The 123465-nt window shown below is 40.3% G+C and overlaps 5 protein-coding genes across 9 annotated transcripts; 3 read left to right on the top strand and 2 right to left on the bottom strand.

Moving 5' to 3' along the window:
* Nucleotides 1-25316: 25316 nt before the first annotated feature.
* On the bottom strand, nt 25317-33369 carry LOC311153742 (uncharacterized protein). The gene is made up of 4 exons (XM_084205762.1): nt 32809-33369; nt 28535-28579; nt 27469-27568; nt 25317-26363 (listed from the first exon to the last, which is right to left on the bottom strand). The coding sequence occupies exons 1-2, from the start codon at nt 33175-33177 to the stop codon at nt 28562-28564; spliced, it is 387 nt and encodes a 128-aa protein (XP_084061888.1). The 5' UTR covers nt 33178-33369; the 3' UTR covers nt 25317-26363; nt 27469-27568; nt 28535-28561.
* On the top strand, nt 33125-59813 carry NUDT4 (nudix hydrolase 4). 2 transcript variants are annotated; one of them, XM_084205760.1, is made up of 5 exons: nt 33125-33482; nt 46700-46810; nt 52655-52699; nt 55170-55257; nt 56304-59813. In XM_084205760.1, the coding sequence occupies exons 1-5, from the start codon at nt 33384-33386 to the stop codon at nt 56504-56506; spliced, it is 546 nt and encodes a 181-aa protein (XP_084061886.1). In that variant the 5' UTR covers nt 33125-33383; the 3' UTR covers nt 56507-59813. The 2 variants fall into 2 exon arrangements, with proteins under 2 accessions (XP_084061886.1, XP_084061887.1); XM_084205761.1 differs by having other exon boundaries at nt 33130-33482; nt 55173-55257.
* A 5189-nt stretch (nt 59814-65002) lies between these two features.
* UBE2N (ubiquitin conjugating enzyme E2 N) lies at nt 65003-84135 on the bottom strand. Its single transcript, XM_084205941.1, has 4 exons — nt 84051-84135; nt 66623-66869; nt 66306-66446; nt 65003-65687 (listed from the first exon to the last, which is right to left on the bottom strand). The coding sequence occupies exons 1-4, from the start codon at nt 84078-84080 to the stop codon at nt 65647-65649; spliced, it is 459 nt and encodes a 152-aa protein (XP_084062067.1). The 5' UTR covers nt 84081-84135; the 3' UTR covers nt 65003-65646.
* Nucleotides 84136-90532: 6397 nt separating this feature from the next.
* Nucleotides 90533-100060, top strand: MRPL42 (mitochondrial ribosomal protein L42). 2 transcript variants are annotated; one of them, XR_014616173.1, is made up of 7 exons: nt 90533-90662; nt 91759-91911; nt 93699-93762; nt 94657-94741; nt 96051-96214; nt 97459-97569; nt 99937-100060. XR_014616173.1 is itself a non-coding variant. In XM_084206247.1 (6 exons), the coding sequence occupies exons 2-6, from the start codon at nt 91830-91832 to the stop codon at nt 97502-97504; spliced, it is 441 nt and encodes a 146-aa protein (XP_084062373.1). In that variant the 5' UTR covers nt 90533-90662; nt 91759-91829; the 3' UTR covers nt 97505-100005. The 2 variants fall into 2 exon arrangements, 1 of the variants encoding a protein (XP_084062373.1); XM_084206247.1 differs by having other exon boundaries at nt 97459-100005.
* A 13357-nt stretch (nt 100061-113417) lies between these two features.
* Nucleotides 113418-118034, top strand: SOCS2 (suppressor of cytokine signaling 2). 3 transcript variants are annotated; one of them, XM_084205752.1, is made up of 3 exons: nt 113418-113518; nt 113640-113815; nt 115336-116337. In XM_084205752.1, exon 3 carries the CDS (start codon nt 115468-115470, stop codon nt 116095-116097), a length of 630 nt encoding a protein of 209 aa, XP_084061878.1. In that variant the 5' UTR covers nt 113418-113518; nt 113640-113815; nt 115336-115467; the 3' UTR covers nt 116098-116337. The 3 variants fall into 3 exon arrangements, with proteins under 3 accessions (XP_084061878.1, XP_084061880.1, XP_084061879.1); XM_084205754.1 differs by lacking the exons at nt 113418-113518; nt 113640-113815 and adding an exon at nt 116545-118034 and having other exon boundaries at nt 114602-115612; XM_084205753.1 differs by lacking the exons at nt 113418-113518; nt 113640-113815 and adding an exon at nt 114748-114854.
* Nucleotides 118035-123465: the final 5431 nt, after the last annotated feature.

A 123465-nucleotide genomic window follows, 5' to 3' on the forward strand; every position in this document is an offset into this window, starting at 1 on the left:
GTTTTCTGTAAATATATTCCTACATTTGAATGCATTGAAAAATCTTGCCCTAAGAAATAAGGTCTCTCCCTTTTTCCAAGAGGATACTGAAATGTTGACAGTGGCTACTACATAGAATTTCTTACTGTAAAAATATACAACTCTAACTACCATGGGTAGGATCCCTCTGTCCTTATGAATCTGTCTCACCAGGTGGAAGTTGGGTGTCCATTCTCACCAGCTGCGTAGAGACTCAGTAAGAGGGGGAGAAGTTCTGTGATTTAAATGGGGTAATTCCTCCTACCATAAAATACACTTCTAAAAGAAATGAGATCTCTTGAGGGAAACTCAGCCTTTCTTTTAAAAAATATTTTTAAAGCAAATGTTGCTATGATTAATCTCATTAACTCTTGGATTCAAGTAATTCATGGATCCAAATAAGAACATGAAAATGATTGCATTATTACCACATCTGAAAAAAAAGTTCTAAAACTGTTAAGCTGCTACTCCTTTCCTTTGCAACAGAAACTTAAAAGGGGTTTCAGCTCATAAACTCATGGTACCTGATAGCTTTTGCATCTTATACTTTACCATGACACCTGGATATTTCTAGTTTATTGTATCTATGTGATCAGCATGAAAGAGCTGAAAGTCTCATCAAGAGACTTTCCAAATTCATAAGGCCTTTCTAGCCAGCTAGTTAGATTATAAGTCATGTGCCTTCTGAAGCTACTAAACTTTGATTTATTAGACTTTCAATACTGTTCATTTAATGTTTCCTTCCTGTACAGAAGTATTTTTACTATTCCAAGGCAACAAATCCAGATCTCTTTAGAAAGTACATTGCTAATTGCAAGAAATTCAATGAGTGCCACAGACTTAGACTTAATAGCTTACTTATTTTGCAGCAGTCACCAGTTCCATAACCTCAAAACTTCATTCCAACCTGTTGTTTCTAATCACTATTTTTTTTCCAACAGGTTGTTTCTCATCACTAATGTTAGTGATATGACTTTGCTGATACATTCAAAACTTATTTCAATCTTCATCTAGTTTTATGCCATTGGAACCTGGACATCCCTCCATAAAATTTTGCAGACAAAAAATTGCAAAACATGCCAGCAATATTAGGCATCTCAAGGTTATAGTAAAAGACTGTGACCACAAGGGAAGTCCATTCTGCTTGGTGCTATCCAGACTAACAGGGCATGCTTACACCTCCAGCAAGGCATGACTTGTATTGTATCAAGGTATACTTTACATAGGTGGACTGCAGGCAGTTCAGCAGTGAAGCTACAGAACCTGGCACAGACTGCAAAGCCTGCCTGAAAAGCAAATTCAGAAAGTTCATCTGTGCTGAATTTTCTACAGCTGAATCTATACTGATAAGGGTATTTGACTGATGTTACTTAATTTAAAGCTAATTTAAGTATTTCTATGTAAGATGAAGTCTTAATGTGACTGCTATATAAATATCTCTGTAGTAAGATACTGTAGTATCTCTGTAGTAAGGTACTTTCTTGCGGTTGCCAGAATTAAAGAAGGGTAATGTCATGAGAAAACAGGGAGAGAGTGAAGACAGGTGGCTTCTTTAATTTCCTGCTGAAAATGGTATCCATCTACAGACACAAACTGCCTGGCATGAACTACAGGGAATGGATAGAGAAACACAATTTCTAAATTTAGTCTCTACATATTTCAGAAGAAACATCTGTGGTTTAAGACAGCCCAACATACCTTGCTTTCCTTTATCAGCACAGTGTCAGCTTCCTGTCAACTTCATTTCCCAAATTCACCCTCCTATTTCCTCAGTCTGAAAAACAAAAATCACAGCAACTCAAAAGTTAGCAAAATCAAGGGTGGCAATAGTGCTAATGATGGATATTTATTGTCTTTTCAACTCACTTTAAGGGCTATGAAAGTCACATAGAAGAGTTATTTCTCTAAAAGATCAACTTAGTAATATTTTCTGCCCACTGCCAGTTGCAGCTCTCCTAACATACCTGCACTGCTGACTGCATGAGTCACTTGGAACATGACATCAGACCTTCAGCATCGGGCAGTGATGGCATTAAGCAGCCACTGACCAATAGGTTGAAACATACACAGGAGGTCTGCTACACTGATACTGTTATACAGTCCTCTGAATTTCTTGTTTCCAAACAATCTTCTGATACATTTAACATCAGTATACAGCAGTCAGTTTTTTAGCTCAAGCTGGGAACTGAAAAAGAAAACAAAGATGACAAAATCATAAATACACAATAAATTTTAAAATGTAACTTCTGAGGCTCCTTTGCTTCTTGCTTTTTTGTCAAGTCTTTTAGCTGACTTAAAAAGTGATAACCACTTTTTAAGTAACATCTCAAACTTGAAAGAAAAAACATTGAAAAGTAAAACTGAAATCAATTTTAAAGGACAGACTGAAAGGAACTTTTTCAACAACAAGCTCACAAGCAGCTTGGAAGGAAAAGCAAATAAAAGAGGACAGAAAAATGTCCGAAATTCACATAATACAATATTCTGATTTAACAGTAGGTTGGCTACTTGTGCTGGTTACTTGGTAAGACAAACTCTTGGACAAGTCCTATACAGTGAAAACATGTTAATTAATGTTTAAACATACAGTCCTAATGTTTAAGTCTAGAAACTAGATGCTAACTGTCCCTACAAGGGAACTCAAATCTAGGAGCACACTCAGATGCACACAGCAAAGCTCTTCATGGTCTGTTATGCAATCTGCTGTAGACTCCTCTGCACCACCACAGTAACTCAGTAAGGGGTCAGGGAAGAAACCACCTTATTAAGTTTTCAAACTAGCTCCTACTGCCACAGCCCTAAATCCCACTGACTTTTGCTTGGAACTGGACTCAAAGACCCTAACAATCAGCTGCAATAAAGCTCAATCACAAATTAAGCAGAAGTGTTTAATTCTCTCTCTGAACTGCTGAAGTTACCTAACACCAGATGATCAAGTCACATAATGTCAAAATAAATATAGGGTGCTTTTAAGTTATTTTATCATCTGAAGACCTCATTGGTAGTAAAAAGGAATAGAAGCAGGACAGAAGATAATGACACTCTAAGAATAACATTCCAAAACAATTTACCTCAAAATCCCAAAACTGCTCTCAATCTATGCTCCACCCAGCCTATAATTGTGCTTAAGATTATCATGTAGGACCTTGCTGAAGTCTATAACGTTCACATGGACCCACTTCTCAGGCCTGTCCAGATCCCTCTGGATGGCATCCCTTCCCTCAAGCATTTCAGCTGCACCACAAAGCTCAGGGTCACCAGCACTGAGCACTTGATCCCACTGCCCATGTCTCTGAGAAAGGTGTTTAACAGCAGCAGTCCCAATTATGATTCCTGAGGAACACCATTGGTCTCAATTTGGACACTGAGCAGTTGACTACAACTGCAATCATGTTGAATGCAATCACTGAAAGGAAATGGAGAAAAATGCAAAAGATGGGTTCAAGAATTGAAATTCAGTGCTTCAGAAACCAACCAGGGCACAGTGTGGCTGTTCAAATCCTAGAAACAGAGATGATCAGCCAGCTGCACCTTCTCCGAAAATATCCACTGTGTATCTAACAGTGTGAAGACTGCTTTCCTAATAAGCTAAAAAAACTTAATGCAGGAAGAAAGGTTGAAACACTGAAAACTTTAGGCATGGATGAGTTTGACACCATATTCCAGAACAATCATTGGACAACAAAGAACTCTAAGCCAGGAAAAATAACAGCCAGCAGAAGTCTGTGTGCATTCCTGCTCTGTTTCCAATTCCCCTGAGAACCTGGGAAAAAAACTGGGGAAGTTAAAACCATTCCCCCAAGCAACCTAAGTTCTCTTTTGGCCTGCTGTTATTACAATAAAAGTAAACCTATTACAACCAACTTTAGTCATTATGTTGGACAGATTTTTAGAGCTGAAAGAGTCATCTCCGGCTCCCTTTAAAATCAATTAAGAAAACAGGTATTTAACAAGTCATTCACCTATTTTATTTTAGGCAGTGGCATTTGGATGAGAAAAACTGAGCTGCAAAATGAAAACAACAAACCCCATAAATTTCCCTATTTCCCTCTACACACAATAAATAAAGTCCAGACGAGGAATTGCCTGTGATTAGTAAAATGAATCCCACCCAGTAAGCCTGTGGCATACAGAAACTTCTCCCAGAGGCCTTTTGTTATAGCTGTTACAGTTCCCATCATTTCCAGACTATCAGGCAACAACAGTGCCTTCATGTTGAGCTCTAGATGTGCAATGGAATCACAGATATTAAAAGCTCTTCCAGGATTTCTAAGCCATCAGATCCTACTCCATGGACTGTATGGATCTGAGGGGTACACCTTACCATGTAAATACTTTTAATGATAAACAGGAAAGAAATAGATCAGAGAAACTCTTTTTTCCTACATTGGCTACATAAACTCCCACCCTCCCTCCCATTGCAGAGACTTAGGACAAAACCTGGAAGACTGAAAACTGCAAGAAAATATGCTAATTTTTTTTTTTAAATTATATTAAGCTGCATTCTTGATCAGAAAAGCATAATACTAGCAACCCAGAATCTACAACACCGCATGAAAAATAATCTTTAGTTGAAGACCTACATCACCTTCCTAACTCCATTTTTATAGCAGCACTGAACATTGAGGGAGATTTGCTATTAATCCTCCTAGCTCAGCAGCAGCTACAGATGCCAAGGTGAACATTGCTCATATTGTAGGCTAAGCTTGATAACAGTCTAATATCTGAAAGTCCAGCTTTATTTATTATTTTTTAAAATCTGCACATGTGATTAAAAAAGCAATTACTCTTTGGATAGGGTGTGCCATCACAATGCTCTTTTATGCTCCCACAAACAACTGGTACCCAGAGCAGGTGGAACTGGCATATCTCTAACTCAAACAATTACTACAAACACCTTATTTTTCCACCTGAATAGGTCCCCAAAGGACATAATAGTTCCAGAAATTACGTCGTATACAAGTGGCATTCACCATCAGAACCGTTTCACCTGTAGAAAACTAGACCTCTTATTAGACTTTGTTATAGAACAAAGTCTTATCCATCCTATAACAGACAAAACCACTGTTATCAATTATCAGTACAGCTTCACTATTTTATAGAAGGCTTTTGAGTACCATGTTCACTTTGCAGTTCCTCACCACAAGACAGACATTGATGTGTTGGAGTGAATTCAGGGGAAGGCTACCAAGCTGACTGGGAGACGAAGCACATGATGTACATAGATGGAAGAATTGTGTTTGTCCAGTCTTCACAAGAGAGGAGTGTTATGGTTTGACCTTGGCACAATGCCAGTGGTCTCATGAAAATACTTTCTCTCTGGTGTCTACTGTGAGATGTGATCAGGTGGGGGGTGCTGCTTGATGTCTCTCAGGGTTCCTCCACCCTTCTATCTTGCAGGGCCTTCACCTCCCTTCTCTGTCCAAGGCCTGGCCTACCTCATCTGGCTGCATGGCTTCTCCTCCCCCACCCAGCCCGCAGCTGGGCAGGGGAGGTCTGACCTCTTTCACGGACAGAACCTAAGAGAGCTTCCTTCTGGGAGCTCTCTGCTTTTAACCCCCCTGTGTTCTCAGAAGCGCATCCATGTCCTCAGTAGCCACACCAAGTGCCAATATTCAATTCTGAGCATCTATTAGTTTGACCACAGCATCCTAAAAGACTCACTTCCTCTCAAAGCAGGACATGGAGTTAGGGGAGACCTAATTGGATAGGGACCTGAGTAACCTGATACTTTTGAATCTGCTCTGTGCAAGCAGTTGCACTAGGTGACCTTTCAGGGGCCCCTTCCAACCAATGTAATTATATGATTCTGTGGAATGAATGAGAAAGTGAGGAGAAGACTAAATACAGCCAAAAGGAAGCAGTTTCTATGGCTTTAATGCACACTTCTATCAGTTCCTAAAGAGTGCTCAGACAGGATGCAATACTCAGAAGCAGTCTCACCTAGCTGCCTGCCAAATAATGACATCTTAATATAGTCGGGTCTACACAGAGACACTCAGACTTGCCCTCAAATCTCATCCCCTTCACAGCAAGCAACAATACAGCTGTCCTAAGGACAAGGAACCATCTTATCTGCAAACAACTGAATTAGCCAGGCACACAGCCTATCCACAAAGCAGTGAGGCTGCTCTTGAATGACCTTTAAAATTTCAGCACTAACTAATGGTTTTCCTGCCTGTTTTCATGTGCCCTCAGATTCAGGGATAACAATGCCCTAACAAGTGCAGAATGAATAGTTAACACATTTGGCTTCAAGATGAATGCTGCACAGCACTACAGACACAGTTACCGAGATCTTCTTACATGCTGTGTATATTTTGCCAATACAATCTGAAGCCATGAAGAAATATATTGCCAACAGAAGCCACCAAATGTAAATGCATTCTGCCAAACGAACTTGCTAGCTGCACTATGCCAACAGACTGTTTGCCAGCTAGATCTCCTCATGCAGAAAAGGCCGTGGATTGCCACTGTCTTTCAGACTGTCAGATTCCAGTACTAAATGGATGGATTAACATTGTGCAACCAACAAGGTGACACTAGTTATCTTCATGACTGTTTTTAGTCACTGGTAAATACTAGTCTACACTAGTCAACATGTCAATTTACACCATCATCAGTACTGAACCTTGCAAACACAAGGCTGCAAATATCTGCAACTGCCTAAGTAGATACACCATAGATGGGGAATCACTGAAGAACTCTGTGAGGTTTCATATGCTGCCACATATAGTACAGGCACATTGTACTCTCAGACACAGCAGACAAGATCCTGACGCACCTTTGCATGCTGTGCACTAGTACAAATCCAAAGGACAGATGTCTCATACTAACAAAAACGGTAAGTTGTTTATGGTTCACATTAGGATTTGAATTTTGTGGTCCCAACAATAAAACTACCTTGCCAGATAACAAGGTGATGATGCAGGGTATTTGAAAGTTCTCTGAAAAAGAGGTTTTTATTCCTGTTTACTAATCCAATGAATAAGGAACTTTGTGGGGACATAGTTAAACTGATTCAATTTCTTACGAGGGTTTGAAACTCTATCCAAAGAAAAAGAAATAGAATAATCCAAGCATAATCTGGGGATGAACCATGAAGAAGATTCAGACAAGGCATCTGATTTGCCATTTTCCCAAAACATTTAATGTTCAACATTTAACCTATCAGAAATATCTTGAGCTTCTTTTATCTTTAAAACAAAACAAAAACAATTGAAAGTAGTTTAAAATTTTTAGTGGATTAAGAGGAACTTCATTAATAAGAAGGTCTGGGAGAGAAGACATAAATGGTATCAAACTGACAAGTTAGCAAAAGGAAGCTACAGTTACCCTTGGAATCCTTCCTGTGGAAATTATAGTACATTAAAGAATAAATGTTATAAAAGATGTAGCCAAAATTATTACATATTTCACAGTGAGACATTTACTGAAAAACAAACAAAGCAAACTTTCAGTCAAAGGCAACATTCTAACAGATCATCCCCGCTTCCTCAGCGGAGCATGAGAGAGGTCCAATATAGATGAAGGACTGATGAGTAAACAGATTACCCAAAACATCAATAACAACACTCAAATACTGGGATGGTATATATGGACTAAAATATGGGATCTGTTGAAATAACAGAACAGCCAATGCCTAATGTAGCAATTGAACTAGCACACAGGAAAAAATAAGAAGCTACACAATTATAGATCCCATGTCTTATGCCTATACTAGAATGCAAGCAAAAACATAAAAAAATTATGTCCACCAGAGATATTGTAACAATGTCATTAAAAAGCTGACTTTGCAAATCCTACGAGCAAAATTAATCAGATGGTCTCTGTCATGAACACTATACAGCATTTACAATCAGCACTAATACAGATTAATAAGAGCTACTGGTATCCTGTAAAATTGATACCAGGGAGACATAGTCAATAGAAAAATTATTCTGTCCAAATGAGTTACAGTTAATGACTCCCATGGCAATGAACTTCACTAAAATTTCTCTGGTCAGGATTCTAAACCCAGGAAGGCTCTCATCTTCCCAAATTTTCTCTAATTTAGATCCCAACAGTAACTAAATCAAGCTGATCAAAACCATTAGGGGGAAAAAAAGATATGTGAAAGCACCTGCTGACTTAGAAAAACTGCAGTCTGACACCTCTAAGGCAGCAAGATATCTCAGGAACCCATATTCATAATGTGGCAAAAGAAATTCTGCTCATTTTAGGAGAAAATCTAACAGATTATATTTCCATGATGCATAGGGTGAGGCCAAAAAATTAGATGGATTTCTTAGGGCAGAAATCTTGTCAAAAACTAGGCTGGAATTCATGATTGCCTTCAAGACAGTCAGTGTTTGGTGAGGAAACATGAAGTGCCCACCACCAAAATGCCCAGAGAGACCATTTACACACATTAAATTTCTGAAGGTAACAATATACTCTCTCTAGTCATAACTCCTGGAAAATCTTATTCTCTATTTCAAAGGGATAATTCAAACTGCGTTAGGAACTGTATCAAAAACCAACTGCCTGCTGGAGGCCTTAGTTCTTTGAAAGGATTCAGCAGAAGAAAACAGACTTTTAGTTTCTCTCCAAGTTTCAAGCTGTAACAAACTAGGATTTTGAAATAAATTTTATATTCCTACGATACATTACCTGTTTGTTCAGACTCTTAGGCAAACACTTGCAAAGGTCTAAAGCAATTAGCAAATATGTTTATGCAAATATTATACTGAAAATGTGAACTGAATCATGCTTATTACCTAAAGCCTTTCAGAAACCCTCTTTAACCACCTAATTTTACAAGTTAGAGAGAATTTTGCTTTTGACTCCCATAGTTATAGGATTGGCCAGTCCGGACATGAGTTGAGACATCCATCTATTAAAGATCTGTTAGAGAAGCACACACAGTAACACTTGCATCATCACTGAAATAATTTTCCTTTAAAAAGCAGTTACCACATAGTCATGTGGAGCAGATAAAAATACTACCAAAGTAATTACAATGTAGACCAGCTCTGACTCTTCCAATTTTTGTACTTTGGTGTAGTTCTTGTTGAAAAAAATGTCACTATTCAGGATCTGTGCTGTTTAGATCACTAGAGATGGATATTCATCCCACCTACTTATTCTTCCCACTTTAACACTGCTGTGAGGAAGTATTTTTGACATCCACCTACGCCAGAAAGAATCTGGTCTACAGCCTTTTTAAACCCCAGTACTCTGAAAGACATATTCAGATAACTGTTCTAGACAGATCATTTTGTAATACCTGCTCTTTATAGTTCTACCTATGGCCCCCCAACAGGTTAGTTCTGAAAATCACCACTCTAGCCACTATTTCTAGAGCAGTTGCTCAGCTTTCAGAATAAGTGCTAAGATCGTGCATCAGTCAGGTCTAGCTAGAGGCTAGCTGGGTAACACATGAATTCAGCTACAAATTCAGCTATTTTCATTTATAGAACTTATTGCTTTAAAACAGGTGGTATTGTAACCTATAAGTTTTATTTTGGCTACAGGAACCAGTTTTCCCATTACAGCCTTAATAAAGCTCAAATGGGAAATATAGGCTGGGTGGGAGCAGCATATTCTGGAGCATTCTTGGGGTTAATGTTATTTTAAAGCTCCACTTCCTGTGAAATACTAGAGCCCAAATCAAGTAGGTGCAAGTTAGGATGAGATTAAATGCTATTCCTTCAGTAACTAATGTAACATTCCTTCATCACGTTTTCTGGCCTGAGGGTGAGAGCATTGTCATGGCTTGGGAAAATCTTGGTGAATGTTTCATTGTTGAATAGTACATTCAGAATCTCTAAGTCCCTGAGCATTGTCTTCAGTAGACAGCTCTTGTTCTATGGATGTTGATAATCACAACTAAGCTTATCTTTTGGGTAATTACCTCTTTTAACGCTTTTATCCTTTATTAGAGGCATTTCTAGGATAGCATTGGCATTTCACTTCTCACTTAGGTTTCTGGTGACTGAGCCAGGCTAAGGGTTAACACTGGCTCAATTAATGTTTGGTTTGCTATTGCGCGAGTGTAGACTTCAAGCTTGCTTAGTCTCCACAGACTTACCCTCCTATTTTAAGTTTTTCAGGAAACAGAATGCCATAATATCTGAACTGCTGTCAACTAAAGGCCTGTTTAGGCCTCAAGACATCAAACTCAGGATGACAATCTGAGCATCTGAACAGCCTGAACTGGATTTGTGACAATTGCTTTTCTTTTCAGAAGGAGTGTCTGAGACCGCCTTTTCTTCCAGCATGAAGTATTTCAGCTGGAAGAACCTTTTTCTACTAAAGCATAGTTTCTATGTCTGAGAACTACTATAAATTTTTTCTAGTGTTACAATGCTTATCTATGTAAAGCTCACTGAAATTGCATATGTTAAATAAAAAATCTGTAAAGACATTTGAGAAGCTGATCTTCTCAAAATATAAGTAAGCTTGAAATATTATTCAAATCATACAGAAAGCCTTTTTAAAATTACATTCTGAATACAGCTGTGCTTCTTCAGTTTGCCATGGCAAGGTGAACAGTATTGTTAACACCTGTTCATGCCTTGTAGCATGGCATTTGAAACTGGCAGCACTCAGCTCTCTAAAAAGCCAAGGTATGAATAAAACGCTTTTTGAATAGAATGCTTCAGTAAAGCTTAAAGAGTTTGGATCATCTAATAACTGTGATCCATATAAATTTTCACAGTAAAGGATGAAATATTCTTATTGTAGTATAATTACATTCTCTTTAATTAAGGTGTGACTTTGCTTGGTGTTGTCTTAGATTACTGTCACTACTGCTTTTTTTATACAGGCATAAATATATGCTTAAGCACTAAAACTTTGAAATCTGATTTTACTGTCATTAGTAGATCACAGTTAATGTACAGGAGGACAGGACACTCAGAACCCAAGGCTCTTTTAGAACTGCCTGCAGAATCAAATATAACTCTGCAATATCAGCCCAGTTCCTTTGACCACACTATGATCATTCCCTCTTATCATGTGGTTCCTCTTCCTGTAATTTAAATATCCAGGAATTCGTTTTCCAAAAGTCAGCTTTATCCACTGGGCACACAGAGCATACTTTTGTGGTGGCAGCATTGACAGCATACAAAAAATATCTGGGAAAAGGGCACTGATTTTTTATTTTTCCCTACACTCATCTGTTGGAAACAGCCTAATACCAACCAGTAACAGTGGCGTGCACTAAAAGCAATTTCTTGTAACTATAAAATATAATTATATTTATTAATTCTATTCTCTACCTTTCAATATCAAAAACTTAAAAGGCAACAGCTGTTGGTATACAAGCTGTTGTACAAAGTATACTAGATCATTTGTAGAATCAGTTCTTGCTCTGAAAAACATAAGCATCTTAACCTCCATCCTTAACAAAGTTTTATTCTGGTTGCCACATCTCTCCTATCCACAATAATTTCCATATGTTACTCTACTTTGTCTCAGTGCTATTAACAGCTGTTTTCTGACAACTTCTTGAAACTCCTTGCAATTTTAACTTTAAAGGCCCTCGACACTGTCTCTGTTTAATATCCTCACAGACAAGCTGACAAGGTATGGGTTATATCAGTGGGCAGTGGTTTGAAAACAAGAATGGCCAAGCTGGGAGGGTGGCATGAAGTCCAGCTGGAGGCAAGACACTGGTGGTGCAACCCAGGGATCAGTACTGGGGTCAGTACTTTCTTATACTCTCATTAATGACATGTGAAGGGACATGTCTCTACAAGTTCACAAAACTGGATAGAGTGGCTAATACACCACATGGGCACACTGCTTTCCAGAGAAACCTTGACAGGAAGGAGAAATGAGAAAAACCTCATCAGGTTCAACAAAGGGAAGTGCAAATTCCTGCACCTGGGCTTTAATAATCCTAGGCTCCAGTACAGGCTAGAGGCTGGCTCATTGGAAAGCAGCTCTGCATAGGAGAACCTTGGGTGTTCAGCACAGAGAAGAGGCTCAGGTGGATCCTGTCCACGTGTACAAATACTGCATAGGAATTAAAAAAAAAGAGGGAACCAGACTCTGGTAGAGCCCAGCATCAGGGTAAGAAGCAATGGCTGCACATTAAAACACAAAACTCATGTGGACACATGAAAAACACATGTGGACACAAACCTATTCTTTTTACTCTGTGTGAGTGATCAAACCATGGACCTTGTTGCCACGAGACAGTCTAAAGACTGAATCCTTTGACATATTCAAAATCAGCTGGATGCAGCCCTAAGCAACCTGCCCTGGCTGACCCTGCTTGAGCAAGGATTGAACTAGATGATCCCCAGAGGTTCCTTCCAACCTCAACTATTCTGTGAATTCTAAAACAGAGATACTGCTAACATTTTTGCTTCCAGGTTTTCTTATAAAAGCCACATGGAAACAGGACTGAAAAGGAACAATTAAACCTCCAAGTTGTTATCATCTCCATGTCAAAATGTTGTTTTCATAAACCCACCGGTCCTAAGGGAAGACTTCCACTCTCACACCCCATAATTAAAGGTTGGGTGACTATAAAAACCGTACCGTAAATTATTTTAGCCACGTTTTCTTATCCCCACATTGTTTTTCAGTCTAACTATATTTTCTCCTCTCACAAGTTTATAGAGGTGGAGGCTTATTTAGCTTTTATGGACTCTTACAAGATGCTGTCTATTCCTGATCAACCTCAGAGCCCTCCCTGGCACATGCTCCAGTGTTAATTCATCCCTTATGAACACAGAACAGTAGAATAGTAGACATTATTGCTCAAAAATTATACTAACGCCTTCCTCTCTGTTCTGTCATAAACCATTTCCTCACTCTTTGTGCATAACTGCACATAACATATCCTTCATTAATCTCAAACTAAATTGGAGAAATTAATACAATAGAAGACTCAGGTGCTTGCTTGCACTGTGCTTACAGTCTATTCTAGTGGGACTAACAGATGGGAGGCTCTTTTCTGCCTCCTCCTCATAATCATAGGGCTAGGTCATGCTCACTCCAGCCATTTCATTAAGATCTTCCTTCCAGGCATTAATAAATTTCAGTCTGTTTATTACAGTTGTATTTCCATCCATGCACATTGTCTGAGGCAGCAGACTGCTTTTCTCAGAAAATTTTCAGCAGCCCCTGTAGATGTCCTGAGAAGCAAAAAGATCTCAGCCCTGAGAGGATCTAACTCAAGTTAGATCCACATACCAAACCACCAGAGAGTAGATAAGTTTGGCTTCTTTTAAACAAAGGTGAAACCTGCATTCTAAATCATGCCTATGAAAAAATGTTTCAAACTTGTTCTACGTGTCTCGTTCTCTCTCTAAAAATAAAAAAATAATTTAAAAAAAAGTAAGGTGTGGGTTAAACTTTACAAGAGTAGCAGAATTACCGGCTCATCTGTCACGTATGAAAATGGGACTTCAGGGGTTTGAGATTTACATTCAAGTATGTTTCTAATTTAGAGATGACACTGAAACAGCTTCAGCAGCAGAGCTGGCCAGTTGATAGCCCAAAAATAGCCATTAGCAAAGCAAATATAACTCCAAAGAGATGTAATCTATTTAGAAGTACTTTGGAAGGTAGAAGGTGATGGAAAGAGAGGAAAATCTAATGTAGAGACCACTTATAACTTATGATGCAAATGAAATATGATCCCATGGCATCTCAAAGCTTGAGTTATATTTGTCCATGAGATACCAGCTCCTGATCTTCTATACAGAGTTAGGACAGCATTGTAATACTACTTTATTTTGCCCACACTTCCTAAAATTTCAAAGGGAAGTGAGGTAAGAGTTATAACAAAAAGTGGAAGAAATTACCCTTTTATACTGAGCAATCTGCTATTTGGTGCTCTTTAGTCCTCTTTGCAGTTATATTGTTTTCAAGAAGACTTTGTTTCTGTCCTGACATTGATCATGTCGCTACAGTCATTAATACGCAAAAGGTTTTTTTCAAATCCCATTTCAACTACCATTCCTCCTATCTTCCATTTCTTGGAGCAAATATATGATTTGAAGAGTGGTGGAAGGTGATATTTTTTCTTTGACTATAATAAAGTCTACAGAACTAAAATAGGCTGAAAAAAAATGCCCATTTTCTGTCTCTTGTAACCACAATTCTACCTTCTACTTAGAGTAATTGTGCATATTCGTAGAAAGGAAGCAAATGGTAATCCAATATTAGATAAACTTACTATAGCTAAAATTAGAGAATAAATATCAGTTCACTGAGAACTTACCCTCAATTCATTAGCAAATGTTATCCTCAGCATCTCGATACACATACACTGCTACATGTTCTTCTAATTCTCAGCAAAACAGACTTGCCTCCTTTCTCATTATGATTCTATGATTGTACTCCATCTGAATACAGTTACTCTAAAGAAAGAGATGCTTACCCTTTGGTTGAGGTTATATTTTTAGAGTGTCAGTTATAAAGATATACTAAAGCTGTAGCTCCCTTTTACTGGATAATAAACATAGCCCAACAGCTGAAAAGATATATTTACAATCTTCCCCCAGAATCCTCCCAACCCCTTACTGCTAAGAAAAACAAGTGGGCCACTGCAGCATGTCCCAGAACTATTTTGGTATTGGGGAAAGTGCAAGTTCCAAAGCAGTGTGGAAAAATGCCCTGCCAGCTGCTCCCCTCTCATTCCAATGCAGGCTTAACAGTCTTCCCTGGTCAACTGCTAGATAAAAGCACTTTCAGATAACTTGCTTCTACATCATTAGTGCCACATCCACAGAGATTTTTAGGTGTCTAAAGGCTTAAAGGTTCAAATGAATTGCTGGACACTAATCAAGTATCATACCTCAGCTGACCTAGAGTAATTGGCTGTGCAAGCCAACAAAAAACCTGCAGAGCACCTCCCAGCAGCCCAGCTCCCCGTTAGGGAACACGCTCCCTCACGTTACCGCGTCTGCCACAGGCTGAGGAGAGCACAGGAGCCCCCGGAGGCCCAGAAACGCGTCACCTCAGCTGGCTCTGCCCGGAGTTACATTTGCATTTATAAATATAAACCTGCTTTCAAAGCTCTGGCACCCAAAAGCCATTGATGCTTTAGCCCTCAGCAGTGCTGTTAGCCACGTGCCAGGCGTTCCAGCTCACTGCACGCCGAGGGCTCGGCATAGCTGAGCCCATCTCAGGCCTGCTGACCACAAGCACGGCCTAGGCCTGTGCCGTCAGGGCACAGCGTCCTGAGAGAGGAAGCAAGCGGCTACTCAGCCAAGGGGATTCAAACACAGATTCTTACCTCCTTCTTGGAAGCATGAGGGCTTTTTAAACGGGATTTATAATGTAGGTCACGCTTCTAAAGAAAAGTTTAAAAACATCCAGTGAGTCAAAACCTTTGAGAAGCAAACAAATGTCACGTGCATGTGAATTTTTCTAGATCACATGAGCTCCTGGATTCATATATTCGGCATTAATCACAGCAATAAGTGCCAGAATGACAATAGCATAACATTGTTGTCATCCTATTGCAGGGCTTCCATACTGTTGTCTCCTTACCACAAAAGTTTTGTACCTTCTTGATGTTTCTCGTGGGCAGCTTCTCGGAGCACTGACTCCTCCTTCTTCACAAAGTAGCCGACTGACTCCCGTTCCTTTCTCAGCCACCCAACCCACTCTTTTATAGCACTCTTCCCACTGGTTACAGCTGTGGCCTGTTCCTAATCTTTGATAATTGGCCCAGCTGCAACTCCTTAGGGGTAAGATTACTTTCTACACTATCTTACTTATATTCTACCCCCCTACATAATATGATGTGGCAAAGCATGCTGAAACTGATTCAGTCTGGAGAAGAAAAAGGCAAAGTGGTTGGATGGTCTACATGAACTGCACATAAACACAGTTTCTGAGACAAGCTGTGCCCAAAAGCCAGACAGACATGGCCTGGCTGCTAATGCTGCAACATTAGGGCTTCCCTGTCAAGGCAGCAGTTGTGAGTTCAAACAAGTAGTCATAATATGCAGCATCACCTCTTTCTTTTTGGCTGTTCTGTTTCTTCAAATTAAAGCTTTTCACTAGTATTAGAACCTCTTATTTCTTCAGAAAGTTTCAGGCTGCTGATAAGTTGCAGTCAAAGGTAGAACTGAAGCTGACTTACACCAAAATTCAATAGCTATAACCAAAGAAGCACTGCAAAGGCTTCAGCTACCACACAGTACCAGCATACAGCCCAGATTTGTACAGCTGGAGCCAAATCCAACACTTTTGTATTTCCAGTGCTGTTGTCTAGGTTAGCTAGACCTATATGTGAGCATTGCTATCCCACCTGTAACTGCAATGTAGATACAGGGAGTTATCATTAGAGCTCTGAACTCATATAGACAACAAAATTGGCACTTTGACTTCAGAACTATTTGAGACACTAAATTTTTCTTAGTGGGCTAGGTTTTATTAGAAGCTATGGATCATAACTGGAAGGACATTGCAATGCAGTAAGGTGTCATGAAAAAGCTAAGAAGCATCCAAGTAATTACATCTATCTCAGTGCAAACTGTGCCAAACTTCCAAAACATCCTGTAGTTTGCTATTTCAAAATGAAGCTGGGCATTCACTATTCCACATTTCGATTGTCTAACTTAAAGCTCTTAAAAACTCAGATTATACTAAAATTTAAGGGGAGGAAGTTAAGGCATAAGAAACTCCTACCAGTCTGCCAAGACTAATCATTTTCCCTTTATACTTTTTTCAAAACCAATATATTACAGTATAGCAACATGAAACTCTACTTTGCAATATAGGTATATATTGAAGGTCAACTATATTTCACAGGCTTGCAGTCCCACTGAGAAACTGTTTGGAAAAAAAAACAATTCTGGTGATCCAAGCATCCAGGAAGCATCAAGATTAACAAAATGCTAAAATTTTAAAATGGCCCAGAATTTCTAGTATTTTTATCCTATACCAATGCTTTTATAAGCAATAATCAAGAGGCCATGTTGCAGATAGAGAAGGATGAAGTTATGAAACAGCACAGCCACCTGCCTATCAATTAACCCTGAGCACCATTGGAAATGTTGCTGCCTCCATATCACCTTTCATATGTTCACATCTGGTAAAATACAAATTTGTTTCAAATATATTCAGATTCCTCTTGAGGGCTTTGGTTTTTGTCTGGCAATAAGTAAATTCTATCTCCAGTTTCCAGCTCAGGATTGAATGCTGGGAGCTTCTGCTACAACTTCCATGTGCAGAACTTCTTGTGTGGGCAGCTCCACAAGAAACTCTTCAAGGCAGACTGCAGCTCAGAAGACATTGATGGCTGTGTTTGCATAATGTAGCGACAGTAGATATAAACACTGAGCATGTTTTACATTTCATTTCAGAGCATATGAACTATAGGCATCCAGAAGACAGGACAGAAATTCCACAGAGGAAAATCCAGAGTCACTGCTGTTACCTCACCTTTACAACTATGGTAGCTATGAAACATGCCACCACACAAATCCTGGATTTAAAAACTTTTTTTTTTTAAATAGAGTAAAGGGGAACATTTAGATTTAATTGCACACAAACATAAAATAAACCAAGAAACAAGCAGCTTTCTAAAATAGAATTTCAAAATGCATGCTGCTGGTTGCAGAAAGGACTATCTTCTCCAGTTAAAAAGTGAGAAACACTATATATCATACACTAGCACATCTGTGGCTGATAGAGAATTAAAAAAAAAAAAAGATGGATGACACACAGAAACTAAGGAGTCTTTGCTGTGGGTTACTGTCAATGGAAAGCTCAACTTGACTGTCACAAAGAAGCTGTCAGCAAACTCATCACTACTCATGGCCAGAGGGCTGACTAACACTGCTCAAACAATGTGTGGGACCAACATAAGAAAGGAAATGGAACCCAAAACGTGCTGTTTGATTCCATCCCATCCATGGTTCCTCCCAGTAACATTGTTCTGCAGCCTAGCCAGAAGCCATACCCACATACGCAGTGCCTTTAATCCCCCAATTCCTATTGATTTCAATGGGAATCTGGCTCCTTTGTCAGTCTTAGCTTTACTGGTGTTGTCCTCCAACAGCAGAGAAGCTTTTGTACTACCCTGTTACTGCTTCAACACCTTTCCAGGACAAAGGAGGAAAACTACATGCATGTCTTACGCATGATTCGTGTCAGTTTTGCAAGGAGATAGCCACAGAGCCAGCACAAAAAGAGACATCAGGAAGCATATCATTATGTATGGCTTTTAACAGTAAGTGACAGCAGTGGATGGCTACCACTATATCAGCATACCTCTTTCAGAAACTGACAGCATAGTCAAATATTAAGGAAATTCCTTAGTGCCTCTTCCTTTTGCACATCTGACATCTTAGATAGCACGAGTTCTAATGTCATTATAGTGCAAGGGATTTTGTATCACCAGAGCTTCATACCTCCTCGAAGTTTCTGGCACTGCAGCTCCTCTATGCTGACTGTCCCTGGTCCTTGCAGCAGTCATCTGACTCCTCTCCTCCAGGTCCCACCAATCCACTCTTTTATACCCCTTACTCTTATTGGTTACAGGTGTGGCCTGTTAAGATCAGGCCTGCTTCTAACCTTTAGTAATTGGTTCAGCTGCAACTCATTGGGGGATAAGATTACCTTCTCTACCACCTTCATTTACCCATACTGTATTCCCCTACAGACATCTTTGAAAATTAGACTTAAGGCTATGCAATTGTGTTATATTTAACAGCTATTTTCTGTTGGGCATAGTTATCCTGGCTGTCAAGCAATTTCACTGCACCAGTTTATAATATCACAAGGAAATGTGTATTTAAGGGGCGACTCTCTTTGGAGTTATGTTCTGTTAGTGTTCTATCCCCCTTATGAGAGATGATTGAGGAAAAAAAAATAACATATGGCAGCTATTGCCAAAGTAAACACATCTTGTTCTGAAAACCTGCATGCTCCTCAGTTACTTTAAGAGTAAAAAGAGCTTTTAAAAAATCAATTCCATTTATTGCCTCCTGGGTTTTGATTTTTTGGTTTTGTTTTGTTTTGTTTTTTTTTTTTCCTGGCAATGAGATGGTATTGGCATTACAAAGATCTGACATTCATTAAAAACAAAAAAAAAAAGCAGCTGTGCTGGAAATCATGAATGTCAAAGAAAATTGAGAATGCTAGCACATGCTTAGTCCTGTTCTCCAGCATATTAACAGAAATGCATTCCAAAAACAGGTTTTATCCTAAGAAACCCTGACCAAGGGTAGAAATTCTTCTTGCAATGAAAAAAGAGAAATACACAAAATGACAGTCATTATTAATATTACTTTTAATGCTTGAAGTCTTAAATGGTTCATGGACGCACCACCACAGACATCACTTATTTTTGCATACCACGTGTCATCACAGGCTGTCAGCAGTGATAGCTGACTGACAGTTTATCTCCTTTTTCATAAATGAGACATTGCTACTGGTCAGACTATCCTGCTCCCAATAAAAAAAAAAAAAAATCAGAAAAAAAAAATTTTTTCTAGAAGAAGGACTTGAAAAAGTAGGACTTAAAATGTCATTTGGTCCACTGCTCTACTGTTAGGGTTTAAACAGCATTCTGACATTTTTTGACTCTATATCTACAATAGCCTATATGTGATTACGAGAAGATACTAGTGAAATCAAAACTCCCCCATCCCAGAAGAGGCTTCTACAAACTAGTTATAGAAAAAAAAAAATGAAGACTGATACTCTAGGAGCTGCACTTTGATTACACGTTCTGATCTCTGGCAGGCTGTTGCAAGCTGTTGTGCCTTGGAAGTGATGTTTTAAGTTTGAAAATTCCTCAACGCAGGAATTCCTAGGTTGATAGTCCTTGTCATTGGCTTACAATTATTTGCTACACTGTTGCACATCAGAACAGTGACCAACAATTGTCTAAAAAAAAACAATACAGAGAAATACCATATTCATTTTCTTCATCTGTAAGAAATTTTGTACCAACATACTGATACCATTAGACTGATATGATTGGCTTGCAGGTGAGCAAATAGTCCTTTCTCACAAGTGAATAAGAATTAATGTTTAATATATCAGGTGATAGAAGTGTCATTTAGGTAACTTAATGTTTTGTGTTCCTCCTGAAGACAATGTGATTTTAAGCCTGTTTTCGTAAGATGCCTTGAATAAACTTATTTCCCTTCTGGAGATATTTATATTTCCTAACTGCAATCTTACCAATTACCTCTATGTAATAAAAGTCTCAGACTGTAAAAAAAGTAAAGCTAAGCATATTTTCAAAGTTGTTCTCCTGTTTAGTCATCACATTTTGGGAACAAAATGTTGGCTCTTAGTTAAAGAGGAAATATCAGAAATACCATATGCAATGATGTTCCCAAAATGGTAGCTTGTAGCTGCAGCAAAGTGCCTTCACTGATGCAAAAACAAAAATCTTAATCCACATAGGCAAATTAAGTAGTATTCTTATTAACTGCAGCTAGTATGCACCATAAAATCATATTTGTTACCTTTTTTAATTTTTGCCATTCATATCTGCCTTACCCTTTTTTCATACCTGCCTCACCCTTTCAGTTCCATTCTTTTTCTTGATGCTCATTCTTGCTGTTTTAGTTTTCAGAAATTCTTTCTGTCATTCCACTTTACCTTCAATTCAGTCCAGAACTCACTGCTTAGGTGTTCTCAAACAACAACCATTTTATTCTTGAAAAGAGCTGAGGAGCAAAAGCAGGAAAACAAAACAAACAAAACAAAACAGAACCCCACAAGCTAATTTGCAACTGTTTCAGTTTCACAAAGAGGGCAATTTGAGATGTTTACACTGCTGGAAGAGGGAGACTTTTTAAGAAAAGTTTAAAATTTTTGTATACTATTTCAAGTATTCAAAGTAAGAATTACTAGCTTTACTTTACCCTTGCAAAATAATTCTCTAGTATTTACAGAGGCCAGCCTGGCCTGGATTACTGTTTGAAAATATTTCTTGTTCATAAAATCGGTATCACAGTTAATCTGAGTCTACTTAAGTGACTCTTGATGAGTCATTGAAGTTACTACTTAAATTATCTACTTAAGTAATTTTGATGCTCATTTCTGCACAAGATGACCATTAAAGCCATAGAAATAATGCTGCTAGATAAGCCAGTGATCCTGTTGTTTCCAGAAGCACTTGTAAAAAAGAAAATCCTTCAAGGGATGTTGTAAGAAGCCCTAATGTGACAAGTTCTAGAATTGTCTGCCCATGTGGGAATTTTTTTTAATTACAGGAAATTCATTACTTTTACATCAAATGCTCAGACTTGATTTCAGTTGTCCCAAGTTTCTACTTCCATATCCATATAGCAAAACATGGTATCAGAAACAGATGTGAGAATGTTGAGAACGTAAAATTTAATTTTGCTTGAACTTTTATAAGACATCCACATTTATCTTACTAAGTAAAAACTTAGATATAGAGATATACAGATATAGAGATAATTTGAGTAGTATAAAACAGTGCAACATGTGGGAAAACCACCATGGGCCAAATCCTGCAGGTTTTCAATCCTGAAAATGAAAAATACAGAAAAATACAGAACTGGTTTATTTTTTAGTAGGAGGTGAGGAGGGGAAAAGAATTACCAAATATTGAAGGCTTTTGTATGTGACAAGACAAAAAATCCACAGTATTACTACCTACATCCATTTAATCTCTCTTAGGAGTCTTCTACTCCCTTAAAAATACATACTGAAAATACTACTCCACATACTAGCACAAATATAATTAGCACATACTATCAAATAAATATTTTATCCAGCACCAGTAAAGAGTAAGTACAGCACTGTCACCAAATTATAGAAAGCCACCAAGACATACAATAGGAGATGAGGGCAGAGAGTAGATCCTACTTCCCATCTCTGTACTGGACACACAATCAATAATCAGAAGCAATCTTGGCTAAAATACTTAGTGGGAAGAATTAACACAACAGACTTATACTAAGGTATACAGCTCACCAAAATGAGGCACAGGAGAAAGAAAACAACCATTTGATTGCTTCTGCCTTTTTCTGTCCAGAATTCAGCCTCCCATGCTCTGCAACGTCTTTACAGCACCCACTAAGGTCTTGGAAGATCTCCCAAAGAGCAATGGAGACCATTAACTCTGATCATCCATGCCAGGAAAGGTATTTTCATAGATTATCCAATATCATCTTGTATGTTTTTCTACAGTGGAATAACTGAGACATAATATTTCAAGAGAGTCGCTGAATATGTTTCAAGACTTAGAACCTGTGTGAAGGAAAGGCACTTGTACATCTTTTACAAGCTCAATCAGGCTATTTGGTGAAGCTGTGTGAAACTGAAGAGCAATGGAAGCATCAAAATAAGTTAAATGTAAACAAAATGCAAATGAAATACTAGAAATCTCAATCAATTAGCAGCTTCCTGGCTTTTGGTTTGGGTTTTTTGTTTTTGTGGTTTTGTTGTTGTTGTTATTACTGCTGTCTGTTGGATGACAGTCAACTACAATAAAAGGTGAAACAATCTTTGAGCAGACCAGCCCTTCCACATAGCTAGAACAGTCATAACTGCCCTTCTATTAGCAATGGTTATGGCTCACACAACTTCCTTGCTGCCAAGATAACCTTATCACTGTAGAAACAGGCATAAAGGGAAGACAAGAAGAGCAGAAAGGGAACCACGAAACAGAGAATTCTTTAAAAGCAAGCATTAGGCTGTGTATCTCTCTGCTCTTAATAAAAATTCATTGCCCCTTCAGCATACCCTGGAAGTGTCACCCATTCCCTGGCACAATCCTCTATACCTACTCTCAGGTTGGCTCCACACATTGCCTTACATGTTTCTGAGCACATTCTTTTCCCCACACTCACTCAATCACACCCTCTTCTTCCTCTAGTACTCTTCAGCTTTCACAGCACAAATATATTACTCACAAAGCTGAGTTTGAAGTTATGTTAGATGTGGCTGTTACCAAGTATGAATGATGAAGGCCAGTGTGTTAAGACGTTTCTTCTTGTGGTTGCAACAAGAAAATGTGGAGTATGCACTAGTTAGCAGCCAATGAAGTAGAGCCATCCAATGGTTCAGATGAAAAGTCAAACATGAAAGAACATCCAGTGTGAGTTTCTATTATACCACACTGAACAGGTGCTCCAGAGTTCTTACAATGAAATAACATTTTTAAGTACCTGGATTCATAAAGTATTAGTCAAAAAGAAAATATATGAAAGTATAGTTTCTTTGTATAATTTTACATTTAAAATTGGGGTTAGTATTTAAAGTCTATTCACTAAGAATGGCAATGAGGTAATATACTGTAAATCTAGTTGAAGCTCATTATGTGGTAGATGCTCAATAGCTACAGACATGGAAGATGTCTTCAAATATCTACCAAGGCAGAAAAATTATGGTCGCATCTATAGAAGTTTACAATCCTTAACATAAGAACAAATTTTAAAGTACCTTTAGAAATTAATCTACTGAAGCAGTTTCTCTGAATGAATCAAAATCATTGTAACAGGAAAAACAGTGAAAGAACCAATCTTACCTTAAACTACCATTTCAGTAACACAGTATTTAAAAACTGTTGAGAATAGGTAGTGTCAGCATCAATTTTAAATTTGTACAGTAAAGTACTTGTACTACATGTTCATTCTTTGTTATTTAGACTTTATTGTATAAGAGGCCTGTACATTGAGTTCAACTGGGGACAAACTGAGTGGCAGACATTACTTCATAGTTAAAAGGGACTGCTCCAGTGTCATTGAACAAGGAAAGCACGCCACTGGAGTCAACACAAAACAATTCGTATGTAATTATTACTAATTTTCTGAGGTTAGAATGAAATGGTTTTTATGATCTCTAATACTAGGGCAACACTACTCTTCAAACTCACAACACTAACCCAGCATAATACCAAACCCACAACTGGATCTATTCAGGTCCCTTTCACATACATGAAAGGCCCAAAGGACTTTACAGACCTTTGACAAAGTCTATCTGGCAACAGTCTAGATATAAATACTACATAAAACTGATACAAAGAGGATAACACTTCCCAAGGTAAAATAAAAGATAAAAGGAAAAATCTTTGAGGTAATCAGAAAAAATGAGAAAAGGAAACAGAGCTAAAATCTAAAAAGCACATGCTCACCATTTATATTACAGAACTTTAATTCATGTGTTCAGTTTTTATTTATTTCAGTGGACTTTGTTTGGTGCCACTTACAATGCATCTCTAGAAATTATCAGCACTTTTGGTCCTACTATCAGGGAAAAAATATTTGCAAAAAGTCCAAGTATTCAATTGCAAAATCTGGTTTCAGCCACATTTCAAGGCAAGTATCTTGAGTCGAATAGATGATTTCGAAAGACCTGTCATCACTTTGAATAGCAACAAATTTGCAGTTGCAAATACAACTGATCTTTTAGCATTTCCATAATCAGGATATGACTTGTGAACCCTATGCCTTCTAGCCAATCTAAACTAGATTTGTCCTCAGTCAAATTCTATATCCTATTTCCAACTTAATTTAAACCACAATATCTTCATTTCCTTTAAAGCTGAAATTGACAAGATCTGCAGTAAAGCACTGTCTTTGGTGGATCATTCTTACAGGCTTCCTGCTAATACTAACAATCCATGGGATCTTTGGTCTTTCCCTAGGATTAGTGTCTATTATTCAGGCAGAAGGAAAGAGTGACAAACACTGAACCACATAAATCAGGAAAAAAACAGGTCCTAAAATTAGAATTAAGGTGTACTCTAAACCCTTATCCCAGAGTTTTCATTTATATACATGTAATTTATGGAGATACAATGTCTTTTGAGAAATTTACATTTTTTTTCACCTACCCTTTTTCCACAGTGAAAATATTAGGTACTCATTCAGAATAATAATTTTTAATTTAATCAGAAATTTTACTAATTTATAACTACTTTATCCAAGAAAAAGTAATATTAAAATTTATGTTAAATGGAAAATGAAGCTTTATAAAGTCAGATTTTAATTTAAATATGTGTAACACTGCTAAAACATCATAAGCCCTCTACATTCCACTTGACCTGTTGAGAATGAGGTGAACTCAGCAGCATCCCTGAAAACTCACAAGCACAGTCACATAAGTAAGGGAGCATTGAGATAAAGCTTAAAACAATATTTTAGGAAAACTTATGATAGAGCTACAATGTCATAATGTAAGTCAACTAAGATTACATGAACAGTTCTATGTAATATAGCCAGTGAAATAAACTTACAAAGCTTGCACAAGTATGGGGAAGGATGGAATTTGTTGTGTCATTTATTTAATTTAATAGGATAACAAAAGAAGTAATACAGTAAAGGTACAATATTTTTTAAAAAGCAGACTTCAGACAAGGCTATAACCTGAAGAGGCATTGTCTATCAATATGAGCAACAGGCAGACCAGATAAATCCTAAAACAATAACAAAGCTTTTCTTCCTGAGAAACACTTACTAGCAGAATAGAAAATATTTTATTCTATGGCAGAACACAAACCAGCTGGATTTCATCTCAAACTCAGGAAATAGGGAACTTTAATAAAACAAAGGACAGATCAACTTTTACTGTGGTTCAGCCTTACAAGCTGTAACAATAGAAAAGGTATTAATTTACAGCATACTTACAGTAAATACCACTGCCATCAATATTTTAACAATTGTTACCTAGACAATAGTAAAATCTGAGCCTCATTGCACTGAAAGATGTGAAGCTGTTAACACTCAGCTCAATGACAAGTTGAATTACAGAATCAAATCCCCAGTCTTTGATTTGAAATTGTCCACATTTATTGTTTCTCAGGACAAAGTTCAGTAACCATTTGCTCACATTCTACTGGAAACAAACAGTAGTTATCATAAAGTAGTAACTAAAGCCTGATGTGCTAACTTTAGGGAAACTCCAGGAGGAAAACTTGATTTTATTCTGTGTAACTGTGGTTTTTTTATAAGTGCATTTTTTTTTCCTTCTATCTTCCTAAAATTTGGGAATTTGTAATTACTATTAAGAAAAACTATACAATTGGTGAATGCTTCTCAAGACTACTGACACACAAATAGTGGACCACTCTCGTACAAGTTACATGAGAGGAAAAATATTTACAAAAAGGAACAAGTTTCAATAGATACTTATCAAAATATGCAATTTAAATAATTTTAATTTAAATAAATGTAGGCATTTAAATAATTCATGTGGGTTGCACAATAAAGGAAAACACTCAGAGCACTTGTCAGAGTAACAACTAGAAGTTCCCTCCTTGGCTTTTCCTAATTTGGAGCTTACTGAGTCTCAATGCTCCAACCATCTGACCAGATTCTGTACAGATTCTATGGGATTCTATCCATCTGTACAGATTCTATCCCACAGGTCCTGGAAAGTTTTCTGGATACAACCTGTTAAGATAAATACAATTCTTCAGTAAAACTGAAGTTGAAGCTGGCTAGCTCTAATAACACATTCATGTTTGAATCCATCCCCCATACCAATACCATTTTATTGTGGCCATACACAGAAAACATGTTTCACCTGCTCAGAAGTTGAGCAGCAGAACCCAAAGCATATGGAAATCACTAGGCTAAAATCCAGAGCCACCAGAGTGATTTCCTACCACTACCAACATATACATTTATATGCAAATCTTCCATTTGCCCACAGACTGTCCTTCCACGATTTTCTGTGCACAAAAACAAACCAGGCACACATCTGTGCCTTTGACCTCAGCAGAGCCCTCAGGCACAGCTTAAATGCTACCTTCTGCTGGCCTCTTAACACCAGGAGGTTCAACTCTTAAACTGCAAACAGCTCTGCTGCATATATTTAGTAACAGTAGCCAAACCACAGTCTGAAACAAAAGCACTGAAATATAAGTGATAATACCAGGCCCCACTGCAATTTGGTTCCAAGGCCAGTAAGGCATTCAGTCATCAAACATTCCCGTAGAAACAGAGCAATGAGCAGCTTGCATGTCTGGATGTTTTCAAGTAGCCCATAATCAATCTTAAGAGTCTTGTAATGGGTCATAAAGATGATAATGACTAACTATGATTAAAATTTGTGGGTTACCTATTATAAATCTGCTCCACCTATACTGTTGCATGTATCTATCAGCATTTTGGAGTATTTTTCAACCTAAATGATTCTATGATTTTATTATCTACTCTTTTTTAAAGGTAGCTTCCAACAAGAAACATTAAGCCTGACTAAATATATAAGGGTCAAGAACCCTTGGAATTAAGTCTAAACCCTTTTGGAATTAAGTCTTCAGATGAAAACACGGAGAGGAGCACTCAGGGTTTTTTATTGCCCTCTCTGCCACCACACCTTTGCAATAATCACTTTTTCCATCTACCTTTGAAATTCTACCAGATATAAGAGCAAAATTTAGTGTTTACTGCTCATGTGGAATTACCTTTAGTAATTATCTCAAATATTTCTTCAACTCACAGGTACACAAAATAACTTCCACTGCTATTTAGCACATTTCCTCATAAAACATACCTTGGTCAAGCCCCTGGTGTTTTTGCATTGTCATTCAAACTCTTCTGCTCGATTTATGTAAAGTCATATCAGAAACAGACGGGGTCAAATAGTAACCTGGCTACACAAACATAACAAAATAAACATAATAAATAAATAACCTGTTCTATGAGACTTGAGTGCCAAGTCTAGCCAAGAAGACTTTTGTTAGATTAGGAAAGAAGATTGCATAAATGACATTCAATTCTTCCATTTTTGATGCACCTGATAATAATACAGCTACCCTTTTATTATTAACCTGGCTTCTAGTAAGTAGGTTCTGCCAGAAAGAGCTGCATGGTTTTGATGAAAGGCCACTATAAACTCTTTCCCTCAGCCCATGGCTGGAAAACATACTGCACAGATTTAGCCAAACAGAACATGTGTCCATCTCTTGGCAACTCAGTTCATGGTCCTATTTCCTCTGTACATCAAACCAGGACACTGGAGCAGCCGGTATTTATTACAGGCTTGCTGCTGCTCTGCGAGTGATAACATCTTCACCACAGGTAGACCTCCAAAACTATTTGGGTATTTTCACAGCTTTGAATAAGTGAAGTCCTATTTTTTCCAATAGGCCAAACTCCTCAAAACCTAGACATATTTTACTCTTTTTTATCCAGGAAACTGAATGAGGATCAACAATCACAATCTTCATGGAGCCACACTTCTAATTTTCTTTGCACATAAATCAGGATTTCATTGCAATCACTTAGAAGGCATAACTTTATCACTGAACAAGCCTGTAAGTAAGTCATATAGTCTCTCCAAACTACACCCACTTGCACTATAAGTAATCTATTACCAGAATTAAATCAAAACTTGAATTAAAAAAGTGTTACGGCAACGAATTCCTAACTAAGGAGGAGAAAATACTAAGGACCCTATTGTAAAATGCACCTTTCATGGGAGGAATATTTATGACTTTAAAAAAGAGGAGATACAATTAACAAAGCTCTATGGCCTTAGCAGCTTAACCCCAAATTTAAAATTACATAATCTCACAGAAAATCTGAAATACCTAACAGCGATCTTAATTTCTACTTACTTATTTCATGGAATTTGGACAAATCCTTCAGATTTTAGATTGTCTCTATGACAAAAATAAAAGAATTTTGTATTAGTTAAAAAAAATCTTCAGGTACTTTGAATGAAATTGAGTATTGTCAAAACAACTTTATCACAGAAGCCCAATAATATATGCTAAACAGTTATGTAAAGTAGTACTTTTTCTATTTTGCTAAAAGTTCCATTTTAAGCAAATCCAAATCAATCACAATTCACTGAACACAAAAAAAAGCACAAAAAATAGGCAGTTCTCTAAATACATAAAAATAAATATGCTCAGATATCTACATTCAAATGAACATAATTGCATTTAATTGATTCCTCTTTCCATTAAATGGTGACTATTATTCATCCCCATTCATAAGCATTTGATATTAATCCCTATCTTTACTGGCAGGGTCACTCCTACCAGACATCAAAGCAGTGCTAACTATACTTTTTGATAAGAGTCAAGATTATAAAGCTAGACTGGCAGACAGTAACAGTGTAATTGCGTACAGCTCATACCTGTTGTTCAACAACAATAAACCAAAGGGGAAAAAAAATTGTTGGCACCTGTAGCAGTGGTCTAGATTCACCTGAAAATTAGGGAGCCCTGTGGATGTGAATGCAACTCCTCTTATAGTGAGCATGTATGCGTACTCTCTTCAAAGTGCAGCTGACAACAGCCAGGTGACAATCTGGCTCTAAGGAAAAAGATAATGTGAAACTTACTTCATAAAAGCTTCTTTATGTAGCAGCATGGTTTAGAAATATGTAAGTGTTTCATTTTTCAAAGTTCTTCCTGTTCAGTGTTTACCAGAAGAGAGTGCATGTATGAATTGGCAAGGCTTTTGCATATTTTTTGGCACTTAAAATTATTTTAAGACTAATGCTGGCATTTTCATAACTCCTAAATCATTAAAAAGATAATATTTTAAGTCTGCAGGGAAGCTAGCTTGGCACAGTTCTCACTTGCTTGCTTACCTAAAGTCATTTTTTCCTGCCAAATATATAAAATATCAGAAGAATCACTACTCCCTCCTATTGTATCTTGGTGGAGTAAATCAACTTACATAAAAACTAACCCAATGAATCCTAACATTTTCCATAAACCAGATTCAAATATGTTCAAGACTTTTTTTCTTGTTTTGGCAAAACTACTAACAAGTCTGGTTGTCAGGCTAACCTTTCCAGCCTCAGCACTGCAGTTTCTGCTGAAACGATGACTAGGCTGCAGCTCCAGGCAGCCTTTCACCTGGCCTCAGAGCAGCTGAATGAGGACCTACCATTCCAAAAGCCCATGCTATGTAGCAATAGAGGGATGCATTTTTAAGACACTGTTTGCTCCTGAACTTTGGGATTTTTGTGCTGGTTTAGCCGTTGAATAACAAAAAAATGTTACAAATGTGGCAGAGCAAACGATCACCTAGAATAATTACTAAAGACACTGGTTTTCCTAACATAAAGTCATGAATTGGATGTGCTATTTGAAGAGGTGACAAAAAATCTTAGGTATCTGTTCCTCTCCAGAGCAAATATTAAGTAGAGGACTAAAAGTACCTCCAAAGCAAATATTTCTTTTTTATTAACCATAATAAACTAAGAGTGGCAAAGAAAGTCACATAAAACTTGCCAGAACATAGTTATTGAACACTGCAGTTTCTAATCTCAGCAATAAATGTAGGTCAAGGGAACTGGAAAATCTAATTACTCTGTAAATTTTTAAACCTGTTTCTGTCTTCTCAAGGAAAAGAAAATTGTTCCTTTGCATTGAAGCAGACTTCACTTCAAAGTGTAACTACAGCTAGGTGCGAAATAATTTTTGCCAGAATGTAGAGGTTTTTGAAGCTCATTCTTTGCACCCTGGGTTGTATACTCAGCTCTGGTTCACACTTGTCCTCAAGGTATCATCACTTACTTCACAATTACTAGAGCTAAAACACAAAATTCAGAGACACTGATCACAAAAAAGCAGACAAAAAAAACCCCATCACTGATTAAAACAGATCTTTGGTACCACAGTGTTGCAGTTCCTTTCAGCAATATATCCCATTTGATACCCACTATTCATACACTGCATTAAGAAAATACAAAGCAATGCATTGTTACAAAACTATCATGAATATAAGTATCTGGTAGCATTGTAAATATCAATTATTCACTGATGATATGACTTTTTCAAACAGTTGATGCTGATTTTGGTGTATACACAGACCACATTACTTAGATTTACAAGAAAAAAGAAACAACTGAAAAAAATACAAAACCTTTGAAGATTCAAGCCTCCTGATGACTCTAAAAACCAAGGATTGTTTAAGGATGATATTTCGAAGCAAAAAAAAAAAAATAGTAATTTCAGGCACTTAAGATGAATTCACAGCACAATGAATCTCAGCTTCTCTCTCTCAAAACAAAAACAAAACAAACAATGAAAAAGATTAGAAGCTGTATCTGCAGCCAGCCACTGACTGGCCCGTCTCACAGAGCTCCGTCTTGCAGGCCTTACCTCTGCAATGCGTGACAAGGAAACCATGAGTTTCACAACAGATAGATCTGTGTGTTGTATTCTGATTTGGCAGTCAAATGTTTTGTTTGGTTTTGGGGGGTGGGAGGGGTGAGCTGTACAGAAGTGGAAAACCTGGCCTAAGGTCATCTGATCTTTGGACAGTGATCTCATTAAGTATAACTCCTATTTTTGAACCTCCTCCAATTCCACGAGCGGTGAAGTCTCCCAAACAAACAAAACAAAAAATAACAACAAAAAGTTAATTCGGAAAGATCCATGTGGAAGACTAAAACTGGGTTTGTATTGAAACCCTGAAACACTAGCTCAAGGGACCACCCAAACCAAAATGAGCTCTACTCAGGTCTGCTTTAAAAAGCAAAATAACAAGGTTTTTTTTTTTTGCTCTATGCATTTGATGAATGACATCTACCTGATTTATAGAGATATAAGATGCGTCTTTTAAACTACATGAGAATTCAGCAGACTACACCATACTCCCTACCCTGAATCATGGACGAATTTATGAATACAAGCATCAAAAGCATTCCTCAGTATTCTCAAAACCTTCCAGTATTAACTTGGTAACCTTTGAACTAAAAATTTCAGACACTAATTAGGTATTGGTCCTTCCCTCATATTAAAAAAAAAAAAAAACTTATAAGAATTTATCCTGAGTGGGGATCCATTAAATTGTTAAAATCATATGTAGCCTGAGGCCTGACTGGTAACAAGCAGCAATAAATGAGACCTGGATCTGCATTGAATGAGCAGAAAAGGAAGAAATCTTATCTGCCAGTCCATTTGCTAAGCAGCAAAAGTGGCAAATTGGCAGAAGCCTTCTTAAACATGTATGTTTATACAAGTAACTAATGTGGAAAAGCAAATTAAATACAGAGTTTCTTAATCTCCGGGTGTTTGACTTTACAGCTTATTACAACTTTGGCAAAATAATATAACTCATTACAATTGTGCTTTCTTTCCTTCAGCTTTCATGGTCCTGAAGAAGGATATTGCACTGTTCGTTGCACTTAGTTCATATTCTGAAGAGAAGGTCCAAATTTCACTAAGAACCAGAGCAACCAGTGATGACAATCCAATCTCCCTTCAATATATGCCATAAACAGCATATAAAAAGCCTGACTTGTTACAGACCAACAGAACTGTTGAAAAAAATAACACTAGAATGAAAAAAATAGGTGTTCTGGAACAGCAAGAAACAAGCAGAATAGAAGTTTAAAGCACATTGGTCCACCTTAGAAGCACAAGAGAGCCTGCTGAACATCAAAAAGGTTCAGACGAAGGAAAAAGTGTATAGAACAGTTGAAATGGGAAATAAATTTTACAATCACACCACTAAGGACACACTACCTTCAGTCTGCCAACACGTCTGAGTAACCTTTCATGCACGAACACTGAAAGCATTGATGACTGCTCGCAGTTGACAGCAATCCGGGGCATTGAAAAGAGTAGCATTTTCTTGTTTTGCTTTTGGATGGGTTTTGTGAGTTGATTTATTTTTATGGCAACCGTCCGATGGAGCTAGTAGACTTCTTCCTCGCCTACTGGCAGCACTGGGGAGGCCTTTTGTCTCTCCTGAGCTTGCAAATAATGTAACACAAGCGAAACAAAACCAGCCTGAGCTACTCGCACCCCAGCCTGCATAGAGCACGTTTTCCAAAACCAAGTTATTTCCAAAAGGGGTTAACTTACAGTACCAAAGCTACACTGTCGTTACGGCACTCGAGCCATGTGCATACCCCACGTACCGCGCAGGGAAAGCCGCCCCGCCTCGCACACCTACGGCGGGCTCGGTGCCACGGCGGCTGCCGGCGCGGACCGCAGCCCTCCCGCAGCCGCGCCGGGCACCGGCCCAGCGGCCCTGGAGCGGCGCCTGAGCCGAGCCCGCGGGGCCCGCCCGCTGCCCCGGGCCCGCGCAGCGCCCACCCCGCGGCGCCGATCGCGCCCGCCCTGACCGGCGCTTCGCCTCCCGCCTCCCGCCCCCCGCGGCCCCGCCCCGCCCGGCGCCTGCGCGGAGCGGCGCGCGCAGGAATGCGCGTTACGGTTAAATAGTGGGGGCGCAGGGGCGGCCGCCGCGGGCGGGCGGCGGCGGCTCGCGGTGCCGGGAGAGCCTCCATGGCGCGGCGCAGCTCCCGGGGCGGCGGCACCAGCGGCAGAGGCGGCGCGGCGCTGTTGTGACAGCGGCTGGGACTGGCCTTCCTCCAGCCCCGCTCCCGAGCGGGGGCCCCGCGCCGGTGTCCCAAGGGCGCGGCGGCGGCGCTCACAGAGAGGAGCCGTGGCGGCGGCAGCGGCGGCCGGGGGCAGCCCGCGTGTCACCGCCTCTATGATGAAATTCAAGCCGAACCAGACGCGGACGTACGACCGGGAGGGCTACAAGAAGCGGGCGGCGTGCCTGTGCGTCCGCAGCGAGCGGGAGGACGAGGTGAGCCCGCCGAGCACGTGGGGCGGGGGGCGCCGGGCCCGGCCCGGCCGAGGTTCCCGTTCCGCCGGCCCCGCCGCTGCCGCATCCCTTTGTCTGGCCGCGGGGCGCGGGCGCCTCCCGAGGGACGCCCCGAGCGCGCACGGCCGTGCCGGGGCTCCCGCCACCCCGAGAGCCGGCAGGGGCGGCACGGCGGGGCCGCGCGGGTTCCGGCCGGGGCCGGTGGCGGGCGGCCCCCGGGCCGTGCCGGTCCGAGCGGGGCCGGGGGCGGGGCGGGCGCGCCTCTCGCCCACCATCTTGGGGCGGCGGGGTGCGCGCCCACGTGCGCGGCGCCGCCTTTGTGCGCGGCCCCGGCGCCCCTCGGCGGGGCGAGGAGAGCAGGGAGGGGGGAGACCGAGCTCCCAGGGCGGGGCGGGATGGGCCAGGACACCCGCTGGAACTCCAGGGTTATCGTCTGTGTGCCCGTGACACGCGGAAAACCGGTTAATGTATAATGGCGCGTGGAGGGCAGGGCTGGTGTGTCATCCTGAAGGCGAACCTCCTGCCCCGCTTGGGTGCGATAAAAAAAAGCCTCTGCTTGGAACACCTGGTTTTCCCACGGAGAGAGTAAAATGTGGCTTCGAAATATTTTGTGAACGACCTCGGGAGAGCTGTTACTGCGGCTCTGGTTGTAGCGCTCCCCCGGAATTTTATGTTGCAGCAGAGTCGGGAGGTGGCAACAAAGTTGTCCCGTGTTCCGAGCCAAGGTCAATGGCACTGCCCGTTATCTGGGAGCTCGGCTGATGGTTTCATTGCACAATGCGTTTTTACATGGTCTCGGGCTGGAAGCGTACCCTTTTGCGATTTCTGTTTTCATTTTCTTCTTTAGTAGCCATGAAATAACTAAACAGGTTAGGGTTTGGAGGCTTTTCCTGCCTTTATCTATATGCTGGAAGATGCCGGTGCCCTTCCCACGCTGTCAGTCCAGCGAATGTCTTCCTTAAACATTACTAAGTAAATATAATGCAGTGGGAAGAGGCCTGATCTCAAAATACAGGCACTGGGTTTAAGCAAAGAAAAATTATTTCCTTTCTGGTATAAATATAACCTTGGGATCGTGCTGATGAGTTTTTAGTAGTGTGAGGGAGAACAGCACACAGCAGGAGTCTTCCAAGGTCTTGTTATGGGTTACAGCTTTTCTTGGTCTCTGACACTCCAACATACTTCACCATTTATGTGACTTTTAATATTAATTTTTGGATGCTACTCCAGACTTATTTGGAGTTTGAGCACTTGAGCCGCTGTTATAGCTTTTTGCACCAATTGTAGTTGGAAATTCATGGTTAGGGTCACCTTTGTCAGTGATTCCCGTTCATTCTTCATTTCCTGATACAACTTCTTGTCGTTCTCTTTCAGCCTTGCATCCAATGATATCACTGGCTGCTTCAGAATGTTGTTTGTGCATAATAACATCCTTTGAGGCTAAGGATGATAGTAGCAGCTTGGCTGGGCTGTGTAGGAAGAGTGGGTGCTGACCATTATTGCACTGCAGTTCCTTGTGTATTCTGGATGGAGTACTTGTATTGCTGGTATCAGGCTGGGCCTTGGCATCATGCAGGTAGACATACTTGAGGATGAAGTGAATGGGAGAACATCAGATTTAGGACACAGATTATGTGTGTGGAAACAGTTAAAATTGCTTTCTGACAAGTTATTTCCAGGAAAGCAGTGCCAACAGCTTGAACTTGCTTAGGAGCTGTTTCCCAAGTGCCTGCTTCCTCTGCGTCAGTACAGGATCTATTCCTTAGAAGTTTGGTGCCTGACTGCTGTTTGTGATTAACTTCAATCACCAGCCATGTTCCCCAAATTGGGTGTTTTAAGCTTGCTACCTTGAACACTGTTGTCCAGGTAGTTTCTGTGTTGGTCTATTCCATATAAATGTCTTCAGTGTTTCTTTTCTAAGTCTCTAGAGATTGCACCATCAATTTTTAGCCAAGCTACATCTCCAGGGTGTTTAGGTGTAGGGTGACTTCTGGAGAAAAGGGACACAAGGGTGGTACCTCTGTGGCTGGAGAAGGGAACAGGAGACTCCTGCAGAAGTTATTGGGAGGTGGGGGTAGAGGGGAACTACAGGATAGAGTAGTTTTCATAGTTATTTTGATTTACAGGAGAAGCAAAGAGTTTCTTGACATTGGAGTTGAGAAAATAGAACCAACAACTGAAAACAATTTTTAGCAATACATTTCTGTTTAGGAGTCTTAAAAGCAAGAAATCCAAAGCTCAACTTTTTTTTTTTTTTTCTGGAGATACTGTCTGCAACACTGCATTTGTTCTATTTTTCATCTGATTAGGTTCTATCTGGAGGAATGAGTATAGCAATCTTGTGATAGAAATCTTAAAATTAACCTTTCTTTCTACTTCCATTCTGACTGTCCAAAAGGCGTGTCCCTAGCCAGTTATAGCTGAGCTTTAAGCTTTTTTTTTTTCCTTTCTTGCACTTAGTTTTCTGACATATCTGTACAGAACAGTCATTCCTTTCTTAGCATTTTTTATGAACTTTTAAGTCCTAAATTGTCTTCTCTTTAAAACAATTTTCTCTTTTGGCCATCATAGTAGCTCTTACATCTCCTTCCATTTGGCAAATGTATTTTTTAATGTGGGTGACACTTGTGGTTGCTTTAGAGGGGATCATGCTGTGCTGTGTAAAAGGTTACTAACTCTTCTCTAGCTATACCAGAAAAAATGTAGTAATAGGACCCATCTCTACCATGACTGTAAAGCTGTTGTGTAGTCATCTTGTGTTTTCTGGTGATACCTAAGTCTCTTACTTGTTTCCACCTCATGAACTCTAACTTGTACCAGAAATCCACAGCAGTGTTCTCATCTGAAGGTGATCCTTCTTCTGCAACTTCATGTGATGTCCCCTGTTGATATCATGACTTCTGGATGCTGCCTCTTGACTAAAGACTTAGGCAAGTTCAGTAACAACTTTTTGTGGCCATTGACAAAAATTGGGCAAGTCACTAAGACATTTAATATCTCTAGTCTTCATCTAGCCACATCTGCTTGTTATGGCTTCCTGGTTGATTTCATATCCATACTGCACTTACTTGCTGCCTGTGCAGCCTCATTGATTTTGATGTTACAGCTGAGTTTTATGCACAGGGAAGTAACATGTCAATGGAAAAAGACTGGTCAAACCCATCCCTTACACTTCATTATACATCTGTTTATTATTATTATTGCACAACTGTTTACGTTGAGTTTCAGTTTGCTTCTTTATTTCTCAATTTGAAACACAGGTGTGCTGTCAAATACTGCTGAGGCAAAATTCAGCCTAGTGGTTCCTGCATGCAGTTTGAAATGCAGACACCAAACTCCAGCTTCCCAGCTCCAGCCCCCTGTCCAGTTAGACTTACTGCTGGACTTGCCATTCCTTGCTGCCGTGTTTAAAATTGTTGAGTCAGTTCTCTTGAGTGTTACAGGCTGCAAAGTGGGCTTCCCTGCAGTCCTGCAACCTGTCAAAAGCTGCTGCTTTGAGAGCTGATATTGCAGCTAAAAACCTGTACCCAAGATGACTGATGGTTGTTCAGCTGCACTGCTGTGAAAATCCATGTTTCTTCATCTTCAAGTGCCTACACACAGAACAATTTAGTGCTGTACAGTCCATTTTGGTTTAGATTTTGTTTCCTTCATGTTGTCATAGTGTATGATTTAAAAAGAAAAATCCTTTAAAAAGGAGGAAACCCAAATGGCCAAGTAAAGTGCCCAGTAGCTTTGGGGTTTTTGGGGTGTTAAAGGGGGTAGTCTCTTAGACTACTGTCAAGTGTTGCCTGTTTTGGTCTTACTGCTCTCAGTTGGGCTGAAGAGAGAGCAAGATGGCTGGATACGAGCTGAAGTGCTGGTTCCTTTTGTTCTGTAAGGAAATAAACCAGTAATTGCAGGGACTGTCTGCCCTCTGAAAGAAAAAACATCCTGGAAATGAAGCAGGAAAAATCCCATTAAAAAAAAAAAAGAAACCTGGCTGTGTGGGCATGCAGTGCGTGGGGGGGGGGGGTGCAGCCTTTCTGCTTTGAACAAACAAGAAGTTAGTAGGTGTGTGCAAAAAGCTGATGGCATTCAGCAGGCAGGGATGGGCTGGCAGATTGGGCTGGGAGGAAATGCAAGTTTCTCTTGAGCAACAAGGAGTGGATGGCAGCTTTAGAATAAGCTTTAGAATAAGCCTCTTGACAGCTTCCTCAGGTTGGAATTGTTTATATATTCAGTGTTCTGCAAATAGTAGTTTTAGCTAAAAACCCTCCTGTCTTAGGGACTGCACAGAGGGTATGCAAGGGGATTCTTACTTTTCAATGCAGAGAGCAAGGCATGCCTTTAAAGCAGCAGGAGCAAATAGTAATAAACATAATTTTTGTAGCAATTTGAGTAACTGAAATAATTTTAAAACCTAATTGAATTTTTTTTCCATCAACTACATCTTATACAAATAAATGAGGAGTTATTTTTAAGTATCTTGAATATAAACTTTGAGTGCATTCTAATTACTTTGGCATCTGTAACAGTGCTTTATGTAATCAAATATGGTACTGAAAGCCCTAGTTTAGTGTTCAGTCAGCAGTTGCTAGTGGCAGACCTAAAATAGTTTCATATGCAAAAAAAGTCTTCAAGCTTTTCAATTTTTAATTTTGCATTTTTTGTTCACCCTTGTACATGAGATGAAAACAGATGGGAAGGGATTTGTTTTTTTTTTTTTTTAATATTGAGACAGTAGTGAGGAAAAATATATTGTTACACACCTACAGGAAATGTAGATTTTTTTTTTCCCCTCTGTAGCAGGGCATACACTTGCATGTCAGCTATTTATCTTGGGTTTGGGTTAAAAATTATAAGCGCCTTCTGTTATAGCTCCTTTTTGGTCTGATATAATAACTTTATATATTTGCTTGTAAAATGTCAAGATAGATTAAGCATGGGTTTCTTATATCTTGTCATTGTTTAATCATTTTAAAAAATAGCGTTCCTTAGTTTTGTACAGATGTTGCTTTATATTAGCAATGGTTTTATTAAAGAAAAAAGCATAATGTTATTTTTATGTGCATTGGTCTAAATGGTCTGAAAGCCAGAAGGACCTTTTGTTATGCAAGCTGATCCATAAACCCAGGGCCCAGAAGTATCACCTGGCTACCCTGGCAAAATGGAGTCTTTGAGGAATTATTTTAAATAAACTTCCAGAGTCATGAAAGATATTCCATGCTTGATGTGGAATTTTTCATTTGGCTTCTTTATCCTCCAGTGTAGAGCTCTCAGGTGTCAACACACACATAACGTGTGCTTTCAAATAACTTGGGGTATGACCATGGCACCTTATTTAAGGCTGGCAGGGTCTCCCTTGTGGTATGGGTTACCTACCTTGCATTTTGATGGTCTCATACAATATAGACATATTTAAAATGACAGAGAATACACATTTCACTATGGACTTCAAGCACACTGTGGCTTTTATTTTCTCTGTTTCATGTTCCTGCTCTGCTAATGGACAGGAAGAGTAATTAACATAGGATGACTGCTGCCTTAGCTTTTCCTCAGCATTTTCTTGACACTTGGACATTATCAGCCTGGTTGGATGAACAATCTGGTCTAGTGGAAGGTGTTCCTGCCTGTGTTGGGGGGGCTGGGACCACCAGATGATCTTTAAAGATCCCTTCCACCCCACACCATTCTATGAATCTATGATCTGCGTGCTGTAGAAAAGGGTATACCTTGAAAAATCAAGACCTATAAAGAGCTTCCAAAATGGCTCTTTATGATGTGTCTACAGAGGCAGTGTTTGCTTATAGTGTATCCCTGCAGGCTCATATGGGGTTAAAGCTTGTGTTAATGTTAAGAAAAATTGAATGATAGGTTGCTGTGGTAAGATTTATGTCAGGTAACCAACTCTGGATACAAGACACTGGTGTTTATTATGTCCACAGAAAAGCAGCTTTCTGCAGGCATGGCATATACACCTAGTTTTCATGCTGGAATTTTTTTTTCACAAATTCCATCTACGTGCCAGCAGTGGAAGCCTGCAGGTTTAGTGAGGCTGTGGAATTCAACTGTCCACCATGGCAGAAATCTTCAATCTTCACTCATAAGCCTTCAGATACTGACATCGGTCAATGATGAGGTTTTTTTTTTAATTTTGAAACCTCAATTTTTTTTTTTTTCCTATACCTACACTATGGCATGTCTATGCCATATGGATATCTTCAATATTTGATAGTTGCTTGAAGAGGGCTGGGCTGAGGGGAGAAGGAAACATGGCTGTACTTGTATAACATCAGGCTAAGATGTCCTGTAACAGAGAACTTTTTACCCTGTTTTGAAGATGCTGTCTTTCTGAGCTATTTATATTTATGTTAAGATACTTGAAAAAAAATATCCTTTTAGCTTACTTGCACCATCCTAAGTTTACTTAAGATTTAAACTGGTGGCAAAGTTTCTATTTGAACTGCTTCAGTAAACTCAGTGGGGCTTAAAACTTCCAAGTTACTGTGAAATAGCATAGTGGCAGACTTCTTCAGAAATACAAGAATATCATAGCTAGATATAGATATATATATATATATGCCTATACACACACACATAAATACGTTCTTATCTCTAGCTAGAGTAGACGTGTTTGTAGACATATTTTTTTAAACATCTTTTGTAGATATGTGAGTTCACAGACCATAGGTTGATGTGTATTTTTTCCAGTCTTGTTTGTAGAACTCTTGAAAAGCTTGCTTTAATTCGGTGGCTTTTTGACTTAGTGCTAAAGCACTTTGGTGAAACCGGTGCTACAAATGTAAATACTTTAAAACAAATTTTTGTCTTCAAAGATAGAAAAGGTTGAAGGTAACTGGTACTTGTCAAGAAATAACCTTGTCAAATCTTTACCTGCTGCTGAACAGCTCTTAAAGACTTGGAGCTCTCCTTTCTGACAAGCGCTTGGAAGCTGATCCCTTAGTCAAACAGATTATGTTGCTGAGTAACCAGTAAAGCCCAGTTCCCCTGCTCAAGATTAGGACGTGGTTTCAAGTTAAAAAGAAATGGGCAGCAATATTAATTTAGCTCTTCCCCTGCTACCTGAAATTGTGGTTTCTCCCTTGGTCTGCATTAGCAAGTATGAGGGAGGAAGATTGTTATGTATAGTGGATTGGGGAACTGGCCTAGTCTGAGAAGTAAAACTCATGCTCAGTAAAAAGTAAAACTTTTTTATAGACACTTGTGGGAAGTTTCTTATTTGTTTTCATGTTTGGTTTTTTTCAGGATTTCCTTTTGTCATATGTCTAGGTGCAAGATCTGCACCGTTCATCACACTGTGAGACCTGTCACATCTGTTTTTCCAAAGCATGCTAAAGCTTAGGGGGAGCTCAAATGCTACAGGTGACTTGAGTCACTTTATGTGAGGAAATGGGTTCTGATTGGCATGCCATTGTAGTACAGTGCTGTTCTATTCCTGATATGAACACTTTAGCCAAAGAACAAAATGAAGTATGTTAAATAGCCAGAGGAAGACACTAAAATTCTGTGTTACTATAATATGTTAGCCAAATATTTGAATTTCATATTAAATAAAATTTATAAAATATTACAGCTGTAATTGCAAGTCAAAAGCAAAACTTCTTCTGAAAAAAGCTGACATGTCTCTCCTTTTTGCCATATAGCTTTAAATTAGAAGGTCTGAAAGGAAAAATAGCTTCTAGATCTAATTCTGGAGTATTATATAATTATACCCATATTTCTTTACCGTTCATCTTCAGAATGGGGGGAAAGTAGCACTGACTGATATCCAGGTGCTGTATTGCTGCTTTGAAAAGTGATATTCAAGTAAAGTTGGGAGGATATTTCAGACTTTATTACATTGTGTAGACAGAACCCAGTTTTCTAAGATGGGTTTAAGATTTGTGCTCAAATTAATGAGCATTAGGATTAATGTACTGCTAGTTAGCCATTCCTCTGCTGTTGTGCTAGCTCCTGTTCAGTGAGGCTAAATCATCTTTTTTAACCTCTGTCATAGCTGGGGACTGCTTTTCAGTCTATGGCCTTAAAGTACTTTACTAGAGGCTCTTGAATTGGTACAGGCCCATTTGAAATTGGGAGGCTGCCGTGGTGCCTTTTTGCCCCAGTTTGTGCAGCACTGCCCCATGAGCAGCTGTGTCCTGATGGGTGTTGTGTGTGCAGGCTGGACAAAGCTTTCTTGGGGAATCTACTTTTCATCCAGATCAGCTTCCTAAACCCATTATCCCTGTGTTAGGGGGAAAGTAAAGGTGTTGCAGTCTTGACTTCAATTAGCTCTTAAAATGCTGTTCAGTCTGATCCTATGGTTTTGTTATTACTTTACAATAACTTTGTGCATGTTATTTCTCCCTGTTTAAAAAATAAATAATAATTTAAAAAGTGTTTGATAAAGGAAATCTCTCAACTACAGCAGCAGGTTGACATATGCTCTCTGAGATGTGTGCTTTTGCCTAAAAATTTATACAGTTAATTCTGCAAATACGGTCCAGTGTTTGTAAGAGATGCTTTTCCTTGCTTCTCAATAGTGTTCCTGTGTTGCAGCATTCAAAGATGTTCCTTAAGGCTTTTAAGGAAGCTCCTGAGGTGGAAATAATTGGAAGTTGAAAATGTTAGGTAATAATAAAGCACTTTTCTTCCATGAGCATCTTCTTATGGCTGGTTTTAAACAAATCACAGGGCTTGACTGACCCTTTTGGCTGTATTAGGATTAAACCAAATTTCTGACTCTTTCAGGTGCTTGTAACTTTAGCAGACCAACCATGTAGGCTGAGATTCCATATTGAGTATGTTAAGTTATATTAACACCATCAGAGTGGGTCCTGTCTTTTTCTCAAAGTAGGCTTGGATGTTTTATCCTCTTAATGTTTCTGATGCCTATGAAAATATGCAGTAGGTCTAACATCATTTGACACTGTTTTGTATGAGAGAGGTACCTTTTAATGACATCCTGATCTTTTCTAGACCAGTTTAAATCTCCTGAAATGATTTGTGTGTACTTGCCTTTGTAGAGTTTGGGAGCTGAATCCTTTTGTCTTCCACACACCTGTCTTCTGAGCAGTACACCTGGGCAGTGTGATGTTCTTTGCAGCTGAGTCTTATGGGAGTGAGGGGTTGATTCCTCTTCTCTTGGACATTGTTCCTTTTAACTGCCAGCTTTGCTATAAAGAAGGGCAGACTTGGCTATCTCCATCAGGTAATTCAAACATCAAGCTGGACAGCTACTGGAGTAGTGGGAGCCATGAAAATGGGGTGTGCAGTGGGAAAGACAGGAAGAGATGAGATTAGGCTGGGAATAGAGTACAGACATCAGATGAAAAATAATTATTGGAATGGTATATTTTCAACTCCGAGTTGGGGATCTCTGTTTGGAAGTCTAAAGAATCCAGCTGAGGGGGTTTGCTCTAGCTAATTTAAACTTTATCTTTGCTTTTTTAATGTAAATTGGTTTTTAATAGAATTATTTTGGTAAGCTATAATGTCCTTCAGTTAAGAAAGATAGAAAACAATGATATAAGCTTAAACCATTTTCTACCTCTCTAGTGCTTAATAGGAAAAAAAAAATCAAGATTAATACCTTGTGGTTATAATTTGCATTACTCTGGGCTGTTGCCATTTTGGTTTTCTGGAATACAGGGCTACTGTTTCATGAGTGGTTTTGACTTGAGAATGCTAAAGAGGCCAAAACTTCAGCATCTTTAGAAATTTTTAGTTGTTTGTCTGCAAGCTTAGCATTTATAGTGACCAAGTCCCATGATGCCACCTGCCCTGTAATAACCTTTTTGGTTAACCATATTATGGTTATATGTAATGATAAGTGCTTATTACAAGCAGGCTGGCTAGCAGTTTCTCCTACTCACTACACTCAAAGGTCATTTCTATTCCTGGACTTGGAAGTGAGGTGAAACTTGGCTGGTAACACTTAATGGAAGAATTTTTCCTTTGTTTCCTCTTAGCTGAACTTTGCAGCTTTACTTCTTCACTTAGCAGCATTATGGTATCTTTACCTTAGTCCTTGGAGTAAGATAAGCTCAACTGTATAACTAGACAAGCAGATTGCACTGCAATAATCTGTATCTTTTCTGAACAAGTGTTATCAACAGTAAGTCTTAGTCAGAGATATGGGAAAGGCAGTAACCACTAGCAAGTAATGCAACTCCCATCTTAGTCCTTTTTTTGCATCTGGGGATACAGGACACAGACTTCTTTGCATAGGAAGTACTTTTGCTCTCTTTCTTCTGAGCCTAATGGGGTTTTGGTGTAGAATTTGATGTGCATAAACCAGAAAAAATACAGGTGTGTGAGATTCTGTAGTCTTTTCTTTTCCAGTAGACTATTGTAATCTGCTTGACCATGAGCCTCCTCAGAAAAGACCGGATTGTCCAGGCAACCTAGTTCATATTTCTCCTAGTTTGATTATCTTCTGTTAAGGGAAGGTGAATTGATGCATTTTTGCTGCTGATTTTTGCACCTCTCTTGGCATGTGAGTACAGTGTCAACCAATCACAGCTTTTTGGTGTCTTCATAGTTAAATCACATTTTAATTTACAGCCTCATCCTTAAGTACTGGGGGATGTATCTTCTGGCCACTTACAGATGGAAATACCTCAAAACTACATGGAATGAAAAACAGCATACAAAAAAACCCCAAAAACATGGAAGACTGCTTGATGCTATACTGAAAAAGTCTGTGGAATGCTTTTCAGCCTTACCACACAATCCTGCAATTGCTAGCTATCAGGTGTTGTTGTTTGTGGAATCTGATTAACACCAAGTACATTTTTGATAGCATTACCCCAGGAGGGATGCCTCATGCCCTAGTGGCTTCATGTGTTCATGGGAAAAAAAAAAAAAATTGTGCATCTGAGGATCTCAGGGATATATCTTAGTGTGATCCCTTGGATTCAGACTGTAAAAGCAGTGGGATCACAGGAAAATAAAGCATAGAGGGAAAGATGTTTGAGAAAATGCTTCAGTTCCAGGCTTAGAGATTTGGATGGTTGCTAAAATGAATTCTCAGGCTGTAACACTTGGGAGTTTATTGTACTTGTAGCTGTAAAGCCTGTCTACAAGAGTTGATGTATTTTAATGTTGATTACTTGCTAGATGTATTTGTTTCTGCTTTTTAAAAGGCTAATTTAAAGCTAATATATGTACAAGCCCAGCTTAACAGTCTATTGATCAGATTAACAGTAGTCAACTACTAAATATAAAGACATAAAAAATCCTGGCTTTACACTACACTGCCAGAATGAGCAACCTGATTTATCCCATAGTAGTAATTAAGAGTTTCGTGTTTAGCCTTAACTAAGCAATGAATGCTGATTTTAAAGTGTTCTACCAAGCTGGGAATGACTTAATGATAATCATCCTTTTGCTTATTATTGTTGCTAGCTTTTTGGATTGAGTGCTAGTTTCATCAGCAGAAAATTATCTTTACTGCTTATATCTGGAACTCAGAAATTAATTCATAACTTGATTTTTGCAACTTTTTTAAGCACTGCTTAAAGTGGTTCTTCGTAGTGATATATGTGCTCCACCTAAGTGTTCAAAAACATTTTGTAAAATTACTTTTAGCAGAGCTGTGTACGCTGTTAATGTCAAAGGATCCTAGGAAACCAAAGCCTTTGGCTGTAAAAATCAAGTTGAGATGCATTTGTGTCCAACCATATTGCTTTTGCTCTTGAGTTGACTGAAAACATGAACTTTTAGATCAGATGCTAAGAATGCTTCTGTACTAAATGATGTCTCTGCTGTATTCCTTAGCATAGGAAAAAACTTTGAGGAAATTAGTCCTACCCTAAAGGATTCTCCACTGTACTAATCTTGACTGCACAAAAGATAAATCTTGCAAGACAGTATTTGTCAGATAAGGCTCTTCCAGGTGCACCTCAGTATGCACACATAACATTGCATTCACAAAGTATGCAGTCATCTGAATTACACTCCCAGTTCCTGTAGAGGAACCTACAGCCTATTTCGATGAGTGCCAAAGGGACATAGGATAAGTGGTAATCATCTCCCTGTTACTGTCATCAGGGTCATTTTCCCATTTAAGCCAACAGGGATAAGTTTGAAGTCCAAAAAGGTGAGGGCTGGGACGGTCACTTCAGTTGTCTGGCACCAGTTAAAACTATAACCTTTAGACTTGAGGTTCTTGTTCTAGTCTTTTAATTGCTTTTCAGGATTTGAGCGTTGACTCTGCCCTTATGCTCCCCACAGTTGTCCTTTGACTTCAGGGTAGGGTTTATGTAAGAAATGCTTAGAATTGGAAGTCTTTTACTACACAGATGACTAAGTATGTCTTGGTAACTGGGATGTGTCTCAAATATAAGTTAAACTGCTTGTCTCCAAGTGGTCCTGAATCAAAGTCTTATCTTCATAAACTTCTACTGCAAAATTACTCCAAATACAAGGTATCACAGTTTCTTGGACAGGTAGCTAACATCATCTCTGCTCTGAATATTATGAAGTGGGGTCCTATAGACAGGGGGTTTTAAATTGGTGTGTATCATGACAGAACCAGGTTAGAGTCAAATTAAGTGAAATTAAAGCATCTTGGGAAAAAAATGTTAAATTCAGAAATAAAATTCAATGTGTTGTGCTTTTTCCTCTTACATAAATGTTTCAAAGAAACCAAATTGGACATGGGCCAATGAAGTACTCTTGCTGTATTTCAGTTATGCAATAGTGTAAGCATGTCGTGCTAACATAACACTTCAGTAACTAAAAAGAAGCTTGTTTCTGTCTAAAATTTAGAAATATTTTCAAAGTCTATTTTTAGCCAGAAGATGCCATTCCAGAAGAATTAGTTTAACTTCTCTGTGATGAAAATGTTTTCATTTTCACACTTTGCCGTCTATATGATTTGAAGACTCAGTTCTGGAAAATATTGTTATTAGATTTTGTGTTGTATGTCTTCACTCCTGCGCACATTATTCTGTATTTTCCACGTTGTGTCTAAGCCAGTGAAAGCATTTGTACAAAGAGATCAAAATGACATTGTCCTGACTTAGTGTTATAAAACAGATTGGATGGTAACTGTTTTCCTCTTTTTCCAGCTCCTGCTTGCCTGTTATATTTTGTTTCTGAAGTCTGTAATCCATCTGGCTAGGTGAATAAGTGCATTGCTGGAAAAGCAGATAGTAGTGAGATTCCTGACTTGTGAGCTGTATTTAACAGTCACTTGCAATTATTTCTAGGTGCTGTTGGTAAGCAGTAGCCGATACCCAGATCAGTGGATTGTACCAGGTGGAGGAATGGAACCAGAAGAAGAGCCAGGGGGAGCAGCCGTGAGAGAGGTGTATGAAGAGGTAACAAAAACAAAACAAAGCCAAAAATCCAGCTGATCTTTGCTGCTGTTGTCTTCAGATGGGAACCAAGAAGGAAGAGGGAACTGCCTCCTTTATCCAGTACTTGACTGAGACCATTGTGGTTATGAAATTCAAAGAACTGCAGTTCTTTGTGTTAGAATTGGGCTATAGTGTGGTGAGGTGAACTAATCAACTTAGCTTCTTGTTTCATTTCATAGCTAAATTTCTGTCTGCCTTTATAAACAAGTACTGGAAGTAAAACTGTGACTTTATGCCAAATGACATGTTATAGTAGTGTAACATTTCTGTATTTGTGAAGAAAATGTTTGACTCGCAGCTCTTTTAGAACAGAGTGAAGGTAAACTAACCATTAACATGTAGCTGCATAAGAACAAGAAATCACCAGACCTTTGAGGGCATTTCAAACTAAACAGATTAGAAACTGATCTCTCTGAGCAGTTGAGAATTCATACATTTATGGCTGCTTATCTATAAAGAAAGCACTATGGTTATAGTCTGCCTTTCCATCTCTGCCCCTATGACTAGGCAAAAAAGAGCTTTAAGTCATGATGAATTCATGCAGTTTCCCTATACTACTACACTTAAATTTCAAATTTAAAATTCTGGGGTTTCATTTGCTGTTTATTTTTCCTAGGAAAATTGTGAAAAATGTTAAGTGTTTCTTTAATATCTAAAAGCCATGTCTAAACCAAATAAAACTGCAAGAAAAATCAGAATATCAGGCTTTTAAATAGAAGGTATAAGATTTTTCATAAATTGGATGCATTCTGGTAGGTGAGTGAACTGCAAGATTTCTACTAGACTTAACCAGTTTTCTCATTTCATTTTGCTATTCCCAAAACACACTAATATAGTTGCTGATTAGTATTTGTAATGATTTTTTTCTATTAGCTATGCTATTTGGTGGTTTATCTTGCTTACCCTTAAGACTGGTTCTGTTGTGATGTTGAGGCTTAGGAACTTGCTGTAGATGTGACTTGCACCAAACAGTGCCTGCTATTCAGCGTCAAAATGAGATCCTGTGTGAGCTGTGACTCAGTGACCCTTCTCCCATTTTCCTTGGGGAACAGACTGTTTCACTATTGGCTCTCAGCAGCCTTCCTGCATCAAGGTTCAAGCATGAATAAACCTCACTGAACCAAAGGTGTTTGTTCCAGACTGTGCTCAGTTTTGCTGGAGGAGCTCATTTTTACCCACCCAAGCCATACTCAGCCACAGGGTACAGTCCATTTGAAAGGAGCAAAGAGTTTGGATTCTAGCAATGAGTCAGCAAAGATTTAGGCTTCCAAGCAGTAGTAACACCTCTAGGGAGTCTTGACTTCCCATTGCCACAAGTTCATGGGTAGGATTAAAAAGCCCAGTCCTCTGCTCAGTGTTCTTAGGAATGCTGGTCTGACTTAGGGTATAGTCCAAGGTGAAGGATAGTAAAGTCTCATCTCCATGTTAAATTAGAGCTGACTAAACTGTAGTCCTATGTTTGGGGTTTTTTCTTTGGTGGTGAAGAATGGATGATCTTGAAGGGACTATGCTTTTTATGGTGTTTTGGAGTACAGTATAAAGTTCCAGCCATGTTCAGCTTTGAGCTGTGCTTGCAAATGCATGAAGAGTTTTCACAGACTAGGGGCTTCAATAAGCAAAAATAATTTGGTTACACTTGTTCTACTCCCTCAGAATTCCTGGAGTATGATAGCTTGTATAGCTGATCAGACTTAGAAGCTCATACCTTAATGTAGAATATTTTTCAGCTACTGGCTAAGTCCTATATGCTTCCATGAGATTGCCAAGTGCCATTTTTAAATAAAAAATAATGGTATTTAGAGGTTTGAGCCATGGAAATTCTCACTGACCTTTCTAAAGGTGGATGGCCTTTCTATTTTTATACTAAGGTCAATGTCACCTGGCAGGCTGGTTACAGTACAGTGAACTTTTAAGAGTTTTGTGAATGAATAAACTTCAAAGAAAGCACAGTGGTGCTGGTTTGAAATGTGTTTCTTCAGTATTGGGTCATGCACAAACTAAGCGTGTCTCAATATTTCTATTAATTTATTAAAATGGATGAATTCATAGTGGGAGTTAGAACAGCTTTCCTTAATGGCAGAAGTGTTGATAGCCCACTGGCTTTAAATATCCTCACTTTAACACCAACAGTAATGTATTTAGAAGGTTTTGCAACTCAAAAGATCTCTGTAATCAAATGTACATGCATGGCAGTTGTTTCATAGTCTGCCCTGTGTACTTGACTCTAGGGTTTTTTTAACTCTTCAATTCTGTTTGTGTTAGTGATAATGATTTTTGCCTCTACTGAATACTTAGTGTTTCATTTAAGGTTGTCTGACATTTCACAGGTTACTGGAAATAGACAGTTACCTTAATTATTTAGATGAAATAAACTTTTAGAAACCTCCAAGTAGAATACCAAAATGAAGTTACATAAAGCAATCCCAGAAAGGTATTGAACCTCATCTAAATGAGGAGCTACTCCATGAATGAATTTGGAGCTTTGTCTTTAATTGCATAGCATGAAAGATTAAAATAAGTTATCTGCAAATGCACTGTTCAAAGACAAATGACACAAATAAGTGGCAAGCCAGGGATGCCTAGTCTTGTAAATGAAGATGTCCTGTGAACCACTCCCTTTTCTGGCTCCATCTCACAAAAAAGAGACTCTTGCTTTGTTTGTCTTAGTAGTGTATTGAAAGGCCTATGAGAAAATATGCAATTTCCCTCAGCCCTGTGTGGATATAGTTTCTGAGAAGAAGGTGATCCTGAAGATTAATTTGCTCCAACTGGGAAGATGGCAGTAATATCATCTAAGACTTCTCACAGGAAATAGAGGAATTGGCTCCAAGGAGCATCTAATATTTGAAAAACGACTGGGTGCTACAGACTAGAACTAGTTAGACACTGCAGAAATAAATAAAGTACACTCTCAGCTGAAAGATTAGGACAGATGTAGTCAAGCATTTTGTTTTATAAAAGTATGCAAAAAAGGGGCAGGAGTAGTCTTGCCACCATTCCTTCAGGAGTGTAGCCAATAATTGGCTACAATACTATCCTACAGATGCCAGAGTTAAAAATAACTCAAATCTTTCAGATCTTAAGCAACTTTCCGCCCTGGTAGCTGTTAGCTTAGCAATTGAACTGCAGCGTGACTCTGGCTCCATCTGCAGGGGACAGGCGAGTCTGACGCTCCTCTGAGACTGCAGTACCTCTCCAGCCCAACAGGAATGACCTCCGGGCCACACTGATTATGGCATGAAGTGGAACATTTTCTCTCTTGTGGCTGGATTTAGACTAATGCTAAAATATATGCATAAGACTCAGATCTGAGGTCCTATTTGCAGAGTACTCAGACTTCCTTACAGAATTATTCTGGGGAAGTGTAGCACTTGATTCAACAGCTTGTCTGTCAGAAGAAAGCTGTGGTTTTTCAGGCTTTTCTCCCAAAGTTTAGATGGCCTTACACACTTATAGAAGCCTATAGGATTCTATTTACTTGAAGAACCATACTTGACAGCCATGGGTACACAAAAGTCAGAAGAAGTATGTTTTTACGAGAGGCAAAATGGTTCAAAGTCTAGAATTTAACTACTGCATTGGATTAGAAGCTTACCACTGGGAAAGGGGGAACTGCTTTTGATATTCTGGGGATAAAGCTGAAGTATTTCTTGGTCCTCTAGCACTTAAATTTGACACATTTTGAAGCACATTATGGAAAGAACTTGAAGGAAATATTCTTGTTAGTAAAAGCACTTCAAAGATCACTGTTAAATTCAACGTACTTTTTCAACTCTGAAGATTATTCAGTTGAATATTATTTTCAGGAAAAAAGTCATAAGCGTTTGTATTACTACCTTTTTACACTTTTGAGTGTAGAGATTTTCAAAATACACTGCTGTCTGCAGACATGATGCTGTATTTTGGAAACATGTCTATTTGAGTAATTAGACATCAGTTTTAGTAATCACATTTACATAGCAACTTCTGGTTGCACCAAAGCTTCACTTCAAGCTCTGGGGAGTTTTTACATGTGATCTAATAGAGTGCTTCTAATAGTTTCATTCAGAATTACTCAGCTAAGTGTATTTGTTTAAACCATTGATTTGCTTGGAGGAAGAAAAAAAGTGTTAGTAAGTAAATTCCACGTAGAGTAACATCAGTAAATTCACATTGTGACTATGGGATACCAATAAGTTGACAAAACTTTTCTATGAGAGCTATTCAGTTTCAGTAAACCTAGCTGCTCAAGGTGCTGTTGCCACGTGTTATAAATATTAATTGTCAGACTCTCACTTGAAGTGATACTGTAATGCTGAGGAAATTAGGACTGATCAGTAAAAATAATTTCTTCAGCATGCTGCCTTTCACAAATAAGTGCTTTTTCATTACCCACTACAAAGCACAAGCAATCTTTAGTGCCTGCTGTGGCATACCTTACTCTTTCAGCCCAAAATCAGGGCCTGTTGCTTTCCTAATTAATGTGCTGCTTAACCACTTATCTATCAGGTCCAGTTGTGTATTTTGTCTTTATGAGCTCTAACAGGTATCTTGGCCATCACAGCAGACAAAAACAGAATGTTGTATGTAGTTTTGCATTAGCTTTTGTTCTAGCTCTTGCTCTAGATAAGCAGAATGCCTTGATAATTTTGCAAACGCTGTGATCAGGCTTCCTTCATAAAAATGGCTTAATAAATAACACCAGTCATCTGCTTTCTTTAAAAAGACAGTCACAGAAAACACTCACTTGTAAGACTTTGATTAGACTTATTGCTAAAGGCTGTCAGAGTTACTCATTAAAATGTAATGAAGATCCGTATGGTCCTTTATATAAAGACATAAGACATCAATAACTCTTTGGTTAAGGCTGGAAGCAAAGACTGAAAACTAGAAAATGTCATCTTAGCACTAAGAAGCCCTATTTTAAATATTGGTTATATAACAAGACAAAACCAATGTAAATATTGTCTGCCAGTAGGCAGCATATGCCTTTATATGTCAGTCATATGGACTCAGTTTTGTTTACAATTAATGGATGATTGTACACAATGTCTCTCGGATATGATATATTACTTTTGGAAAAACAAACCTTAGAATCTTAGTAGAAAGTAATGACCACCTTCTCTGAATTGATAAAAATCACAAAGCATAGGCTGATACAGGGATTATTTTAAAATATTGGAGTAAAAGTCTGAATTGAAAGACCTTTGTAATCATACTAGCTAGAAAAAGAGTTCAAAACTGCAGAGAATTGGGGATGTAAATTTGGGTTTTATATGCATGACAAAAGCTACTTTGATATGAAAACCAGCACACATTAAGTCATTATGCTGCTAGATCCATGCAATAACCTACAGTTTAATTTATTATTGTATTTTTAAAACTTGTACTTAAATTTCTGTGTAAAATAGCACTGGAGTGCCAATGATTGCTTCCTTAGATTAATTCTAATACCACTTGAAATTCTCTTGTCCTTTCTCCTTTCCTGGATTATTTCAGTATTGGGTATGATTTATCTATTTAATAAAATACAGTGCACTAAAAATGTGATAAGTAATACAGTATTTTGTTCTGGATGAAAACCTTGAAAGATTTATGGATTCTTTGATCCACTCATTGACACAAGCTTTTATACTCTAATACTCGTAAAGAGTCCAAAACCAGAATCTCCAAAATTAGTGCAGCACTATCTAATTAAAACTTAAAACTCTTACTCAAATAACCCTAATAAGGAGGAGTATGCTAATGTAGGATGATGGTACAGATGCTTTACAATTTTTTTTAATTAATACCAAATGCTAACACTTTTTCCTGTTTGTTTTGTAGGCTGGAGTAAAGGGAAAGCTAGGCAGACTACTTGGAATATTTGAGGTGAGCTATTTTCTTTGAGTTCTAAAAGCAATAGTTGGTTTGTGAAAACTGATAAGCTGCAACATCAGTCTTAAGTTCATAAGTATTACCTACCTATAATTTTGCAGTGTTGCTGGATCTGCTGCATTTGACAGGACTTTAGGTGTTATGTGATCTGTGAAGATTTGAACAGGTGGAGTTCAGAGTACTTATAGCAGTTTCACAGAATATTCTCAGCTGGAAGGGACCCCCAAAGATCACAGAGTCCAGCTTTTTAGTGAATGTCTTGTACAGGGATCAAATCCATCACCACCGTGTTATCCAGCACCAGGCTCTCACCAGCTGAGCTAATCTCAGGTCATTTTAGACCTTTCCAGTAAAGATTAAATTAGTATCTGGACAATACCTAGATGTAGGAAAAAAAGAAAAAAAATCCCTCAAAAAACCATTCATAGAGTGGGGATTTCTGAACCATTACACCAGTCTTTTTTCAGGCACTCTTTTGACTTTTCCTCCCTGGTTAGATTTTGCTGAAGTAATTTGTCAACTCCCACACATATAAATTGATGAGTCTGGATATGAATTCTGCATATGATTTATGGCTTTAATTCACTAAAAAAAGACAAAGGCTTTGGACAACAGATAAATCCAACCTTTAGCAAACTACGTAGCTCAGAACATCTATTTGATGGTATAAACATCAGACTCTGAACTATCAACAGTGCAAGGACACATGCTAGCTACAACTCCATTTTAGTCCTGCTCATGCTCTAGACAAGAGCAGACTGTAGTTTTAATAGTCTTCAGCTCCTAGTACATAATTACTGTGTTGTGCTGTATACTTCCTGGAAGTCCCTTAGTCTCAGTGAGGTACAAATCTTCACTGAGCTTTTGCAGGCAGTGTATTCCTGACAGGGATTTCCTGTGTGAAGTATTACCTTGTCATGTGTCCCAGTGTGTGAAGTATGGAAGCCATGACACAATTAGAGGAACTCCTGAAGCTTTGTAGTTAGTACTACTCATGTTTTTCTGGTATGTTTTGGGTTTGAGTTGAACTTGATGGTCCCACACATTAAAAGCTTGGCTGTGTTTTAACTCTGCTGGTCAGTCTACAAAAGTATTTTCCATTTCCCAGCTCAGACCAAAATCCTAGAATAACCTATCATGTTGTTGGCTTAAGACAGGGGCTGCAAAGCATGAGGATTCCTTGGTAGTTCAGGTATATGTTCTTCTGAAGCCATTTAAAATTGATGTTGTGTCACTTTTCTAGGTTACTTCTACCTTAAATCAAGGCTCTACTTAAATTTTTCAACAGGCCCCCACAAACTATTGTTAGTACCGTTGAGGGGGCCACACCTTGTGACCTGGGAATGGAACTAAGAGAAGATGGAAATAAATGCTGCTGAGTCCTCTTATTCTAGAACTACAGACAGAAAGGATATGTGTTATAAATATATGTATCTCATTTAATGGTGAAACTGACAAAGAACTCCTGGAGAAATTTTATTTCCTAGTAAAGCACAGCAGTTCAAAACTATATTAAGCTTGTAGTGAAATAAAGTTAAGTGGGAAAGGTTATTTGCACAAGAATACAGCCATCTGTTAGGGGAGCTAGGCCATAACATCTCTTGGTTCTTAATATAGTTGTAATTGTAGATGGTCCTGGTTTTATTGGGAGCTGAGCTCTTCTCCAAGGGGAAGGATGGTCTTATTGGTCAGGTAGCACCTCACACACTGCTACTGGCCTGCTTTGGAGTAGCAGGGAGTAATGTCTCTGCCAGCCTCCCACAGACTAGCTGCAGCATAGGGGCCTTGCCCTGAGCAGATAGCTCTGTCAGACTCTGTGTTTAACGCGCCTTGTGCAAAACTCTTGCCTTTGAAACAAATAGTGAGTGCTGCCATCGTGGCAAACCTGCTGAATGAGCAGATGGCAATGATTTTTGCATTTGGCATGACTGCAAACATAGGCTATTTAATTTGCCTCATTCACTGAGTGAAACTTTACAGCCAGCATTGTGTAGATGACATGGCCACATTATGCAGTGGTTCTATCATGAAAAAAATGTTTGGTTTTTTTTAAATGACTTTTCATCCAGGAAATGCATTGTGGAAACACCTTTAGCAAATGTGGAGTACTGTGGTAATTTACAACATATGTAAAAGATAGGTATTAGTAATTATCTAGGGCAGTACTAGTGGATAATGCTAATATTTAGCTGGATGACACTTTGGTCAGAACTTCACAATCTTCAAAATTGTTTGTATTGTCTTTGGTTTGGTTGTTTTCTTAGTCTAGTAAAAGAGAATAGCTGTTTCAAATAAAACTTGCTTTCCCATCATTTTGGGTCTCATCAGATGTTTGTTTAGTGAAAATGAAAGCCAGGCTTGCTGGCAACTATCCTTTAGAGGTAAGTGATTTCTAATCTTGTAGTTGTGGTATGTCTGTAAGTTTTTTAGATGAGAATTTAAACTTGTACTTCTAATATTCAAGCAGAACCAGGATCGGAAGCATAGGACGTACGTTTATGTTCTTACTGTGACGGAAATACTGGAAGACTGGGAGGATTCAGTTAATATAGGTAAATTAATTCTCTGTCATTATGTGCTACACTTCAAAATATTGTGAGCAAACTCTTCATTTTGCTGAAGTAATTTGTGTAATTCGGGGGGAATACTAATTCTATTCTAGAAAAAGTCAAGGGATGCTGTTCTTGCACACTTTAATACAAACATAACTGGGATTGCTTCCAACATAGTGTTACTCTTATTCTTAGAATACTCTAATTATTGTAACATTATGACAGAATAAATATTGTAATTTTTTAAAGGCCAAATACTATAGTGTCAAATTGTTTTTTTCCATAAAAAGTAGAAAGCTTTACTGTCTGATACTCTAGGGTGTTTTTGAAAGTGTCCTTGATCTTAAAAAAGTGGTTTATGTATATTCAAGCACAGTACTTGTAATGCTGTAAAACCAAATGAAAAATAGAATTCATTCCATTTTTAACGAGACCATCGTTGACCTTGCCTATAAGTATTTTCAGAGACTTTGAATTTTCAAAAACCAATTTATAAAAGTAAGATGGTCTTAAGTGATCTTAGTAAAGTCTTGAAACCTACATAAACATGTCTGATACAAGGTATACTATTTTTTAAAACTTACAGCTAACCTGAGTAACTCCATATATGGATGCATATGCAGACTTTGAGTATGGAACATGCCTCTTGAAATCAGACCAGGTTATTCTCATGCATGCATGTTCAGTCTAAAGATTGGTTTTCTGCTAGGCACAAAAATGTAGGATGGCAGTATCCAGTCATTTAAATATCATCACACTTTCCTCTAATGGCCAGATGTGGCTTTTGGAGCATATAAAGAGTCATGAGTTTCTGTCCAGTATCTGCTTCAAGAGAGTTACCTGAAAGGTTTTATTATGAATTGCATTTCAGTAAGCTTGAGTGAATCTCTTGCGTTAATCAGTTCTTTCAAGGTCTTTTTGTTCATTCTTTAGCCTGACAACTTCAACTTCCAAAGAACTGAGAAAAAGTTAATAACTAGATAGCAACCAATAGTGCTGTTAACATTTTATAATTCTATTCTTTCTTGTGGATTGTACTCATTCAGGAAGGAAAAGAGAATGGTTTAAAGTAGAAGATGCAATCAAGGTCCTTCAGTGTCACAAGCCTGTTCATGCAGAATACTTGGAAAAACTGAAACTGAGCTGTTCACCCACTAATGGAAACTCTGTGGTTCCCCCTCTTCCAGATAATAACTCCTTATATGTCACTTCTGCACAGACTTCTGGGTTGCCCTCTACTGTGAGATAAACATTCGGATTACCTTTTTATTCGTGTCATCACAACAGGAGACATCTGTGATCACATGTAGGCATCTGTGTAACTGTCAGTTCTAAGTGAAATATGTGAATGTGTCATAATGTCAAATTTATTTGAACATGTTTTTCTTTTTACAATGTAAAGTAGTATTTCAGCAAACCAAAGCCATATAGGGATTTTTTTAAGATGCCTTAATAGGCCATTAAAAAAAAACAACTTGATTATATAAATTTATAAATTTGCATATCTGCTAAAATAAAATATGCATCTCAGTGGTGTTCAGCTTATTTAAAACTTGTGAGTTTTAGTCAGTAGTTAAAGCTTGAGCAAATAGTCTTATACTAAACTCTTATTTGGTATCCACAGATAAAGTGCTAAGACCTTAAGCTGGCAGTATTTGGGTAAATGGATGTGTTGAAAGCAGAGGTGCACAAGGGTGACTACAATAAAGCACTAAATCACATTCAGCCTGTCAAGAGCAAAGGATACCAACACTAAGCACTGCTTGCCTCGATTATCCAAAAGGTTGCCTTGTCCTATGCAATCTTCATGTAACATAAGACTAGGGCAAGAACAAGAACTTTGTCTTGCAGCTACCAAAACTATCCACTAGACTGTCGTTTCATCACTTGGTCAGCTGGTGAACTGTCAGAAGATTTGTGTGAAAAGCATTGTAGATCTTTCTTCCCCCTTTCTTTTTTTCCTTTTAACCTTGATACATGTTTTGTTCATGGTGTGATTACACTGCAGGTTCCAAAAACTTCTTTCTTCAATTAGAAACATCTCATGTAGTGTTCCTGCAGTCTGTTGCAATTTTAAAATGTTTGGAGGAAAGCAAGACTTAACCAGGGACACCCTTAGGTTGCAGAGGTGTCTATTAGCAAGCATGTGTTGAGGTGCCTTGCCCTGCAGGAGCCAGGTGTGCTGCCTCCAGTGCTTGGGACAGGAGTGTTGACAGCTACTACACCAGAAAAGAAATAATGCTCCTTTGTCCTATTAGAAGGAGTACTGAACCCCCCCCAATTTTAAGTTAATTCTTAAATCCTTCAATTCTACTGTTTGAACATCAATTACTTTAGCTTCTTCAAATAAAAGCTGGCCTCTTGGTAAAAATATAGTTGGAATAAATGAGGTACAGCTGACAACCCCCCTGTTCTAATTATTTCTCCTGCTTTTCATCCAAGTAGATGAAAACTAAATCCACTGTTGGTCTTAATGTTTTTACCATAGGATTACTCTCTCTGTATGTGTGTGTGTGCATGGTTTCTTCTACAAGAACACAATCAAATTCACATGAACATCCTACTCCTGAATTTTTTCTAGGATTTAAACCCAACTGTACCTCCTTTATATCCAGCCAAAACAGGTCGAGGTAGACCACTACCTCACACGTGAAGTTTATTCTGGGTAAAGCTCATTCTCTTCTACAACATTTGAACCTTTGTAAATAGTCCAACTAGTAAATAGTGAGTGTAAAATGGAAAATAAATGTAATTTAAACCTTTTGTTACTCAATACACAAATGGTTAACTTCTACTTTTTTAACACAAATTGTGTAAAATGCTGCTATGAATTTTTTTGTGCTGTTACACTTTTTTAGGAAAAAAAATGTTGTTGCCACAAGTTACTCCTAGAAAAACAATCATGTGCCATATGTAAATGCAGTGAAACTAGGGAGATAGATGATCTGATCTCTTAATGCTGCTCTCTTTGAAGAGGCATAAATACTACTGACAAGAGGCATGAGCCACAAAGCTGGAGACTGCTGAAACAGTGGGTAGGACACTGCTTTCCATTTCTCTTAGCTCCTAGTCCAGGTCACTTCCAGAACTGGAAAGAACACACAAGTGTTGGTGCACCTAAAGGTGGAGGTATTGCCAACAGCCTGTCCATCCTTTCAGCCATGAGGTGGGAGGCCAGGGAGGAGCATTGCTATTTCAGTAGTGCACACATGGGAGTCCCTATTTTACACTGAACCTGTTCCAGACTGGCACACCATTTGCTCAGCTCACTACTTTAAACTGTTCTGCCAGGTGAAACAGGAGAAGGACGGGTTGAGCATAATGAATGTCTAATCCTTATTAACATCATACTTATGGTGTGGAAGGGTACCTCTGGCTCCAAAGCTGCCTTTAAAAGAATGAATCATTTAGCTCCCTTTTTTGATCACTTTAATGCTCACTTTTTTTGTTCAGTAGTTATTTTAACACTTTAAATTGAGCAAACTTGTACAGGTTTTCTTGTAACAAGATTACATCAAATCTATGAAAGCTAAAACAGAATCCAGAGTTTGAGTTTTTATTCATTAATAAAAAAATGCTGTCTCCATTTCAGATTCTTGGAATGAAATCAGTCCAAGCTTGTATGAGATTTAGTGGTAATGCATGATCTTATTTTGTAACTCTTGAATTATGTATTTGATAATAATGTAAAATGTACAGTATTGCTGTTGCTAACAAACTCAGAGTTGATTGCCTATAAATATTTTTGGTCACACACATTTGAGCTGTTCAGTAGTGCCAGACAGATTTTTTTTTTAAACAGCATTTGTTGTACAAATCTCTTCAGTCTCTATGCAACCTTCAGAATGAAGTTCTATTGCTTTGACTTCTACTCCCTTTCAAAGAGAAAGGTTTTGTGAATTGCAGATGTAAACTGAAGACACTTCAGTTTTGCTACAGGGAACAACTGCAGTAAAGGGACAGCAGTATGACTTCAGTACTAATGAAATCTGACACTAAACTCCAACAGAGAGAGTTGTAAAAAGGGGAATAGGAAGGCTACAATTTTTCTACTACCAATCAATTTAAATGTTAGAAGTATTTTGTTTTAAGATGAATCTCGAGTTTGATGGGCCAAACCTATTTCAAACAAAGCAAATTTGGGATTTTTCTTATGCCAAAAATTCTGTACAATGTATCCAATTTGGTTGTCCAGAGGAAAAAGGGAAGAGACAGGTTGTCATCTGCAATTGCTGGAGTCTACTTTGTACTGCTGCTTTTCCTGGCTGATAGATTTTGAGATTCTCATGAGTTACATTATGGTGGTATCAAAGAAAAAGAGCCTTAAAGTTTAAAATCTCATGGAGCCAGAATTAAGCAAAATGGATGTGCTTTAAAACACAAGAAATCCTGAGGTATTGCAGAGAGGCTGTTCAAGTGAAAAATCTTATTTTGGTGCTTACTGCACCCCTGGCTTAGCCTAGCATTGTTCTGTTAACAATGTGCTGTGAAAAGAAACATGAGGGGCAGACACTTGGTTTACTTACCAGCATGGTTTGTGAAGTGAAAAATGAAAGGAAGGGAGGGGGGGTGGGAAGGGAATTAAGTTGTACACATTTTGACCTGCTTGCATGGATTTTCTTTAAAGATTGATGTAAGAATTTTGACTTTTTATATTTGAGAAATACCAGAATAAAATCTAAATTAGTCCTGTGGATGATATTGTCATTCCATTGCAAATACTGCATCAGAAGTGATTGTGTGAAAGGCTTCACCCCATCTAAACCACATTTAAGTTTCATCTAATGTTTACGACTTCTTGCCTTGTCCCTGCACTCAAGCTTTACCAAATTCATTGTTCCAAAGAATCATTTCTTCTCTTTAACTTGACATGACACTCCCCTCTCCCCTTAGCACACATGTCCAATGCCTGTCCCAACTTGAAAACTGGTGCCAGTTTCTCCTGCTGCTGGAGACCTCCCTCCCCTTGCCTTGTTCTTTGAACCTGCATTCTTCCATGCTGTTAGGCTGGCAAGCAGCTCCTATTTCCCCCTCTCAGTATGACTTGTGACAAGCAGACAACATAGCTCCCTCTCTTCAGCTGAAGAAGAGTTTTACCACAGTCCTATCTGGCTCCTACCACTATCTCCAAGGCATCCAGTGATGTGTAAGACTCAAGGCAGAAGTGTGACAAAGCACACACATGGCAAGAAAGGCAGAGTGACTGACTTTCCCAAAACTTGGGAGACTAAGAATCTTCAGTCTTGAACTGAAAAAATTCAAGGGTGTTTTTAAACTTACCCTCTTTCAATACTCTTAGGGTCTCAGTGCTGCTGTGACATTAGGCAAGGCACTGGCTCCTTGGCTCAAGTGATGAACAGCACCACATCCACATTAGGACAATGCTCCACATAAGGAATGGCGCCACCTCTTAACCTTGCAGACTCAGCAATCACAGGCATTTTCTGCTTGGAACAATCTGATTGCTATGGGCTATGCACCACCACCCCAAACAATGCTCTAAGACAATTTTCTTCCCTTAAATAAGCATGAAATACTGTTCAAATAACCATTTTAGGAAGGCAAGGGGCCACAGAATGTGTCTGCTGTGTGATCAGCTGCTGCTTGCCTCCTGGCCCACACTGCTTTCAGTAACTCAGTGGCAGCACTGGTTCCCAGCAGCTTTCCCTCATTTGTTACCATCAGTTCTGATGGACAGGCAGTATGAAGAAGCATTTCAGCAATGTATGATGCTGGCCAAAGACCATCAGCTTGTGCACTTACCCTGCTGTTGGCTTACCTGTGGCCTAGTGCCTATTATATCCAGACAAATTTTGAAACAAGGCTCTTGTCCTAAGGGCCTTTTTGCTGTCATTCAACTGCTTCACTCTCCTAAATATGTCCTTTCCTGCTTTCTGGCTGTGACACTAATGGAACCTGTCTTTGAATAAGGTAGACAAACATCCACAGCAACTGAAGGAAGAAAAAACACCATTAGAATCACCTTATTGTGTCTCGTGAGATTAGTCTGCCCTTGATAATTGAGCATGGGACCACAGACATTCTTCCATAAATTTACCAGGACCCAGCCTAGGCCTTCAGTTTTACCTGGAAGAACACTGCATTACTCATGAGCAGGTATTCAGGCTGAGACAAGCACACCCACTACAGCAAGCAACAACTGAACATCACACATGAAATGTTTCAGATTTATAAATGACCTCACAAGCCTTAGTAGGCAACTGAGGTAGGAAGGTTCAGATTAGGCCTGAACCAAAAATATTTCTTCACTGCAGCTCTGAAGACAAGAACCCAGTTTACACGAGTATCTGGAACAACCTTGCACAAGTACTCCAGTCAGAGATGATTTTATGTGAAATAATTTGTATTTACCTTCCTAAAATAGGAACTAATAAAAATGCTTCTGTTACATGTTACACTTGCATCCATCTCTTTGGGAGGGCTCATGCACTGTGGTAAGTACCTGTGGTTTCTACCTTCCAGTGCTCAAGAATTCTCCTTCAGGTAGAGCATCTGGTCTCAGTGATGAGCTGATCAACAGTGACAGCTCTGGAGCAGCTAACTGAGCTACCCAGGTGTGTCCTCTTAGGGTACATTCCCTTTCCTAACCCGGGTCAGCCTGTGGGTAGTGCTCCCCTGAGCACTTCCACTGCAGCAGCCTTTACCCAGAGGTACTCTACTTGCTCACCTGATCTAAGTGTTGAGGGGAGTTCATGAAAGCAAACACCACAGATAAGGCAGTCATGCTGCTTGATGCCTCTTTTCTAATGCACTTCAGTGCAACATAATTAAATATTTGCTTTAAAATTACCCTGCAGACTTCCACAGAAAAGGCCGCAATAAACTGAACAAAATCCACCCCAGCAGGCATGTGATTATTAACCCTGTGCCATGCTCATAATGCAACAGTTCAGCAAAGCTCAATACATTTATCAGTTTGATTGCACTAGAAACTGTCCAAACTTGCAAGTAGGAAAGCCTTGTACTAAACCAGACAGATTTGAACAGGCAGGGAGAAATCCCCACACTCCTAAACAAAACAAAAGAAAACAAAACAAACAAAAAAGGGGGGGAAGCAGGGGAGGGACTCAACACATCCTCTGAGCGGTCTCCTCTGAGGACTTCTAGGACAGAAGTGCTGCTCTTCTCTCTACAACGTGGGAGAAAGCCATAAGCAATTGAAAAGTTTCAAGAGAAGTTAAAGGTTATCTTTCTTATTTTACCAGATGTTAAGAACTCTTAGGAAACTTGTTGCACACTGATGGCAGCCCACTGCAGTTAAATGAAGCTCAGTGCCTAAGTAATGAATAATCACTCTTCCTTTTATTTCAGTGTCATATCACATTACAGTCAAGACATGTTATTGACAAAACCTACCAGACATTTTACTTTAACCCTCAAAAAAACAAAACAAAACCAAAAAAAAACCAAAAAACCCAACCCAAGAAGAAATGTATATAAATAAAGATGTCACAATTTTTGATGTCACTAGCCCATTAAGATGTTCCACAATAGTCTCAATATGTTAGAAATACAATTACTTGAAAGCTATCAAAGCAATGTTTCACTTGGTTTAGACTAAAGTCAGCTAAGATACAAAAAACCTGTTCCATCAGTTCCCAATAATCATACACTTCATACCCAGGACAGAACACGGCTACATGTGAAGAGACCACCACTGAATATTTATGCAGAACCAAAAGTCTTCCTCTCTTGACCTACAGAAAATTACTGCAAAAGTATTTTGCATGTGTGGTTACAGAGTCCATGGGAGAACCCAGGCTTAACAGCTGCACAGTTACTACCTAAACACTGACACATAAAATGCAATGTCATCACTCTTGCTCAGGATTTTAGGACATTTGACACATAGCACCAGTAATGGTAGAGGAAACCCATTTATTTTAAAGTTACTATCAATTGATCCAATAGACACGTACTAAAAATGGAGAGAAAACTAACATTCCCTAAAAGACAGCTGCATTTGCTTATCAGCTGCAATGGTAGGTGGAAGAGAAATAACTGAGTTTCACATAGCAACTGGGAATATACACCTCCTTAACTGAGGAAAAGCTTATATCTTACTGACTTCAAAGAATTTAGCCTGTCACACCTTCCTTGGCACAAGCTGGAATGAAATTCCCAGCTTGACTTTATACAGGGCTCTTTTAAGAGGTTTAGAAGTAAAATAAATATTATTTAATATACATTATCTGGGTCTGGATTCATTCTGCCTATGAAGATAAAACTGTTTAAGTGCCAGCTCAGGTCTTGTTTCTCTACTGAAGGGAGGGAAAGCCACTCTCAGACAGGATGCTTAGGTGGGTCTGACTGTCCTCTGGGGGTGCCACCAGCCCTTGGACTAGAGACAGAGCTGAGGAAAGATGCCTATGTAGTGTAAGATAAAGCATTAAGAGGTAGGTGAAGTGAATCCAGAGTCTACAGCACAGCTCAGTTATTCTCAGCTGCCTGCTACAGAAGTTATCTATGCTAGTACAGATCCAGGACATGGCCCCAGCTAGCCCCAAACAGACATTTGTAAGAAGAGAGGGTAAATGGTGCTTACCCACTCTGAAGAACATGCTACAAGCCCTGGACCAACTTTGGCTTACATTCAATACAGAAAGTATTTTTAAAACAGTTTTTTTATTAGTCAGTTTGGTGAAAAAGTTGAATTCTGAACCACACTGGAGAGAACTTCGAGGGACAACAGCAGTTACTAACCACTGAAAGCACTGTCTGTTGGAAAACATAGTTTTAATAGATATTCTTCATCTTACATAAGAGCACAATAAATACACCACATTCTATAGAAATTTCAGATCATACTAGAGGAAGAAGGGATGAAAGAGGGAGAATACCAACAGACTACATAACCATGCCCCTGAATTGCATGACAAAACACTCCCTACTGCAACCACTACAAGCTGTCATTTATGCATTTCAGGTTGGCCTTGCCAAAAGCTTTTAAGCTTTTTTGTTGGTTGGTTGGTTTTGTGAGGGAGAGGGCTTGGGGAAAGGAAGAGAACAGATACAAGAAATGAAGGGAAGCAATCAGATGGGTTCCCAGAAAAGATACTAGACTCCTAGACAGGATGCATACACAAAAATCAAGGATGAGAAGGAATTTTTTCATCACTTTCCTTCTCTCCAATAAAGAAGCTTTGTTGCTATTTAAGCTGACCAGTTGCTCAAGCAAGTAGCTTAATAAGGCTTGTAGAGAAAAACCAGGGTATGAGTCGCTGTAAGTGGCTAAGCAGACATCAGTCAATACACAGGCTGGCTCTAACAGTGGTTCTACACACTGGAATTTCAAGTTAACAGAGGGCAGGAATTAAAGAAGTTAGAAAACCGTGCTGCTATGCAGATACTCATAATTAGTGCTGTTGTTTGCTCTCAACCTCCTACTTCATTCTGGTTATGTCCATGAAAACACACATCGATGCATTACTAAAATTAAGGTTACAGCTGTTCCATCAGAGACTTGTTTCTAAAAGTCACTCCAAATGCAACTCCATACTAAAGGTCACCCACATAAACTAATAAAAAAAGTCAGGAAACAGATGAAGAAAAACAAATTAAAACCCACAAAAAACAAAAAAAAACAAACTTGTGAATTCCCCCTCTTTACTGTTAAATCTGTCAGACTGGTGAAGAAAAATTGTCAATTCTGGACTCAATTTTTTCAAATACGATTGTCACAGAGAAATGAAAACACAGCAAAATAAACTATACAAAGGCAAAGTAGAATAACAAAAAATATTTTACTAAAACATAAGATTTACAGGAGATTTTCCAGACAAGCCATACAAAATGGTCACAAGCTTTTTCTTGGAGGGATTTTTCTACACTTGACAGCAGAATCACTATAGTATTAGTGAAGGTGATGGATGTTTAATGTTCCCGTTTTTTGTTCAAACAATGAAGCTTGTCCATCTACAGCGTCTAAGTTAGACTGGGCTAGAGGGTATATTCTAAAATATAACTGGTTAGCTGCTTTTACCAATGCAATTAGCATCACCATAAAAAGGGAGGAGGAGCCCACAAAATTAAAACAAAAAGCCCCGCAGCTAACCCTGCCTACCTTCATTCACAGTGCTTATACTTAAACCATGACGGGAAAAATGATTAAAAGCAGAGATGTGCTGCTGCTTTCAAACAATTTCACAACAATCCAGATGATACTTCTAGCCTCTGCTCATGCGGTACAATAGTGAATTAGGACAAGACACAGATTTGCTAATGTGCATTTAATCACCAAAGGACTGAAGATGTCTGGGCTTTTATTCTGTAATGTTTCTAAGACTGTGTCCATTAAATGCAAACAAAAAAAGGAAGAGGTCTTGGCAGAACAGGAGAAGTGATGCACACTTGATGTTCAAAGCGCATTTAAATATTATTCATGGCATATAGCCTAGTCCATGCTCTGGCTGTAAAGAAAAAGAAACACATTTAAGAAAAGATGCAGTTTTCAGGCTTGATTAAAGTCATTTTAAATTCATAAAGATCTCTTTGATACCACTGCTGCAAGCACACAAAATGTATCAGTTCCCAGATTTTAAAGTGCAATTTTGAGTTCCAGCAGCTGTCAACTTTTATATATTATAGAAGCAGTCTGACAGTAGTGGATTCAAAAGTGAACAGGCATAACATAGCAACTCTTCCATTCCACCGTAGCCTGCAACAGATGCAATATCAGAGATGTACTTTCCAGAACCTGTTAATCCATTCCTTAAGCTGTAGAGGACAAGCAATAGAATGCTCCTTCATTTTACCGGAACTCCAAATTAGACAGACTAGCAAATTAGGACCACCAAAATTCAAGATAAAACAGATCAAGAGAGATTCTTCTTCTATCAAGCCTTGCAGACTTAAAAACAGACCACTTCAGGCACATTCAGGGCACCTGGACTATGACTGTATGCAGTAAGTTTTTGTTCCTTCAAGTTGCAGACATAAAACTAGAGGTCAGGCTTTACATACCCCAGGCAATGAGCAGTAAGCCATTCCTAAAACTAGGGAAAAAAAAAAGTTAGAAGATACATCACCTGTTTCTATGGCTTGGGCTTCATTGGTCTTCCATTGCTCAGCTACATCATTTGCTAGTGGATCATCTGGATTGGGAGCACTTAACAAAGCCTGGATTGATAGCAGAACTGTACGAATCTGCAAAGCTGGGGACCATTTATCTGAAGAAACATTTATAGCACTATGAAACATCATATTCACCACAGTCTACAGAAATAGCAAGTTTTTACAGATTAAAGAAGAATATTCTTTAAACACAAGAAAACTCTTTTTAGGGTCAACTTACAAACATCTGTATTTAATATGATAAGAAGAAAGAAAACATAGTACCACTTACCTTTCAAAATATCTAAACATATTCTTCCCAGCTTGTCTACATTAGGATGGTAAATTTTGGTCATGAAACGTACTTTAGGAGCTGCCATTGGATATTCTTCTGGAAGGAATAGTTCAAGTTTAAATGTCCCACCCTCAAAGGGGGAATCCTGTGGACCTGCGATGACCACATGAAAATAGCGTGCGTTGCTTTCATCTGGCTCTGCTTTTATCCCAGGGACTGGCTCTGCCAGCAAGCGCTGGGTTTCCTAGAAGAGAAGGAGGCAATGAAACAAATAAAACCCATTTAAAATAAACATGACCTGTACAAACCATTTTAAAAGCAACAAGCATTCATTTAGTCTATATTCACAGAAACTGTGTTAAATTCCTTAAAGTCAAAGAACATCACGTGCAGAAAGATGAGGCTGTGGAAACTGGTACCCATCTCCTCTCAGATCCTCACCAGCTGTGTGTTTCTGTAACACACAGTAATAGATAACTCAGCTGCCTCAATTTTCTTAACTTTTGATTGAACTATTGCCAAGCTGCTGTGTTTTTCTCAATATACTTAAAAGCACTTTAAAGAGTACCACAAATAAAACACCAAAAGCATTTCCCATTCCACCTTAAATAAAAACTCCCATAAATGAAGAGCCAAGGGATTAATCACCCACAGAAAGTGTTCAAGGTTTACTCTTAACAAGAGTGGACTGGTTTATTAAGCTGAATATTTATACTGGAATCAGATCCAGCTTCCAAGAATTTAAAGCGCTACTTTTCTGCAACACTAAAGGTGTATTTTAAGGATGTTTTATATATTTAGACATATAGATGCATAAATAGCTTTGGTATGAGCAATTTCAGCCTACAATTTCAGCCATGTTTAGAGTCACCCTAACAGACAGTAGAAGGAAGTCAAGATGTTCTGTAAACAGCAAAATTAGAGAAGGCCCCTGTCCTACAGACACCTGGTTTTTTTACTGCTCCATTCTTCTGCCAATCCTACTTCAGGCACCAAGCTGTGACCATAGAGCTGCCCATCCTGCTAATGCACTGAGCAAACAGACCGAGTCAGGTACATCTTCCTTTCCTCTGCTGCCTGTCTTCACAAGTCTTATGGGCACCATTCTAGTTTTCATAAAAAAGATCCCAAGGCCAAAATGGGCAAAAGGACACTAGGCACGGGCAAAAAACCCCTGCTAAAGTCTCGTTTCCTCACTCAATTTTAGTCCCATTTCCTCTTTCCTTCTAAGAGTGCTTTTACTGTGTACACTTAATTTTTTCACCACCTTTCTGTGTTGGCTTTCACAAAGAAAAATTATCCTGTTTCTACTGACAGAAGATGTCAACTTGTAGGTGTAACATTATTTTATTATTTCAGTTTTACAGCATATTTATTCCACATGTCTACAATAGCACTTCCAAGGATGGGGCACCCACAATTTCTCTTCCCAACCTGTTCCACTACCTCACCACCCCCATAGTAAAGAATTTCTTCTTAACATCATATCTAAACCCACTCTCAGTTCGGAGCCATTTCTCTTGTGCTGTCAGTATGCACACACTCACAGCCAGCCTCTCTCCAGTAAGTCTCTATACAAGCACAAAGCACACAGATTACCTCCACTTAGCTAAATAAATTCTTCAAACCTAGCTGCACTACTCTTGCAGAAATAAGTGTACGCAGCATTTAAGTGATATGGCTGTCCTGACACAGTTAAATAACACTTCATTTTACAAAAACCGATCAATACATAAAGAAGGGTAATTAATTCCAAAATCCAATTACTCATCTCTGAATTGTCAAGGTCCTGCAAATTATAATATAGAATTTATTACTATGTATATTTGAAAACCTAAAACTAAATATATCTGGTGTGCTTCCTTGTTGCAACTACATATGCTCTACTTATCTGTATAGACATTAGATGCCACTTACACACCTCACTAGAAGGCCACCCAAGCTTCTTAGAGCTGTCTACATTTACTTCTGTGAATATATTTATATTATACACATAATTTTGTAACTTACTCATTTGTATTCTGCTGGCTATTTATTTGTACACTATATGTGTAAAAAAGCAGTCATAACAAATTCTGATAGTTTACATTCAGTAGTATGAAAAGTCAGGAAGAAACTACAGATTATCCCTGTAAGTACATAAACCATCCTCAGTTTCCTTCAGCAAGCTGTCAGTATGAGTGCTGCCTCAGGTAAATGGGACAATTTGGGTCTCTGCCTGTGAAAGACCAGCTCTGGCAGAGGAAGCTGTCTTATACTAAATATAAACTAATGTGAGCCAACTAAAAACTTAAAAATAAGGAACTTATGGAAAAGACCAATTTTTAAGCTTTTTCACAGCTGGACTTTGCCAGAGACATGCTTGTAAGGAAACTGTGGCTTTGGTTCTGATGGGCATGCTCAAAGACTCTTTCTTAATATTAAGGATAACATATTTCAATAGCTGGGCTGATCTCACCAGTCCCCAGTTCCCCCTCAGTCACCCCAGTCCCCAGACTGCATCCCTAGTTATGCCAGGATGCTGACTGTAACCACACTGGGGAGCCAATCCTGGCTTAAAATAACCCAGAATCAGCAGCTCTCTGGCAGCAGCATCAGCACTTCTACCTGCCAGCAGATCTGAGGGAGAGTGCCTGGCTGCAAGCTGCACATTCTGCCACTAAAAAACCATTTGTCAGTAAACAACAGAAAAGCCCATATATGAGAAAAACAATTCTTTCAATGCAGGCACTTCATAATACCTAGGGAGCTGTACCACCGTGAGCATGTCACCCTGCTCAGAACGCCCTTCATGCCTCTCATTCTGTGACTGTGGTCACCTTGCTATAAAACACCCCAGAAAAAGGGGGTGCCAAGAAGAGTGCTTGTGCTGCATACAACCACTCGAGTACTGTGCCTACTCTGAGCCCACAGGGGCCCCTTAGGGAACATTAATATTAGATGAAAATTCCGAAGAGGCACACCTTGCTTCCTGCGCTGTGCACAGAGCTCCATCACTATCAGTGTCATTGGAGCTGTTTTCAAACAGAAATGAGGATGAACACCTGTGAGGGAACTGGCTGAAACTCATCTTTCACACCTGCCAGGCTCTGCTGCAGCAGAGCAAGCACCAGGCTAAACTTCTCCAAAACACTCAAAACAAAAGGCCACGATCCCATGAACACACATCACTGCCTTTGTGCAAAAGCTCCAGCTTCAGAAAACACAACTTTTTAGAACTGTATAACACAGACGAGCTTGTTAGACTGCGAGGAACACAGATGCCTTTATTGAGCAAATGTGCAATGTTTGTACTTGAATATATCAACACCTCCTAAATTCTGACAGTAAATAAGGGTATTGTTCTGCAGTTATGAAGACATTAACAATAATATCTTAAATATATTTGGGGGGACACCATGGAAAAGGAACAGAAAGGGAGAAATTAATCAAAAAGTTACATTGTAAGGTCTAAGCATATAAAATGCTTAGACATACAACTAGGCCCAATTCTAAAGTGATTATAGGGACTTGATTTCAGGGTAAGATGGACAGTTACAGACATGCTAATACTAAAATAAATTTGATTTGCCATAAAATTCGCAAAACTAAGTGATATTTGAGAGAAAAAATTGTGAGTATACAAGCAATGCTATGCACCTGGTCAGGAAGCTTACCTGTTGATAGATTTTAATTCTTTTAAGTGTACATTACCAATTAAAAAAACCAAAACAACAAACAAAACCAAACCAAAAAACAAACAGAAAAAATACTGCAAAAAATAACAACCTGCCACCCAGTACATCACCCACAAGGGAACGATGGGATACGGACAAAACAAGGAACTGTTGAACTACACATTGATCTTATTCTCTAATTCCCAGAGGATGGCTACCCAATGAAAATAAGTCTCTCAAACACATTTAAATAAATAAATGAATGTTTAATTTCTTTTAATTAAACTTCTAATTTACCACCTTTATTAACTCATCGGGACAATTGAACACATGCAATACTTGACTTCCTATGGTTTTTCTGGGCAGACTTTCTTACACTTTTTTAACTGAGGAAGTCAGTTTTATGCACTCTGTTACTTCCCCCTTTTCTGCCAAAACCACCTTTAAACCCTTTGTCCAATTTCAACTGCTCTGTACCTTTTGTAAGCTGTCAGTAGCTAAGGATAACCAAGCTCAGTGCTACTGGAGGGGAAGACATGAGCAGCTCCAATACTACTACTGCTGTTTGGCCAGTTTATTCCAACCAAGTATACACCACCCTTGCCCAGCAAAAAACTTTGACAATAAGGATAAAAAGAGCTGAAAGACACAAAACATGCTAAAAAGGACAAATAATAAATTCAGAGAAAACTGGGTTTTGCAGTTCTGCTGCTCACAATAAATGTTTTTACAACAGGACAGTTAATTTTGCCTCCAACAAGAATACAGACTCTCATCAAGTTCCAGAATTGTATTATCTAGTGGTTTTTATTAGCTCTCCTCTAGCATACTGAAGTTTCACAGAAGATATTTCAGCACATATTTTGAAAGCTCTAGAGCTTTCAGTGAAGTTTCCCATGCTGCATAGGCAATTATCTGTCATACTCTGCAATGTTTTTAGATTGAGATTTCTTCTCACTCCTCTATTTACTCCACTTTTTCCAATTCCAAATAAAGTAACAATTTCCATTGACTAAAATAAATTCATAAACCCAAAAAGATACATGCCACTCTACACTTGAAAAAAAACACATCTGACAACAAAACTGGTTATACCTCCCCCCTTTTTATGCCCTCCCTCTTTTATTTTTAATTAAGTGGTTAGAAAACACAGAAGTGTTGAAGGTGTTCTGACAAGCAAAAGCAAAGCTTTCTTTATTAACACAGGTGGCCTGAAGCAGAGTGACAGATGATACTGATAGGACAGATGGTGTAGCTGACATTCTGCACAGCTATTCTTCTATGAAGACATTAAATTGAAAACTAATTATACCTGAGGGGGAAGAAACCCTCAACCTGTTTTTACAGTAACATGTGAGGATAGGAAGCCTCAGGAAGCATTGTGATCTTTAGAAGAGACCAGCAGAGCAGGAGGCAGGGGTGAGAGCTTTTGAGGTTGCCAAGACTAGGAGAAGCCACACAATGAGGAGAGATGGATCTGCAGGAGAGTAGGTTTCATTCATTCTTTGAGCTATTGCTTGGTTATTCTGCTTTCAGATAAAGGGGGGAAAAAGGTTACTGAAAAGTAGATATAACCACCAGGATTCTCCTTGTTCATACACACAGAGTAAGACAGAGCACTTCTTTAAGGAAGTAAACGGAACAGCCTAGAAGATGCTTCCATACAGACACACAGGAAAATAACTGCTAATGAACATGGAGCTATGAGCAAGCATACAAAGGAGGAATCCATTAGAAATAAACTATTTAAATCACTTTCAGTCTTGTAGAAGTGTTTACAAAAGCCTCAATCTGTCAAGGCCTTAGTCAAAACAACTAAAAAGATTTCTGCATGCTACCCTTTTGAAAAGCAAAAAGTTACTTCAGAATCTTGCTTGCTATCAACAGACTACGGCAGGACCAAATAACTACAAATAGATAGTGCCAAAATACAAAAGCAGCAAATACCAGAATCAGAAGACTCACCTATGCAAGTACCTGCAAAAAAAACCCCAAAGGTCATTTCCTACCTAGCACAGCCACTGCAGCTGAACTGTAAAGCTTCTCTGTCTGACAGAGACCACTACAGTACTGAAGGAAGAAATTCTGGCATGGAATTAGACTATTTTAAAAGCTTCTTCATTGCTTTTTAGAAAGGAGAACTATTTTTTGCTTGGAAAAATAGTGCAATTCTGTTCCCTGTGCTATGGCAATAGTTAACCACCATAAATTTTACACTGCCTGCCAAGCGACGTGGCTAAACAGTTAGGAACAAATCAATATTGAGCACCCATAAAATATGTGACCTTTAAAGCTACTGTGTGAATGCCACTAGAATTTAAAAGGAGCTTGGCTGTGAAGTCAGCACAAACTAACTCAGAGAAGAAATCCAAGCTCCATATCTCTCAACAAATGTGCTTTGCTTAGTAATTCAGCTACCTGCATCTCATTTTCCTGATACTCCAGTTTTCTTATTTCACATTCAATATTACTGCTATGCAGATTACTTTAATAAATAAAACACGCTGCTTATTAGTCCACTAACACTGTGGTCTCAGTGAGTGTTACAATTGAAGGAACACACTATTTTACAGAATGGTCTTCTGGTCCACATTATCCTTTAATACTAGCTGTGAAATCACCTAGTGAGCTTTGTAAAATCCATTAGAACAAAGGTAGCTTAGAAAAATCATACCACCTTACAGGCTCTGAATATTGTAAGATGATAAATGATAGCCACTGCAGAAAGGAAAGAAAAAACTAAATTTGTGGTGCCTTTCCAGTTCAGCCCACTATGCACTTTCACTTTTGCCTGCATAGCTGTCTCTTGACCTCATGGTCTAACACAGCAAGTGCCCAATCTGGAAGAAAAGAAAAGAAAGGGAAAAAGTCATTCAGGAGAGAAGAGTCCCTGATGCAGTGCACCAGATGTTCCATGCAAACAATTGTGCCAATAAAAATCAGGGGGCAAACACATGCTCTCAGAAGGATGGGAGAAGGTTCCTTTTGCTGAAAGGGCTGGTTTAAAGAGCTAGGACTGCAGTGTTAACCACAGTGGGATACCAGCATAACAGATTACTATTCTATAACTAACCTAAAAAGGAAATGCAGAGCCTTCCTCCTCATTCCAAAGGAAGAAGCTTAACTACCAACTAGGCTAATTTCAGTAACAGATGGTAAACTACTAAATTAAAAGTCTTCACCCATCTATAAAAGTCTTAAACACCAAAGACCCCACATATCTGTAACAGTTATCTAAGAACCTTTAATAGCACTAAGACTACAGAAAAGCATCCTTATGGCTAGCAACTTGATGCTAGTACCTTAAAAAGAGAGATATATCATTCAGAGGCTGACAAATCTGTGATAAAATTATTCTGAAACTTCAAACCACAAAACATTAATAATGGCCTCTTACATAAAGAGAAAACACTGCAGGTCTTAAAGCTATTAAATATCTGAAATGGCACAATACCACATCATTATACAAAGTCTCAGGGGAATGATTCTTTCCTCATATTTTCAGTAGCACATTTACTAGCTCAATTCTCTAAGCAGTAGTCAAGCAATTTTCCTTCTGTATCACCTACTACAACAGACATTACACTCCTACAACTCTGTCAGGCCAAGGCAAGGTACAAGTTCTCTCTAATCTATGTCAGACAGTGAGAAAGTGTAGGCAGTATCTACCTTTTCTTGTAGGTTCAACTAACCCTACCTTTATTCTGAACAGATCAGGGAATACAGATGATGGATGTGGACCTAATCTACAACAGGAATTACAGCTCAAGTACGAGTGTTTATTGCTGCCACCTTGCCAGAAATTACCATTCCGCAAATCTACTGAGAAAGCACAACCTGACGGCATTCTCAATGCAACTTAGGAAAAGTGAGCTAGGTTTTTTTAACCAGATCTTTAATCTGAAAAATGCTGACTGACAACATAAAAACTCTGCTGCCATCCAGCAGAGGACAGGAACTTCCAATAGAAACGATTGAACAGCTGGCACTGGCTGTGGATAAAAGCATCTTCCACCAGTACAAATGAAAAAAATCTGCACATCCCTTGACAAGTTTCATCCACAGGTACTACAGGAGAAGGTCTCCAAACAGCCAGTTACCAAACTTTTTGGTAACCCTGGCCATTTACAAAAGGAACAACAGGATGCAATGAAACACTACAGGAATAGTCCCAAAATGGCCAAAAAGAAGCATTACTTGTAAAATTAAAAAGGCACCCCAATTGAAAGAAATCCACATCAGCTTGCCCCATTTTTTTTTTTTTTTGTATTTGGTATGATCTAATTCAACTGAATTACCAACTGAGCACATGTACAGGGTGTATGTGTCAGGTTGCTGGCAGTAGAGGGGCTCCAGGGGTGACCTCTGTGAGACAGCCAGGAGCTATACCTCACCAGACACAGCCAGCTCCAAAAACATGCCACAGGACATGGGTGAACCCATCAGCCAAGCTGGTGGCACACCTGGGAAAAGTATTTAAGAAATACAGAAAACAGCACCACACAGAGAGAACAGCAAGGGGTAAAAAAAAAAAAAATTAAAATTTGTGTGCAAAACTAACGTGAACAGCAAGGTCAGAGAAGGACAGTAAGGACAAGCTCCAGGCACTGGTGCAAAGATTCCCTGTAGCCCATGAAGGATCACAGTGGAGCACATACCCACACTGTAGCCCATGGAGTGGACCACAGGAAAAGTGTGAGGAGGAAGGAACAGCAGAGAGGAGCTGTTGTGGACTAATCATAAACCCCAATTCTCCACCCCCTTGCATCCATCAGGGACAGGCAAGTTGGGGAGCGAGGAGTGAAGGACTCAAGTTGAGTACTGGAAAAGGGTGGCAGCAAAGGGGCTGTTTTAATTTTGTCTTTGTTTCTCACCATCTAATTCCATCTTACCTGGAAGCAAATTAACTAATTAATGTGCCCCAAGTGGAGCCTGTTTTGCCATGATGATTATCAGTAAATGATCTCTGTCTTTGTCTTGACCCATGAGCTTTTCCTTAATTTTTCCCCCTGCCTGGCAGAGTTGGGGAGAGAGTGTGGCTGAGTGAGCACCTGGCCAAGGTCAGCCTACCTCATCATAAACCACACAGTACTTTTTAATCTGTGTTTGAGATGTATCCAGGACCACTTTTAGAAAGAATGCAGTAGACAGTTTCAGACTCCACAGATGATACTGAAAATTAAGAATTTTTGAGAAAGAGATGACAGACTTAAAATTAAAACCACTAGCTCCATTTCCTGCTACAGTTGAAATAATACCACTTACCACTTGCAGGGTATCACACATAACAATTTATGTGGGAGAAAATGTGATGAGGAAAAAGAAAGATCTTTCAGTTTAACTGATTGCTCATCAGTTATTTCAGTATTTGCTTCCTAAGGGAGATCAGACATTTGCTGCCAAATCCTCCAGGAAGATTTCTAAAACAGATGAAAAGACACTACCAAAAAATCAAAGAGTTTTTTTTTTTTTTAATTACACCTAAGTTCCACTAATTTTTAGTCATTGAGAGTAGAAGTCCTTTGTTTCATTCTTCATTGGCTGTTGAGTTTACAATTAAGTCAAATTGCTTTTCTACCCACCATTTCAGCATGGTTCTCAGTCCTTCTTGATTAACTTCACTCATGTCTGTAGCTACCTCCGCCATTTCCTTTCCTCACAAAATGCAAGTTTGCCTGAATGGGAAGCTTTAACTTCTCAGCAGCAGTGCTAATTTGAACAGTCACCCTTCCACATACTTCCCTCATCAGCCCAAGTGTTTGCAAAGTCAAATAACAGATGAGATCACAGAACTGATTTGGTTAAAGAAATAACCTTTACTGCAGAGTTCTGAGCCAAATCAGTTCCTCAGTCTAAGTTCACCTTAGTGGCACATACAGTGGCACTTACTGTTCATACAGTAAGGCTGCTCAACCTGAATCAGAATCACAGAACAGCCTGGGTTGGAAAGGACCTTAAAGATCACCTAGTCCAACTCTCTTGCTGTGGGCAGGGACATCTCCACTAGGTCAGCTTGCTCAGAGCCTCATCCAACCTGGCCTTAAACACTTCAGGAATGGGACATCCACAACTTCACTGACCAACTTGTTCCAGTTCCTCACCACCTTCACAGTAAAGAATTTCCTCCTTACATCTAATCTAAACCTGCCCTCTTTCAGTTTGAATCCACGCCCCTTGTCCTATCCCTATATGCCCTTGTAAAAGTCCTTCTCCAGTTCTTTTGTAGGCCTACTTTAGGTACTGGGAGCCTGCTACAAGAATGAGGCAGATTGATCACTTCACAAACTTCTGGTTAAGCTAACTTCACTAGGTGGTAACTTCTTCACTTTGTGCAGCTCTCTGCAAAAAACAGAAGTACAACAATCAACTTCAGCATTTCAATTCAGACTACACAGACAATACATTTCTTTCATACTTTCATTCTGACCACAGGTAACCCTTGCCAGCTAGCAATGTCATAACCTTCCAACTACATCCAATAGTCCAGATTAATTTTGGGGTATGAAATAGAAAATTAAGGCTTTAGTTAAAGCACTATATTGGCACAGTGACAAGTTAAAATTACTTGCCAAATGACAATTCTTTCCTTTTTGACTGCAATAAAGGGGAAGATCACACCGATCTCCTTCACTGAGGAGTGATAAATTGCACACAAGAACGTAAAAAAGCATGCATATTTTTGCTTTGATTTTTGAGGGGGAGACAATAAGAAAAACGAAACTTATCAGTCAAAACTGTCTTCTACATATAGGGGGGGTAAAGCTGCCTCAGAAAACCACAAAGATTTAATTCAAAACTTAGTATTGCATTACATCACATTTTGGCCCAAATTCTTCTAGGGTCTATCAATTCACTAGCTACAACTATGTAAAGAACCAGCTGTAACCAGCATTACTGAAAACAAATTGATTACCTAAGTAGATGTCGCATTGTCAGAGAGATTTCAAAATGCTTACATTAAAATTATATCACTGTAAAACAACTTCATTGAAGAAAATCTGAAAATAACATTACCTTTTAGAACAAAGAAAAAAAGAATTAGCAGCAAAGCCCATTAAACTGTAAAGCAAGGGTCAGACATCATAAATAGGAGACTACACTTTGGTTCACAAAAGCCAGCCTCCACATGAGTTCTCTTCCCTGCCATATAATCCCCAAGAGTCAGCATTCCACATGCCCCCACTTCCAGGACTCATTCTGGCTACTGTCTCTTGTACATTAACGCTTCTACCACCCTGCAGATTCCCAGGCTCCATCACTAGCCCCAACTGTATCCAACACCACCTCCCAAAAAAAAGGCAAGAGAACACGTTCAAAGTGTTGACATGTCTAGGCATCAGCTGTAAAAAAAAAAAAAAAAAAAAAAAAAAAAAAAAAAAAAAAAAAAAGAATAAAACAGTGGTACAGCAGATTTAGAAAACGTTATCTAGCACTCAACATACAGACAGTTGTCCGACAAATTGATACTACAGCTCTGCTAAACAAGCACTGTGAATGAACTCTGGATTGCTCACAATCCTCTCACACACTTCTGGCTCTCTAAATCCCATGACCACACAATTTTAACCACTGCAAAACCACTTGCAATGAGATGAACACAAATGTATTCCAAGTAACAGTGCCTTCCCCGAGGGAAAAAAAAAAAACAACCAGAAACTACCCACTCTTGGAAGAAGACCTTGTAGCCAAGCAGTAACACGAAGAGGGGCATTTTAAGGTCAGCAGCACCTCCCCCGAGAATGACCTCATTCTCAACTTTTCCACAGCAGATTACAGGATTTTGGAACTGTGAATCTGAGATCCTATGCAAATTCCTAAAGGATTATCTATGTGATAGCACAGATAGAGCTTTCCACGGTGCATCCCCAGCTATTGTAAAGTAAGGCATAACTGAATTCACTAAGCTAAGAGTGTAAACCCCCCCTGCAGTTACACAGATGGAGCACACTTGCACTGGAGGCCTGCATTCATATATGGTGCAGAGTCAACAATCCAAGTGTGGTTAATGCAAACAGTAATCCATACTGCGCTTCTGTCCAAATGCCATCTATACTGGGTTTGCATGGCAAGGATCTGGTAGTGGGGCAGGCCCACTGAGGTGCTTCTGTGAGAAGCTGCCAGAAGCTTCCCAATGTCCAACTGAGCCAGTGGCAGCCGGCTCCAAGATAGATCTGCCCCTGGCCAAGGCTGAGCCCATCAGCAATGGTGGTAGCACCTCTGAGGTAATATATTTAAGAAAGGTAAAAAACCCACAATCTGTGCAGCAGCAGACAAAGAAAAGAGATTATGTGAGAAGAGCAACTCTGCAGACACCAAGGTCAGTGCAGAAGGAGAGGGAGGAGGTGCTCCAGGTGTGGGGGCAGAGATTGCCCCGCAGCCCATGATGACAAACACAGGCTGTCCCCCTGCAGCCCATGGATGACCCCATGCTAGAGCACGAGGATGCGCCCATAGGAGACTGTGACTCCATGGGAAGCCTACAGTGGAGCAAGCTCCTGGGAGGTCCTGGTGAGAGAGAAGCCCATGCTGGAGCAGGTTTGCTGGCACGTGCGACCCATGTGGTGTGAACTTGTGATCCACACTGAAGCAGTCTGCTCCCGAAGGACTGCACCCTGTGGAAAGGATCCACAGTGGAGGAGGAATAGAGCAACAGTGAAAACGTGTGATGCACTGAACACAACCCCCACTTCCCATTCTCCTGCACTGCTGGGGGGTAGGAGAGATGAAAATCAGGAATGAAGCTGAGCCCAGGAAGAAGGGTGAGGCAGGGGGGAAGGTGTTTTAAAATTTAGGTTTCATTTCTCATTAACCTACTAGGATTTGATAGGTAATAAATGATATTAATTTCCCCGAGTCAAGTCTGTTCTGCTCATAACTGCAATGAGCAAGTGATCCCTCCCTGTGATTCTCTTGACCCAAGAATCTTTGGTTTTACTTTCTCTCCCCTGCTCAGATGAGGGATAGAGCAGTGTCCAGCCAGGGTCAATCCCCCACACCATCTATGGCAAAATTTGCAACTTGCTTCTCACTATTAATCTAGCAGTCATAAGTAACTAAAAAAATGTGATTTTGTTTTGCACTACTATACAAAACAAGTTTTGATGATACTCTGAAAGCCATCTAAACATAACAGACATATACAGTATAAAAAAACTGCACGCAAAGCAATAAAAATCCATTGGTTTACTATAGGTTTGTGTCTCAAAATTGCTCAATTATTATACAAGATGGTCAAAACAGGATTATTGCCTCCATCTGGGTTATTTCCTCAGGTTTTTCTCAGTTTTTATTCTACAGGGTCTCCTGAAAGCTTTTTTAAGGAAAAGGTTGTGAAAAGTTACCAGTGCCCTCTGAAGGGCTGTTATTAAGACACCACATTTTCTTTTTGACTAGACCTAACTGGGAGGTTTTCTTATCCTCTGGCCCTGAGCCTTCTCAGCTTCTCTCCCCTACCTGCACAAAGCATCTGTCCTGCCAAGCTTCAGGCTCCCAATACCTGCCTGTACACTCCTCCCACTATCCCAGCCAGCCCAGACCATATCGGTCACCTGGCAAGAAGGCTCAGTGAGGGTTGCAAAACAGCACATGTACTATCTTTCTGCACTTGGAGGGGAAGGGGGAGACAGGAGCAGGGAGAAGATGGTTTTAAGAAGAGCAAAAAATTCCCAAAATTTTCACCCTTCTATCAAATTTTAAGTTATCCACAAGATTCAAATGGCATACAAGATGCAAAGAGACATTACAACCTCAGATAAACTTCAAGGAACAGCATTCTTCAGAAGTAATGTTTTCTGTGCCTAACCACAATGCAAAGAAATACAAAACACCACAAAAAGGTATTAGGTTTACCTTGAGTCTTTGTTTTGTTTTGGGTTTTTTTTTATTCAGGAAATAAAAAAGTCATCAGACATGCCACAGAAATCAAAAAGTAGCAGTGACTTAAATTTTCATGTGGAGACAGAAGTCCATGCCTCAGAAATCCAAAGCTTTCAAGAAAAATCAAGAAACTTCAAGTTGGATGCCAGTAACACTTCTAAAGAACTTCTAGAAAGTTCCAGTTGCAGACTAGATGCCTGATTTATATTAGAAAAAAACCCTCAAATATATAAGGCTGATTATACTGACCTCTGCTATAGAATGCTCTAAGCGCCTAGCATCACACACACACACAGAACCTCTATAAAACCTCCCAGAAATTTTACATTTTGAAGCAGCATTTTGTAGCTAGCAATCCAACCATTCCAAGAGTTTCAAAAAATACAGGAAGCAGGAGTTCACTGCAGATAATGGAAATAGCTTCACATGGTAAATAGCAAGGAATGCGTATCTCAGACAATACCACAGTATCGTGCAGGGGAGGAAATCAAAGCCTCTGTAATTTAACACTGATAAATTCATTAGAAAAAAATCTGAATTAGCCTCAGCTACTTCTTCGTGATAGGAGCAGCTGCAGTGATTGTATCAGAAGCACTAATAACAACTGGCTACAGTCAACTTAGAGACCTGTGCATCAAATCATGAATGATGAGATCACTGCAGCAATGAAAACAGCAGGGAAAAAAGCACTTTAAAAGATGATATGGGGCAATATTATCCATTCCATTCACATACTCTGACTGCACTTGACACAGCAACGAGGTGGATTGAATGTCAGCCAAGAAAAAAATTCAGATGCAATTCAATTCCTTACTCGACTGGAGGTACGTGACTTTGCAACATGGGAAAGAATCAATGTAATAAGTGCTTGAAAGTAAAAGTCACTGGGCTTATTTATTGTCTGTTGCAAAGGCTCACCTTTTAATACTGGAAATAGTCATTTTTTGGAAAGAAGTTTACAGCATAAAAACCATACATCTATGTAAATGTGCCAATAACACATTTTATCTTACATTAATGGGTTTTTTTTTGTCAGGATGAGTCTCATAGGACCTCTGGTGTTGAACTTCTGAAGAAAACAAAAATACCTCTTCTCTATTCACAAGACACGAGGTTGTCCAATTCTGATTACATCTTTAAAGATTCAAAACTACATCAATGTCTTCTACTCCCCATTTGTAATGTGCTAACAGTCATAATTCTAAAGCAAGTCATCTTTCAAACGTACAGACCATTCCCACACACACTTTAATAAAGTCCATTTCTAAGTAATCTGAGGACAGCAAATTGGAAATAATTCTGTGTCCTCTGCAACAACTGGTTTACAACACCCATACTGTCACCTTTTCATTGCATTTGAAGAAAGTATTGGAAACAAACAGAGCTCTTGCCACTGCAAGGAGAGCTCCTGCCCTCCTCCTGGGCTGGATGACAGCCTGCGCATAGCAAAGACGCAGGCTGAGGGGCACAGGGCTGCAAGTCAACCTGAGAACCCGGCCATCTGCCAGCAGTCGCTCAAGGCAGGGAATGCCAACTGCATTTGGAGCGGCCAGCCAGGCTCAGGACTTCATTACAGTCCAAACACTCTCCTAGCTCCAAGGAGCCATCGATGGTCTCTTCTGGATGACAACACAAAGGGTGCATGTGGCAAAAAGGGAGAAGATCTTTTCCTAAAAGTAACCTACGCCATTTATTTATCATGAAATTTATTACTGTGTATAGCATGAAGATTTAATTTTCTTTACTGGAATTATTTTACCGTTACTCAGCTCTTTCCTATCTCTCACTTCCATTTCTTTTCCTGATCTTTCAAATTCTCACTAGCAACTGAGTTCACTCCCTCCCCTCTCTCCAAGGTATCCAAAATAGGAAATTTAACACTAAAGTCAGAATTGGCATGACAATTCTCACTCAAGACTCCTGAAGACTTTAGCAGGCATATTTCCGAGACTGCACCTCTGCAGCTGTGGTATTTCAAGATATGACTTTGCAGATTTTTGAGGCTGTAGTAACTAATCAGACTCAAGTCCTAGATCATACACACATGTGGCAACCTAAGGCACGCACAGCACAGGAGCTGAAGAGCTGATCATCTAACACAAGCAAGCCAAGATTTAATAACTCTAGGCTGGCTGCAGACAACTTCCAATGCACACATGGAAATACACAAGCCACCATATGTCTAAGGGGGATCCTTCATAGAAAATCTGGAGTTTCTAAGACTCTCTTTAGCCCTCCACCTTTCTTCTCGAGGAAGAAAAGAAACAGTCCCACATCACCACACATCTTTGAAGTGAGTTGCGTAAATTTTGCCAGTGTTTTTTTTCTAGAAAAGCACGAAGAAAACAAAAGTACCAAGAACAAAATTTTTATGCACCGGCATAAGTGGGTGCACTTCCCTGTTGTATTCTGGAGACGTGTCAAGAGCAATGAAAATTTAACGCAGACACCAGCCTCATGACGGAGCTCTTACTGCAACTCTGTGATAAATACCAGTTCCACTGTGTTATGAATCACTGTTCCCTATCACACCTGAAATACATTCAGATTAGCATGCTGTGCATTCAGGCAGCTGGCTAGGCGTCAAAATCTGTAAGATTGGTCTTCTTTATTTTTACTACTTGCAATTCTGAGCACTAACCGTCGTTTAGCTGTGTTTCACAGAAGATAAATGCTACTTCTGCCCTATTTTACCTCATCATCTCTACCACCTACTTGATAACTTGACTTCTTAGACAAAATAATTGTATTTTTTTATCCACTATTTAACACTTTCTAAATTCATTTATTTACAATGGTTACCAACTGAGAGAGTTTCACAGTGCTAAAAACTAAAATCCATTCACTGTAATAAGGTATGAGGATGCTGTCATTTCCTGTGAGGGCTAACGAACCTTAATGGAATCACTTAATAACTTTTGTAAAGAGAATGATCACCCATTCGAGGGCTTCATTTCACACCATTACAAATTGAGTAGGAGACAGCAGTGCAGCAGGAGCAACCACGTGAGCTACAGGACCGAGCTATGTTTTGATAGCCTGCAAGCCAGCTACCTGTATCTCCAGTAAGTGACTCCAAATTACTTATGTCTTCAGCTGGAACTGAATTCGGAGGATCTGCTGAAAGTACCCCAAAGTCAAGAGCCCTTGCAAAGCTGGGCAAATCAAAGTCGAAACATGATACCGAACGGCCACCACGACAAGTTAACAGGGTAAGGGCCGGCAGCTCCGAGCAAGCGTAGCAGTAACCAGGCTGTCCCAGCGTGTACCACAGGTGCCAATGTCCCTGTGGCCCAGGCTTACTGCTCGCTGCGGCTTGGCCCTCACCGCACAGTAGGAAGCCGAGCACGGCGCCACCGCCGCCCTCCCCCGGCCCAAGCACGCCGACAGCTGCGCCGGGAAGCCGGGGCCTGGCGGAAGACCCCGGTGAGGAGCCGCAGGGCGGGCAGAAGACAGAGGGGGGTGTGCCCAGTGTCTTTCGAGCTCCGGACCCCAAAGGGTGCGCAGACACCAGCGCTCGGCAGCACCGGGGGCCGTGGGGCACCGCCGCCGCCCGGGCGATCCCCGCAAAGGGCGCGGGCCCGCGCCCGCCGGGAGGGCCCGGCCGCTCCCGCCGCCCGCGCACGCCGACACAGCGGGCGAGGGCCCCCGCGGCGGCGGCGGGAAGCGGCGGGGGCGCGGGCGGGACGGCAGCGAGGCGCCCCTCGGCCGGCAGGGGCGGGAGGAGGCCGGGGAGGCGGCCCTGCCCTAGCGCGGCCCTGCTCCCGGGCACCGGAAGCGGCGCCCGGCGCGGCGCAGCGCTGCCCTCGGCGCGGGACCCCGGCCCGGCGCGCCCGGCGCTCCCGGCGGGGCACGGCGGAGCGGCGCGCGGCGGGCAGGGCGCGCGGCCGTACCTTGATGATCCTGCGGGGCAGCCCGGCCATCTTGTCTCGTCGGTGCAGGCTCGGGGCGCGCCTCCGCTCGGGGCGCGCGCACGGCCGGAAAGACCCGCGCCGCGCTTCCTGTGGCACCGCCCTGCGCGCGTGACGCCGGGAAATGTAGGATAAAGGGATCGGCGTGCGGGGTCAGCGCCGTCGTTGGTGGGGCCGTGCGATGTCAGCGCGAAACGTCTGCCCGTCCCTGAACCTGTCTCAAAGATATCTTCGAACATCAGTACCTAAAAGATAAGGAGCTACTGATGGAGTCTAGCATAGGGCCACAAAGGTGATGAGGGGTCTGGCACATCTCTCTGACGAGGAGAGACTGAGGGAGCTGGGCCTGTTTAGTCTAGAGAAGAAAAGGCTGAGAAGGGATCTCATCAATACATAAAAATATTTCAAAGGTGGATATCAAGAGAATAGTGCCAGACTTTTCAGTGGTGGCCAGTGACAGAACTAAGAGCAATGGCCATAAACTAAAACACAAGTTCCATCTCAACACGAGGAAGAACTTCTTGAGGTTGAGGGTGGCAGAGCGCCGGAACAGACTATCCTGGGAGGTTGTAGAGTCTCCCTCTCGGAGACATTCAAAACGCACCTGGACACGTTCCTGTGTCGCCTGCTCCTGGTGGCCCTGTCCCACAAGGTAGTGGGAGTGAAATTGTACCTGTAGTAACCATGAGTAATTAACTCAGCTTTGGATGCCCCTCAGGCTTTTGGAGAAGCTGCAGGCAGCACTGAAGTCCTGCTCCCTTTCCCTGCCCTGTATTCCTGATCCACTCTTGTCGTTGATAGTATCCACTGGGGTATAGGGGGTTTTTGTTGTTGGGGTTTTTTTTTGTAGCTAAGTTACCCTTCTGACCAGCTCACTGAGGCATCAGAGCTGGCACAAGAGAAGCAGCAGGAAGCAGGGTGAGATGGTGCAGGTGTAGGACCATCCCCTCCTGCAGCAGTGACCTGCTCTGTTGGCTGAGCTGATCTTGTCCCACTGCACAGGCCAGGATGGAGAGCGCAGTACTCCTCCCACAAATCTGTGATTATCACACCATTGCCGGGATTGCAGTGGTTCCAAAAACAAAGTCAGCAACCACCTTATTCACCAACAAAGTGTTCTATAACGCTACTATAGGCAGGGAAGGTAAAGAAGTAATTGTAATTAGGCAATTAATACACCCAGAACACTTCAATACAGCTGCTGACCATCTTCCTGTGACAGCTTCCGCTGTCATCGAATTACCATCAAATTACTCACTGAGTGGGTGCATCCAGGCCAGCTGAGCCTGTGGCTGACTAATCTTATTTCCTCCTCCTAGCCCTCTTTGCAATCTTATAGAAGTTTTCCTGTAATTACAACTCTCTTTCAAACCCCAGATTCTTTATTTTTGCATAAAAGCATTTCTATATTTTTGCCAAGCATTATAGAAAATCTGTTCTACAGCAAAAACCAGATGGATGTATGTACACATACAGAATGCATATTCAAAGTAATATCCAAACTTATATTAAAAATATTCAGTAAATCCCAGAGTAATGTCACAAGAGTTGCTATGATGCCTATGTACAAAGGGGGAAACTGAGGCACAAAAGTGCAGTGTTTTTCATTTAGCAGTAATTTAAAGTGTCATTGGACAATTTCAGAATTATCTGAACTGGAAGACTGGGTGAAACTGTACTGAGAGAAGACAAAAACCCCACCAGTTAAATGTTTTACCAACTTAGAACATCATAATGGGATGCTATGAGTAGGAGCCTTCATTGTAGCAAATAATTTTTGATTTTTTTTCATTAAGTGGCTGCCTGAATAGAGACATTGTTGTTTCCTTGAACTATGATAATCAACAGGAACACAAATTATTTAGGCTGCATATGACTGCTGAGGCACTGTAGTTTTGTCATCTGTTATTTACAGTTGCAGCTTCTTCCTTATCAGTAACAGGATGGAACAGTGATGAGATGGTGTGAGATATGCCAACGAATAAAGAGGGCCTACTGACATAAGCCTTGATGTTTACTCTGGGTGTTTACAGAATGACTTAAAACAGAAATGTCTGTCTTCAACATAACTTGAGAAAATTTGAGAATTAAGACCATAACTAAACTACAGTGTTTCATTAGAAATTTGATTTCTACATTTATAGGATAACCTCACAGAAATTAAGAGACAGCATTTCAGGAGTGGAGACTCATCCATCCCCATTGTTAAGACACAACCTTTGCAATGAAATCCATCCATTCACAAATTCAGGTCTACTTCCAGGTATGACTGTGTAGTACCTTGCCAGTTTAAAAGGAAATTAAAGTAAGCCAAATGCTTATTCCTAGGAATATTTTGAAACTTTGTGGTTTCTATGAAAACAATAAATGTGTATTATATTCAATTTGCCAATGATCTAGCCTGAATGATTTTCCCAAGAAGCAAGTTCCTAAATATGCCACTACAGCAAAAGACCTGCAACAGCCAAGTCCTAATTTTCCATTTCTCAGAAGGGCTATGTATGTGTCTCTGTGTGTGTGTGTGTGTGCAACTGCTCACACAAAACCCACACCAGTGCAGATGATATCTCTGATTTATAAATTTGTTCTTCTAAAACAGAGCCAACCAACATAGTCCTCCCCTCATCACTACATAGCATCTGCAGCCTAACTATAGCTCAGCCATCTGATCAGTTGAAACATTTCCTGGAGAAGTTTGTAATTGACTGTTGGAGTAAGAGCAGATTGATGGTTTATCTTCAGCAAGAGAGTAACCTAGAAACAAAACTTCCCAGGTTTCCAGAGACATGAAGTCCCAGAGGTCTGGAACTCAGCAGTAGTGCCTCCATAGTATCTCCAGAGGTAAGGGAAAGAACAATCTTCCTGTTGAGCGAATACAGACTGAGCGACTCTCCCCTTTGCTGTCTACAAGCTGCTGAGGCAGGCAAGGGCCTTGGCAGTTATTAATAACCCCATCTCCAGACATGCTGGAGAAGTGTGTAGTCACGCTTCTGAGCCACCCTAAAGCAATTCCCATCTCCCTCTAGAAAGCTGTAATCTGTCAGAACATGCTGCTAAGAATACACTTGCAGAACATTATGCGTCAGGGAGGGGGTAGACCTCATCTACTATCTCCTAAAAATCTTTTTATAGAAACTGCCTCAAAATAGCCTGGAAGCCTAACAGGGTATGTGGTTCAGCTTTTAAAAAATAAAAATAATAGTTCTGTAGTACCTTCAATTGCAACTTTTCAGAACTAGGATTTAAGTTACAAGATGTGTCATTACAGGGATGTTCTAAAAGCACACATTTCCAGAATAAATTCCTTACAGAAAAAAGTATGTTATTGAAAACAAGCTGTACAGACTGTAGCTTCAAATTAAAGCTTTTGTTGATCTTTACAATCTCGTTAATGAATTAGCTTCTTAGCCATTAACAACTCAATGCCACCAGCCTATAATATCCCACCATTAGGAGACTTGTTGGTCACGTTCATCAGGAACGCTGGAAACTCTACTTTTTCAAACTTGTGTCCGAGGAGAGCACGCATATCTACAACTGTGTGTCTGTATGCAGTCCTCAGGAAGTACAAATGGCACTGAAGAGTAAAAAATTGTCTTTATTAAAGCAATGAAATGATGTAGGAAACAGTAACATAGGAGCACCACAGAAGTCTTATATTGTAATCATGACTGGTATACTTAAGCGTATCAAGTTTTAGTGTTTTGTATTGGGAGACAATTTCTAAGGGGCTAGGGAGGTTTTTAATTTTTTTTAGGAGTTGCAGCTCCATATAGAGAAGATTTTTTAAAAGCATCTTGCACTGGAGAAAGAAACAGGTGAAATTTACAGTGGTCTTCAGTTGTGAAGGGAGTTCATTTCAAGTTTTCCAATGCACAGCAAAGAATTTTTATCTCCTGCATGGGTGAACAATGTCCTTTTGAGAAAACAGCTAAGAATCAGAGTTGTCAACCACAGTCATCATCATCCCTGAGTTTAGGCAATCTTTTGAAGAAGCTATGACAATTAAATCATAAGCATCTTCAAGAAAAGTCAGAGAAGCCTTAATTTTACTTAGTATTTCCTAGGAAGAAATGAAGGCCAAATGTACTTGGCAGAGGTTCGCACACAAACACTCACAAGTAGCACACATTGCATTTGCATACAGGTGTGTCACACTGCAGCTGACCAGGAGAAAGTCAGGAATCCTGAGCAGTTCCCACATTGTCACAAACTGCTCCTGAAAAGACTGACTTTGAAATAACTCTGTTTACCCCTCTATGCCTATGGACAAGATATTCCTGAAGCTCACTCTTTAAATGAAAATTAATTTATTTCTTTTAATTTCCTGAGTGCACTTGTTTCAGACAGTTTATTGACGTTTTATTTTTTCAGCACTGTCCTTGAGTTTAAAATCCTCAAAGTGTTTTATTTGTCCATCAGTAGAACCACTGTCTTGCTTGTATTGGATGATTGCTTCACTGTATAGGATGCTGCCCTCATCCTGTACAGTACAAGGATTTCCTTGTGGGAATCATGAGCTAGTACTCAGCAGAAAATAGATAGATAGAACTGTGTTGCTTCAGTTTGGTGCATGAGCCCAGATCAGATGCCTCTGTACCTGCACACAGAAACTTGCTGGAATTACAAAGTGAGTTTATCTCCACAAATCTGGAGGAGTTCTGTAGTGGAGCTGTGATTTCTCACCTTGGTTGCATTTCTCTAAGTAGAATGTAAAACATTTTGGCCCATCTCTGCCCCCTTTTTCTGTGGTGTAATGAATCTAATATTGCAGGGAGCCCCAAAAAGGAGGTCTTCCATCTTCCTTCGTATAGAAAAATACTCCAGAAGAAACGTTTGTCAGCACTACTGGGAGTGATGAACTCTTGACTATTGATTTCTGGCTATACTTCTGCTATACTGCTGGAAGGTATCAGTGTAACTACAACTCTGCAACTACAGACCAAAGTTAAAAATTGCTGAAATTGTGAAGCTTTCACTGATGACAACATGAAATTGCAGTATCACAGTCAATGACCAGAAAAGATGCAATCGTAGGAAGCTTTCTGGAAGAGGTTGCCACCTTTCAGGAGACACTAACCAAGAGTCTCCAAAAGGGTAATGCTGTGACAGGAATGGAGACACAGTCTGCTGATGTGACTTAGAGGCTTTGTGGATGTGTAAATGCCTAAAGTGCTGGAGCCAATCCAGATACTAGAGCAGCAGGTCAGACAATTGATTTTTCTTCTTGTCTTTTATCAATGTTGGGTAAATATAACCATGTCTCTGAAATGCTGTGTGATTCAGTCTATGAAAGAAGTTCAGCAGGTAGCCCCAGAGCAGCAGTGGGCCTGAGACATTCAGGTGAGTTTTCTGTATGCCTTGACTATTGGAAACATGCAATTTCATCTAAATAAAATCCACAGGCCTTCCCTGTGGAAGGTCCTTACAGGTACTGTGAAGATCTGGCTGGCTGAACAGAGAAAGCTGCTGCAGCCACTGTGTAATTTAACCTGTAAAGCAAGCAGGCTATGCTTGCAAGCTTGTGAAATAACCAATAATGTTAGAGATGTCCCTTCGAATGATGGGATTAGAGGGGGTTATTTTGCAGCTAATATAAGACTATGGCACGCTGGCACATTCCCAGGACCGGCAGGTGCACTGCTGCCTGTTGCTGGGGCGTTGTGCCCCCTCCCTCACTGAACAACTGCTGCCAATGCCGAGGTTGCCTCAGCGCCTCCACTGTGGGTTTGAGCTCCCAAGACTCTCCCAGCACAGGGACCACCAGAGTGAGCAGTCAGTGTTTGACCAAGGGTCCCATGAGGAGCGGCTGAGGGAGCTGGGGGTGTTTAGCCTGGAGGAGGCTCGGGGGGTCCCTTCATTCTCTACGACTACCTGAAAAGAGATTGTAATGAGGTGGGGGTTGGACAACCTGTGACAGTGCTGCCCACAGTGGCTAATTACTGGCTTACTGCACACCGGCTACTGAATCTGGGTTCTTGTGGACAGCAGCACAAGAGGCAGCAGACTCAAGCCAGGGGAGGTTCAGGTTGGACATCATGAGGAATTCCTCCACAGGAAGGACTGTTAAACATTGGGACAGGTTCCCCAGCGAGCTGGTGGAGTGACCATCAGTGGAGGTGTTCAAGAAGCGACCGGACATGGCGCATACACGGCCTAGGTGTCAAGGTGTACAAAGGTGGGTCAAATATTGGACTGGGTGATCTCAGAGGTCTTTTCCAACCTAACTGATTCCGTGAATACGTATTCGCGTGTCCGCTTGCTCCCCCGCCCGGCCAGGCACGGCCCGGCCTAGCCCTTTCCGCATCCATATTACTATCAAGGGCTTGTCACCGGTGCCGGAGCAGCGCTGAGGGCGGAGGGGAGGCGGGCGGAGGCGGTGCCGGTGCCCCCTCGCCGCCCGCACTACGAGTCCCGGCGTGCCGCGGGCCGAGCCGCCGCCGGAGCCGGAACGGGCGCGCGGCGCCGCTTCCGCCGGCGGGGCTGGTGGGGGCCGGCGGTGCCCGCGGGGGAGCGCCGGGCAAGGCCGGAGGGACTCTGCCTACGTTCGGGGGGGCTGAACCCTGTGCGGCAAGCTCAGGACTTTTGTAACGGGTACATTTTTGCTTGCTTTGACGGATTAGTGACTGGGTTTGTTGGTAGTGCTAAATATCTTCTTTAGTTCTAAGCCTCGGGTTTCGTGCTCCCGCGTGTTGCTGGCACACGCGCCGGAGTTTCCTGTGCGCTGTCTCAGGCGTGGGACTGTTCCCATTCAAACCGGAGCGGTCCTTGCAGTGGGGCCGGGAACGGGCTGACCCCTGCCAGGTGCCTGTCCCCCGTCTTTGGACCGAGATCCGCCGCGTTCCTCGCGCCCTTTTTGTCAAGGAGCTTCAGAGGGCAGGATATGAGCAGTTCTGTAGGTGTTGGTGCTCCCTTAACTTCAGCAGCATTGGCAGAGATAAAAAGAATGCTGAATAAATATATGTCGAAATTGGAAAATGCACGTTTCTGGTGATGTTCTGTAACCCAAAATATGAAGTACTTTTAAAAGGTTCTTAGGTTTTTTGTTTGGTTTTGTGTCTTTTTTTAAAATGTGTATGTCTTTAAACTGTTTACAGTTACGTTTTTATTGGTTTCATTATAAGTTTCTATTTGAAGCAATTATTTTTTTTCAGTAGACAGTGAAAACATAAGGTGTCCTGCTTCTGTGAAATTTTGGGTAACATTTAAGGTGTTCTCAATGGTGTTTCTGAGTTTTCAGGTGTATTGCTGAGATGGATGAAACTGATTAACTGCATTTAGAGAGTTTTTTAACTACGGGAGGTGTAGTTTATAAGTATTTCTGGTTTTGTACCGGGTGATGATATTTGCATTGTTAACAAGAAAAGCATATTTCATGAGTAATTATATTGAGTGTGCAGAAGGAAGGTTGTAAATTTTAGGTGGGCAAGTACAGTAGAAAAGCCTGTGAGAAGGCACAGGCGTGGAAGCCTTTTTTAAAGTTGAAACTTCAAAGACACCCTCTCAGTAAATAAAGTCTTGTGCTATTTTTGACTGTTAAGGAGACAGATACCATTATCTTAAGTGATAAGGATTTCTAAACAATTGACAATCAAGAATTATGTTGCACAATTTTTTTCCTTAAGATGTTCAAGAAATTTTATTGTTAATCTTTGGTATCCTGAATAGTTACAAAACTGGTTTCTTTCAGAGGGTGTTCTGCAGAGAAAAAGTTCTTTGAGTTCCGTCTTGTCCAGGACTGGTTTCCTCTCTGCTGTCACCATGGCAATGTCTCTTAGAACTGCATGGTCCAGCCTCCTTTGGATGCGTTCAGCAGCAACCTGTAAGCAGGTCCCACTGCAGAGTAAGTAGTGATGAAATTGTGGAAGTCCTGTATTAAAATTTGTTCTTTGAGAACCTCTTTCCTGTACTGTTTAAAATAATGGAAACATGGAAGTGATTTTTCTATTTGAACAGAATCAAGTCGGTTAGTCTGTGCTCTGTTCTAATAGTAATCTAAAGGATATCTTTATTTGATTTTTTTTCTTTTTTTGTGCTTTTAAAACCTTCATGGTCCAAGTAGGATGCCCCCAAAATTTATTGATTAACTTGTAAATACTACCCTCTTACCACTGATTATCATTGAAGATTTAAATTTATTTTTTTCAGACTAGAAAAGTGGTGAGAAAAGGCTATAGTAAAATCTCGTTACTTAACATAAACAGAGAACAAGTAGAAACAGACAGTACTATTTCTTAGATTTTTGTCCATGTTTTAGATGTCAGTAGAAAGACATAGGGAAGAAAGGACAGTAATGGAGAAAATAGAATAGGCTTGTTACATTTTAGAGGTAAGTGGGCAAGGAAGGGAAAAAAATTTTAGGAAGACATACAGACTAGTTGCAGTTTACCAGAACTCAACTCCTTAATAGCTAAGAATAGTTTAATTAGAAGAACTGAAGAGTGGAAGTGCTAAGAGTAATTCTGAATTTAAGAGTTTGCATCTAAAATGTTTCTGAGAGGACAATAGCTACACAAAAGTTTCTGCTTGGCTTTTTCAGCCTTTGCAGTCTTGACACAATGAATGCTCTCTCCCTGTGCTAGGAGCAGCCATGAAAAATGCCATTTGTATTAAAAGACGGTCTAAATAAAATAATGTCAGATAAAGTTGAAAAGTTTTTATGACTTAACAGAAAGCTCAGAACATGTGAGGACTTGTTTCTTGTGATCATCATTCTGTTCTAAAAGCGTAGTTGTTGAATCAAGCTTTACTGGACACAGAGACTTCCATGTAGATTTGTTTCAGTTTCTGGCAATAAAGGAAGGGGGGGGGTTCTGGTGGAAGTCAACTCCAGGCATGTCCCAAGCCTACCTTAGGCCTGGATACCTGCATTGTTGTGGAAGGCAATGCCTACAGGATGATTCCTTGTGTGAGGGGCTATTGAACACCCTATATTAGTTGTGTTTGGACTCTGTGATCTTGAAAGTCTCTTCCAACCTAAATTATTCTATGATTCTATTAAAAAAATGAGAATCAAACTATGGCAAAGGGACTTCGAGTGGTCTGTGATCCAAGCTCCGGCTCAAAGCAGGGTCAGCTCTGGAGTCATATTGAGTTGCTCAAGGCTTGCTGGGCCTTTGAAATCTCCAAGAATAGAGAACTCACAAGCCTGTCTGAGTCTCAGTCCTCCCAGCTGACTGTCCTCATGAGGAAACATTTCTCTACGTATGCAGTCAGAGCCCCTCCTTTTGATTTTTATAATAAATATTGCTATGAATGAAATTATGACATTCCCTCTAAGTCCTAAGGTTCTTTACATATATAAAGGATATTTCCTAATGGTGAATTCTATAGGTATTTTGTTCAGATAGTGATTTTACTCAGGAAAACAATACAACGAGGAAGGTAAGTATAGGTCATAGCTGCCTGCATACTGTGTTTTTTTGATTGCACTGCTAGAAAGCTGTGTATTAAAATGAACTTCCATTTAGACAGTATTTGGGTTATGTTAACCTAAAACTGAATATGATTATAATCCCTGATTATAATCATATAATTGAAACAATGAAAATTTAAAATGTAAACATTCTTAATTGAGCACAGCTCTGCTTGTTTCTACATAAGAGTTCTATACTTGGGTTTTTATTGCAGATGGAGCTGTGTATCATGCTTGCCATAAATCTACATACTCAGTTCTTCCTGAAGACTACAATTGGTATGTAAATGGGCTTTGATGTAATGTTTATTCCAGGGCTACTTTCTCTCTCTGTCTCTCTGAAGTCATCATATAATAGTATCGAACACATCTGTTGCCAATATTGGATATATGTAATAATTTCAGCTAAAGTACTGACTCTGATAATAATGATTGTGAAGTTAATGTTTCAATGTTATGAAGAGTCATGCAGGACTCATTCTAAACATATTGATGACTGCCAGTACCCCTGCAGTTTTGTTTGTGAAAGAGCAAAATTAGCTTACAGTAGTAATTTCCATTAATGCTTTTGTTAAGACAAGGTCCAGATATTTTTGTGCTGCTGCATGGGAAACCTGTGTAGAAATAGGAAAAGATGATACAAATATAGTAAGAAACACTGAATTCATGTCACCACAGTTTTAGGAAGCTAATGTGTTGTGGGAAGGGGAGGGAAGGTGAGAAAAGTTGTATTCTCACAATGAAACTCTCAGTAGGACTTCTTGTTCAGCATTTTTTACGTAATAGAAAAGTTATAACCCCAAATGGAGTTTGTTTCCTGTTATTTCATTACAGATGCCATACATCTTATAAAGCCATGCTGTCCTAGAGATCATTATCTCCATCTGTTTAGAGTTTTATATGCAATTATATAAGTGTTTAGGATTTTTTTCCAACTCATATTTCCAGCTATTTTAGTAATTTATTTTAGCCCTTTCTTTCCTCTCCATCGAAAAAGGAAGATGACTGAGGAAACAAAAACTTGGAGGTTTGGTTCAAATGTTTATGACCCTTATTTTATAGAAGATTATTAAGAATTCATAAATGCTGGGTCAAATCCAGTTTTCTTTGGGACATGAGCTGCTCAGTTGTTCAGTACTTCTGAAAGTTATGAGGTGTTTTTTTTTTTTATAGCAAAGTGGAACTTGCAGTGACATCCGATTTGAAGACAATTGTCTGCTACCACCCTTCGCTTGAGATTCCATACGAGCATACAAAAGTATGTCCAAGTGTGCACATTTATATTTCTTACTTGTAAAGGCATTTAGTAATTCATAGGTTTGAGTCTTCAGAGCATCTTTTTTAATTTGAAATACTTTTTAGTATGTGATCAGCACATCTGCAGTGTAAATGACTGATGAATATAGCTGCTGCCACAAGGAGGAGTTTACTCTTAGTTGAATGGAGAGAAGGTTGCAGAGTGAGAAAAGCTCAGGTATCACAGCATACAGAAGCTCTAGTAGAATTAAGCAAGGCACTAAAACACTTGTGCACTACAAAGAATATAGTGTCTGTCTATGTGGGTACTACTCAGAGAGGGTGATTGGAATGCAGGTTATGGCTCACATGTCGTCCTGCACAAGAGAATATAAAGAAATACTGCTGCTACTGTTTTCAACTTGAACTTTAAGTTCCATTCAGCACTGAGTGCATAAAAGCCACAAAGAACTTTAAATATTAATTTTTATCTATCAGTAGTACTTTTGATGTGTTCTTTACATTGATGAAAATAAATCTAGTGTTGTGGTTTAACACCTAGATACATTTTTCTAGTGTACACTTTTTGTTTGGATTTCTGGTTCTTATGTGCTAGTAAAATACTGTAGCTGGCAGCTGTGTTGCTGGAGTACCCAATGTGAAAATTCTCCATTGAAACCTAAACCATTTTAGCACTTTTTGCCTGCAAATTACATAGCAGTATTTTTAAATCTGTCAGTTGCACGTACCTCAAGAAAAACAGGTGTAAAAGGCTAAAACAAGGGTAAATACTTGTAATAGGTGTAGTAGTTACATTTCCAATGAAACCAAACAACTTGGAGGAGGAGGAGAGGTGCACATATACCTGTTGCATAAAAAATTAGGAAGTGACATTCTTCTCTAAGGTACATGTTTTAGAAAAGATTTTTAGCAATGATGATGGTTGCTATGAATAAAATTCTGACTGGGAATGGTGTGGATACTTTTGTGTTAGTGGAACTGGAGCTGATGATTCAGCTAGTGAATTGTAAGATTGAGATCTGCAATAATGACTACAGGAATGCTGGTTTTAGGGATAGGGCTATCAGCTGTAGAACCTAGGGTAAATAGGTGTGTCTAGACATATCTGCTCCACAGTGATGTGGTTTCATTTGGGGTGGGAATGTGGGGACAATAAACTACCAGTGCAATTGCAGGTATTTTTCCGTAGTTTTTTTGTTTCATCTGTTAGATAGCATTACCAATTACTCTTACTAGCTTGGCTTTTTTACTTTCTCAATTAAGTAAAACAAGGAGAAACAGGACATTCATATGCATTACTGTTTTACTAGCCCGTACCACGGCCAGATCCAGTGAATAATAAAGAAGAAAACCTTGATCAAGTTTTAAAATCCAGATTGAATGAAAAAGAGCTAAAGAACACTAGAGGTCCTACAATTGAAGAGCTCAGTAAAATGTTTTACACAACAAAACATCGCTGGTATCCTGTGGGACAGTAAGTATTTTCAATTTGTCTGTTGCTTTTGGAAGTAAAGGGAAATACAGAAATAATTTAATGACCAGATTCAACCTAGGATGAGTCATGTCAGACAAGATACCTCTAGCATTTGGGCTACTGCATAAAATTTTCAGTGCAGTGTTGGGTGAATGGAAGACTGTATTTAATTGGACATTTTTTTAACACTGCTCCTTTGACAGACTTTGCCACTTTTTTTCTGTAAAATATGTGACAGTGTGTAATATCTCATACATCCAGTTAGCAATTGCTTTGAGTCATTTACTAAATTCCATAACAGAATCTAGTATGTAAAATACCCTCAATGGACATAACCAAATACAGCTTGGAAACATGCATTTCCTATTCCTTAGCAACCTCAATGGGATGATTCTCAGACTTAAGAGTAGTAGAGGTTTTTCATTTGGAATGGTGAAAAGTGCTCTTTGGTGTGCCTTGTATTCAGAAATGGAGGAGGAGGAGAGGTGCACATATACATGACTGAACTTAAAGAGGAACTCTGGGCATTCAGGTATGCTAATGTAAAATAGCAGCATTCTGGTGTCTGTTACACCCTTCCACTCCATGTTACACTGTCTTTCAATAGCTGCTAATTTTGTAGATAAGGAGACATAATACAGGCAATTTTTTTTGTTGTTGTCCACAGAAAACTTTTTAATTAATGTGCTTTGGGAGTAGATATAAGGAATGGAAAGATAGGACTTTTATGACCAAAGGGTAGCTGTCACTTTGATGAAGATCAGACAGGATCTGCCTTGTTTAGCATGCATAATTATGAGGAAAGTGTGGTTCATTATTTGTTCAGAATAATTTGGTTTTTAGTTTTTCTGAAAAATATTACACTATTTAACATACAGTCTGGCACAGCTCCTTTGAACATCTTTGTTCTATAGCAATCATTTTAGCCAAAGGCAGGGCTGACCATGTAATAAAATTAATTTCACACAAAGGATTAAGAATAAACAGCAGCCTTTGTGCCTATTCAGCTGTAGAACTGATTGGATTATTGCGTGCTTGTAGCAGATGTAGCAATAGAAATGAGTAGCATTATGTAACTCCACAAACAACAGAGATGACATCTAATGAGTGGTGATGGATTGTGCTCATGTATCTTGTATTTCACTTCCTTGTGTAACCTCAGATCACTCACTGAGGGCAGAAATACCACAAAAATAAAGGCTGTCCACAGCTTGCACTCACTGCAATGCTTTTTTTCCTTTTAGGTATCACAGAAGACGCAAGAATCCCAATCCTCCTAAGGACCGATAACAAAGATAACTTCTGTTCATCAGGACTGTGCTGTTAATTTTGATTGGAAATAAAAGTTACAGAAGGTGACATGTTTGGCTGTGACAGAACATGCTTAACTTGATTTGACTGCTATTTTCTACTAAAAGCAACAAAATGGCACGGACAAAACAGGGAGTCAGTGAAGGCAGTTGTGCATTCCTGGTCAGCAAATGGACTAGTCTTAGATCAGGATGTAACAGGGATGGAGTGCTCTGATTAAATTCAAGACACCAGAGGCTTATCATTGGTCAAGTGAATCCATACAAGTCTTGTGTCAAAATGGGAAGTCTAGAAATGGATGTGTTAGGGTTTGGTGGTTTTGAGTGGGATAGTATTTTTTTTTTCTTTTAGGAATCTAGTAAGGTGAGCTTAAATATTGAAGTATTAATGAGATAGTTTTTATTAAAAATATATATGAGGTATTTGTGATAACAAATAGTTTTTCTTCTGTTACACTTGTGAGATACCTGGTTCCATGTTCAATTCTACATCAGTCAAGTGATTGTAATTAAGCCTGTTCTTGTGTATGGAAAACTGGCCAACTCGGTTAGTTTTTAGCGTCTGACACACAGTAACTTGCTCTTCTAAATCATCCAGCATTCTCAAATATCTGAGAACTTCTGTGTGCATTTGTGGTTCATGGGGTTTTTTTCACTTGTTTAATCCCACCTCAGCTACCACTCAGTGCGGACGCTGTGTTCACACATAAGCTGGAATAGCTGTATCACAGTAGAAGTTGTTTACATCAGCAAGGTAATTCCTGCACTTTGTAGCATACCAAGGAGGAAGGATTGACCCTTTATTACCTAAAATGCTTTACATTTAAAAATCTTGGTCTGATTCTACTTCATTGCTTTAGCATTTTGTAGTGCTTAAATGTTCTTCCTCTTGTAGTATTCTATGTCATGTAGCATTTTTCTCCTTCAGTAGAAGGAAAAAAGTCTTTGTTCCAGTCTACAGTTTTAGGCATCAGGTCGCTAATAGAATGGGCTAGCTTGGAACATTATGCTGCTGCAGAGATGCCAGTGACTTCATAAAGCCTTCTTAGCAGATTCCTTCTAAATAATCAGAAAATAATTATCTCATGTACATCATATATTTTTATTGCATTTCCCTTCCAATTTGGATAACCTAGGAAGAGGTTTGTTTCTTCTGTTGGTCTAGTGTCATTTTGCCAGCATGCATTTTCTACAGATTTTGCTAGACATTGAGTACCACTCATCTTCTCAGGTGACACGTTGAGAAACTGTTAGTTTCTAAAGATACTACTGAATCCCTTGTTCCCTTGAACATCCTATGTGTGTAAAAAAAGCAATGTTGGATGTGTGTAAAAAGGCTTTTAAATAGGCTTTTTAAATACTTGTGGAAATTTATACAGAAAACTAGTCCCAATGCATTTTTAACTCCAAATGCTGGGTAGTTGATGGTGGTTTATTATGACAGAACATGAAATCATTTTGCTCCTTCACCCTGTTGTGCTTAAAAGATATCAGAGTCCATGCTCAAGCCAACATGAACCAAGTGATGTTGGCTTCTTATTAATGGTGTGTTGCTCACATAATAAGTCTGCTGTTCTGAAGTAATGTCAGTGGGGTCTCTGTGAAGGATGGCTGCTTAACTCTGTAAGTTCAATTGCATTAACATAATAGTGGCTTTTTCTACCAGGAATATAACTTTTTAAATAGATTGTAGCAATTCCTAGTACGACAAATTTTAGTATCTTCATCAGTTTGTGGTTCTTGGTGAGGACTCTGGTGTATAAGTGAGCTTACATTTCATGCAGTGTTTTATGTTCCAATGCATAAAAATTGAGTCCCTTTTATTTTTGGAAAGCTGAGACCTAATTTGTCACCGTTTGACTTCAGTATAAGAAGAGATATCCTTGGACTAACTTAAACTTTAAATTATTTTCCCCCATTCTTTTTCCCATATTTTTGCTTACTGCTGCCTAATGCTGCTAAGAAATTTTGCTTTACAGATAAACCTTTACACTCATAACCTTCTTTTATGACATTTGTCTGTTCTTGCCTGTCAAACCGTGTTTGTGATCAAACATCCACAATCGCTGTAGAAATACTGGCTTTCACAATGTTTCCCAAACACTTTTGGATGCTTTTCAGGCATTTTGTGAGCTAAAAATCTATGATGTGCTTGGCTGCTATCTTTAAAGTACTTCCTCTTCTGACCAGTGGCTGAAAACTGTCTAAAACACATGTTCACTACATGTACCCTGTGCCCTTTTGTTACTAATTAGTAACATGGATGTTTTAAAATCGTTCCCTGCATTGTGATGCTGCTTTCAATCTTACTGTGTTTTCTTTTAGTAAATCTTTTTCCTGGATTACCCAAGGCATAACACAATTACAATACTACTCTCACAGTAATCTGAAGCTCTCTTCTTGGTTTTCTAGGTCTCAAACAACTGTCTTTGTTTCTCTTCACTTGAAAACTTGGAATTCAGAATTCATCCACTTGATTATTGTTCCGCTATTATGCAAAAAAAAAAAAAAAATTTTTTTTGAAAGTTAGTTTGGGATTTCTGTTTTCTGTTGCCCTTGTTCTTTGTAATTGAAAACTTAAGTTGCGTAAAATTTGCAATGTTAAGTCTGTTCTGGCACTTTGTATCCCAGTTTGGGCACTTAGCCATTTGTTTTGTATCTAGTAGCTATTGAGTTTCAGAGCATCTTAGGCTCCTTGCTGTGGATAGTAGACAGTTGGTTGCATCTTACTGAGGGATTTTTGGTTTTCAAATGTCTCATTAAAAGTCTCCTCAGGCCTTGCTTGACCTCCATGCCATCAGAAAACTGTTTCAGTCGTGTATCAAAAATTTTGCCCTTAACTCACAGAATCACCAAATTGTTAGGTTTGGAAGGGATCTCTGGAGATCATATAGTCCAACATTCCTGCTAAGGCAAGGTCACCTGCAGCAGGTGCTCCTGAACAGGAATTCAGACCATTTAAATCGCAGTTCAATTAATCTTGGTGCCTTAGTGAAAAGAATTCTTTCCTCTCCTCTAATTATCCCCAGATTAAAACAAAAGGGACGCTTTTAAGACGGTTTTTTCCCTTCGGTGTGCGCCGCGGGAGCTGCTGTGCAGGCGGTGTGCGGCACCACCGGGAGGCAGCACCGCCCAGGGCCGGAGCGGCACCGGCACCGGGCCGGGCTCTGCGGGCAGCTTTAGCCCCGAGAGGCGGCCGTGGGCTGCCCCCTTCGTGATACTCGGGAGCACTGCGGCAAAAGGAGCTCCCTAGCACCTCCCAGAGGACTTGCATTTAAAGGGTCAGAGGTATTTTGCCTGTTTGCTTTAACTGTTGTAGGGTGTCTCAGAGACAAAAAAAGCTCCACCAGCCCACTCTGGGGAAAAAAAGAGTCGACAGTGGGGCAGTACCGTGACCCATGTGACAGGTGTCATGACTTTCTTTCACTTCCCCATGATTGCAGTGAAGGCAGCAGTTACCTACCTGCCCATCTACCCACCCATCCTGCCCTCCCTCCCCACCATCCACCTATTAAGTTCTATAGGAAACTTCTCTCTTGCTGCTGTTATAATAGTCTGAACTTCATTTGTCATCTCCAAATTCTGCTGTACCACAATAAATCGTTGTGGCAGGTCATTATAAGTCACAGACTGCTTGTCAAAGCCAGTACTGCATTTCTCGGTTTCTCCAGTCTATGAATTTTAGCAGCTTCTCTGCTGTAATTTCTCACATGCTCATTCCATCCTCAAAGTTATAAAATGGAGAGCTAAAATAGATCTGAGCTGCATTCCTCATCTGTAATAGATGATGTATATTTTATTTTAATGCTACAATATAACAAAACTGACCTAGAGCAAACCCACTAATCACCAGTATAAAGGAACAAATTGTGTACCTACGATACATATAATTTGGGATTATCTCCAAGATTGAGACAGATACTAATTAGACATCTAAACTTGAGTTAATCTTCAAAGGCTCTCCTTATGGTCAGTCGGCACAGAAAAAGTACATGCACAAGGCAGTTGATCTTATTTAACATTTTATTGTCGAGAATATGTCACACAATTGTCCTCTGAAGATGCATTTTCCTTTTCTGTGAAGGGAGAATGAAGGTGAGATTTTTTAAATCTATAATCGGGGCCTCTCTCTTTTTTTATTATTTTTTTTTTAATTTAGGAGCGCAACTATGCAAAATACTCTTAAAATTCAGGTAAAACCATTTTTGATGTTTCTGCTAGCCTTCAGTAGTTTGTAGTCTGTATATAGAGCTCTTAGTTTTCAATATAGAGTAATTCCCACACATTTAATTTGTAAATGTACACTGTGTATGAGACTTTAATCTCACCTTGTATTTAATCAACCCTGTAATGCTAAAAATAATAAGCTGTTTGGAGAAATAACATAGTTACTTATGCATATATCTTTCTGGTACCTCTTATGAAATGAGCCTATTATTTCAACTGTTATCTTTTGGTACTTCTCAAAAACAAACATGATAAATTATGATTTACTGGGCAATTTGCATGGAATTATCTGAAACTTTAAATACAATTGATACAGAATGTTAGTTCCACTGTGTATAAGTACAGCTGTTGGAACACTGCAGATCAGACAGTGGGAGGTGTATGGAAGCTGGATGAACTAAACAGCATGTCAGCAATTTTGCATCTCCTGGATTCTGGAGGAGTAGAAGTTTATGGCCTGGCATGCCACTTTAATAAAGGTCATGATGTAGGTGTATGTCTTAGAAAGTTTTTCATTGTATAGAGACAGCACAAGATGTTGGCACAGCCAATAGAACTAAGTAGCTTTGCCAACTGGTCTTTATGAAACATAAATACAGAAAAAAGTTGTGCTTATATTCAGCTTTACTGCTTGTCAAGATGAAAAACAGTGTCAGGTCAGAGGCAGTTTACCTTTTAAATAAGACCAGTTTTGACTGCTACCAAAGTTTAATTACTCAGCAAAAGGATCCCCCTACCAGCAAAATGTGAGATGATTAAAAAAATTCTACAAGAACTGGCTTTTAGCATCTCTTTTGCTAAAACTAATAAAATGTTGACCATGAAAGTTACAGAGAAAAATTCAAAGAACAATGAAAAGTAATTGCACTAAGTCATTACCATGTTGAGTAAAAATTAACCTAAGTAAAAGATTAAACTATTGAAGCATGACCCTCCTGTACAAACATGTATTTCCTACTCACTAATGGTAGCAAAACAGAGCTTAATAGTTTCATCCAAAGATTAGTGTTTCTTAAACAATCCTAGTCATTAGCACCAAGTTTTTTAAGCACTGCTGAGTTTCTTGTCTTAAACATTGCTAGTTTCTCATTCAAATGTGTTTGATTTGTTTAAACAAATAATATGCTAAGTACTGTTTTTCTGAAGCCAGCGTCTGTAGGAGTTACACTGTATCAGAGCTGTGCTGCAGGAGTGGTCTTCACATTTGCTTTAGTTAAGACAAAGTGATGATTTTTATTGAATAATAAAACAAATGATAGGAAAAAATTTTCCTTGACCCATAATTAGTTAACATTTGTTTGGTTCTTATAAGTAACATAAGGCTTCATATCCTTTTAAAAATTTATTTTGTCATTTTTAATACTGACTGGCTTCAGTATAGGATTATTTGTTATTTTCCAAGAATAGGTGTTTACAGAATTCCCTTTCCCCCATGCTGCTTTTCCTACAGTTAAAACCCTGGCATTAGCGATGGAGTAACAGAGTGGTGGTCAGTTCCACAAAATTTAGAACTAGACTAAGAAAAAAGGATTTCTATCCGGAGTAGAAGCACAGAGCAAATAAAATTCATGGAAAATTCCTCATAAGCAGAGGTCAGAAAAATGACAGAGAAATTGCCTTTTCTAGAGTATATGTTTGTATTAAAATACTGAAAGAAACACGCTCTAATTTTGGCTGCATGGGGTTACAGTTCACTGGCTTTATATGGCAATATTTGTTTGAGAAAGATTTGAAGTGAACCCAGAGATGCCACTGGCAAGGCTGAAAGGTGACACCATGGGCTGTGAAGAGAAGAGCAGCAGTGGTTAGTACCTGCACCGTGTCCAGCAGGCCTTGTCCAGCCCAGGGACAAATTGAATTGTTCGAACTGGGTGAGTGTTTTGTTTCAATACGACCAAGATTTTAACTCACGACTTTGTGGAAATGATGCAGGAAAAGCCTTGTGTTTCTTCAGCAGTGCTGCATTTATTCTGCAGTGAAAGTACCTGTGTAACTCTGGCAGGTGAAACCAGGACCCTGGGCTTTACCACACCGAGGTGGCGCTGGCAGCAGAGAGACATTCAGGATCCCTCTGGGCATGTTGTTACTGTGGCAGTCTGGGAGCAAAGCTCAGGCCCCTGCTGCTGCACCCACACCTCCACAAGCCCTCCTGAAAGCAATGGCTTCCCACTGCTGCACGGACAGCACCAAGCACTGCTCCCAAGGTCTCGTCTTGCCTGACTTCACAAGATGTGCTCTTCTAAACCACTCAGGCTGGCTGCGCCCTCAAAGCTTACCGCATCCCAGAAGGTGCAGCGCGTACCCTCCCTCTGATGCTAGGAGAGCACCCTTCTCAAAGACTGAGGGACTGTTTCACACCATTTCACAAACTTCAAACTGAAAGACAACACAGAAAAATCAGAATTGTATGTTGGCTCTAGAGGGGCACCAGAAGGAGTCCAAGGAGCACTATGGGATGTGAATACCGGAGTCTACTCTAGAGGGAACTAGCCCAGCTAGGGTGAATAAAAGCCATCTATATTCCTCTTACTTCCCAGTATAAGTCCCTCTTGACATCAGGGACATTTTTTTAAATTTAGAAAGACAAACTTGCTCTCTGAAATCAGGTAGTATGAACCCACAGCATTTTTAGAGATGACCTGATCTAAGATTACCTTTGTCTGTTGGCACAGGCTTATACATACAGCAACTCACACATGTAGTTAGTATTTTCTAAACATTTTCAGTCACCAGTCCAGAGTCTCTTGTTCAGAGATGCCCCAGTTGAGACTCCAGTAAAAATAAAAGGATTTATCTTCTGGATAAACAACTATGCAGAGAAGAAAGTGCATTTCTGTAACACCAAACAAAATCTGCATTTAGGAGCAAGTATCTTCTTACATATTCAACGTTGGAGTAAATGAACCATACCAAAGGTCACTAAATGTCATTGTTCTGTAATTTTCAGTCTTCAGAGGATCAAAGAAATCTGAAGAAATGGTTCAAGTTGAGACATTTGGCAAAATAATGAGGTGAAATGCTTCCAAAGTTTTCTGGAGGAAAAAACCCCACAGTAATCGGACGTAATTCTTAAAATCTTCATTTAGGCATTAATAAATTCAAATGTGTATCCTCTTTAGTGTTCATGAAATGTCAACAAAAGAAAATAGTAGTATAAAAACCAAAGAGCTGTTTTTCAGTTATTTTCAGGGCATAAGGGGTTTGTTTATTCAAAGATCTGTGACACTGGCAAATGAGCTGTTCCCTTTAAATACCTTGCCAGGTGTTGTTTTTGTTTGGTTTTTTTCCTGTTCAGCTGTACTTGTATGATTAATTTTTCTAGAAATACACTACCAGTTCAGCACAGATTTTTTTAACCATAACCTGGCATATTTTGCCCCGTTAGAGCAGCCCAAGGAAGTGATCTTAAAATGCCCAAGATACACTTCAGGCAATTGCTGAAGTGTTACTCAGAAGCATAACTGATCAGTCATTTGAAGAATTTCATTGTTGTTGCTGTGCCTTTTTGATCAGCCAGTCCAAAGGGATTTCATTAACATCTCGCTAGTACCTCTGACTAAGAAGAAATTTTGAATAGATTATGAAAGCCTCTAGAAATAAGCTATTTTTAAGTGCTAAGCATATAAATGCAAATTGAATAGAAACAGCTGTTATTTACATTCTGTGGACACATGATTTTGCTCCCTGATGGATAGGGGAAGAAAAGAAGCCACTGAAAGATTGAAATGCCCTTAAAGAAATTGGGAAAATGGGAATCTAATAAAAATACATGCAATGAACCACATTCTTGGGTGGTATGAATTGGTAAAGCTTTCCATGTTTGCCACCATAACATTACATAGCCCACCTGCCTGAAGGACTTGAAGAGCTCTGTGCATTTCTTGGAGAAAGTAAGGGGAGGGTTTGAAGGAAGGAATATGCTGAAACAAAGGCATATGAACAAAATCCTGTTTCAGCCTTTTATGTAATGGCTAGCTGATAACCTGGCAATATTTTCAAAAATAGTCTCCCAGAACAAAGCCCCCATTCACAATAAGATTTTGCTAACGACTTATGTTAGTTTGAGATTATGCTCTGAAAAAATTATAAAAACTCCTGAAAAATGTAAGCATCATATTCTAAACCAGTGTGCCTGAAAGTAGAGGACTGTGCTGGAGGGAAAGGAAAGCACAGTATGAAATTTGCACCCTTCATGACAGAGGCTCTCCTGTGTGTCCTCCATTTACCTGGAGCAGGCCCCTGCTGTCACGTGTTCCACTGGAAAGCTCATGCTCCCTCCTGCCAGGCCTGCTTCTATTTGTAACATCACCAGCAGACGCCTAGAATAGAAAGAAATAATACTCTCCTCAGGAAAGGTAAGGCATGTTTAAAAATGTACACAAAATATGGCTGCTGATTTGGCCCAAACCCATTAATTCAAGTCAGCAATAGGAACCTGGGACAGGGAATTAAAGGTGGGATTGTTTTGCCGGCTTTTCCTTATAGAAGGAAAAGGAGTTGACATGCCCAACACAGCTGAAGCTCAAGCACCACAGAGCCACTTGATTCTTAAGAGCCTGGGGAGTGATCTCCTCCAAGATTAGTTCTGTTTGACTTAGGATTGCTTGTGCCTGCCAGTACACAAAACCTCTCATAACACAGGCAAAGGTAGGACAGAAATTTCATTCTAGTTCCATTTTAGGTACACTCTTACCTGCTGTTCTGTGTTATGCAAAAGATACATCTGATGGCTAAATGCATCCTTTGCCTCCTCCCCAGAACAAAGGCTGATCTACAGCAGCAGGTTTTGCAGCTTCCTTCTGTCTAGCATCATGTGGCATGAAATGCTGGGGAAAAATTCTGCTGTGCCTCAGGCATCTTTCCAGATCACATTTATTCACAGAGGGATAATTTCTCAGAGAAATGAGCTCTGAAGAGACGACTAAAATTAGTGTTAAATTTTGATATGTAGGGCAATGGCACTGAAAGTCAGAAAATAGGTCTAGCCCAAACTTACACTTTATAAAACGCTTTGCATATTTTGTAATATTATGGATATTATTTCCCCTTCTCCGTTCGTTTATAAGGACAGAGAGAATAACAAACTTAAGCAAATCTGAATTTGGTTACACAGAGCCATCTGTTAATTCTGGTATATGGCAGTAGAGGGCATCTAAGGACTTCAAGTCACATATGGTAAGGGATTAAAATCAGATGGCTGAAGGAGTTATTACTCTCCCCCCAAGCAGTTCAGCCCACTTCAGGACAGAATTGCCACCTCATGACCAAACAGCTCACGAGGCTGCTCCTGATGGATGGCATTTCTGAAGCCACACTGAAACTGGGGTTGTTCTTTAAACACCAGAGAGAAAGCTGAAGTTGTTAAGGAGGAGATGCATGAGTTAATTTCTCTTCCCTGCTGCAGGCAGAGCCACAGGATGGTTTTGGGTACAGTACAAGGGGAGATACTGCTTCAAGCAGCCTGTCCAATTTTATCTACTACTGTTTTAGCTTTAATTTCCACATACCTGGAAAATCTGCTTACAGGAGGAGCAAGCGATTCTGGGAATGGCCATGCTGTGCCAAGAAAAGGCGAGCTGTGGACCAATGCTCTTTCCTTAACCAGAAAGAGTATCCCTATGTCTGTTTCCTCTCCTGAGCCTTAAAACTGACAGCCTGTCTGGCCAGTATTTCATCAGGTTACGTCCTCCCAGTGTGCCAGTCAGATACAGGACAATGCATTGAGCCATCCTGACAAAAAACAAGCACTAATCCTGGCAAACAGAGAGAAAGTAGTTGGCAGCTAGCACTGTTTTCTTGTCACCTGTCCAGGTTTGTATGACATTCCACATGCAGCCTCCATACTGAAGCAGGGAAAGCAGCCATGCCTGTCGTGAGCCAAAAGAAGCCAACACATCAGAGGCAGGTTAAGTTCATTACCTGACATGAACAATTAATGCACTAACCTGAAAAATGTATTTGAACCCAGCAGCATATTCACATACAACAGGCAACATATTTTCAATTAACTGTAAGAAGTTTAAGGTTATATAAATACATTAGTAAACGTTGATTATCCTGTTATTCAAACTCCTAAGTACAGCAACATGTCAGGCCTTATGCTGAAGTCTGTTATAGCCTTAGCCTGAAATTTAAAAGTGGCTCATGCCCAAAAAAAGGTTCTACAACTCATTTAATGATTCACAGTACTCCTAAAATGATATTCATCTGTCTGCTCTCCATGGCAGCACTTTCAATCATAAACACTTAATTGTAGGAATTCATCCTCAAGGCCAAATAGCTCTGGGTGAATTAAACTATCCTTAATATAAGAACTAGAACAGTGATTTAAAATTAATCTTTTTCTGATGGGAGGCCATTTATTCAGAAACACATAACCCAGTTTCTACTTCACTTTACTTTTCACACAAAAATCTCCCCTTTAGAGATAGGCACTGCATCACCTGTTTTAGTTTTCCTTATTAGTTTGAAAATTGACTCTCTGCCAACAAAGGAACTTTATTACTTATGGATTGGCAAAGCACAGGAGAGCTGCCTTCATGCTGTCTGTCAGGAAAACTTTTTTCACAGACATTACTTGCTCTCTTTTACTTTGAGGCATAGAACTTGCAACTGGCAGAAAAACATCTCAAGCCTCCTCAAGCATAAAAGGCTTGTTTTTTCTGGCAGCATCTAGGACAAGAATGCAAGATTTCACAGTGCTTTCAGCTGTGCTATCTCTAGGATTTTTCCAAAAAAAAAAAACAAAACCAAATCCAAAACTTCAAGGACCATGGTTCTGAACATGTGTGTGCTTAGGTGTAGTGTACTTGCACACCTATATGCTCTTTCTCAGCCAAAAAACAAGGCAAATAAATATTACAGTCACAGCATTTTATGCTATAATCTGAATATTAAAATCTATATCAAATATTCTCCTAGTAGTTGTTTGAAGACTGTACCAAAATTGGTCCTTTCCTTTTTTCAACCTTGTTCATGAGAAGGAAGCATGAATGGGAAGAAAATGCTATCAAAGCATGTATACTTACAACTTATTCTGCAGTAACTTTCAGCAATATTTGTCTAGTTTTAGTCAGAGTGAAACTCGATAATTCACAAAATAACACAGTGATAGACCAGAATTCTGCTCTTTATAAAGATGCCTAACATAGCATAAAGTAAAATTGCTGTGTAAATTATCCTTGTTTTTTTAGACTTAGTACCCTGTGTCACCACGTTCTACTTTTCCTTTACATGCCTATTGAAAGTATTTTTATGTTATTTCGGTTTTACCTTAAATTGTAAATAGTAAATTGGAGAAGCTAAGCAAGCATACATTTAATTTTTTTCACTGAAGATCAGAAGTGATAGGTAACCTCTTACGCAATGCAGGTTAGGCCTTTACTTTTAGATAGTAGATAGCACAGGATGAGATGAGAGATGGACTTAAATGCCACCTTTTTATGGTCAGTTTCATGCTTGACAGTGATTATCTGTCTACCTATCCACTGAACCGAAGGGAATGAACCTTTTTTTTATCAACTGTCTCTGAAAGAAAAGAATCTGGATGTTATTTCAAAGTATTATTCTCTTGGTGCCATCTTTTGATGTTTGCTTTTAAATCACAAGTGCTGGCATCCTTTTAGAACACCCCTGGTTTTTAGAAATTATTCACTGAATTCTTTTGTTATTCTCCTTTACTAAATGCATATTATCAAGAAAAGCAAAGCATTCACATGTGAATAGATAAAAATGGCAGAAAATAAGGTGGCAGCTGGTAAAGAGTAAAATTGTTTGGTATAAATCTTAATCTATTTCATCAAAACATTCTGTTCCTCAGGCAGCTGGAAAGGGCAGGGTGATCCCATACACTAAAATATTTGTTTTCTCTGTTTCATTTATTATGTTTTAGGAACTCTTTGTGAAATAAGCAAACCTTTCTCCTAACTGCTAAGTGAGAAATCCTCAAAGAGTTCACGTTGCAGACCTTTCTCGTGCTGTGGAGTTACAATTAACACAATCCAATTTTCTGGAGCCAAAGGCTCAATATTCATTTTTCTCTGCTCAAGAACCAGACTGCAATCCCAGGACAGGGAAACCATGTCAGCTGTACACTGTTATTTAGACTAGTTCAGGTAAACAATTGTCAAAATGTGTTCAGTAAGTAGACCTATGAGATAAGCAATAGCTGTCCTTTTAACTGAAGGGGATTTTAACTGACCAAATGGTATGCCATGGATAATAGATATTCTGTGCTGCATCTTTGGGAAGTTAAGCATGAAGAGAGCAAGGAAAGGCCCCTTGTATTCTTCCAGGTAGCTAGGTAAATCTATCTTAATAAATCAGTAAATCTTTTCAGTGAATCAGAGCAAATTTAGCAAAGTCAGCTGAGTCAAAAACACATTACCCCCCCTCTGCTCACATCATATTATATAAATAAATCAGCGTACGAGCTCACCAGTAAACTTGGCATACTTTTCAGGAACAAAGTGAAAATCATTTCTAGTAACAGGCACTTCTCAGGACTGTAAAAACGTGGTTGCCTCCTTCCTTGGTCATGAAAGGGATTTTTGCCTAAAGGAAAAATAAAAAATAAATTCACTCATCCTTCCCTGTCTTGAGCATATGCATTTGAATGCATCAGAAACAATACATTCTGCCTGTGATTTTCAAGAACCCTTAATATTAATATTTTCACTATCAATATAAAGCTTGATTTAAAATTTCTACTATATGGAAACATACAGCCACAACCAACATTAATGAATAGTAGTATCAGGAAAAAAAATTAGGGATTGCTTAAGTTGGTGCCTTTCATCTCCAGTTGGATGATATGCCTCTAAAACTATCTCAGAAGCATTCATACTTGTATATGTACAGCAATACTTCTCCTAGAATTGCTACCTCAAAACAACAGATTAAAAAAAAAAAAGCATTTGGTTTGAATTGTAGATAAAATTTTAAAATCCTCACTTGTATATAGTTTTTGTATTAGCGACTGTTTAGAAGAATTACTGTTTGTTACATGACAGATTAAAAAACCCTATTTTGGAAAACTAAGTTTTCTGAGTCTACTCCTTCTTTTCTCTTTCTCCATTTCACATCTTTCTCCTACTCCATTCTGATTTTTATAAAGCAAAACTCTTCAGGCAGACCAAACCTGTATTAAATATCCCAGTGCCAAAAAACTAAAAAGTAGCTCTAAGTAGTTTCATGCACTACATACAGCTCATAGTCCCAAAAGTAATTTCATTTAGTCACCTTTTCTTACCCTTACATCTACTTCCTTTCTCTCCTGTGACTGTATGGCAGACTCATGCAGACAGAGGAGAAAAAGAGCAACTAACATTGTTGAAAGAAACAGTAAAATACAAACATAGTCCACCGAGCCTATAGCACTTTCAGATGTCTCAAGCCAGAGAATAAAGGTAACTGTAAACCAGAGCACTCCTATGAGGTGCCAGGATTGTCATTTAAAGATCCATTTGCAGTTTTAAAGTTTGAATTTCATTACTCTTGTAAGTTTATCAGATATTTAGTGCTATTTTTAAGAGACATTAGATTCTCATGAAAAAAAAATTAACAGAACTCTGTTTAGGAAAGATCCTGCTGATATACTGCCTATTTAATATTTGTGCTACCTTTTTCATAACAATATCTGAAGTTTTAAGTAACAAACATTTATTACATTCTTCTGTTCTTGTTTCTCATTCACCACATAAATCGTGGTCTTCCTCCCTCTGCCTTTATAGCAGCCAGCTGTGGTTTTAGAAACAAATTATTATGACTTCAAGTGACGAATAAACAGCAGAAGCAAAGGAAGTCTTGAGATACTATCCACATAAAAATCCCATTAATAAAATAACATAGGAAAAGAGAACTACAGCAAAGCTGTAAAAAATCTAGACAAGTCATTCCTTTTCTCCAAGATGCATTAATGAACTTCAAAGAAATAGCCTTAATTTGAACACTATGATATCAGAAAAACATACTTTTTGAGCAAAAGCTGTGTGCCTACGTATACAGAATTATTTTAGTAATAATAATAGATCTGTATTAATTTTTATTGTTCTCCTGAACATAGTGAAATCAGTGCCATTTTGAAAAAGTAATGGAGGTTTTTTTGCAAGATCTCATGTCATAGGTAGCTGAACTGTCAACTAAATTTCTAGGGGCACAAACCCACTCTCTCCCCTCTTCACATCAATCCAACGAATAAACTTCGTGGGGATTCCACAACCCTCACTGAAGGCTGGATCTGAGGCTATCTGAACTTCACAGACAAAAACAGGAACAAGAATGACCTTCAAGACCTAAATTGTTTTAAACCATTTCTGAGAATGCTTAAGAAAGCCCGTGTTTGTTCCTCAGACCTCATTTTAAATCTGTGCTGCTGCCAGTGATTAAAACCACCTTTTTTTCATAAACTGAATAAATTAAATTCAAAAGCACCCAGGCATTACAAACAGATGAAATCATACTGGCCAATATTTCACTTAACAAAGTAGATTTTTTTTTCTCAGATGAATTTACTTAATCACTAAATACAGAATTTTTAAGATAACTGTTAATTCTCTTATCCTCTGATGCTTAAGAAATATAAGCAATAACTGTTACAAAATCCTTCAGGATTTGTAATCTTTTCTCAGTCCTTATTTTTTTTTAATTATTATTTTTTTAAGAAACGTTGCATTTCAGACGTTCCGGGGGAGTGCGACTCAGTCTGGGAGCTTTCTCTGTGCAGGGGAGCTGCTCCGCTCCCTCAGTCAGACAGTCCAGCCTAATACATATTCATTTACCCCTCTGATAACAAAGGCTCCCTCCCCCCTCCCGCTCCGATTTTTAAAGATTCTATCTTTTATTATCTTATAGGTTTGGGCTTCTTTCCTGAAATCTTTAAAAAGACACCCCTTAATCCTTCTGCCGTCAATTCTCCCTCCCAGATACCCCCGTATAATTTGCAGGGAGCCCTGACCTGCAGCCAAGGGCTGGGGTGAGACTATTTCGGCTACTTTTGCTTTGTTTTCCCTCTTTTCTTTCCTATTTTTTTTTTCCCTGTGTGCGTGTCTCTTTCTTAAGTCGGCTCGGGGCCGCCGGGTCAGCGACGAAAGGTGGCTGATTACCGAGCAGCACCCACGGCGCAATCAAACCATCTTTACGCTGAAAAACAGCTTCGTGATTATTAAAAAAAAAATAATAATAATTAAAAAAAAGGGGGGGGGAGGGGGAGGAAATCGGCGCGCGCATCGGCGGGCAATGGCTGTTTGTAGCAACGAGGTATTTAGCGCCGGAGGGTGAAGGGGGGTGGAGACCAGGGTGGGGTGTCCCAGGAGCTTCGGCCGCCGCAAGTCCCTGGCAGAGAGCTCCTGGCACCGGCCCCTGACGCGCTCCCGGCCCTGCGGGCGGGCCCCGCCGCCGCTCTCAGGTGCCCGCGGCTGCCGGCGCCGGGCAGGCCGGGCGCCCCTCGCCCCTCCGGCCCCGGGACGGGCGGCTGCGCTCGCCCTGTTCCCTCAGGGGTCCCGCCGTGCCCCGCGGGGCGGCCCGCACGGCCCCGCCGGCCCGGTCCCCCCGCAGCCCCGGGCACTGACCTGCGCGTCGCCCGCGGCTCCGCGGGCGGAGGAGGAGGCGGCGGGGGGGCCGCGGGGCCGCGTTCGGCGACCGCTGCCCCGGCGTGACAGGGGCGGCGGCTCGGTGCGTCGGCCCCGGCTGGCCGCGATCGCGGCGGAGGCGCCGGAGCGGGTCCTGTCACATGATGCGGTTCCTGGAAAGTTCCTGGAAAGCAGCCTTTGTATGTAACCATCCCGGGAGGGGGGAGCGGCGGGGGCAGGATGCCCTCGCCTCGCAATCAAAGGCGAGCAGACCGCCCGCGCCGGCGAGAGGCGGGGGAGAAGAGGGTGTTGTTTCCCCAGGAGCACCATCTTCCTCCGGGAGCCTCTGTCCGCCCCGGCACAGCCTCGACGCTTGTCCCCGGCGGTGGGTGCTGTGTCCCCCCGGCACCCCGACGCCGCCGGGAGCCAGAACAACCTGACCGCCCCACCTCCAGGCGGCGGCAGCGGCGGCCCCAGCCCCGTCCCGCCGAGCCCGGGTGAGTCCCCTTGTCGTCGCTCCCCTCCGCCCGATGCCGTGCGTCGTTTCGAGAGCCGGCAGCCCGCCGCCCCGCTCCCGGTACGGCGCGGCCGAGCGCCGGGATGGAGGCTCCCCGCAGCCGGCGGCAGGCTGCTGCGGCTCTCCTCGCCTCGGCCGGGGGACGCCCGGCTGCAGCCAGCCGCCACCGCCTCGCCAGCCTTCCGTCCCCACCGAACTCCCGTGGCGGCGGTGCTTCGCGGCCAGGCGCTCCCGGAGTCCCCCTTTCACAAGGGGTCGCGCCCGGACATCGCTGGCAGCGCTGCTCCCACCTGCGCTCGTCGGCCCCGCGCCCGCAGCCTCTCCCGGTGACAGGCGCACCTGCGCCCGGTCACCGAGCCGGCGGCGGGAGCTTCTGCGCGGGGGAAGGAGGGGTTGGGCTTTGTCGAGGGGTTCCCGCGCGTGTGCCTACATATGTTGGGATAGAAACCTGTCAGAACACCGTATCAGTTGCCACTACAGTTGAATTTGGAAAAGTTTCCGAGCTCCGCCGCGGAACTTGTTAGTGGAGGAACAACCTCAGCATAACCCCCTCACCTGGCGGCTGCTGCGCACCCGCAGGCAGAGACTGTCCCGTTCGCAAGCACCGGCGGGGGGCTCCCGGTCTTCCCCGTGAGCTCCGTCCCTCCGCTCCAGCCAAGCCGGCTAGGCTCCCCTCTCTGGTACTGCCCGGCTTTGTGTCGCTCCTGATGTGGCGGTGCCCCGAGGAGAGAAGAGGCTCTTTTTGTCCCTCTCGTTAGCGTCGGCCAAGAGGAAAGATTTTTTTTTCCTCCCTAATATCAGCATTTAATGGAGCGGGAAAAGCATATTTCCTGCTCCGCGCTAATTATAGCGCATCCTCCGCCGCGCTGCCCCTTCCGTTCCCAAGCGGCCGGCGAGCCCCCGGAGCCGGCACTGCCGGCGCACTCGCTCCGCAGCTTCCCGGGTACTCCGCTGCCCGAGAGAAGGTCTCCCATCCCAGGAGCATGGCCCACGCCGGGATTCCGTTCCCGTTCCTACAGGTACGACTTCGCGGATGACCTTACTGGAAGGCGTCCCTACACACCGCAACGTGCAACCCGGGCAGCGCCGGGGCTGGGACCTCTGCCCCGCTCCGCTGGTTACCCCTCCTCTCTCATACCTTTACGTGCTCGGGTCTCCCCCGCTACCTCCTCCCTCCCCAAAAGTCCCAGAGCTGCCGACCGGGCTGACCTGCCCCAGCCGAGGGAGCGGGGCATCAGCGGGTTCGCCCTTGCGGTAAAGCCAGACCACCGTATCGGGACGCCGCCTCCGCCGAGTCCCCGGCGGAGAGGAGCCGAGGACAGGCTGGGCGGCGGGGGGGAGGAGATGTCCCTCCCCCGCTCCGCCGGGAGGTGATCTCTCGCCTCGGGTCCCTCCTCTGGATGCTGGGAAGTTCCGAAGCGGGATCGCCAGAAACACGCTCTGCGTCGGGAGCGCCTCTCGCGGGGCTCGCCGCTAACCACGCTCTCTCTCTGCTCGCAGGCGGCGCCCAGGCTGGGGGCCGGGACCATGCACCCAGCGCGGCGCTGAGCGCCGCGGCGGCCAAGCGGAGCCCTCTCCTGCCGGCAGCCCCCGACCTGCGGGCGAGCGGGGCCGTGCCCGCCGCCGCCGCCCATGACCCTGCGCTCCGCCGAGTCCCTGGAGAGCGCGGAGAGCTCCGGGGAGCGCTGGGGGCGCCCCGGGGCGGCGGCGCCCGTTGCCGAGGAGTGCCGTGAGGCGGAGCAGCTGGCCGCGGCTATGGAGGAGCTGCGGCGGGCAGGTAAGCCCGGGCGGCCGGGAAGGGGAAAGCGCCCGGGGCGGCGGCGCTGTCCGGGGGGAGGCAGAGCGGCGCGGCGGGGACCCTCACCGGGCCGAGAGGGGAATTGGGCGGCGGTGCGACGCCCGGCCTGGCCATCGCCGCCCGGCGCTGCGGGGTCGCGTTCCCGCGGCGGAGAGGGGCGGAGACGGCTCCGACCTTACGCGGACTGCGGCGGCCGAAGCGAAAGCGCCGGCAGCGCCGCGCCCCGGCGGCAGCCCAGGATCTGCGGCCGGGCGAGGGCCGGGCGCTGCCGCCGGCCGGGGCGGCCGCGGCGCCGCATCCCCTCGGCCCCGCGTACCTGTGCTCCCCTCGCCGGCGCGGCGGCGGCTCGCCCGGCCCCGCAGGACGCGGGGCTTGGTTGCGGGAGGAGAGAAGGGCTTTTTCTCTTCATCGCAGCCGCGCCAGGACCGCAGCTACCTCGCCGAAGTTGTTTTCTTATCCCTTAGCTTTCGATCGCTTGACAAAGTTCATTTTAACAGCAGCCTACTCAGAGTTCCCCAAAGCGAGCGTTCTGCGGGCTGCCAGCCTGTGCCTTGCGGACGCGGCGCTGGCCCCGGCGGCAGAGCAGCGGGGAGCCGCGGGACGCGTCCCTGCTGCTTCAGGGGCGGCCCGCCGGGTCGGCGGCTCCGGTGTCGGCCCCGCAGGACTTTGCTGGAAAGTTTGTGCATGTGTATGCAAACATAAGTAAATAAAAGTGACCTGGAAAGCTCTGTCAAAACGAGATGCATTGTAAAACAAATGAATTTAAATAGCAAATAAAAATTTACTGTGCCTGCAGGACTTTAGCTTTCAAACAACAAAAGAAATGGGTGACTAGAAGTGTATCAGTTAGAGAGCAGCTTTTAAAACAAACAGGAATAAACAAATCCCTTCTTTCTCTCATCTTTTAACAGGATGGTACTGGGGCAACATGACTGTTGCTGAAGCCAAAGAAAGGTTACAGGATGCCCCTGAAGGGACCTTTTTGGTTAGGGATAGTTCGCACTCAGAATATCTACTGACTATATCAGTAAAAACGTCAGCGGGACCGACCAATCTACGTATAGAATATCAAGATGGCAAGTTTAGACTGGACTCTATCACTTGTGTCAGATCTAGACTTAAACAGTTCAACAGCGTTGTGCATTTGATTGAGTACTATGTTCTTATGTGCAAGGATAGAACTGAAACACCTTCAAATGGAACAGTTCATCTTTACTTGAACAAACCCCTCTATACATCTGCTCCATCTCTGCAACACCGCTGCAGAATAGCTATAAACAAGAGCACAAATCAGATCTGGGAGCTGCCATTACCAACAAGACTAAAAGAGTACTTGAAAGAGTATCAATACCAGGTATAAATATATTTTCTAAATGCCTCTAACACAGAGTAACTTTTGAATGCAATTCGTAAAATCAGCCAAAGAACTGAGTAACCCGTTGTACAACTCAGCATGGAATTCACTATCAAAACAGTGGCAGTTCTGGGGGAAAGGCTTTTATTTCAGATGCTACAAAGGGAGACTTTATGTAAAATAATCCCAGTTTGCATCCTTGGGGGTTCAACAAGGTGGCATGCTATTCTTGCAAGGAGAGAGAAGTGAGGAATCTGTCCAGACTGTGTTGCTTTGTCAATAAAATGCTGCACTAACTATCAAATGCTTACTGAAGCAGTGGGACCGAGAGAGACTTCATAAGTGGTCAGAGACACATGAGAGTTTACAAGTATCTCAGTTGTCTGATTCCAAGATTAATTTGGTGCTGGTGTTCATATAATCCTAAAAGCTTAACTAGATCACACTGTGATAATCTTGCTAAAGTTATGCAACTAATCAAATCCAGTCAGAAAAATGATAATGTATTCAGTTTTTATTGAACTACTCTCCTGCTTTTCTCTAAGCAAAGGAGTACTGTAAGTAATCAGTCTAGAGCATTGTTTTTTCAAAGTTCTCTGAAAGCTGACCTTAAGAAGAAATGCCACATCTTTCACAGGAACCCAGTATATTGCTGATTATACCAGATTGGTATCCCAGAATCCTTAATGTGTTAACATCTTCACAGTGGTGATGTATCCATGCTATTATTATTAAGCCTCTTTTGGTTGAGGCTTTAGAACTATATGCTTCAGACTTGCAGTTCCAATGTCAAAACATGGGTATCAGCAGTTACATGTGTCTTCTACAGTGTAGAATGTTTTCTTCAGCCTGTTTCCCAAAATATGGGGAAATACGATGTGGATTTTTTTTTATAAAGGGGTTGGTTTTCCTTTTTCTTCTTTTTTATTTTCTTTTTCTTTATTTTATTTTATTTTATTTTATTTTATTTTATTTTATTTTATTTTATTTTATTTTATTTTATTTTATTTTATTTTATTTTATTTTATTTTATTAATTTTTTAACTTCCAATTCACCATTGTAGCTATCAGATGATTACTCAATAAAGTAAATCAAAGTGCACAACAATCTCCCAATCTTTGTATATATGGATTTGTTACTATTCAGGAAACAGTGCTCTTATATAGGAACTTACATAATTTCCCAGCTAGTACTCAGATAAATGCACATGTATCAGTGAGGATGAATAACCCTGCTTTGCCTTTGTGGTGCTGCTCAAAAGTATAGCTGGATTACATTCAGATTAGTGGCTTAGAGGCTGCCTGCTGAATCCCTGTAGTTGGATATTAGCACAGGACATTGCTTTTTCTGTTTCACTAGTCTTCCAAACAGGAAGAGGGGACTAAGACCCTCAGTACCTATTCTTCAGCCCAAAGGTATTTAACAGGAGAAACACACAGGATGAGAAAATAGGAAAGCAGTAAAGAGAGAAACAAGGACAGAGACTCACCCTTAGTCAACAAATTAAAAGTTTTAATTCTTTCCCTAGCTTATTTGTTGATTAAAGCAAAGACCTGTGCTTGAACAAGGAGGGTTGTCAAGACTTGCTGTAATCTAGCTTTGCTCAGGCTGAAATAGAAACAACATAAAATAATCTTGTTTTCCTTGTGACTTAACTGCTCTGTTGTACTTTCAAGATGTTCTGTCCCTTCTCATGAACTCTGGGGCCCTGACCAACTTCTTTGTTGCATCTAAACTCACAGTGTTGCACACTCAATTTTGTCTGTAACATGCTGGCAGAAATGAGTAGCAGAGCCATTGAGAAATAGAAGGCACCGAGAACGTGAGGCAGAGTGGATGACTCCTTGATATGATATATACGTGATATGTTCTTGTTCTTTCTGTGGAAAAGGTGGGTTTCTCCTCCTCCATTGCTCAAATTTTCTGTCCCCATTTTAAACTCAAGCTTTAGTATAGAAATGGGAGGCGTTTTTTTCTGAAAAACAAACCAAAATATTTTCTTAACATTTTCCCCATGTCTTGCCAAGATGTATTTGGAAGCTTTTCACGTTATATGGTGGCCACCTTTTGGTTGCCATGCCCAAAGAGCTCTTGTATTCTAGGTATGTGTCATAATTACATGGTTCTTGTCGTCAGTCTTGCTAACATCTGCCACCCTCAGGCTGAGGAGTTTTTCCTGTGAGCAGAGCCTGTCAAAAAACTGTGTTCCTGTGAACACTTTTCATTCTGATGAATCTTTTCTTACAGTCCTTGTCTAGCTCTACCCTGTGGTGAGAGAACTGCTATATGGAATAACTTCCATCACAGTGACAAACCTCTAATCCGCTGCTGTGTTAACATTCTACTACTGTGCCTTTTCAGCCAGGGGGATTCGCTTGGGGTCTCAATGGTAAACACATTCTACTAAGGACATTTAAAATAAATCCCTGGGGGGTTCACATCATGAGTACCAGTGCTGGAGCAAGCAGACTGAGAAGATAAGAGCTTTAGGGTGCAATGAGACTGCTATGTTGCAAATATAAGAAATGATTTGTGGCTTGCTGGTGGCAGATTATGTGAGCAGTCATAGGCCAAGTGTACCCCACAGCAGAGCCAAGCTCTGAGGAAAAACAAGGGGCAGATGCAGGGAAGCTTGCTGGTTTTTTTTTAATAACAGTTCTCCAAAGCACAAGGGCAAATGGCAGGCTGAGAACAAGGAGTGCTGGCAAAGTGAAAGGTGGTGATTCTCGTAACTAATGAAGTTACTGTGATGTGGAATCAAGTCACCAAACATTGAGCATATTGACCTAGACTTTGTATCATTTGCATTAGTTCCTGTGAGGAAAAGTAGGTTCTGTAACTATAGTGTGCTTGAAGCTGTGAACAATATTTTAAACAGACTGGAGGGGGAACTAGTCCTCTTTGTATGAAAGCACAGTACTTGTCCTCATTAGGATGCCAGTCCTAGGGTTGATGCATTGCACTAGTAAAACTAAACCACAGTATAGCTTGCAGAAAGCTTGGCTTCTTTCTAATGCAGCACAGAGGAATGACTTGTTCTGGTACAAAAAATCTGATGATAGAACATGATTAGATTTCAGCAGTAGAAAGATCTTGCATGAAGACTTTGTGAATTTTCAGATGGAAAATTTTCAGATGTTGTTCAAACATTTTTTAAAAAAATTCAGTGGCTTTTTTTTTTCTTTACCCCATGGATATTGCAGTTTGTTTGCAGCACTAACTTTTAAATTGTGGGCCCTTCAGATTATAAAAATTACTTCTAACTGATACATATCATCTTGAATTGCTAGTACAGTGTGTGCAGCAAAGCCAGTTTCACAGGTTCAACGCTCATGAGTCAACCAAAAATCATGATAAGGACTTTAATCCTAAGTGTTTTTTCACCCCATGTGGTTTTTCTTTTTTGAGTCTTGGAGTTTCAGATTTTCCACTTTATACCTGGAATGTTACAAAATCTCTTCACTTAAAGGAAATCTGAGAATCCTACAATCCTAAAAGGCAATGCTTAAAAAAAACAACCAAAATGAACATAATTTCAAGATGAATGATGAAAATTGAATTGGTGATGGTATTTAGTTTAGCACTAAACCTAGCAGAAGTGTAAACCAGGGCAGTATTTTAGTTGTATGGGCATCTTCCTGCTGGTAGTATTATCACTGGAGACAGAAAATGGTTTGAGTACAAGATGAATGGGTAGAGTGGGAAAGTAACCAAGCAGCCGGTGCTCATTGCATTAGAAGTAATTTTATTTTAATCTGATCTTGTCATTATTGTCCTAATTATATTTTATGTAACCACATTCTAGGTAAAAAATATAAAATTATTAGCAAGAAGGAAAAATTGTTCACCAGAATATGGAGGGCAAAAGGGATTTTTTATATCTTACAACAATGAGGAATTTACTCCTATAATGAGACTAAGTCTCATCACCTTGAGAAAACAGAATCTACATATTACAGGGAGGACAGAGTTCTGTAGTTGTGTGGATTTTGTACCTTAGCCAACTCTCATGTTTCAGCAAAATGTTCCTGCAGGTAAATTACCTTGTTAAAGATTGTTTAAAAAAACTTTATTTATTTATATGCTGTTTTCAATAGCTTTTTCTTGTATTCCTGATAACAATCCTATTGATTTTTCCTTTGGCTATAATCTTAGGCTCTAGTGGAAAGTGAGTCAAATGATATCAGGGCTTTGGTCTCCCTAAGCCAAAACACATAATGGAAATAGGAAGAGCTATCTTTAGACATGGGTATCATGTCTAAGAGTCATTTAAAATAAAGTAAAATAAAATTTCTGCCAACTTTGCAGTCATTAAAATAATTTTTTAAGTATCATATTTACTGCTAGAGGAGACAATGGCTTGAGAGGTTCCAAAAACTGTATTGCTAATCCTCAATAACAGTAAAAAAACTTTGTAGAAAGGAGAAATTTTATTTTAAAAATATAGAAATTAATGAAACTCTTCCTATCTAAACCAAAGAATTTCTAAATAGAGTAAGTAGAAGTTAGTTGAAAAGTCTGAGCTGGTTAATTCTGTATACGCAAAGGAAGTGGGAATGACAAGCTGCTTTGGTATCTCAGCCTAGCTCCTGAAAAGCACTTCTCTATTAGCATTAGATTTAGCAGGTCTCAGTATTTTGCTAACCATTAGCATACCTGAAAATGCCTGGATAGAACATTCCACTGATACATAACTTCAGTCCCCATGGTCTGTTTACAACAACATGGCCATTTACCACAGTATTGCTAAAATTGGGTTGTTTCTACACTAGGCTGAGTATCAGTCAAAGGAATGGGGAGGCAGAGTTGATTCAGGTGCTGACCATCACTGGTCCTTATCTCCTGTTTTAGCACAAGCTAGGTAAAACACAGCTGCCAGGAACAAGATGAGAAAATTTTCTGCTTTCTGAGGCGGGAATTACTTGTCTGGCTTTCATGTCTGAGAAGGGACTGAAGGGAAAGGACATGGAAAAACCAGCAGCTCCTGTGAGAGGTAGTACTTCTCACAAGGTGTATCAAATAACTAACCACCTGGATGAGTACAATGCTGAAAGCTGTATTAGTAGAGATTAAAGGTCATGGGCAATAACTAGTATCAGTACAGTTTGGATCCACACATAGACAAAGTCTGGATAGCTAGCTCAATTTTGAGAAAAAAGAAAATTAGCTTATGGCAAACTCAGTATGTCCTGGTGCCAGGGTTACCAAGCAGGAGAGGGATTAAATGTGTTTATTGATCAGGTTATCTACAGGGCTTTAAATTAGCCAGTGCCTCTTAGAAAATCTATAGAAATACAAAAATATATCACCATAATTATGCTGATTAAGCTGCCTGATAAATTGCGTATCCTATTCTACTTAGATTCTATTTTTTAAAAGGGATTGCACCTGTGTTTCATTTTGTTTTCTTCCAGAATTGGAGTCATTATTTTTCCAGGAACTGAAATACCAAAATAATACCACTCCCTTTTATGGTATTAAGGAGGAATATAATGCTGGAGCAAAAGCCATTTATATTAGCATAAGGAATGAGCTGGCAATTAGTAGGAAAAACTTCAAACAGGTAATATCCAGAAAAAGATTAGTGGTGAGTGCTGCAAAGAATAAAATACACTAAAAAAAACCCAACCAAACAAATTCAGTGTTTCTGTCGTGATTTCTCTTTCACTGGAGGGCAGGGTTTCTGTAAGTAAATCCTTTTGATTCCAGTTAGACTGTTCTATAACTGATGTTTCATAGCTGAGGTTTGCAACTTGGTGTGCTGTTAGCTAACAAATATTAAATGCAGAGGCATGTTAGACATGGGGAAAGATTCAAAGCCCAGTGCAAATTCTTCTTTTTAAGTTATTTGGAACAGGCTTGATAACAGGATTTTCTGAAAAATAGTTGTAAATGTGATAGCTGAGAGTGCAAAAATCCCCTTTCAGAATGCTTTGTTAGAATTTAACTGTATCTCTTTAGGTTGCAGCCCTGAATTAGGATCTTTTCAGCTGAGTCCCTGTACCCCGACTCTGCCTCAGGGGGAATCTCCAAATTTGAGAGATTGCTGTGGACACCTTTTTAAACACATTTGCTTTTTTCTTACCCTGCTTGACACATATGGAGGGCAGAATAAGTTGTGGATCAACTCATTGTTCAAGGGATTTTGAGCTGGTTGATTTTCTGTAGGAAGAGCACTATTAAAGACTGAGCTGCAATTTACCCATCTGTAAAGTGGGCAGTGGACTCAACATTCTGTAATTTCTCAGCATGGGGTGAAAAGTAGTTTATGCTACAAATAACACTGATAGGAACTTAAGCTGCAATGAGGGCAATACCTTTGACTGGCTGCACTGCTAAAAAGAGAGAAGGAAATAAGTTAGGAAAGTGAGATCCTTGTCTAGCTAGATTGCAGTGGATGTGGCACAGCTCCTTCCTGAGCTGGAATGCTTCAGGCGAGTGTTTTCTGTGAGGGAAGCTGCTTGTGAGAAGCTTTCT

The sequence above is a fragment of the Fringilla coelebs genome, assembly GCF_963513975.1.
Source record: "Fringilla coelebs genome assembly, chromosome: 5".
NCBI lineage: Eukaryota > Metazoa > Chordata > Aves > Passeriformes > Fringillidae > Fringilla > Fringilla coelebs.

Excerpts from the sequence above, each read along its gene's own strand:
- LOC311153742 (XM_084205762.1), bottom strand. The coding sequence starts at position 33,177 with ATGGAGGCTCTCCCGGCACCGCGAGCCGCCGCCGCCCGCCCGCGGCGG.
- NUDT4 (XM_084205760.1), top strand. The coding sequence starts at position 33,384 with ATGATGAAATTCAAGCCGAACCAGACGCGGACGTACGACCGGGAGGGC. Across the intron at positions 33,483-46,699 it reads GCAGCGAGCGGGAGGACGAG|GTGCTGTTGGTAAGCAGTAG; the intron begins GTGAGCCCGCCG and ends AATTATTTCTAG. Across the intron at positions 55,258-56,303 it reads GGAGGATTCAGTTAATATAG|GAAGGAAAAGAGAATGGTTT; the intron begins GTAAATTAATTC and ends GTACTCATTCAG.
- UBE2N (XM_084205941.1), bottom strand. The coding sequence starts at position 84,080 with ATGGCCGGGCTGCCCCGCAGGATCATCAAG. Across the intron at positions 66,870-84,050 it reads TGCCCCGCAGGATCATCAAG|GAAACCCAGCGCTTGCTGGC; the intron begins GTACGGCCGCGC and ends CTTCTCTTCTAG. Across the intron at positions 65,688-66,305 it reads AGCCCAAGCCATAGAAACAG|CCAGAGCATGGACTAGGCTA; the intron begins GTGATGTATCTT and ends TTTTCTTTACAG.
- MRPL42 (XM_084206247.1), top strand. The coding sequence starts at position 91,830 with ATGGCAATGTCTCTTAGAACTGCATGGTCCAGCCTCCTTTGGATGCGT. Across the intron at positions 93,763-94,656 it reads CTTCCTGAAGACTACAATTG|CAAAGTGGAACTTGCAGTGA; the intron begins GTATGTAAATGG and ends TTTTTTTTATAG. Across the intron at positions 96,215-97,458 it reads CGCTGGTATCCTGTGGGACA|GTATCACAGAAGACGCAAGA; the intron begins GTAAGTATTTTC and ends TTTTCCTTTTAG.
- SOCS2 (XM_084205752.1), top strand. The coding sequence starts at position 115,468 with ATGACCCTGCGCTCCGCCGAGTCCCTGGAGAGCGCGGAGAGCTCCGGG.